Source organism: Melospiza melodia, chromosome 6 (genome assembly GCF_035770615.1).
Source record: "Melospiza melodia melodia isolate bMelMel2 chromosome 6, bMelMel2.pri, whole genome shotgun sequence".
Taxonomy (NCBI): domain Eukaryota; kingdom Metazoa; phylum Chordata; class Aves; order Passeriformes; family Passerellidae; genus Melospiza; species Melospiza melodia.
Genome location: NC_086199.1, coordinates 62,135,635 through 62,279,163, shown reverse-complemented (window position 1 = coordinate 62,279,163; position 143,529 = coordinate 62,135,635). Strand labels below are relative to the sequence as shown.

The 143,529-nt window shown below is 45.2% G+C and overlaps 2 long non-coding RNA genes across 2 annotated transcripts; both read left to right on the top strand.

The window, feature by feature from the left end:
- The first annotated feature begins 23,147 nt into the window (after positions 1-23,147).
- Positions 23,148-81,137, top strand: LOC134419862 (uncharacterized). Its single transcript, XR_010028178.1, has 5 exons — positions 23,148-23,246; positions 76,204-76,281; positions 80,235-80,336; positions 80,775-80,905; positions 81,045-81,137. It is a non-coding gene; the product is annotated as an uncharacterized LOC134419862 (long non-coding RNA).
- A 10,942-nt stretch (positions 81,138-92,079) lies between these two features.
- On the top strand, positions 92,080-143,239 carry LOC134419861 (uncharacterized). The gene is made up of 3 exons (XR_010028177.1): positions 92,080-92,201; positions 99,466-99,547; positions 143,005-143,239. It is a non-coding gene; the product is annotated as an uncharacterized LOC134419861 (long non-coding RNA).
- Positions 143,240-143,529: the final 290 nt, after the last annotated feature.

The window sequence follows — 143,529 nt, the reverse complement described above, 5'->3', positions numbered from 1 at the left end:
TCTAATCCTGCTTTCACTGCTGCACTCATTAAAACATTCCTTTATTTATTTTAATTTTATTCTCTCCTCCCCGCCACCTTTTCTAAACAACCACTTGTATTATGCTTTTAATTGCCTTTAGATTTCCCTGGTGTAACTTCTCCGGCGTCCGCATAGCCGTAGGCAGAGCAGGCAGTGCTGGGAGCCTTGCACATGGTCTGTGGGCTCGCTATTGACTCAGTGGCGTGCTGTGAGTGAGTCAAAGATCCATGGGGATCACTGGGGGTGGACAAAAGGGCGGTAGGATTGAAAGCAGGGCTGCAGGGGGGACGAGGGGGAAAAGCCAGTGAGAGAAACACGCGCCGCGCTCCCTGCATGTTGGTGGAGCATCTTCCCTTGGCACAAGGGACTGCTGTGGACTGGGAAGCTGGGCTGCCCTGCCAGGGTTGGGGGGCAGCAGTGTCTGCATCATGGCTCTGTGAGCACAAGCTGTAATGTGGCCTTATACAGGCGTGACTTCATCTGTTTCCATAAGATTGCTTTCTCCCTCTCTCTTTCTTTGGCTGGTAATTGAGAAACGCATGAGCTCACCTCCTAGGAGCGGGAAATGAGAACCGCAAGAGGAAACGAGCTGGAAAGTATACATGGGCCGGAAAAAAAATATAGATTAGGTGGGGGGGAAGTCAGAGATGTTAGGGAGAAGAAAAGGGATTCCTCCTGTGAGGGGTCATTGCCATACAGGGCTCACAGCATCTTCCTCTGCACTGCAGGCAAGGGCAGGGCTGGGGCAGTCCTGTTGACATCTGTGCAACTGTGCTCATCTTGAGAGTATCCTCTGGGCATAAGGGGCCCAGAGGCAGGGTGAAAAGGTGGCCCAACATGATGGTGGTACCTTGTGTGTGGTTTCTTGATACAAACACAGCCTCTCATTCATTAGCACAGCTTATGGGACCTGCTGTTGAGGAGGAGTGTAGCCCAGGTGTAAATGGGAGCAGAGGATGAACCCACACAGGTGTGGGGCTTTAAAGTGCTTGATGGAGAAGGGGGAGGAGGATGGAATGGTGTTTTAGGTGGAGTTAATCACCTGAGTGAGTTCTCTGGGCTGGCAGGTCTCAGGATGAGGGTTGCAGGGTGCTGGGAGTACTGTTCAGTCAGGCCATGCTCTCTGCTGTTGGATCCTGCTTGCATGCAGGTAAGGGATGTCCATTGCCAGCATACCACTTTGTTTCTTGTCTCTGCTTTTACCTAAATCAACCTTCAGGATTTGGAGACAATGCCTCTGGAGGTAGGCTCTTCCCAGTTTGGTTTCCACTTGATTCCTTGTCGGCTTTTTGCTTTTGAAATGGAGACAGGTGATAGAGGAGGTGGTTTAAAGTGGTCAGATTGGCAAGGAGAGCTTTGCTGCCTTGTTGATTCAGTACCTTAAGTTTCTTCCCTGGTGTCCAATTTTCTCTTTCATCATGTGTCTTCTGCTTGCTTTTACTCCCTGTACTAAGGATGTCTCACACTTTTCCCCTCTGCTGCTGTTGAGGTGAAGTTTGGGAAGAGATCAGCTGTCCTCTCGGGGTTAGCTCTTGAACCTGAAGGCCTAGTTCTTTAGTTGGTGAGCCCTAATATAATGTCACCTGTCAGGGGGTCCTGTCCCCAGAGGGATGTAAAATGACCACGGCTAATTATCTCTAGAAAGCTGAGCTGTTGGGAGTCCTACATGCAGCCAGGTGCAGCTGAGGGAGGGAGACAGCTAATGAACCAACTGCAGGAGCTGCAGGGAGTTTGCAGCACATCCTGTTGATGCAGAAGGCTGTTGTGATTCACCCAAGGTGCTCTGAAGGGCTTGGAGCTTTGCAAATTAGTTCTCTTTTCCTGATCTACGTGGTTTTGATTTTGAAGTCTAAATGAAGACAGGTCAGAGTTTAGGACCAGCTGTAGTGGGCATGTATATCCATTTCTTTTGACCTGTTCCATCTCTTTATGGTGATTCAGGGTTTTTTTTTGTTTCTTTTTTTTTTTTTTGTTTGTTTTTTTTTTTGTGTGTGTGTGTACACAAAAGGAACTTTTAGCTGATGGGAAGCCTGTGCAATGTATTAGGGCTTAGAAGATCTGTGCTGGCACAAGTGGGGACCCCATATACGTTATACACTATTTGTGTTTCCACTGGATTTTTTTCCCCTTCTCTTCACGTTTCTTTTTTTTTCTCACAGTTTTTCCTAAGTGAAATACTAATGCAGTAATGTTCAAACCCACAATGTTTGAATGGCCTCTAAATCAGGCAAAACAAGCTTGCCCAACCCTAGTTGAACAGACAGGACTCATTTTCTAATCCATGCACACTCTGTTCGTTTTGGCCTAATAAATACATTTCTGTCCTAGACCACGAGCGCTGGGGGACCTTGGAAAGTTTGACGTTAGCAGGAGAGGGGCAGGTGACCAGGGGAGGAGAGGAGAGACTGGATTGGCACTCATGATTGCTCTAGATGTCTAATAGGAAAGGCCATATATCCCAAACTGGTGTTATGTGCAAAGAAACACATGTTGGGGATTCAGTAAGAATCAAGTTCCTTGGACCTCACTCTTGTTTTTCAATGGCTTATCTTTGACTGGGAAAACCCAGCAGGTACTGAAACTACAGCAGTTTGGGGTCTCTGAGCACTAACTGAGGCTGGAGCGGGTTATGACCCAGTTTTAGGTCTTGGAGCAGAGGTCTCACTTGGGTCTAATTGCTTTTATCTTTAATGCAGAGTATTTAAGCACCAGCAAAATTGTTGCCATCAGTGCATGTCACTCTTGCTGTAAGGAGTGAATATTTTTTGTTAAGTAGAGCTTCTTGGGACTCTGAAAAGGATGAAAGTATATGGACTGCTCTTACTTACCTCCCTAAATACAGACACTGTTGTAATAAGGCTTGTAGCTGTGGCTCATATCCATGGCTGATCTTAGAAGAGGCTCACGGCCCTGAAAAAGCTGTGCATCCCCATCCTTGTGTGTGCACTTAAACTGACCCATGGATGCCACTGGTACTTCTTGCGTTTGCTCTTCTGCTTCGTGCAGGTTGCTTGGAAGGTCTGTGGCCCAGACCTTGCCGTCATCTTTCCCGCTGTTAACCTGGGAGCGGGCCATGAAAAAGACAAATTATTCTGGCAGTGGGAGATCCCTTCTGCCTGACATCTATCCCATGGAGAGAGCAGGCTGTGCATCTGGTATGGCACAGGAATACTGTGAGCTCATGTTCACCCCTGACTCTGGAGCATTATTAATCCCACTGCGGAGCCGCGGAGTGTTTGGGGTGGCGCATTGCTTTTCTCCCATGGGGGGGAATGCTGCTTTGCCTATCCCAAAGGGTTCAGCCTTGATCACAAGTGTTTTCTAGGGTTCAGATGCTTTAATTCTAGCTATCCAGCTCTCCAAGAAACTAAGGGGCTCTGTTTCCCTTGACTGGGAAGCTGACATGGGTTAGTTGTTGCTGTTCAGCTCTTTATCCAGTGGTGACTTGTTGGTGGGACTTGTTCTGGAGACAGTATGTTGGTGTGTCCTTAATGTTAGTCAGGAAAAATAGTTTCACTCTGAAGGTGTTTTCTCCAATGGCCTGGAGGAAGCAAACACAGCTTTAGAGTAGGGTGCAGGTCTGTGGTGTAGTCACTACTTGGTGCGACCAGGTCTAGACTGATGATGAACTTATTTGGCTCTGTCTGATGATGAACTTATTTGGCGACCAGGTCTAGACTGATGATGAACTTATTTGGCTCATTGTGAAACACCCAAACTTTTCCGTGAAGCACAGCAAACGATAGCATGGCCTAAAATAAATATTTATTTCTGTCTACCATGCCTGCTTGCCCTGCCTTTCTGCCTTTGGGCTTTAGAATATGATTCAGAACCTGTTTGCCTGGCATTTTACATCTTTGCTTTTCTAACCAATGTCTCAGTGCTCTTGGTTTTGCCCTGCTTTCCCCTTCTTCCCAGCCTGGCATGTCCATGTTTTTTTTTCGTCAGGCCTTTTGACTGGAAAAAGCAGGCTGTGCCTTCTCCCTTATACACCTGCCCTCATCTGTGTTGGCCACTCTGGTATTTTAATTTCTTTTTCATTGGCCCATTGCACACGTGTTGATTGGCTTTGCAGCTGAGGTCAAGGAATTTCCATGTCGTACTTGGAGAGAGGGTTTCCCCTTCACAGTCACTGCCTCAAGCAGGCACTGGTTCATGTAGAAATAGCTTGGCAGCTCTTGGAAACAGGTTTGTGTGAAATAATATTGTCTCTTTGAGGTCAGGAAAAAATGCCCTTTTATACAGTCATGCATACACTCTTAAAAAGAATTCCACAAAGCTTGGTCTGTTCCCCCCACCTCACACTCTCCTCCTGCCTTACCTTTTTCCTAAAACACTTGAGAATCCAGTCTTGGAGTCTGACGGCACTGAGCATACAGCATGTACTGTGCCTTTTGAAATGTTGGCTGCACATAAAAGCCTTGCTTAACACTGGACTCTGTTGCTTTATTATGTTGTGTGCACGGTATGTTGGTGGTGGGGTTCCCCACCGGGTGGGTGGGATTGGGAGTAGGAGGTGTGGAGAAAAGCAGCTGGAGCAATGGGTGATGTGTGCTGGGGTTGCTGTGCTGGGGCTCCTGCTTCCCATGCTGGAAAGGGAAGCCAGGAGCAGGCAGCTGATGTCAAAGGTTGTGCAAGTAGCCATGGCACTATTTGTGTGTTTTGCATCATTGTTGATTTTATTTCTGGTCGTGATGCTTCGTGCTTACTGGAAGAAGGGTAGGTGGAGGGAGAGAAAGGTGGGAAAATGTCCCACTGCCCCAGGACTGTAGGGCAAATTCTTACCCATCTGCTGTTTCCAATGCTAAAGAGTGGCAAGAGCCGTGCCTTTGGGGATGGATGGTCTCACTCCAGGACTAGGCCTGCTGCTCGATGTGCATGTGCTGGTACATGCACTACCATAAATCTGTGTGATTGCTTGCCTGGTGTCACATTTCCAGTTTAGGCCCGTGCCTGGCTAGGCACCCACACGACCAGTCATGCACAGTGGGGCAAAAACCCCAGTGCCAGGCCTGCATAAGCAGAGGAAAACCCTGCAGTGGGCATCCTGTGGGCACACTGATGGACAGAGGAGCAGGCAACCTCGTGCCCTGTAACACATGATAGTCTGGATGGGCCCAAGTGCTGTGTGGGGCTGTGCTTTAATGTTTCCCATGTGTTTGTGTTACCAGCCCAACTGCAGCTGGGGAGAACTTGAGTGAAATTCCTGAACATGAAGGAAAAATGGCTCTGTTTCAGTGGCCATAAGGGTCCATTTCTGCTGTCCTTGTCCATCTGCTTGCCCTTGAAAGGGAAATCAGAGCCATGTGCAGATCAGGATGACCCTCATAACAAACATACTGTCTGAAGAGGTTTGTTAGCCCTTGTAGTTAAGTACCTGCTCAGATTGTGCTCAGTGATGTGCATTTGCTGAATTGCAGGCACCTAATGAGGCTTTGTGCTGTCACAATTCCCTGTGTGGTGGAAAAACCCCCAACTCTATACATACTAGATGCATTTAGACTCTCAGGCTCCAGGATGGTTGAGCTGGAGGCACAGTAGATAACATAGGAAAAAATATTCTTTCCTTCTGCTGCTCAAAATGTGCACCACTGCAGCTGGTCTCTCTGTGCCAGCCTAAATCAAACTGAACACACTCAATACTGCCCCAAATTCCCCATCTGCAGGATATTCAGATGTTTGTTTTTGAAGTTTGAATGGTGAATGAGTTGCAAGGGGAATGCAGTACTTGGGGATGGACCAGGATGTTGGTGTTTGGAGCATAGGCTTGAATGGGACAGCTCTCGTGGCTTGGCTGCTCTGTCTGCAGCCCAGCTGGCTGCAGCTGTAAACATTCACCTGTGATCAGCATCTTCCATTTCTCCTTTCATCAGAGGACTGGAGCATATGCTGTGACACAGCCTACCAGTATCTTAAAAAAAGTTTCCCCTCTATCACTTGTAGATGGAAAGATGAAATCCCACAAAACACCTCCCTTAACCTTTTTCCAGATTATTACATGACTTTATCTCCCATTCACCTTTTTTTCGTTAACCTTCTCCTTGCACTCCTGCTAGTATCAAGTTCCTCCCTGGCCTTCTTCACTGCCATTGGTTTCACTGTCTCTTCCTAGCCCAGGAGTTCAGTGCCTGCCCAGGCCCTCCAGCCAGAATGCATATGTGTATCCCATACATTTCATTTGCTGTTTTGTGATGGTGGTGTGGTGAAAGCTGAACTCTGACATCTTGTGGCATCAAGCTCCACCTGTTAACCAGACAATCTGCAAAATATTGATGGGCTTCTTTTTTTCCTGTTGCAATAATGTTTTTGGAGTGTTTTTAGGTGGCCAGCATTTATTCCCATTTGCCCTGTCTCACTCATCATTTTATACACTTCTAGTGCAAGCTATTGAACCATTTGGACATTGATCTTTCCTCCTAACAACCTTGGAAACCTTTCTGTGTCTCTAACGATTTTTTGGCATCTTTCTCTGGCCTCTGTTCCTGTTATCCCTGCTCTGAAATGGCTGAGCAGGCTTCAGCTCATTCTCAAAGTGTGAATGTGTCATTGATTTATGTGGTGGCATTTATAACGTTTTTTGTATTGTTCTTTATCCTATTCAACCTAACATTTTTTGGTTCTTTTTTTCCTGATGGCCTCTGTGCACAGAGCAGATGTTTTCATTGAGCTGTCCGCAGTGACGCCTAGATCTTTTTCCTGAGTGGTTACAGTTAATTTAAAACCCATCAGTGTATTACCTCAGCAATCCCTTGATGTCACTGGTTAGAAGATCCCAGCTGGCTGCTGCTCTTAATTCTATTGCCTGTCTGTTTCCTATTATTTTTTATTATGCTTACATTTACTTGCATGCTGCGCCAGCTTTTCAAGCGAGGTGGGCACACTCATTTACAAGTGGCTAACACAGGCTCTCAAATTCTTCTGTTAATGTTCATAAAAGTAATGTTCATGCTTAGGTGTTTTCACGGCACAGAAGTGCTTCCCCCATAGCAGGTACTACTGAGTAATGCCAGTACAAGAAAACAAACGTGGCATATGTTTGCACATGTCCATTTTTGAGAGCTCCCCTCACTGCTGCATGAAAGAGCAGCTTGTCTGCTGTGCCTATCTGGACCGTGCCAATGAGTAACCTGTGCTGGGCAGCCCTGAATATTTGGCACCGTGCTCTTTCATGTAAAATCGTGTGGCTTCAATGAACTCACAGGGAAGGGGAAGAATTCTGGATGCATGGCAGGTTGAAAGCTGTCAGCAGAGGCTTAGGCAACATAACGGTGCCCTTTGAGATCTCTGTGGATGTGTGGTTTCATTGTTTGTCTGTTGGACGGTTTTGAAGACCTGTAAAATACTGTGTGATACTTTCCAACATGCAAGATAACCTAAATAACACCAGGAGTCCCCTGGTGCTGAAAGCAGCCCAGCGAGGGGGTGCTGCGGTCTGCCGTGGTGCTGGTGAAGTCACGCAGCCTGGAACAGGGCACGCAGGGACATTGCACCAGGTTTGCGTTACAAAGCTCCATCCTGCAAGCCAGGGAAATTTCACTGGGCTCCCAGAGGAGCAGTAGTGAACCGGTGTTAACGAGAGATACTGGGAGACTGCAGGAAGGAGCCAAATGCTGTAACTCTGCTCACTGATGGAAACATCGTGAAGCACCCTCTTGCTTTTAATGGCTCTGCAAATGACCTTTGGCAACTGCCAGCTCCTGTTTCAGAAGCCACGCAGCTCCTCTGCCACTGAGGACAGACTCTTAGGAAGATGGGATGGTTTAAACAGGAAAACAGAGACAGCTGCAGTATGACCAGTTTCCTACTGTGAGGAAGCTGAAACCAGCCTAATTTTGCTGAACTGTGACTCGGTTCAGTCCAAAGATTCCAATACCACGCAGTAAATGTTACAAGCTCCTTTGAGGAAGGGGAAAAAACCCTCTGATTCAAAGGCAAGGGGAGGAAGTGCCCAGCAAGGCACAGGGATGAAATTGCCAGTAATGATGGATGGGGAAAGCCCAGTAGGGTATTGCTGAGCAGGACCTGAGAGCACAAGAGATGAATGGCCCTCAGCGACCAGGCCCACTGAAGTCTGTGATGTGGATAAGAACAAAGGCCAGCCACACTTGTTCTTGCTGTGGGGAGGAGATGGTGATGCGCTGTCGCTTCACTCCACAGAGCTCCTAAAGGTGTGATAGTTGATGTTCTTGAAGGATGAAGCTGCAGCAGATTCTTCAGCTCCTGAGACCAAAACTCAGCTGGTCCCCTCCTGCAAAGGGAAGATGGCTTGTTTGGCTGTATTGGTGAAGCTTGTGCCAGAAGTGATTTTAAGCAGTGTGCTGTGCCATTAACCTCAGTGGAGAAGCACTCCTGTCATTAATGTAGAGCAAGAACAACATGTCTGTCAGGCCAGAGATGAACTGACCAAGGGCACATGCATAACCCTAATAAAATGCCACACTGGAGCTGTGAGTACCAGCAAAATTTCTGAGTGTGGTGGGGCTAAGCAGTTCTCTAAGGGAAACAGATGCAAAAGTTTTCTGCAGGCACTTCAGTCCTTGATGTGCCCCAGCATATAATGATGAGCATGGCAAGTGTGGCTGGTTTGTAAGAGCAACCCAAAAGAGTGGAATATCCTTTCCTAATGCATTTATTTCCAGAAACTTTACAAGTGGTGAATGCAGTGAGGACATAAAGAAGCTTATTGCCTAAGCCAGATCTTAGATGGCAAAAAGCTGGAAATGGAAGTAAGGGAATGCCTCCTGCTACAAAGAGTATAGGGTTACAAGGAGAGTGTAAAAAAAACCCATGCAACTCTGAAGTGCTGCTGATGTGGCAAGAATGTCACTGAAAAGCTGTGTATTAGGGAGTTGAAGTACCCCTGGTCTTCTGCAATGAAGGAAGAATGGCTGTGCCTAGCAGGTAAATGAGGAAGGAAGCCGCACTCTGGCAGCAAACAGATGGGCCGAAGAGCACAGAAATGATCAGAAGAAATCCTCTTGCTCTACTTTACAACTCACATTTCCCACTTTTTTACTGCCTGCAGAAAGCTAGGCTGAATCTGTAGTGGCCCGAGCCAACCAGGCTGTCCATCAACAGGGACAGGGGAGGAACAGATACGCGGTAAGGCTAAGTGTGTATGGGAAGATAAAAGGTAGTGCAGAAACTTGGAGACAGTGCTGGCTTGTAACTGCACTGGAGGGAATAAATTGGCTTCCTCGCTGACAAAAGGCCTCCAGCAGACCAAGCAAACCTATGCAAGAGGTATCAGACCAGCCCTGGCAATGAGGAGGCTAAACTATGAGGACACAAAAAGCAGCTGAAACTCTCATGCAGGCCTAGACTGTGCAGTGGGAACCACTCTGCTAACTTCCAGTCTGAAACTGGAATAAATCAATGGTCCTTTATCAGCTTCTTTTTCCCATAGACATAACTGGTTTTGCTGTGGCAGTTGTTTTGCAGACATTACTGTACTGCAGCACATTTTCCAGTTCCTTGTATTAGAACACGGGCTCATTTCTCTGTGAATCAGCTCTTTGCTAACTGCTTTGTAAACTGCAGCAGAGCAGACTATGCCTAGCACAGAGCCAGACTCTTCAAGCAGTTTTCTGGTTGATGACCAAATTCAGAGGCAGTCACCTTTCTGCAGTCACCAGTCTCTGTGACACCACAGTATTTATTGTCATTTTCTTGCTGAGAAACTGCTCATCAATCCATTCTGGGATGGCAGCAGCCATTTTCAGCCTGTATTGGAAAGGTAGTGTAAAAAAGGTCTTGCTGTGCTGTTCATGGAAGCAATTTGTTCTTTTAGGGTTTCTTTATGAGCCCGAATCCACAAGAACCTCTCTTCCTTCCACACCTTTGTCTTCCTACTTGATAGGAGCCCTCAACCCCAAAACTGTGTGTGTGTGCTGAGCAAATGAGGGTGTAGAGATGCAATACCGCTGGGAACAATGTGAACCAGGAATGTGCTAAAGCCAGAGGCACTGTAACCTAGAGCTACACTGAACAATGTGGAAGAAACGCTGTCAAATCGGTGTCTGTGTGAGCTATTATATCCCCAGCTAGCCCCCCTCCAAAAGTTTGCTCAGCATGCTGACTTTCCAGGAGCTTTCTCAGTGCTTGGAACAAGTTAGCTATCTCCTGCCAGAACTGAGAGAGGAACACGACTGGCTGACGAATACCATATGTTCCAGGCTGGCCAAAGGAAACCTAATTGTGTTTTGTTTAGCTTGTGTACTTAACTGGGTTTCTGTAACAGGGCTCAGTTGGTTGGGTTTGGCTTTTTTTTTTTCCTTTCCAGATAAATGGGGCTGATCCCTTCTACACTGTCCTGTGACAGTTCTGTATTTTGCCCTGGAAATGTAGGGCACAGCCTTCTGCCACTTCCTTAATAGAAGGGATAAGGGCAGAGCTGAGCAAATGCAAAGGAGGTTGCCAGCAGGAGTGATCAGAAATTGCAGGACTAAAATCTCATTCTAGGCAAGGAACATCCAGTTCTGAAGAGAAAACAAAAATGCTTAGTCTGACCAGAAGGTTCCCCATCCTTTTCTGCTGGTTGTTAGGCCATCAGAATGGGAAAAGCATGTTTGTGACCTGGGAGTGGGAGCACAGGACTCTGAATGTCTAATATCTAAATGTAGATTTGCTATGTTAAAAGTGGAGCTGCATCAGGCTGCAGAAACTAAAGTCTGATCTCTCTTCTAAGACCACCAGGGCAGAGAACTGTTCCTAGAAAGCACCGACTGCAGCTTGCAGAATTTGAGCTGATGCTGAGCAAGGTTCAGTTCATAGAGACACCTAACCCTGGATGGAGCTAGAAGAGAACTTATTCCCACTTCTTTCCTCTGTTCCATTACACTGCATCACTTGGAGTTGATCTGTCCTCCCTGGTGTATTTTGTTCCTTCTAACTGCCCTAAATGCTTAGGAGGAGGCCTCATCTTCTATCACATGATTGTCCAGCATCTACCACAACCTCAGCTGGAGGAGGGGAGATCACTGGGCATTGTGTTGCATATAGCAGCTCTGGCTCTCTCAAGACAGGAGCTAGCTGGAAACCTTGTACCCAGTCTTCTCCTTCAAGTTGTTGGAGCATACAGACATGTTCTCCCCACTTTCCTGGACAGCCTCAGCTGTGTTAGCAGGGGTGTGAAGCAAGCTTTGCATCAGCTAGGAAAGAGCTGTAAGTACTAAGTGTGTGCTGCTCCGACAGGTGAGCAGAAAAGAGTGGGAGCCCTGATTTCTAGCTGAGCAGAAGAGGTGAAATGAAGCTAAAAAGCAGCTGCCACTTTAAACGGATGTCTTCCCTCCCCATCTCTTATTTATTTCATCCCTTCCTGTTTACACCGTCATTTCCCGCAGTTCCTGTTCTGCTCGCTTAGAGGTCAGGTCAACCCAAGGTCTGCCCCATTTCTGAGCACCAAATCAGTGAAAGTGTTACTATCTGATGTCACCAACGAGATACAGAGATATTGGCTGCTGTGCCACAGCAAAGCGAGGGAATGTTCCAGATTTAATGGAAGATAGAAGTTGGCACAGTTCTTGACTCCTTCCTCCAAACATGTCCCTTGCTCTGCTGTGTCCTTTCACTTCTGACACACTTGTTTATCCACAGGCTGCTGTGTTCTGACATTCTGCCATGTGCTGTGCTGCCCACACAGGCATGCTCAGCTGCGTGCTCAGCGACCCACCTATCTAGATATTCATAAGTGCTGAATCACTCTTCTTGTACACTCATAGCCACGCTCACAGATGGACTCTGATTCTTGTGAGCCAGACTGAAATTCCTTCAATCTGCCACCTCTGTGTCTTCCAGACAGGGGATGCTCTTCCCTCTTGGAGGAAACATAGATCTTTATATAGTGTGTTTGTTTAATTATCTGTTTATGCTCAGGTCCTTAGGGAAAAGATGGTTGTGCCTTCAGCCGTGTGGAGGGAAAGGATGAATGTTGACACCTCATTTCTCTAGCCTGCCCATGCTCTGAGATCTGCTCTTCAAGGGTTGGCAATATGTTTGAGTCCAGCTCTTCCTTTTGTCAGGGTAAAAGACCATCTCATCACCTTTTCATGGCTGAATTTCCAATCTCCCCTCTTGGCTTGGCCCCCTGGCTACCATCCTAAGGTGTGTGATGACCACCATGCTAAACTTGGAGGCAAAGTCCTTGCTGGAGGCTATCTGTCTCACACAAACACCCAGGGCCATGCATGGTCCTGCTGAAGCTTCAGCAGAGCTTGTTGGATAAGACACTCCCCAATCAGAAACATCTTCAAAGCCAAACATCCTGCTGCCCGAATGTCCCTTGTTCAGCGTGGAGTGTGTTAGCTCCCTCCCTGCCCCCCACTCTGATTCCATGTTGGACCATTTAAGCATTAATGAAGGCCAGATGCATGTTCTGCAAATGTAGGATCTCTGCATTTTGGAGTAGAAGCTGGCTTGATGCCTCTGTGTCCTTCGAATCCTCAGTACAGCTAATAACAACCAGAGGCAGCCTCCTCAGTCTGAGGTAGATCCCACCTCAGCAGTGACGTCCCTGCGACCGCAAAGGATTTCTCAGGGACCTGGAGGGGGACCAGCTTTGGCTCTGGAGACCCAGGATCTGGTTTCATCTCTCACCAGCATTGGCGGGATGAACTTGGAGTGACTGAGCTGTCCAACAAGAAGGTGGTGAGCTAGGCCAGCGCTGGATTTCTGAGGGGGAAGGAAGGAATTCAATGTATTTTGGTGGATGTAAAAATGACGGGTGGATCATCTAGTGGGAGCTGTCCATGTGTTGAGATAACAGAGCAGATGTGCTGCACAGCTTTTGCAGCCTCGTGCTACCAGGCCTCTTGTGAACTGCTAACCCTCCAGGCAGGGATGAGTCAAGACGGAATGTTGCTTTCCAGACTCGGATCTGACCTGCTGAGATGCCATTGCCACAGCAGCTGTGCTTCCTTGCTGCACAAGCAGAACTCTTCCTCTCGCAGAGTGTCTCAGCCATCTCTGCTGGCCCATGGATCCCAGAGATTGTGGCAAGTTGTTCTCTGGAGGTCTTAATGCAAACACATGGCGTGTGCTGGGGGGTGTCTGGCTTGGTGTGGATATCTCTGTGTATGTGTGTGAAGACATTAGAAAGAGGGTGACTTCTACTAGTTGCAAAACTGATTTTGTTGCTCCCTGGAGTGAGAGAGCCTGTATACTAAGTTTTTAGCCCTAAAATTTGTTGTGATTTGTTTGTGGAACAAGTTTTTGCACATGATTGTTTTATCCAGAGGGCTGCCCCTTGGTAGGATGCTGGGGATTGGTGGGCATAGATAACCAGTGTGATGCTGCATGACTTTACTCATCACAGCTCTGCTGTGAGCATTCAGTAATGATGGGGCCATGACCTCCTTATACATTAATGGGCCCAGTTTGAGCTTGCAGTGATTTATGGAAGGCCCCATGGTTGCTTGCAGCAGTTCATGAAGTATATTTCCATCTCAGCCTTTGGCATTCTGGGACTTGCACAGCTCCCTAGTAGTGGTAGGGATTTCTGCAGGAAAAAACCTCATCCCCAAACAAGCCCAAACTTCTCAGATCTTCAGTACAGAACCTTCTCTCTTTTCCCCTTCTCTCCCCATCCCCTTCAAACATACCTGTGGGTAGAGGTGGTGTTATTGGAGCAGCCTGTTTGACTGCTATAATATTTTCCACTCAGATCCATTGACTTCTATTTCATGTTTTCTTTGGATCAACACCTTTTGAGAGCAGTTGAAGCTGCATGAATTTGCATAGCTGGCGACAGTGTGTCATACTGCTATCTCTTCTTGGTTTCACCTCTAGAAGGCAGTGATGATGTGTCTACATACAGCCACCCAGCTGAAGTGTATGCCTCTATGTCCCTCTCAGTGGAGATCCTTTATCTGTGTACTGCCAAATGTGCCCCAGAGGAACACAGCATGACTTTAGAGTGTGTTTACAGCAAATGTATGAAGGAGGCAGGGATCACCATTTTTCTAAACCCTTTTCTAAGAGGGAACTTTGGCTACTCTGATGACAGGAGGGGAAAAAAATAGGAAGTTTGTTGTTCTAAATAGTTTTGTGGGGGGTTTTTTCTCCTTATCTATGGTAGTTGGGCAAAAAAAAAAAATAGAAAAGAAAAAATAAATCTTTTGGGCAGTGCTGGAAACCATGAAGCTTCCTGGTAAAACCTCTGTCTTGTTCTGACCCCTCAAAGCTTGGGAGGCTCACAAGAGTTTGGGGTTTCTCCCATTCTGTTTCCCAGGAGTTTGCCCTTCAGTCCCCTGACCCTATATCCATCTTCTATTGGCTCAGGAGAGACCAGCCTAGGGGCAGAGAAGAGCTGATTGAACACTAGTAAACTAACAGAAAGGATAAACATGGAACTCTTGATGCAGCTTCTCATTAAGACCACTACTTGGGCTTTTTCTTCTGTTGAATTGTTTGTTTTCAAGAAGCATCACGGACTAAAGAATTTCAAAAGCAGTTAGCAGATAGATAAATAGTATTACACCCTCTGATGTATGGGAAGAAATTGATTTGTTTGTCTAGAAATAGAGTCCCTACAGGAACAGAAAAACAGTCATTGAATTTGAGGTGAGAAAAAGAAAATAGAACCAGATCCAGTGAGGTGGGAATTATCATTTCACGCTTCTAAACATTGGCATCCCTTGCTGAATATCATCATGAGGCTTATGGTGTTTGTGGATTTTATTTGAGACTTGTGGTCTTCATTTGAGCTCTTGGAATCAAGAGGCTGAATGAGATTCTCAGCTTTCTATTTATTTTTATTTTTTCAGACTAGCATTTCCAGCTCTCTTGATCCTGGAAGAAAACAACTTCACTTGAAAATATGAAGCCTCAAGGGTCCAAATAAGAAAACAGTTGAAAAATACTCCAAATACTTTTGGGTTGGTTAAGTCTTATTATTTTGAAGCCTATATCGTTCTGTTCTAGGGCCACACACAACATTTTTGAAGCTGAAAGCTGGCAACACTCATGCTTTTTATCCAAAGCATTTTAGAAAGTGGGTGAATGTTGGTGGCTATGGTGAATGCGAATGTGTGGGGGTGACCTTCCAGGCAGTGTGTCACAGCCCCGTGGGCTCCTTGTGCATGGCAGTGGGAAGTCCCTGCCTTGCAGAGCTCATGAACCAGTCATGGTGGGAAGGGTGTCTAGAGGGGTGTTTTTCCCCTCTTCTGTTTACAGTTATCTGTCTGTAAGGAGGCAGTCAGTGAGCTGTCCGTGAAGCCGAGCAGAGAGGGAGGAATGTAAATCCAATTTTCCACACTTGGTTATATATGTGACCCTTGACAGAGTGCTGCTGTGGCTGGGGGAAGAGTGGGAAGGCACACAGCAATGGAAGGTGCCTCATGCTGTCCTGGGACAGGGCACATGGCCGGGCATTGTGTGGGGCAGAGCAAGGGCGAGAGGAGTTCCTGCAAAGGGAGCAAAACAGGGGCTGCTCAGCGTCAGTCGCAGGCTCTCCTCCTCACCACCGTGGTTGCTGCTGTTGTTGTTGTTTCTGCTTTTAAAACAATATGCAGGGAACCATCCAATATCCTAGGGCTTTTGTTTATCTAGATTTTTATGAGGAAAAAAAACTGAAAAGAGGAGAAAAAGAAACGAGAGGGGAAACACGCGCATTCCTTCCAACCAGAAAGTCATGAGTTTTGATTCAGTCTAATTACACAAGTGATATTTTTATAACCTCTGTGAAGTCTCCTTGCCTTCTTGGTGTGCCTCCATTGTTTATGTGAGAGTGGCCAGGTAGCCAAGGCAAAGTAATGTTGCGAGAAAAATTCCCTTGGTCTTGGAATATGCTGCACTCTCTTTTTGGCTTCATAAACAAGCCTGTTTTCCTGCTTTCAGACCTCTCTTAGCTTCTTTTGTTACCTCTTCCTCTAAACTAGGGTTACTCATGTTCTGCCCAGCTGTGGGCCATGTTGGCAGCTTCCTAGCATCCCTTAAATATGCACAAAGTAGTACATAATGGGGCCAGACCTCCAGTAAATGAAATCACTCCTGTTGTCTGCGTCCCCTTCTGTTTGCAGCAATGAAACAAAGCCCATGTGGGCCCCTCTGCAGGGTGGTAAGGGCAGACCCTGCCTAGGTGTGGCTTTCTCCACTGCAGGGACCTGGACCCAGGAGTCCTGCTTGGACAGCAAGCTGTCCATGAGCCATCAGTGTGCCCCTGTGGCCAAGAAGGCCAATGCTGTCCTGGGGGGCATTAGGAGAAGCATTGCCAGCAGGTCAGGAAGGTGATCCTGTTCCTCTGCTCAGCCTGGTGAAGGCTCCCCTAGGATATGTGCTGAGCTCTGGGCTCCCCAGTACAAGAGAGACATGGAGCTCCTGGAGTGGGTCCAGTGGAGGAGTGCAAAGATGGTTGAGGGTCTGGAGCATCTCTCCTATGAGGAATGGATGAGGGAGCTGGGCCAGATCAGTCTTGAGAAGAGATGACTGAGTGGGGACTTCATTAATGTCTGTAAATATCTGAATGGGAGGGTGTTAAGAGAATGGAACCAGGCTCTTCTCAGTGATGCCAAGCAATGGGCAGAAAGTGATGCACTGGAAGTTCCACCTGAATATGAGGAAGAACTTCTTTACTGTGCAGGTGACTGAGCACTGGAATAGATTGCTGAGAGAGGTTGAGGAGTCTCAAGAACCATCTGGACACAATCCTGTGCCATGTGCTCTGGGCTGACCCTGGTTGAGCAGGGAGGTTGAACCTGTTGTGCAGGTGACTTTGGGATGTGGATGTTCAGGTTACTGGAGCTGTGTTCAACCACCACAGGGCAGTGTTACTCTGTGGATGTACTGTGGGTTTCAGAGGATGGTAGGAGCTGGAAGGAAGATGTTCATCATTGCAGATAGCCAGCATTTATCCCACAGACTGGCTGCTGCTAGTGTGATGGTAGAGGAGTTGCAAGGCTTTTGAAAACAGTTTCCAAAACTGGCCTTGAGTTTGGTTGTTCAGTTATTTACTATAAAACCAGTAATAAATTGCATATGCTAGTTGCCTCATGATTGTTGCTCTTGAGGTACTGCCTCTTTCTTGTTGAAAAAGGCCTTGCTCAGAGACCCATCCCTGAAATCCATCCCTCAGTCACAGAGATCCATCCATTCCTCAAGTATTGGAGCACTGTGTTCACTTAGCTGATGTGCTTCTTGGACTATCCTGATGGTGCAACCATCATGCTGCTGGGAGATTTGGAGAGTTCAGAGGTGAAATGTGCAGTCCCTATGCATTTGTCTGCATGGTTGCTTTGACAGCTCTGCTGTGCACCAACACCACAGCAAGCCTCTCTGCCCCTTCCAGACCTTGTGAGAAATGAAGCTGAGGTCCCAGCTGGTGAGTGATGAGCTCTGGTCTCTTTTGCAAGGAGACTGTCAGTTCCAGTCTAGCACTCATGAACCCTTCCCACATCCATTGATGTTCTTGTGATGGGCCGTCATCCATACATTTCGTGTTTGGAACAAGTGGTACTGCCTCTGCTCTTGGGTGGTGTTTTAGGTGACATGGAAATAAGTGCATGTTCTCCAAGTGTAATTTTGCCAGTAGTCTGCCTGAGGAATGACCTGAAGCTTTTAGCAGAGACAGGGAGCTCAGGAAAGAGACTCAGTGGTTGAATAGTTGAGCCTCACTCAAATGATGGGCTCAGGAAAGAGACAAATAGGAGAGGAGAAAAGAGATTGGTAAAATGCCAAAGATGACACTTGGGTTCTTGGGCTTAGATGTGAGATTGAGGATATGTGTGAAGGAAGGCAAAAGCTCACTGTGGAATATGGAGATTGAGGGTGTGTGTGAAGGAAGGCAAAAGCTCACTGTGGAATATGGCAGAAAGAGACTGCTCACCTGGAAGTGAGAGTGCTCACTGTGAGGAGTGCACAAATAGGAAGATTTGAAACAGACCATGGTGGGAAGAAATGGAAAGATGGTGTGAGTCAGAGGCAGGGACAGCCAAATTCAGCACCACTTTTAAGTAGAGGAAACTCCGCTGACATCTTATAGCTTCAGGCAAGGACCAGCAAAAACATCTGGGCTGGATCTTGAGCAGTGTAAATCTGCTTGGGGCCACTGCCTTCAGTGGTGCACACTGATCTATGCACATGAAAGCTCTGGGCCTCTCCTTGCCTTCCTCTGCCTGCTTTTTGGGTCCTGCAGAGCTCTCTGGCTGAATTTGTGGGTGTCAACGCAGAGGGTTTCCTGATAAATGAGAAAAACGCTGTCCTTCCATCCCGCTTCATCTGCCTGGGATTTCCGACAGAAAGGCACTGACTAATTCCATCTGGCAGGCTGACCATGCTTCAAAGACTGCAAATCCCGAGACTTTTAACTTACAAACAAAACCATGCATTAAAAAAAAAAAAAAGAAAAAGAAAAAAAAAAGACAGCTCTCCCCAGGGATAGTCTCTGCAAAATCCAAAACAAGGTCTCAGCGCCTGCTCTGGTGCTCTGGCTGACGCCAGTGTTTTTTCTGTCCCTTTTAAAACCAAGCCGGAGTGTTCCCGACTCCTCCGTTTGACACCTCTGACTCCCTAATTCCCTTCGGTGAGTGGGGTGGGGGGGAGGAGGCTGGAAGGGAAAGGCCAGAGCAGAGGAGGAAAGAAATGCCTGGTATTGATCCACCAAGGCTGGCCAGACTGCAAGAAATTCCGGTTTGTGAAAAATGTTGCGGTTTAGAGCATTTGTTTTTGTTCCACAGTGGGATGAAACCAAGACTTTCTGGAAGGAGGGAGGAGCGGGGGGAGAAGAAAAATGACCTTTTTTTTTTGGTGGTTGTTGTTGAGGAGGAACAGCCTCCCTGTGGTACAGATGCCCACACTGCATGGCTGGGGAGTCCTCTCCCGACAGCCTCTCGTTTGCAGCCTGTGCCCCTCTAGTAGGGCAGTGCAGGGATTGGGATTAAGCCCCTGCAGGAATGGGTAGAGACCTCCTTCTGCCTCCAGTGCATCGTGTGCTCTGGATAGAACAGAATCAAGGGGTGACCTTCAGGACAATGACCTCCCCTCCCAGTGACAGTCATGGTGGAGCTTGGCTATCCCCTGCTTTGTGACAGTTCTACCCTTGCTGAGTTTTTATCCACTCAACTGGGCAAGTTTCCCAACTGGTGTGGGGAGCAAGCTGCACAGTTTCTGGAGGATGAAGAGGGTCCCTGACTTCAGCAATGTGAAGTAGGGAGGCTCTGACCCAGGGTTCATACAAAGGGGAGTTTGGAGTGATTACCAAAAAACCCAACACCTTAAAGATGTTGCTCTTGCCTTTTAAAATGAGTGTGTTGGCTTTTCCCACAGCACCCTTGTCTTGCGTAATGACAATTCCTTTCAGGGAGGTGTAGAAGAACAAAATAACCAGAGCAGATCTGGAGAGGGGAAGGCTTGAAGATGTCAAAAAGCAGGGCATAGGCATAGCATGTGGCTGTTTTGCTTCCAGAAAACTCTAAGAGCATGGTGAAGGGTTAGCTGGGCTTAGCTTTAGATGAGGGACCAGTGCCTTTGAGCAAGGCAGGTATTGATCTAATCTTTCTGCATCTCTCCCAAATCCAGGGAGAAAATTGGCCAGCAAAGCTGGGAAGAGGATGGACAGTGCTGCCCTTGGTACCATGAAAGCTATGATCTGGCGACAACCTCTTGGTGGGGGTATTGGTCAGGTCCCAGGTCCCACCATGTGTGCCTGCACATGCCTCCCAGGCACAGCCTGTGAAAGCTTGCTGCGCTGTCTGAAGAACAGCTGTGGCATTCTGGTGACTCCCACCCTATCCCCACACACCCACACCTTGTCACTGGTTGTGGAGACAGGAAGGGAAGTTATCCCATGCTTGCAGCTGGCAGCCCTTGGGAAATACCCTGTCTGTCTTCTGGGAGGTAAAAGCCCTTCTCTGAATGTTAGTCAGCAAACTATGCAGGGGAAAACAAAGAGAGAGAAGAGTGAAAGAAGCGTCTGCTGTGAGTCAGAAGGAGGGTTCCTCTCGAGGCTATGGGATTACAGGGAGGGTGGGGTGAGGCTGCAAAGCATGGCTGCCATAAGCAGACCTACATTCCACCAAGCCACAAGCATGAGGTATTGGAGCTCACAGGCCCAGAAACACAGTGGGATCTTCATTAGCTCTTTCCAAGACAGGAGGGCTTGCAATAAAACCTGAAGTGTCTGGTAATTTGATTGTCAAAGGCCACGTCTTCCAAGACAAATGCTTTGGACCAGCTACAGAGTGCATAGCCAAGGTTGCTAGGGGAAGGCTGCTAAAAGAACAGGTCTATTCCTCCAAAAGGGATTTCTTGGCAAGGGTTATATCCAAAGCTTTTTCAACTAGTGCAAGATTGTCATGTTGGCAGGTGTTCCCCTCTCCCTGGCATCTCCTGCTCTCTCCCAACACAGCTCTCTGGACTTTTACCCACACACCTGTTGTGTTGCTCTGTTATTGTGAAGCAGAAGTGTTTCAAACATGCCATGAGCCAGCATCTAAGGATTTCCTGGCTCTCTGCCTTCCCCTGTAATGTTGCTGGGTGTCCCTTTTTATAGAGGAGACCTTCCTACTGCAGGGGTCTAAGAAGAGCTAAGAAGGCTGGTAGCTGAGGCTTGGCTGCCAGAGCAGCTCGTAGGCAGCTGCTGTTGAAGGCCAGGGCTGTCCTGCCTTGGCAAGGCATGTGTAAAGCTGTCTGATATTGTCTGGTGACATCCAGAATCAGCATGTTGTGCACTTTCTGTTTCCTACTGGTAGCAAGGGATGAGTACCCAGTGAAGACATGGATAGGACTCACCACCATGGCTGGATGTGTTTCTGGGTTTATGCCTGGTGCCATCTCAATGCACAGAAAGGCAGCAAAGAGGGCTCTTTCTTGCTCTTTGTCTCTTTTGAATTGATTCTAAGTTTAGGTTTCCCATAGCTTCTCCTGGCTAATGCTCATGTTGCTAGTGGGCCACAGGGCTGCAGAGGAAGGCCAAGTATCTGGCAAAGCCATTGCCAACAAAAAACCTGAGATTAAGGCTAGAACTTCTCTCCTGGTGAAGCTGAAGGCAGGGCTGGCCCTGCAGTGTTGCATTTTCGTACTTACTGTACTGACCTAGCTCAGAAGGGAGTAAGGAGGAATGTTGTTTCCTTGGTCCTAAAAGATAGTAATCTTTTAGCTTCATATAAGAAACAAAATTCACTCTTTCCCCTATGCTGAATTATGCAGATGTGCACAGCACCTCTGCAGGCTGTGTTGGAAGGAATCACTGTGCTCTGTTTTAAATATTTGACAACCCCCTCATTAATTGTTGGAAAGACTGCCTGATAATTTGGTGGAGTCTGGAGCCTGCAGAATGTTACTGTGAGTGATATGTATCTGTATATCCTATAGCTCTGGAAGAGCTGTTGAATGCTGTGAAGCTCTTGGCTTTGGAAAATCGCTTTTCAGGCACATTTTTTCCTGTAACTGAATTCCAAGTTTTTTAGCAACTCTGCCTCCCCTTTCTCTTCCTCATCCCCCTCTCAAAAGAGACATTTAAAGGAAGATACAACCATCTTCACACCATCTCCTTGCTGAAGGGAAATGGAGGTGACATTGAAGAAGAATTGTATGTCAAAGCAAGGGAGAGTTGTTTCCTTGTGTCCTGAAGTGCAAATGGCACTAAAATCTCTTGGAAAGTCGTTCCACACTTATGATAAGACCCTGTACTCAGTTACTCATGATTTTGCCAATCTCAAACTGTTCTCACTGTCATTTACAGTGCCACACGTGTGACTCAGGATAGATTTTTCTTGGGATGGTGTAATCTGAAATAGCTCGTTCATTTCCAGGAACAAGATGAGGAGAAAATTCCATTATTTTTCCTTTTGTGTTTGAAGAAAGACAAAATGAAAGATTTTTGGGTTTTTGCGTTTTTTTGTTACTTCACTAAGGCAGCTGATTTCTTTTTTCTGAATGAGTCTGAGATGTCATTGAGGAATCACTAGGAGATAGAACTCACCTCTTTTTTAGTGCTGACTGTTTATTAGGCATTCATTGCACCTAATTTGTCTGAACTAAGCTTTTTCCATCCTCTGTGGAGAAAGATGAGGGTATTCAATCAGCCAATGTGAAAATAGGCACCTAATAGTAGTGAAATGAATTGCATCCTGGGGGTTCATGACAGGGGTAGTTTAGAAAAATTGATTAAAACAGACTCTTCATTTTTAGACGGATGAGTTCAACCCTCTGAGACTGAGGAAGAGCCTGCTGTTTTTCCTATGAAAAGCTGATTGTTTTCAGCTGTGTTATATGTTTTGGAGAAGAGAAAACCAAAAATATATCTCAGTCTGCTCACGGTGGTGAGAGTCTGGTAAATGCTTTGATGAGTCCACTTGAATAGCGCATCACTGTGGCACTTATGCTAAAAGCAAGAGAGTGCATTTCATCCCCGAACCTTCCTAATGACTCTCATGGCACCATGACTCTAAGGAGGTGGTGAAAAAGCTGTCTGTCTTTCCTGCAGTCTTGGTGGCTTCATTTCTGGTGGTGCCCAGGAGGCAGGGAGGAGGTGTGCAATCAAACTTCAAATGCAGAGGGACTGCTGGGAGCTGAATGTAGGGGAGAAGGCAGCAAAGGGAGCAGCTGGACACAACGAGTGTGGCAAAGGAGGACAAGGGGGGAAGTGAGGACCAGCAGGAGGCCTGGGACTTGAAATGCTACTGAAAGGCAGAAGGGAAGAGGAGACTGATACCAGGAAAGGAACTGTACAGATGAGAATTGCACATGTGAGAAGGGAAGGCAACTGAGGCTGTTGATGGGGCAAGGAAGTTCAGGATGGTAAGCAGAGGTTCAAAATCCAAAAAAGACCAAGTCCTAGAGGATGAGAAATTAAGTTGTGGAGGCAGCTGCACAGAATAAGGAGGACAAAGGCTGTGGCAGACAGGCAGAAAAATTCGGACTTGAATGGGCACCAGGGAAGAATGATTGGGGGTGTCCTGTAGAAAACACTGGCTGTGTCACAGCCATGTTCAGGGGAACCAGTTACTGCTATGTGAATTGCCTGGATTTTGGCACTTACGGGACTTCTAACTCTTGGGATATAATGCTCTTTGTGGATATAATACTGTATAGACTGAATATATCTTTTAATCTGTATTTTTCTCTCTGCTCTATTTCTTGTGCTAACCTTACCTTGTTGTTTTTCTCTACTGCTTTTTCTAGCCTTTCATGAGCAAACTTTGAGCCCAAGAAGGTTTATGCTGAACATATGCTGTTCAAATGGTGTGAAATACTGAGTGAAGCATGCTCATCTTTCACTAACTGGAGTAAAGGTATGTACGAAAATTATTTCCAGGAAAAATACCCTTGAAAGTCTCAGGAAAAGCCTGTCACCTCTTCACTAGGACACAGTCATTCCTTTCCAGCTGAGAGCCTTGTGTTGGGTGTCAGCATTGTGCCTGGATCTTCATCTCAATGATTATTGAGCAAATGGTTAAAATCAAGGGTTTTTTAAGGGCAGAAGACATGCCCCTGATCATCCAGCTCAATGAGACCAAGTGCAGCCTGTTACAAGGTCCAAAGTAGAGCTTGATTTTAAACATCTGCTGAAGTGCTTTTGTACTTTGAGTTGCTGGGAAAAAGTTACTGGTATTCCTGGGTGGCAATCTGTAATTCACACCCTTGCAAGGGGTCAGCAGAAATGGGCAGCGTGCTTCTCCTGGCCTGGGAGCCCGTGGCTCGGCCTTGGTGTCTGCCTGGCCGTGCGTTTTGAGCCGCGGCCGATATTGCGTGTGCTTCCTGGACGATCCCGCCTTCTTACGCACTTGCTGTTCCCTGACCCGCTGGCAGAGCCGCTTGCCCCCATTATTCATCCTGACACACTCTGCAACGCACAGAGCCAGCCTGCGGCATCCAGCCTGAAAATTTCCCCAAGGCTGCAGATCGGGGAGGGGGGGAAAATAAAAATAACCTGCAAGCATAAGGACATGCACGCAAACACGCTTTTCATGTGTTTTCACACACTATGGGCGCATGCAGACATTTATGCCTGCTCATCTGCACACACATATGCATTTTTTGGATACTTGAATCCCACCGGATGAAAACCCGAGAGTGGAAAATGTGTTGATAAACATAAGGGAGCTTTTCAGGGCCTTTGATTTGAAGCTGCATCTTGTAGCAGCTTTCCAGTGTTAGGATAAGATAGGGAGAGGAAAGAGGGAAGGGAAAGCAAGAGCATGAGAGTAAAAGGAACAGAGTAGAGGGGAAAGAGGAGAGGTGGAGAGAAAAAAGGTGGGGGCGAGGAAGGAAAAGTACAGATAGCAATGCGGTCAGAGTTTGTATACCTTGAAATCTGAAAGGTCCAAAAGTTCTTGACCTATATTCCCTGTTGCAGAAGTGCAGTACAATAACACACCATGGTTTGTTTAAAACATGGAAACTTGACTTCATTCTTATGTTTCGGAGAAAGATTTCGCAATGGTGCTGAGGAGAGAAACCGAAAAGATTTAGCTGTTCCCCTTTACCATCTCCCTCCCTCTGCCTTTTGGCATGCTTGAAATATTGCAGCATTGCTGTTTTGATGGAGCTAGGCTTGAATTAAAACTTAAAAAGAAAATCAACCTCAAATCCACCGGGAGAGGATGCTGGTATTTATAATAAAGTGGGTTTATAGACTGAATGGTTTGACATCTCATATACAGCCTGGTGGAAGCACATGCTGCAGAGCAGTCTGCAAGGGGACAGCTATCACATGGTGCTCTGACTCATTCAGATGGATTTTGGTTTCTCTTTGCTGCCTTTTTTTTTTTTACATTTCTTTCATTTAATTTGGAAGGGACAGAGTCAAGTGCTCAATTGCAGGGTCCGGTGCACTAATGGAGTAAACAGGATTGTGGACATGTTGGCAAAATCTCAATTTGACTTGGCTTTGCTGGTCCCCAAAGAGTTATATTATTGATTATTTATGAGTATGCAGATGACCTTTGCGCAGTGGGGAAAATGTTTATGAATCTAAAAGGCTTTGCAAACTCCTGCACAAAAGTGGCTTTTTGTCCAAAACAATGTGAACTGTGACTTCTTCATCATTCAGCCTTGTTTGTTCTCTTATATTAAAAGTCTTTGGTAATCCATTTGCGCTGTAGAATCAAACAATGTAGTGCAGGTGAGCAGTCACGTGCCCTGAATAGCAAAAAGTAAAAATCCAAGTGAGAAAGGCATGTGAGTAGCTCCAAGAGAGCAGCTGGGTTTGTTTAATAGGCTGGTGAAGGCTGGGTTATTCAAAGAAGTCAAAGTGAGTTAGGTGATGCTGACCCATTATAGTTGTGGACTTCCTAACCTGCAGGGATATAGTTTTGAAATTTGTAGATTTACTTGGGCAGAATTCAGATCTGTTTGTTCACAATCTGTAAGTGTAAGAAAAAGTCCAGCCAGTGGCTGAATTTCCCATCAGTCCTGCTGATAATAACTTCTGCAGTTCTGCTCTCTGAATCAAACTTTGGGTTGCCTGTTTTTTGGGGTTTTTTTTGTTTTTTTTTGTTTTTTTTTTTTTTTTTGCATATCATGTCAGGAAGTTGAAAATAGATGGGGAACATCCACCTCATTCACTTCCTTTTGAAACTCATCAAGGTTATTGTTTTCCACCCTTAACTTGGTCTGTGTTTTTTACTTTTCTGTTGCTAATGCCACAGCATGATTTGAGTGCTGTTCCAGGGTCAGGATGTGCAGCTAGAAAAAGGGCTTTCAAGAAGCAATTAGTGCATCCTACTTGCAAAAAGTCTGATTCCTTTTTACATGCTTTCTGAATATGCTGTCTTTGCCATTTGTATTGAAGACCAAAGTATGCCACACTGGGGATTTTCAGTGTTTAGTGTTTTGCTCCCCCCAATGAAAGCCAAGAAATGCTAGCTATTGAACTTCCTTGCACCTGGCTTCAGCTCTCAGAATAAATCAGAGCAGCCTAAAGCTTATTATAAATTACTCCTGGTTACTGATGACTCCTGGAGAGTCAGGCACAGATCAAAGAGAAATAAAAAAACAGTTCAGCCACAGCTTCTTTTCTTTTCTGTGGCTGAATTAAGTTTAGGTATCACAGTGACTCTATGCCTTGTTGGTTTCTATTTTTTGGGAGGATCCTTGACCTATGGAGTAAGACTGCTTTGTGTGTCTGTTTTGTGCTGTCTAGGTCTTGTTACAACACTTTTCTCTTTCTGAAAATGGACTGCAATGTTTAGGCAGGGCCTAATCCTGTTTAAGGCACATAGGTGTCCTGTTTGTGGCCAGGTTTAGCAATGTTATCCAGGGCAGAGTGGATTTTATGCTCATTGTACCAGTATAAGGCTGGACAACTTGTGGAGCTCTCTGGTAGGACAGGAGTAGCAGTGAGAGCAGAGTCCATCTCGATTTCTCCTGTTATCTGTGGTGCCATTACATTGTTGAGAGGAAATAAGGCACACCCAAATACTAAGAGGATGTACGCAGTGTGCATAATCTTATCATGCATGATGTGTCTTGGAATAGCAGAAGGAGAGATACTCTTTGGGTGAACATGTCAACTTCATTGTTCTGATGTATGTCCATAAGTATTCCTCTTCAAAACTTTGTCCCAAATGCCTTCCCCTCCTAGATAGCTGTGGCTGTATGATTAGGGCAACCTGTGACCTGCTGTCAGAAAGATGCAAAAAAATTTATTGGGAAGGAAACTGGCAACAAGGGTTGTCAATTCTGGGGCAATCTTCCTGTGTTTGATGTTTTTTCTTCTCTAAAGACTAAGTTCCTGGGGTCAAAGGATTTATATGAGATCTGTACGTTTGAGTTCAGAAAAAAAAGCAACCAAACCGCGCCTTTATACACGCAGAGTTTGATGGCATAAATCTTAAAACCTCAGAAAAACAGATGGCAAAGAAAGGAAGGTCTGTCTTTTGGGGTTTTAAATAATAAAGGGCTTGTGATTATTTAAAGCTGGTCTCAGTGTTTTGAACATGTCTTGTGACATTTGGATGGGTGGAACTGGCAATGTTGACCAGGCACCTATAAAATACCTAGATTGCTCCCTAGAACATGCCTTGCTGTAGGCAATATAACAAAACCCAGGGTGTAACCCTCACCTGTGTTTCAAAGCTAGACTAAAAAACCTCTCATATGTTCAGTCATGCTTTCCACGGGGGAGTCTCGCTGTAAAGCCAGGCAAGCATTGGGATGGCTTGTTTTCCCTCTCTTAGCAAACCATCCACTGACTTCAAGTTCTGAGAAGCAGTGCAAAGAAAATCAAACAGGGAGATGAAAGAGTGGGAAGAGACACTGTTTTTGCCTGCTTGCAGCAGAGGGTGGCTGGAGGGGGAAAATGCCCTTTGCAGTGGTCCTTGGGGCTTGTCCCACAGGAGGAGAGCTGGCTTGCTGGATGGAGGGCTTTGATCTGTTCCTGAGCACTGAAATATGAAATATGCTTCCTGATGGGGAGGGGGAGAGAAGCTGGAAAGGATTGGAGGTGAAGGAAAGATGTGACAATTTCTCAGGGTTGCTCTGGCTCCCCACAGCCTCTGCAGCTGGGCTGCCCAGACCTTTCCTCCCTTAGCCTTCAGCTAGCCATGGCTGGGCTGTGCCTGCCACGGGTCTGAGGTCCAGGGCAGGAGTACAGATCAGAGCAAATTGTCTGATTCTTTATTTTATGCTGGTTTTGGTATTGCCTAGCACTGCCATCATGCACACAAGCCTCTGCCCCTCCTAGCCATTGTCCCCACCTCTAAGTGATGGGCAGCTATCTCTCTGCTGGTGGCCTTTGAGGGACAAGGAGCTGCTGGGTGCCCTGAGTGAAAGGATGCAGGTCCTGTGACTCTGTCAGTGTGCTGTGCAGCCGGCATGTGCTCCTAGAGCATCTCTTCAGCATTGCTGTAGTGGCTCTATCCCCACTGGTGACTGGAGAGAGCAGACTGCTCTGGCTGGCAGCAGTGCTTGGGAGCATGCACGGCCCACAGTCTTCTCCTCTCCTTCTGCCTGCCTGGGGTGGGAGCCCTCATTGTCCTGCCAAGTTTTCCTGCTGCTTGCCACTGCCTGTGCAGGTGATCCTCACCAGGGAGGTCTTGTGCCACTTTGTTGTCTTGCTTCATGTTTGTGTCCCATATCACTACAAATAATTTAGAGGCTGTTCTCCGCCTCGTTGATTTGCTGTCATGCATTACAGTGTCATCAGGTCTGGATTCAGCACAATTTGTTCTTCTTTTCTCCCTGGCAGATGCTGCTGAATGGTTTTCAAATGTTAAACCCAGGGCTGTAAACTTGTAGCATGGTGGAAATGGTTGTTGTCAAGGCTTTTACTCTATCTGAGTCTGTCAAAGATTTTCTGCTGGTAGTTACTCAGGAGAGCCCTGGAGGAAACCATCCCTCACTTTCCTTTCAGCCCCTTTGTAATTCTTGGTATAATAAATGTGTTAAATAGCTGGTGTCTGAGAAGCATGACATTTTAAGTGCTTCACTTAACTAAGCCTGCTTCATATGATGGCAAGGTCTTGCTGCATCATTTGTGCTGTTGTTCTAATACTGGGGTGACACTTCCAGGTGTCACATAAATGCCACTGAGGTGGTGTCTGCTTGATGCTGACTTTCATGGTCATTCAGGGGAAGATAATTCAAATGCTAGCATCTGAAATTAAAACACTGGCCTTCATGGAGAGCTCTCACAGACCAGGAGGTATCATGACCTCAGATTTACAAAGACAGCTATGCCTGCCCTCCCTGATCACCTTGCACACAGCAGTAAGACCCAGGAGGAGAGAGGTTTCTCCTAGAGCAGGCTGAAGTGCCTATAGAGCAGCTGAGGGGGCGATTTGTCTTGTTTGATTTGGGCGTGCGTGTGTCTGACTGGCTGCTGGTGAGTGCATCTCTTGGACAGCCCGGCGGGGCCATCTTTGAGCAGCATGCTTTTCAGGCACAATTCTGCTTTTTATTAGAGCAAACTGGCAGAGAAGGAAGCAGGGATGGTATGTTATGTGTTACTGGGGTAAGGCAAGGGAGCTGGTGGTGATTCTTTCTTTAATCGAAACCAGCTTCTGAGCAGACAGAAAAGACCTTGATAAAACTTCCTTTCCTGCAGAGGACTCTGCACAGCCCTCCTCTTGGATCCAGCCCAAGGTTTTGTCACAGTTGAGTTCTGGAGCCTGTTTTCTCCTCCATCCACCAGGTAGCTAGCCTCATTCTCCACCACAGAGAGTAACACCAAGGAAAATTTTATCTAGCCCTACCTTTGCTATTTAAACTTCAGAGCTCAGGGTTTGTTGGTTTAGTATTTTTCAGGGCAGTTTTCTGCTTGTGAAGTTTTGCAGAATTGCAAGTCAGGTATCTTGAGGCAAATGCTTTGCAAACTTCCTGCATGGATTCCCATCATCTCCCTCAGTGATCATCCTCGTGGCCAGAAGTGATCACCAAGTCTGATCATTTAGTCTGACACACTGCAGCACTGATCACAGAGGTTTGTGCTGGGATCAGGCAGTCTCCCCTCTGTTTCTGCATTTGTCCTGGGCATTTGACAGCTGGGCTTAACAGAAGGCTTTTAAACCTCACTGTCTGGGATCCTGAGGGAAGGATGCTGTGCTGTTGTAAGGTAAAAGGGAGAAGAAGGTGTGGCTGAATAGTAACTGCTGCTGAGATGTTGAGATAAATCTGGGGATGGCAGGCATCCCCTGCTAAAAGCCAGCATGGTTGAGGTCTTTTTACAAGCCCCCCTTCTGTTAGGGTTGCATCTCCCTGCACCTGCATGTCCATTTCTTAACCTGCTACCAAATCCTCTCCCTTTTCCTTTCTTTTCACTTCCCAGGACTCCTGTTTTTTTCCCCCTCCTCTTTAGGAGCTGTGTAGAGCTTAGCAACTGGTGTCTCTTCCCTGAGCTCAGGCAGGCAGTAGCCAGGGCAGGCAGGTGAGCCACTGAGAGAGGGATGGAGTTGTTTAGTCTGGGATATTATTAGTGGAGGCAAGCAGAGAGGGTGCTCAGGGGCTGAGGAAGGGGAAATGTCTGTGTTATGATGGAGCAGCTTAAAGGAATGGGTAGAACTGATTTTCAAAGTTTATTTTTTTCTCTTTAAGGAGGAAAGTCGAAACAAGGGCTGAATTTTTTTTTACCTGTCCACCGCTCTCTAGGGCTGTTGGAGGGATTAGGACCTGGAAGTCTCAACTCTTTTTTTTCTTTAGAAGGATAGAGGGAAAACAAGGAATTTTTCTCTCTCTCTCTCTTTTTTTTTTTTTTTTTCTTTTTTTTTTTTTTTTTTTTTTTCCCCATGGAGGGAGTTGAAGACAAAAGGATCTCTAGGAAAGCTGTTAATGGAGAGGGAAATGGAGAGGGAAAATAAGGAGAAAATTGTCTCCATTAGGGACAGGGAGAGTTGAACTCCTATCCAGCTGCCATGAAGGTATCTGTCTTGTTTTACTTTGTTCATTCCAGTGGGAAATCAGGGTTAACAGCACAAAGGGGGACAGCCCATTCGATGGAGTGGAGAAACTCATCCAAACCTGACAGCTGCCTAAAAGGCACTGCTCAGTAAAGGCAGCTGGGTGGAGAATGCAAAATCAAGCAGGAAAGGGCTGGAGCTTGGGAGGGGAAAGGTGGAAAATGCTTGAGCTAATCCCAGCTTCACCCCTGGCTGCCTATGGGATACTGGGTAAGTCACCTGTGTGCCTTTCTAGTCTGTTCTCCCTGACCTGTCCTGAGAGCAAATCGGTCTCAGTTTTTTGGGGGGGACTGAGTATCGCTTTAATGTAAGTTTTTAGAGATGTTTGACCAGAAATCTGAGAGAGAGAGAGAGGGTGCACAGAGCTAGTGTGGATTTCAAAGCAAAGTTAGTGCCCTGAGATTCAAGGTCACTAAAGGGCTAATTAGTTATAATTAACTAATTTGTGCTCATTGGGGTACAATTTCACCTACTTCTGCATCTGAGCTCTGTCTACACAAACAGACAAAATGTAAGTTCTGGCCCCTTTCTTAAACTCAGGTTTGCTTTGTGCTAAAGCTGCAGCTGTGAGAGTGGACATGAGGACATGGGGTACCATAAATTTGACTGAAGTTGTGTACCTCTGGAGACAGGGAGAATCCTGGGGGTGGAGTAAGTCTGTGTGTGCTTTTTTCCTTATGGTCTTTCCTCCATTCCTGTTGTTGACCACCATGGAAGCTGGGTGTGTAGCTAGAGGGACCTCTGCGCTGAGCCAGTGTGGCTGTCCCTGTGCTGTTACATACCAGTGCCATTGTAAAAGCCTCAAGCACCTTGGACCCTCCATGCCCCAAATCTCTAAAGTGAGTCTGCATCCATTGACCCACAAAAGGGTTCTGGCAGTCTTAGATGGAAGCATAGGTTTTCCTATCAAAAGCTGAAATCAGCTGTGTGTTGTCTGCTTTTCCAGAGCCCTGCCAGCCCTACTGATGGGCTCAGGCACAAGTCATGCCCCCCAGCTGGGTTGCTGAGCTGAGCTGGCCACCCATGTCCAGTTCAAAGAGACTTTGGAGGCCCATCTTCCTTCCCCCGAGCTTGCAGAGTCCATGCTGGCCTTCCAAAGGGTGCTGTGTGTGTGGGGCTCTCCAGCTGCACAGGGACCGAGCGTGGAAGAGGATCATTTTGGGAATGTAGTCCCATGACTGCAAAGGGTTTGCTGCCCCCCTATGGATTTGACTGGCGCGGCCTGGGCCAGGGCACCAGGGTGGAGGAGGTGGTGGCTGGTGGAGCCAACTGCTCTGTCCTGCCATGTCCTTCCCCTCTGGGCCCTCCCTGTGCTCTGCTGCTGCTGACAGGTTGGGGCCTGATTGCATAAATGCAGCACAACAACAAGGTTTCCCCAAAGCAGCTCCATCTGCGCAGGGCACTTGTTCCTCAGGACTCCCTTGGTCGTGCTGTGCTTTGCTGGAGTGTGTGCCAAACCCAATACCCGCAGTTTAAAAATAACATTTGGGTGTGACAGCTCCATTATTTACCCAGGATCCAACACTGTCTGGTAGGCAAAGCCAAACGGCTGCAAGTCTGGGGCAAGACATTCTCTTCCCATCCACCACTGTGTTGTGTACTACCTCCTGCTGCCTCAGTTTCCCTGCTGATGAATCAGGGATAATGGAAAACAGCTTATGATAACTTCTGCAAGGCCTAGGTACTTTAAAGATCTCAGTCAGGACTCTCCTCCAGAACCCATAAGCAAGAGAATGCCAAGGCAGACCTAACAGTTGCTCTTCTTTGTTGGTGACCAAACTTTGAAAGAAGCTATTGACACAGAAATATGTAGTAAAGGACATCCAGGAAGGCCTGTGAGAGTGGCATTGATATGTTGCTGGCTTGCCCTTCACCCCTGGAAAAAAATCATTGCACACTCTATTCCCTTTAATTTTCAACACTGCTGCCTCTGTCTGTGCTTTCACTTCAATGACAGCTCAATGACAGGCACCTTTCTTCCTGACTCTGTACATCAATTATGTCTTAACTGTGCAAACAACTATGGCATTAATGGAGAGTCACCTTGCATAGTTAGTTGTTTTATTGTTTGTTGTTTGTTTATTCTAAGGAAGTCAGACCTTAGAGATTTTCTTTAGTGTCAGAGAATCCTCATTCAAATAATCCTTCCCATCATGGAAAAAGGTGGGTTAGGAGACATGAAGGTTGTGACAGCTCCACCTGGGACAGTACAAGCTTTAGGAGATATGAAAAAGGTCACACCAAAATGCTTTGACCTTTGACTGAAACTGGCAGTAACACAATGTGATTGGCACTGACTTGGCTTAAAAATAGCTGCCTCAAAAGCCTTCTTTTCTCCTCCACAATCCCCTTAAGGAAATGGTTCGATATCATGGGCACGGACTGTTTGACAGCTCCTCAAGTCACGCTGTTGATACAATGGGAGTGGGTTCTGTATTTCTTTGTTTCTTTATGATGTACAAAGAAATGTCCTGTAAACTGGGTTTTTCAGTTTCTGGGGAAGAGAATCTATTTGCTCTCTGCTGGAGACACAGTGAGCACAGCAGGGGTTGAGTGCCCAGATGATGTGCCTGGTCCAGGTGTCAGGAATTCGAGCTTGCTGGAGGCCCTCTTGGAGCTCTCCCGTGGGTACCAGGAATATCCTCCCACTCTAACCTGAAAGCATAAAACTGCTGAACTTTAATGAATAGGAAGATTTCTCTCAACTGTCCTTTAGACCCTGGAATGCTATGAATTTTTTCTGAAGCAGGCTAGAATCTTTTGGTGATGTGAACCCAATGTGGTTTTACTGATTCTTGCAGCTAAGCTAATTTTCTGCCAGTTGGGAACCATCCTGAAGAACTTAAAGTAACCTGCCTACAATTCACTCCAATTCCCCCCATGTTGTGATGACAGGTTTTCCACTCATATTTCCACTCTGCAGATGGCCAACAACTTTGGGGCCAGACAAAACTGGAGCTTCTAGGATAGCTCAGATCAGACCTTGACTTGGAGCCAAGTCCTACAGATGTTTGGGGCTTAGGCTTGGGCCATCCACAAACAGATCTACCTACTCAATCTGGAAGAAGCAGCAGTGTTTGAAGGGGTTTGCCACCTGATGGCCAAGCAGGAGGAGAAAATACTACTCTGATGTGTCCATTAACTCTACAGTTACAGAGCTGGGTAGGCCCCTGATATAGGACAAGAGATTCTTGAGGGAGTATATATATATTTTTTTTCCTTTAATGTTTTTCTGAGTTCCCCACTCCCCTTTGTTTTTCTTGTAACCAAGTCAGGGAAGGGAAAAAAAAAAAAAAAAAAGAAAAAGAGATTCCAGAGCGAGCAGGAAACAGCGAGTAAAATTAGCCAAGAATCTCCCAAACAAATGTGTGGCTTACACTTAGGAGAGCTTGGTTTTGTTTACTGTTTGCTTTGAATTTCCACTCTTTGCCCTCAGATCAAGCCCCAGGAGAAAGGAGAGCCTGGAAGGAGGCTTCAGATGTCTGTACAACTCTTATATGCTGTGAAAGGACCCCTGATGAAAGGTTAAGGCAGTGGGATGGATGATACCCAATGAAAGGCATGTGCAGCACTTCTGATTGCTTTTTGCTGTGAAATCCTTGTTTCCAGAGAATCTAATCCTCCTTGTGATGGCCAGGAAAGGTGATTGCGAGGGGAAGGCTAATGCCTGTTAACGTCTTTAGTGCTGTGTTCCCCAGTGTTGTCACCTGCACTGTGGGGGAACCTAAAGGCTCAGACCAGGTGGTCTGTGTCCATTTGTATGAGAGGATTCATTCTCATCTACCACAGTCATGATAGAAACATAAAAACACAGAGAAAAGTGCAAGATTTCTCTCACTTGTTAAGCAGAATCCAGACTGGATGATTTCTTAGCAATGAATTGATGAACTTTTAACACACTAATTTTCCCATTGGAGCTGGCTGCATATGTAAAAATAAGCATAAGCTAAATAAACACTTATTAAGTGCTTTGCAAGGCTCAGTGAGGAATTCTGATGTATTAAGGCATAAGTTAACTCTGAGAAGACTTAGAAATAAGCACCCTGAGAGGGTAAAATTTCTTATTGACTCCCACAACAGAGGGAGGATTTTTACATCTCTTTTTGTTTACAAACTGCTTAGTTTCTGGTCTTGATGACTGCTGAAACAAGGTTCCTCATGTTGATCTCTCCCTGGTTTGAAGCCATGTGGTTGTTCCAGTATTCTCTGTCCTGTAAACATCTCTAAGAACATGGCACAACACTTTATCTGTCTCTTGTTAAGTAGAGAATGTGATTGTTTTTATGCATGGAATTGTCAAACCAATCTGGTGTCCCTAGACTTCACCAAGGATTAGGCAGTTTCACCAATATGCCATATTCTTCTTTACAGCTGACACAGAGAATGCTAAGAAACTTAAAAAAAAAATTTAAAATACTGTACACAAGCAGGAGTGCCAAAATTCAGGCAGAGTGCATGTCAGGGAATTATTTACAGTGGCTGAAGTTAAAATATCAGCTGGGATCCCAGCCCAAGCTTGGTCACAAACGGAACGCGTCAAAAAGCGCTCAGGAAATGAGCAGAGGCCCTGCTGAGCAGAGCCAGCTCTTCTGTGGCTGCTCCTTCCCTCCTGGAGATCCGGCAGAGAAAGAAAAGCCCTGGGAAGAGAATGAACAGCTGAGGGGAACAAGTGCCACAGCAGTGCAGTGTCCTCTGGAGCGCACTGCTCAGCAAGTGCACGCAGGCAGTGATGCCCCCGGGAGCCGAGGGCCCTCGCAGCAGAGGCAGGAGGAAACTTGTGGCAGGCCTAACGTCTGTCTCACAGTTATTGTGGGTGGCAAGAGGGGCAGAGTACATTAGAACCTCAGGTGAGTATTGCAGCTGGTGTGAGCTGGTGCTTCTCCCCTGGTGGTGACAGTTCCACGGTGGGACAGCCTGCAGGATGACCTGGTTTGTTGGCAGTGCCCTGTAGAACAGCTCAGAGCAGGTGGGACCACCTGAGGACAGACAGTGCAGGGACAGAACTAAGAAGGGTGTGTCACCTTGGTGGCAGTGCCTTTGGCACAGTGGATGGTGCATGCATAAGTAGCTTTACAAAGGTGCACACTGGTGATGTAGCTCACCAAACCCAAGTGGGAATGTTGTAACTATTGCTTGTGTGAGAGCATGAAGCAAAGGCTGTATGGGAGGTAAAAGAGCTCACCTTGTAGGATGCATGCCTGTTGTTAAATTGGCAGAGAAACACTCACTGACTTGTTGGTCTTCTCAGGCTTCTCTTTTCTCAGCTGCTCTTCTCCTCCTCAGCTCTTTGGTGCGTGTCCTGAGGCAGGCAACCGCAACAGTGTTTGTCTGCTGCTGCTCTTGCCTGAGCTTCTGGTGCCATCCTCCCCACAGATACATCCCCCTTTTCTTGAGAGATTGATACTGACCATGGACCAGCGTGTGCTCCTCATGGTGGAAAGAAGAGTGGGACCTTTTTGTGATCACAGCACATCTGTGATTAGACCTTTCCCTCTCTGGAGTTAGGCAGGACTTGTGCAAAGTGCCCCTCGTGCACAGCTGCTCGAGCTTGCCTCCTCCTGGGTCTGGGAACATTTCTTCAGGGCTACTCATGAGCAAAGGTGGGATTGTCTCCATTTCCTGGCCTGCTCTGGTCACCCAACACACATACATCCTTAACTGACCTGGATAAGAAGCAGGAGGTGGTGGATTCATCCCATGGAATCAATGGCGACTGCTAATGCCTTTCAACCTACTCCTGCCCTGCAACGAAGCTGAATAGAGATTCCAAAATCTCTGCATTTTACCATAGTGCCTCTGATCCATCCAGGGGCTTTTCCTCTGTTATCTTCACCTGGAATTGGAGAATACTCTCTGTGTGTAGGAGGAGTCAGAGATGCCTCCCCATCCACATGCATGATGCCTTCCCAGGAATGCTGGAAGGAAGGCCATGGAGTGCAGTGCTGTGTGATCTGGTGTGGAGCCCTGTGAGCTAAATGAAGCATTTCTTCTCCTCAGGGAGCACTCTCATGCTCTGAACAGCAGCAGCACTGTGAGGATAACCCCAGCGTGGGCAGGGGGCTGACTCATCTCTCCAGAAGATTAACACTGTTTATTAATCACAGCTCCTTTGAAGTGAAAAAATGGAGAAAACCTCTTGTGGCCAACGTTGTGATTAACCACCTAATTGTTCTACTGGTATGTTTGCTTAAGGGGTTTTCTTTGCTCTGTGTACACTAAGAAATAGTTTCTCATCCTACCGTTGTTTCACCCAGATGATAGTCATTAGCAGTGTACCAGACATACCCATTGTATAGGCCTTGTCCTGGCCTTTTTCCCCCCCTATCCCGGGGTCCATCTTCAGTGTTGGCAGAAGAATGACTGCTCTTCCAAGTAAAGTCTTCTGTTTGTTCCCAAAACATGCAGGGAGTCAATTCATGGAACAACCAATTCCTTGTCCCTTCCAACTGACCCTCCAGTCATCTTTTTCATCATGGGAGATGGTGCCACAAGTGATGGAGAATGTCTCAATGTCCTTTCCTGGGAGAAGGCCCATCAGGCTGAGCTGGAAGCTTGCTGAATTGCAGAATCACAGCCTCTCCCACCAGCTCTGAGCAAGCACACTGCAGATAAGGCTGGTGTTAGAGCACAGGATTTTGGAGGGAGCTGGCACACCTAGCCCTAGCTCTGGGGATGTCTCCTCTTCAGTGCAGATGGGTTTGCAAAAGGGCTTAAACCTTGTTGGTGCTCTGTGTCTCCTAAACTCTGCTTGTCTTTGCTTGGAATACGAGACCAGGCTTAAGTCTTGGGGCCTGGCAGAGGACAGATGGGTGAGCTTTAGTTTGATCTGCAGTACAAAAAAGGAAAAAGATCACTTTTTCTTGGCCTGCTTTGATATTTATGTATCAGTGAATATGGGAAATCTGGAGACCTGCATCGTGGCTAGCAAAATGTAAAAGAAAATGGGATCAGTGGAGGACAACTAGTTCTGGAAAGGACAACTTAGTTTTGTCTAATCGTGCATTCCAGACTAGGTTCAGCTAAATGTTCCATTTCAGGTACAGATTCCATGAAAAACACTTCAGTAACATTACAAGCCATTTCTTACACTATCCCAAAAAAAAAAAAAAAAAAAAAAAGGAAGCTATGAAATGAGAAGTAGCTTAAAACCAGGGAAGACTTATTCAGTCTCACTGACATTGCTGTTTCCTTCCATGCACCAGTGCACGTGGTGAGCTTTGCAAAAGCGTACATTTCCTTAAGCCTGCTCCTGTGGAAGTCTATGCAAGTGTCAATGTGTCTGGCACCAGACCCCAGAGCACCTCAGATGTTCCTCTAATTGTGCACAATGCAATGTGGTTGAATTCAAGAGAGGTGTTTTCATGGACACCTGTGTTGCAAGCGTGGCGAGAGGCTCCTGCCCTGTGTGGTGCTGCGAGGCTGTGGGCTGCAGCTAGAGGGGGTGAGCAGGCAGAAGATAGTTCCAGCTAAAATTTCACACTCAAAAGCTTTTCTTCTTGCCCCTCTCTTTCCTTCTTCTCCTGATCTCGGGTGGCACCTTTGTGCCTGCCTCCCGTGGACTTGTACACGTGCAGGTTTGTGTCTGTGTGTGTGTGTCTGGGCATGCCTGGTGCATCTCAAAATGATCATGACTTGCTCTGGTTTGTGGCCAGGCATAATGTGAGGTCTCAGCTGGTGGCTGAGGCTGAAGTGCGTGAGGTGTTGTGCACATGTCATGAGTAAATGGCCCTTTCCTCAGAGATCCTGCAGTCCAAGTGCATGGTTAGGAACAACAGATGGATACCACAAACACACAGGCGCTGTGGGTGGGGGAGGAACACAAAATAACACCAAGATATTAAGATGAATGATTAATGACTCAAGTGGGTAAGAAGGGGCCAAAACACACTCACTGAATATTTGCTGATGATGCTTCACAGGAGCCTTGGCAGAGGTGGACAGTGGATATAGAGTATTTTGGACTTGCTCATCATTCACGCTGCTAAATTTCTCAGCCCATGCTTGTGGCAGTTCTGCTGTAACAGTATGTTGTAGCTGTGCTGTAAGGATGGTGTATTCTGTATGGAATGCAAACCCAGCACAGTGAAACACTGGTCCTTAAAGGAATTTTGATCTCGTAGGATTTGGCCCAACACCCACTGAAGTCAGTGAGCTCTCGACCCTTATGGGATTTGGGACAATCCTAGAATATTCAAGTGGGCTCCAAACTGAGCAAAATAACTGAGATATGTATTTAAAATAATAAGAATAAATGCTTTGTATGAAATGCATTTAATATATTTCTGCTTGCATGTATGCATTTTTACTGTATGAAATCTGATTGGGTTTATATCTGCTGCATCTCTCTTAACATGTGGTGTATGTAACACTGATCAGTTACGTGATTAAAATACACTGTAAATACACAGTGTGCTTAGCACTAGCAAGGTTTTGAAGTGATTTTTAACCCCAGTCTCTTCGGTTTTGTTGATGTTTGTTTCCTGAGTTGGCTCAGTTTGTCTCATGAAGTTCCTTCCATTATTTTTGTGGTAGTTGAGTGGCCAGTTTTTCCTAGAGATTGTCCCCACTCAGACAGGTTGGATGTTGGTAGAAGACGATCCCACGTGTCAGCTCCCCTGGGTGTGGATGAATGCAAAATGTCAGTGTTGCTGGGCTGGCAGGCTCCACCACCACGGTGTTCCCTCCGAAGTAAAGAAAGCAGGGAGGAAGGATGCAGGAGGTGCCAAGGAAAGATTTCCTGCTCCATCACACACAATTTGGTTGTGTGTCTGCTCTGTGTAAAGGCTTGTATAGATGGGTGGCCAGGTGGGATTTCGGACCGTTTGACTCCGCTCTGGAGAGGGTTGGGTATGCACAACTTTGGGCTGCTCTCCTGAGTGAGCTCAAATTATTACAAAGTCATTTCCAGTAAGTCTTTACCTCTAAGGCCAAGGTTGCTCTGACAACTACTCTGGGTGGATCATCTGTGGGAACTGAACCTGGAGCCTATGGATCTGGAAGGACAAGACTCCGTTGTTAGAGCTGGAAGCTGAAGCCTTTTCCTATGGCAGTAGCAGCTGCCTCATTTGTGAACCCCTCTGACATTCAGAAGGATGAAAGCTCCACCTGGGCAGCACGAGTTATGCTGCAACAGAGTTCACAGAGTTCAGGTTGTGGATCTAGCCTGATGTCCACAGATACTGCATCTGTGCTCACTGTTTGGATGGCCAGTTGTGTCCGAGGTGAAAGCTTTGTGTGTAAAATGGGTGCATGTCCTCACAAGGAGCTACTGTGACTTGCACACTTTGTTCAGTGTTCTAGGTGTTTGTTGAATCTATTATCATGGCTTATATTTTCACATATCTGGGGGTCAGTGGAGATGGATTTGTGTGCACATGATATACCAAAGGGAAATATTTACAGCTGTTGTCACACACGTGCAAAAAAATCTTGTGCTCCTTTTCAAGCAGAGCTTTTCAGACAGCCAGGCTCGGCATGAGGATTCAGAGAACGATGCTGGCTCTGATGCCAAACTTGTGGTTTCCTTTAACTCATTTTGCAGGGCCTCTTTTTGCTGGCTAGAAAGCCTTCACTTGAAATGCAATTACCCAGATGTAGAGAAGAGGCAAAGCCCAGCCATTTCAGAAAAGGGGAAATTTCCTGACATTACCCTTTCACCATCAACAGTGGCACATTTTCTAAAGCTTTCCAGATACAGGGGGAAAGCCTTGGGCTGGACACCTGTGTAAATGCATAGCTGCAGATATCCACTGACTTCAACAGAGCTTTGTTCTGAGTCCTCTGCCATAAGGAAGAGTAGGTTGATATAGGGTCAGGTGTACTCTCAGTGCAGTGCAGATTAGTAGTTTTGTAAGAGTCAATTGAGAAAAATCAGTGGAGAAGCTGACTTTTTGTGCACACCTAATTGATAGTAAGAGTGTAGTGAACTTCCTCCTAAAACCTGCCTGCTTTTTTTAGCTCTTACATTCATTCTGATCTGCTATCCTTAAAAAGAAAAATCATAAAAAAATCTATTTTTTGTCATGCATTGAGAGGCTGGTCTCTTTTGAGATGTTTTAATAATTTCTGGTTCTTTCTTTCACTTGTTCCATTCATTCAGTATGTCACTTGTGTTGTCTCTTCTTAATTTTCCCCCCCTCTTCTCAAGTACCTCTTTCATTCTTTTACAGCATTTAGAAATGCAAGATTCTGGAATTAATTGAAGTGAAATATTTCTATAGAATGGACCAACACATAAATCTTTGTACTGCAGAATTTTTCTAATCCTATCATCTTTCCCCTCTGATTTCCTCCTGGGTCTTCATTCAGCAATAAACTCAGTGGTTATTTCTTCACTGGGGCTAAGTGCCCATCCACTCTCAACCAGATCTTGAGAAGAGGCTGTTGACAGTGGAGAGCCATGCCAGGAACCTGGAGCCAGGGTATCACTTTCTCCTTTTCTGTCTAGAGATGCTAAAACAATAAGTACTGACTGTGATGATAGTATTGAATTCTGAATATGAGTCAAGAACACCATGGAGCTGGAAACTGTCCTTTTCCTTCATCTCTGTAAACAAGAAAATCAGTCTAATTCTGAACTTCTGGATGATGGAGTGGGTCTGAGCTGGTGATCACAGTGGATGATGGTATTCTGCAGTCTGCAGACAGCAGCTGGTAGTGGAAGGAGAGCTGGTGTCACTTGTCCTCTTTCATTCACAGGGCCAGCTCTGAAGGCCATGTGGAAACATGGTGTGCACAAACTTGTGCCTGTTTGCTCAGCAAAGAGTTGTCCGTGTCACAGAGGGTGCTGCCACCTCTCTGAACCCTTCACTCCCTGCCCCAAGCCCAAAGGGCCCGTAGAGCACTTGTGAAACAGAGATACTTCCTTGTGAGAAAGGACTGAAAGTTCCCAAATATCACCCCAGCAGCAGACTTCAGCTTTGTCTGCCTTTTCTGTGGCAGCTGGAGGTAGGAAGGTCTTCAGCCCATGGGAGCCAACCAGCGGGTCAGGAAGTGGCATAATGTTTGGGAAGGGGGCTGTGTGGTGTTTGCTCTTGGGAACAAGGAGACCATCCTAGTTTAGAGGGTTAGACAGAATTGTCACAGTCTGTCTGCCAAGACTTTGGAGAGGGACAACAGCCTTAGTAGTGAGGGACTGCTTTTGCTCCTGAAATGAGCTTATTTAAGTGGTGGAGCTGACCCACACTAGCATCTTTCATCACTGACTCGCCAGGGGTCATTGAGGTTTTGTGGCTATGGGAGTAGTAGTTGAGGAAGAGGATGATGTGGCTGTACCTCTGTTTTCAAGAGAGGAAGATGATGGTTATTGGGACAATTGAAAGGCTGGTGAAGCACAGGGGAGTAAGTGGAGGAAGGTCCTGTGGATGGATATTATCCTACTGAGGGTCTCTGGCAGAGGCCATGTAGACCTGGAACAGCTGGAGTGCATGAGAGAGATGATTTGTAGGCTGGAGCTGTTTTCAGCTTCAGTTGTCTTCAGCTGATGTGTTAGAGAGGCAATGAGGCTGCCAGTGTGGTGGAGTTCTCCAAACAAGCAGGAAACTACAAAGGGTAGGTGGGCACCTTGGGTGAAGGACATGTACTCGTGTGATTATGGGGAAAAGGGACTGCTAGTGGAGGAGATCTAAAAATAAAAGCTGGTTTTGCTGAAGAAATGAAAGAAATGGAAACAAAAGAGATGTCAGTAGATAGGAGCAACCAGCCCCCATGAGAAGAGAGGTGTAACCCACAATGAGTGCTGAAGAATGGTGCTAAAGAAGGAACACACACACAGAGAAACTGGGGTGCTGGAGACAGAGCAGAATATCTGTAGTTTCAGGAAAGAAAATCAGGTAAATAAGCAAATGGATATGTGTCAGCAGGTAGAGGAGAGAAAGAAAGGACTGATGCTTATTTGCATGGGTGATATGTAGTAAAACAGTGCCTGATCTGTTTGGGATGTGGAGTTGGATCAGCTAGACACAGCTGAAATATACCTATGTAAAATGTTGTGAGTCTGTAAAAAAAATGTAGGAGCTTGAATTAACCGTACCAGTTGCAAAAGTGAGCATCTTGGGGTAAAAGAAAGGAGGGTGAAACATAACCACTGTTGAATGTGATTACTTATTCAGGAAAGGCAGAGATGGAATATAAATAATCATGTCCATCTATGCAGAAATATTGCTATATTTTGCTGAAGAATCTGGTAAGGATAGCACAGGTTAAAACAGGACATGTGTTGGTGAAATAATTTTGGCTATGAGTTTCTAGCACTGAGGTTGTGGTGGCTTTGATTTCTCAGGTATAGATGGAAAAATTATAATAAACTGTTAGCAGTAATGGCTGATGTATTATTTCTTCAGATTATTCTGCCTTCAGTCAGCTTTGGTACTGCTTCTTTTGGTGCAGAAACTAGGAAGTTGTAGAATGGACCATGAGTTGATTAATTTTTAAAAGAAATGGAAGAGTAAATAAAACTATCCTTGCAGCTCAGTTCATTGATTTCAAAAGGATGAACTTCTCGGAGAGGTTAACATGCTCAGCTGGGTTAAGGGGATCAGGCACTCGGATGTGCAGGAATTCTCTAAGTACAGGGTGCTGCAGCTATTGGGAATCTGTGCATCAGGAAAGGGCAGGGGGCCAGCCAAGCAAGGCTTTCTGTGCTTAAATTAACAGAAAAGGAAAAAGCATGTGCTGGTTAGCTATGAAGACTATTTGCCCAAGACAAAAGGATATGCATGAGTTTCCTAAACAGTCAAGAAATCAGATTCTGGGATTGTTTGTTGACACCAAAAACAGTTTTTCATTTGTTCTTTGAAGAAAATAAAAATCAGGGAGGATTATATGGTAGTTGGTTCATACAATAGACTTCATACAAAAGACAGAATTTAATGACCCAAGACCAATCTGTCTGTCTGTGGTCTTAAGATGAAGAGATGTTTGCAAATATGCAAGTTGTATGGTTCAGGATGGAGACAATGTTTAGGCTATTGTGTACAAGGGGGAGATGAAAGCAGACACGCATAAATAAAATCTGTTGGGGGGTCCTGGCTGAGCATTGCCTGCTGCAATCATTCCCCAGCCGCAGGCAGCGAGGCAATGCTCAAGACTCAGAAGTCTCCCTGGCTAGCAGCCATTTTATTAATAGATGGGGCCCTCAGCTCTACTCTATCTGCACAGAACTTTTTTTCTTGATCCCCTCTTCGTCTGTGTTTGCTGTGTGACTCAGTACCCCACATCTGAAATGGCTGCAGGTGCCCCAGACACGCTGTGGCTGTTTGAAGTCAGGCAGTCTCTCAACAGACTACACAAAGATGAAGGCACTTCTTTTACAGAGAGCAGCTTGTTCCCACTCTCCTCACCACAGTGGGGCTTTCCCTTTGGGAGGAGGTTTAGAAGAGTAGTCCATGCAGGTCTCCTGTGACGAACAGGTGATGAGTTGTCTCCCATGAATGTCTGCAAAGTGGCATCTTCTGGATTTTTTTGAGGAAGGCCTTTAATGTGACAACGATGTGCAATGTGATATAGCAGAATGCTAGAGGAAGCTGTTAGCTAGTCACTGTTTGGTCTTGTGGTCCCTGTTGTCATTGTTTATTCACACATCAACTTATTTTGGGTGAAGAAAGATCTAACTCATGTGAGTGCTGCATGTGCCAACAGAGGAGCAGAAGTTTGCAGTGTATTTGTGCTGTGTTTGCATTTTAACTTCTTGCACTAATCTTTCTTAAGAGGTTTCTATTCTTCTCTGCTCTGTTTTCTGGTTCCTCAAGGAACTGCTTTAATAAAATACATGACCCAGCGTCAGTCCTGCATAGAGTGACTCTGGCTGCTCTCCATGAAAATCTTCATTTCTCATGAACTGTCAGCAGGGGATGTGACATCTGTCACAGGGAACTGCTCTGCTCCTGGCAGCTGCTGCTGGTGGCTGCCATGGCTTGGGTCAAGTGCGTGTTCCTCTGACTTGTGCACCCATGTCCCTTGTGTAGGTGTTTTCTGCATACTGAAGTGAGAGTCAGACTGCACGTTGACATCTGGTAAAGAATTACGAGAATGGGGAGTAATTTCTTGGGAGAATCTATAGTTTTGGAGTTTTCCTGGGCTCAACTCATAGTACTGCACCTCTTGCAATTGTTTTGTAGCATTATTACATATTACATTTAGAAGGTGAACAGGGAACATGTGCCAAGTATCCACCTGTATCCAAGTCCATCACTGATGGGGAGAATGGGGGATGTGAAACTTTCCTGCTGTACCTAAAGCTCTTGTGGATTTCTGGTCTAACTTGGAGTGAGGAGGCTGTTCAGGCATGTGCTTTGGGCTCCACATTGGTAGGAACTGGCTTTAAGTACCAAGGAAGCTTCCCAGTACCAAATAGTGGAATAGGTGCAGCCACTCTCTGAGCGTGTTCAGCTAAGAGCTGTGACTGTGTGTGCCCTAGAAGTAGGTCATGAATACATCTGCTGAGTTGAGGTCTCCCAGGAACAGAGATTTTTGTGCTGCTCGCCTTGGAAGAGGTGAGGTAATGTACCTATTTGTGTCAGCCAGTCTAGTGTGTAACGTGTACCACGGTGCTGGAGCCCGGGTGTCCTGACTGGAATTCAAAGGCTGCTGTTCCCTGACAGGTCAGCAGCACAGAAGCACAGTTTTGATCCCTGTCTTGAGCAAAGACAAGGCTGTAGCCAGAAGTCTATTATTTAAAGCCTTCTCCTGGGGCACGACAGGCTGCTTTTGCTGCAGCTCTCTTCCGTGCTCTTCTCCTTTAGCTTTGAATAACATTGCTTGCAATTTTGCTGGCCTTCACCTTAGTGCTACACAGACTGTCACATTAATGCTTGGCCTTTAAAATAAAGTCCCTCGGTGTTTCTTTTCCCCTTTGACTGAATTCTAGCTAAAAGTTACACTGAAAGTTTAACTGGAAGAAAACACGTCTGTGCATATGCAAAAAGATGGCAAAAAAATAGCATTGTTGATAGATTTGCTAACTGTCCTCCTCATGTTAAGGCCGCATTAGCAATACTTTTTATCTTTAAATCAATGAGGAGTTTGAATGCATAGTCTCAGAACAAACCTGTATTCTCCTGCCAAAACACTGAAGTGTGGAATGTGTTCCTGCCAGTTACATGATATTTCTTTCTGTGTCTTTGAGCTTTATACTATCACTCATTGTCACGATATGGTATCCTATTCAATTCCAAATAATTTGGCAGGCCTGTAATCACTGGCTTTTCCTCACTCTTGGATTATAGTGATGTTGCTTGGAGAATGTGCTATGTCTAGTAAAAGTCAAGTACTCCCTCCTTTTAGTTTGTCTCCAGATGTGATAAGAGATGTTTTTCTTTTATGTTCCTGCTTGAAAAAGTCATTCTGTGGTGGTGGTGATGTGGGGGACACCACTGAAAGGGTTAAGTGTCTTTGAGCACTCACTGAGATCCCAATTCTAGGTTGTTCTAAGTGACGAATTCTGGGTCACTAACAATGGGAATTGTTCTGAATAATCTGATAATGTTCTCCTCGGTTGTATTGCTTTGTTTCAGGGTGTTGTCACTTCATATCTGTCTGGAAGTGAGGTAGTGGAAGGAGTTCTGGAATAATTCAAAACTTTTCCTTTGCTCTTTATCCGAAATCTTTGGCCTGTGCTGTTGTGTGCTGGGATGCCCAACCCTCCTGAAATGCAATGGGAATTCATTTTCTCTCCCCTCAAGGAACTCAGGCATCCAAGTCTGAGAGGTAGCTTTTTATTGAATTTTCTTTTCATTTGCATGCATTTGGCCTGTCAGAGCAGTCTGTGAATGACAATGTTCTGTGCCAGAGAAACATCATCTCTGGGAAGGAACATAAAATATGTGGTGAGTGCCACAAACATCTACTAGATCAGACATTTCGTATGGCATTCCTTTAGGGACTCTTTTGAGTCCCATAATTTGACTCAAAAGAATGTCTTTGTTACTTGGAGGCATTTGATATCTCCTCTGATCCAATGACTGTTTTAAACTTTTAAAGATCTCATATTCCACCTGTATGGGAAGGGTGGGAGTTTAACCCTTTTGTCTTTGTGCAGCACTTATGGACAGTCAAAATGCTTTCCCTGTAAGCTCTCTCTGAAACCCCTGGCTCAACCAGTTGCACCTTGAGTCTTTTATTTATTTTTAGTTCTTGTGACCCTGAGGCCTGGTGGCTTCACAATGGGCAAAGGTTTTGGAGTTCAAAAGGCAGACCTGTGTCTAGGAAAAAAACTTGTCAGCTGGAGGCCAGATTTTCCCCTGCCCTAGAGATGAGTTTTGCACAGTAGTCACTGTCAATTTAAACAATAGGTTTGGATCTGGGACAAGTTATTAGCCATTGCACTCAAACTGCTGAGAGCTTTTTGCAGCCCTTCATGGAGCGTTTTCAGGATATATAACTGTTTTTTGATGTTCTTATCTGGGTGTGCAACTGAGAGAGTTCAAGTTTTGCTAGGGAGGGGGAAATACAGGAGAAGAAATCTGATTTACAGGTGATGTTGGCTCTTCTAGACATGAATTTTGAGTGCATTGGAGTTATTGCATCTGAATGCTTTATTGCTTGTCAGCTGAGCAAAGGTAACTGAGCCCCAGGGGTGAGGCTATATGCACTAACTCAGCTCTCACCAAAGCCCCTTTCCTCAGAGCTCCCTTTAGGTTTGTGTTAGAAGCTCTAAATCTTTATGGGTCTATCTGCCCTCCCCCATGCTGCTCTATGGCACTTAGAACCAAATTCTGCCCTTGATGCTACATGAGAGCTTACTGCAAACTTAAGTTTCTCTCAGCTTTACTCTCCGGAAGCTTGGCAGATTACGACCTGCCAAGAGACAATATGAACAGTCCTCAAAGCTTGACTGTGCTTTTTTCTTCTCCCAAGAAAGCATGGAGTATGGAAAGACAAGGGGGAGTCATGGATCTCATAAAATATATCTCCCCTTTGGCTTGGATTATAATAACAACATGTCTGAGTCACCACATGGTACACTGATATGAAGCAACTGCCTGCAGAAAAACCAAAGCCATGCATTTTTTCTGAAAAATGAGGGGGAAAGAAGAAGAAAAAAAACATTTATTTTCATTCTTTTGGCTAGCCTAATTTTCTTCTATTTCTCATTAACCTTTAGAAAATAAAGCTAGCTTTCCTGAGGGAAAATAGCACTTCTTTGCCTCACCCCACTAGAGCTGCCCTTCAGCAGCCAAATTTAGCTAAAGGCATGCAGTGGTTTCTAGGCCCACTGAGTTGAATCTTACTTCTGGTCTGCAGGGGTCCTGCCTGTGTGCCCCACAAAAGCTATTGCTGAGATTATGGAAAATTGTCCATCTCTTGAGCCGGATGCAAAGTCCCCGGGAGGACAATGTAACCACTAGGAGTGCTGAATGGATTTCTTGTTCATGATTGCTGTTCAGATCCCAAGACCAAAAAGAGATACCATATCCCTTCCAAGTTCCAAGCATGGAGTTCTGTTCTGGCCTCAACCTTTAAAGTTGGTTATTTGGGCTCTCTGCCCTCTGAGGAGAAGGTGATGAGCACCCCCAGAGGTTGGTTTGTCCCAATTTACAGGAAGCATCTAAAGCAATTTCCTCCTGTTGGACTTCATTTCTCCAGAGCCTGTAACAGGAGACTACCATAAATACATACGGTTGTCACCTAGAGATAGATGTGATGAATGCCATACAAATTTGGTGGCTTCTGTAAGTGGTTTCTCTTGTGGTTTAGTGATCACAGGTCTCCTTATCTTGTATCTTCAGAACAGAGGAACATGGGGTTTTAAACTCCAGTTTCCTTATCTCCAGATAACCACAGATGTGTAACAGATTGCTGGATTTTCATCTTGGGTGATGCAAAGAAATCAAAGAGTGGAATAACTTGGGTTAAAAAAGACCCATAAGATCATTGAGTCCAACCATTAACCTAATACTGCCAAGTCCACCATTAACCTAAGTGCCACACCTTCGTGGTTTTTAAATACCTCTAGGGATAGTTACTCCACTCTTCCCTGGTCACCCTGTGCTTGATGACCCTTTTGATGAAGAAATTTTTCCCACAATTCAACTAAAGCTCCTTCTGGTGCAACCCAAGGTTGTTTCCTTGCATCCTATCATTTGTTGCATGGGGGAAGAAGTTGATATCTATGTGTAAGCTTTAAAGAAGGCCATCAGAAACATGCAATGTAACTGAGCTTGTGTACAGAAGTGTGGATGAGTCTGTATTTTGTGCTTGAGATTGTGTAGAGAATTTCTCTTCTCCCCAGAACAAAGCAGTGACAGCCTGTTGATGTCTCTCCCCATCTTTTCTTGAAGAACAGAAATATTTCAGCAAACAGAGTTTTTGTCAGAATTTGCAGACCTGTCTTTCCATTGAGGATTATTTCAGGAATATTTCAACCTGAATGATTTCCAGTGAGGCAAATGGAAAAGGGTTGACACAGGCTATCCCAAGGGGTGCTTACTGGCCAAGCTTTCCAGAGGCTTTCATGCTAGCTGGGTAATTGGTTTTCCAGGCTGTAAGATCTCACAAATAGGTTCATCCTACCTGTCTTCCTCCTCCATGCAAATGATGGGATGCATCAACCTCTAGTTGCATCTGTCTCCTTATATTAACTGCAATAGAAATTTGAGTGGTTTACAATAGGCACCAAATTTCTGGACCTTAAATCACAGATCTCTCACCATGTGCCCAAATCCTGGATAGGATTGGAGATGGAGAAAAGGTGGATGAACCTCAGTTTTCTGTGAGTCAGAAACTTGTCCATGGCTGTGGTTGTGTAGGTGCCTAACTTGCTTAAGAGCTGAATGCAAGAATAATTTGTAATATGTTGTAACAACAAATGTATTGGTCATCAAGCTTGCAGATCTATGACAGATGGTATCTTCCCTGTAAGCCACTAGATGGTGATCTTTATATTTGTTAGCCACGTGCCTAGGTAGGCGAAGACACTACTTTTTATAGAAAATCTCTTTTTTTATTTTTTTTTTCACCACAAAGAGACCTCCGTGCATTTCCTACAAGAAAAGTGAACATGGACCCATTTGGCTGAAACCAAAACAATTTGCTATTACTGTAAGAATGGAAAGTGAAATTGCTTTTGGTCAATGTTTGAATGGAGAGGAGACTGGTGATCTGCTCCCATCCTTCACCTGCAAATCAGGTTCTGCCCATTTGGAGTGTCAGAGTTATCTGAAGTGTGCTGGTGCTGGTCTGCTGGGTTCAGCCATCTGGGCTGCCCCTTTGCAGGGTCTGCTTGCAGCTGGGTGCATACAGTGGTTGTAGGCTCACACACAACACCTGGAGATTTAATGCATTCAGAATCTCTTATTTTGGCTTGCCTGCGTAGTTACCCTTGGGAAGCAGACAAGCAGGACTGAGTTTGTTTTAATCAAAAGGTAACCATGGCAATGTTTGTATTGGAAACACCTCAACAGGGGTGCCTCATGCTGATGTTTGTACTCAGACCTGAGGTGCTGTATGTATCTTGGGCAGGTTCTGATGTGGCCTTCTTGGTCACAGACTAATAATGGTTGGAAAGGACCTCCAGAGGTCATCAGTTCAAGCCCTTGCAGAACAGGGCAAAATTAGTCCAGGTTGCTTAGGGTCTTCTTGCCCAGTCCAGTTTTGAGCTTCTCTTAAGCTTGACTGCTTCACTGGCCTTAAATGTGAATATTTTTTCCTTAAACCTAGCTAGATTTTCTGCCATTGCAACTTGCATTGTTCAAGCAGAAAACTACCTTTGAATAACCAGTGCATAAATTTTAGAGTGTCTGATGTAAATAAAATGACATCTCATTTCAGTACTGTAGTCACTTAAGTTTTAAAGTAATGTTGAATTATTGGCCCTTCTTAATGGGAGGCTAAGGATCTAATTTATCATCACCCTGTACCTTGAGGCATCATTCGTAGCAGTTGAAAATATTTGTGGTGGCAGCTTATAAATGTGTCAAGGAGACAGGGCAAGAAGCCCTGGGAGAAGCTGCTGCATCACTTGAATCCATACCAAATTTCACAAAGCCTTGGGGTGGGGGGAAGTGAGGGATCCTTTGTAGAGTGCAGTGCTGTTTGCTGTTTTTTCCATGATGTCTGCTTTTTCTGGTTCTGGTCCAGGCCGTATGTAGAAGTTGCAAAGTGCAACACAAATGGGCCCCTGTTATGATGCATTTTCTTTCCCCTAACTGGTGGCAGACAGCAAAGGGACCGAGAAGGATGGTGCCAGCTGGTCTTGTAGCACAAGAGGACAGTGAGGTTAGCAGGAGTGCTTGTCTGGGGAGGCCTTTATTTCAAGGGAAATAAAGTAGTAGGCACTTGGAGTTCCTGCCTCTAGCCCAACCTGTCCTGTCGAGCACTCCAAGGGTGCTGAAGCTCAGCCAGAAGTGTGGCTGCATCACTGCACTCCCATATGAGGTGAGAGCCATGGTTTGCCAGGGCTTGCAGCAGTGGCCTCAAGATTTGTGTTGTTTCTTGGAGGAGAGGGCAATTGCTGGAACACTTTAGAGAACACATCAACCTACAAGATGCCTAACTTCTCTGGACCTGAAAGGTAGTGGAAAACTTGATGGGCAGCCCAAAGAACAGGCTGGTCTGATCCCTGTAAGGTACATTGTCTCTCCAGAGCTTTCCAACTGCATTTCTGCTGAGATACATGTGTAAACATCTGTAAAGGAAGGCTTGTTAGCTCTTCCCAGGCAGATGGATATTCCAAAAAGCTTGCCCCTCCCTTCCCCCACACTTAGATGACTAACCTTATTCCAGTGAAATCACGGTCAGTGTGACCAGAGAAGATGTAACAGAGCCAGGACTATTCTGGTGTAGGTAAGCCTCAGCCAGGACCCAGAGCCCGTCTGTGTGAGAAGGGCTTGTGTGAGCCTGGACCAAACTGCATCCAGTTTGTGCCCTGAGCTGTGACACTTGGCCCTCCAAAGCACCAGCCAGCCATGACTCTGTTTTCTCCCATATTGTCAAACCAAAATGCTGGAGAAAGGCACTCCAGCATTCAGTTTAACACTGAACTGCCTTAAGCCAAGTAGGAGCATGATTCCTAAAGCCAGCTGACAGATAAGCCTAGCCCAAGTCTGTTGTGCTGGGAGAGCATCAGTCACTAGATTTTAGTCAGGGCTTGCCTGCTGCTTTCTTGTCCCTTTTGGTTTTGAGGATGCAGGACATGGCAAGGCTAAAGTGCTGCTTCTAGACCCTGTGGTTTCCTTCCCTTGCTCTTGAGAGGTGAACAGCTACGCTTTGCCAGCTGATCAGAAATGCTCATGGATGTATTTACACTGGGATAATGACTTTGCCCCCAAAACCTCTCCTTTCAAGCTGTTCTGCTCTGTGATGGACCCGAGGGATGGCTCCTGAAATGCTGGGTTTACGACCTCATCCCTTCCCTTCCTTGCTGCAGGTTTGCTTCGCGCACTCTCACGCGCGCGTGCGCACACGCACAGACACGCCGTGTGTCTCCACACACACCCCTCTGGGCTCTTTTCTCCTCTTTGGCTTCCTCTCACTGCATTGTTTTAACTTGGTGCCTGGGCCGACCGCCAGTTTAAATTTCATCTGCCTCTCTTCTCCTCCTCCTCGTCCTCCTCTGTGCCCCCCTCCTCCTCTCCCCCTCCATCCCCAGAAGTGATACTGTTTACTTTCTCTGCTGCTTTCTCAATGTCTTTGTACGCACTGCAAGGGATATAATCACCAGCTGTGGAGAGCTTTCTGAAACTCGAACTTATTCCTCAGTGCCCCGGGCGAGCGACCTCGCCATTAAAAATAAATAAATAAATACAACAATGCTGTATTTAAAGACAAGAAAATGCATGTTTTACATCTCGGCCTGGATCTTGAACAATCATGCTTCTTTTCTCCCTCCCTCATTTGGAATCAGTGGGCTTATGTATAGATGGACAGCTATGTAGCTAGGGGAAAAAAGGCAACCAAAAAAACCCCCCAACTTCCCCTCCCCCCCAAAATAAAAAATGAGAAAACCCAGCCCCTATGAGCAGCATTTTCCTTTTTTTAATATTTTCTCCCCCATTTTGTTGTGCTGCTGTTTCACTTTAATTTTCTCCTTGGACAAGAGGAGGAAGAGTCCAGCATGGAAGTGTCAGACTTCGAGGGGCACTTTGTCTGCCGGACAAAGCCTCTACAGCACTAAGGCGAAGAAAGATTAGAGGATAAAAGTGTTTGCCAGGATCCCCTCTTCCTTTTCTCCTTCCTCTGTGTGTGTGCGTCTCTCCCTTTCGGGGAGGAGGTGAAAGGGAGGTCAAACCGTGCCTACTGACCTCTGCCCCTTGCCCCCTGTGAACCAGAGGGAAGCCTTTGAAGTCGTAAAGTGCCCACAAAAACAGCAAACCAAACACGCCGCTGGCTTTTCCCTCCCCTTCTCCCGGCCGCCAGCTGCCTAATGGAAGGTGACAGCGCGGAGGCAGCGAGACGGGGGCTCGGCGCGCCGCGCCTCCGCCCGGCCCCGGCGGGCACTTAATTGGCACCGTGAAAAGCCCACACACCCGCACAGGGGAGAGCAGGCACCGCCGAAAGGTGGAAACAAGCCCCCGCTGGCTCTGCCGCCCGCGCTCCGTGCAGCTGTGGTGCGGCTCAGGGAGAGCTCCGGCCTGGGAAGGGTTGGGTGCGGTGCGCTGGTGGCTGGAAGGAGGTGGGAGAGGTTCCCCTATGGGTGCCGGTGCTGCTCCTTCTGCTGTCACAGCCCTCATAGGACAGTCAAGGCTCCATGAGAAACAGGCAGAAGAAAGTGAAAAAGCACTTGCTTCTCTTTCCCCTGATGTTTCGGCCATTTGTGGAAGCAGTCCCAATGCCAACAGCAAGTCGAAGTTTGTTGTGTGCTGTCTCATGTGGCAATAAGTAGGGCCCCCAACACAGAGCATATTAGCATTGCATGAGAGGTGCGGTTTTTACTCAAATACTTGGAGTATGGCGCCTGTGTTGTTTCTGCTGTTATCTTTGAGGTCTTCATCTTAACTCTGGGAGGTGTGACCTGAAGCATTTTGGATGCTACGGAAGGATAGGGAGTTTGTTCTCTTTTGTATGTGAGCGCCTTCTCTGTTTCCTCCTGGACAGAGGGTTGTCCCTGTTGGGAGCTGGGTGGCCGAGCCCCAGCCAGTGGGGCCTGTGAGCCTCCACCTGAAGGAGCTGAGCCTGGCAGAATTCTGCTGTGAGCCCTGCTCCTCCTTCCAGCAAGCCAGTCCTTGTATGAGATGCCAGACTATTGCTTTGACAGGTTGCTGCTTGCTTTTAAAATGTTATGGTTTGTTCACTGTCCAACAGCTCTTTCCTCTTGGTGTGTTGCTGGGGTTTGCTGTTGTCCCCCACTCACATGACATGGGGATCCTGCCCCAGGACCTTGAGAACCTCCTCCAACAGCCGGCGAGTTGTTAAACTGTTTGCTTTGTGCATAGGTTCATACTCTCATGTACCAAAAATGATCCCTAAACCCCCAAAAGTCTGGCTCTAAAGTTCAGAAAACAAGGTTGGCTATTAGCTGAGAGAAAAAAAAAGAAAAAGCCACCAAAAAGGGAAAAACCCAAACCACCCATCAGCCACCTTTCCCATCTACTGCAGGTATGCTTATGCTGGCTGCAAAACAATTGCAATCATGAGCCATGCACAAGTTCAGTAGTTTCAGCTGCCTTTTTCCTGTGCTTAGTGTAGTTTTTACCCTTGGATGCTGGGCAGGAAATCCCAGCCCAAATGAAGTCAAACTGAGATTTGTCATTGACTTTGTGGAACCTGGGACTTTGCTCCTTATCTACAGCAGCAGCATTCAGGGATTCATATAGAATAAAACCCCTCTGGCTCTCGTTCTTCCTATGCCTCTGAGTGCCCAGATAAGCCCTGTGGGTTCCAGCTGGCATTTCTGATCTCATTCGTCTGGGGCCTGATAAGGTGTTACAATGTCCAATGGACAAAATCCTGTTCTGCAGTTTTACCTTCTCTTTTCCTGTATATATATTTTTTTTTCACGCTGGAAGAGAATGTGGCATTTGTGGCTGATAACCTGTAAAGAATACAATGGTTAACTATAGCAAAATAATTAATGTGCTCTGTGGTAGCAGTAACTGATGCTCAATGCATTCAGAACTGAAACTGCTCTTTTTTAAAATATAGATTCAACCATGTTGACCACAACTGTTTGTATGGGTTTAGTCAACACCTTTTAGTCCTTCTGAGCTCAGTAAAATCCTCTGTTTCTTGTCTGTAGTTATTGTATGATCTCTCTATAGCACATCTACAGAGGATCTGATTTTATCATCTGGACTAGCTGAGCTTTTACTCCCTCCCCTTTTGAAAACAGGACTGTTTTATGTGCATGTTTAGTGATGTAGAATCTAGAAGCAGATTCTCCCTCTTCCATCTTTAACATGTGCTAGACTTCATCCAAGTTCTAAAATGAATTTTTTGAAAAATAAAGAAAAGTAGTGTTCGTTACAGCTTTGCCATTCCAGTCTATGAGCCAGCATCAGGTTCCCCATCTCAGATTCTGTTATTTCCCTCTGGGCTCATACCATGCTTACCACATAGAGAAGATTTCAGGAATTTGCTGTCATTGTGTAATAGTCACCATTTAGTGCAGGGAACCTATGTCCAGCTGCCTAAACATTGAGTGTGGACTAAGAAGAGGGGAAGGCACCTCTGGGGGTGGTTTGGACCACATAAGTAGAACAGGAGCTAGGTTCCTACCCTCTGGGCTCTGAATCATGTTCAAACAATGACTGCCCCTCTCTCTGGAGTTTGCAGGGAGTCTCAGTTTCTAACTTGGCTATCTCAGTGCGGTCCACATGGTGAAATAGTGTCAGGACCCCCCTGCATGTTTACTTGAACATCCATTAGAATAAGGCTGCGCTCCCAGCGGCCTCAGGCTCTTCTCTGAGGGCAGCTTCTCTAGGAATGGCTGCTTGTTAATGTATTTTTCACCTCAAGGTCCAACTTTGAAGTAGGACCTGCTTTCACAGATCTGTTTATTTGTATTTGTGTCTTTGTTTATTTAAGGGGTAGCTCTTTTCTCTCTCCTCCTCAGACTTGGTTCTCCTTGCATATGGTGAAGAACATTTTCTGCTTGAGTGAGTCACTGCTTTAATTTCTGTAACTGCCTGCTCATTGCAGCAGTGTCAGGAGCCAGTGTCTCCATGGGTCTCTGCTCCAGGTTTACCCTTGTGCAAAGTTTGACTTTGCTTTTTGAAGGAATGTCTCCTGCTCTAGTGCCAGGTGTGAATGAGTTCCCTCCCTGCTTGCCAGCACCGTTGTTTAGGGAGGGCAGACAGTGCTGGCCCTCAGAAGGCTCTGCCCATGAGGAAGCCAAGTCCATCTTCTGCAGTGACTTGGTTTGAGCCTGACTTTGTGTTACAAATTCACATTCCTAAAGAGTCTGAGTATTCCCACTTCTACGACCCCAGATTTGTGGCCTAGGATCCCAGGAGACTAAAGGGCCACATTTTGTTCCAAGATCAGAATATCAAAGCTCCTCCATACTTGTCTCTGTCTCTGGTTGTGCTGGGTGCTCTTAGGTAAGATAAACTCACCCCTGCCTGTCTTTGTGTGGCTGCAGTGCAAAACAATGGCATTTCCTTTGCAAAATCCTCTGTGGATTACAGCAATACAAGGATCTCCCCTTTAAAGAGTTTTCTTAATATGATTTTTAGTTTTGCCTGCTATGTCCATATTAGAAGGTGAACATTCCTGTGAGTGAGCTAACTCCCCATGAAGAGGATGGACACCTTCTTATTTTCCAAATGTCTTTGTTTGGCAGCCTGTGATCCCCCCAGTTGTCCTACAGTATGGGCACCCCTGCACCCAGGGTCTCAAGGCTTCACTCCCATGTCAGTTCAAGTCTGCCTGGTTTCTTGTAGCACTTCCTTCCATTTGCTGCCCTTTTCCCACCCAGGCATTTAGGCAGCTTCTCTTGTTCCCTTTTCCTTAAACACCGATTTCATCTTGGTAGCCTGCAAAATAAATAGAAGTGCTGCAAATAACTTGCCTTTGGGGGATTTTTTTTCTGGGAGGGGGACTGTTTGACCAAGCACTAATCTAAGGACATTAATCTCATATAAAATCTCTAAACCATCCTGCTGATGATCAGATCAGTATCTCCTGATTCCAAAAGACTTTGTATAGTCTTTGTCTTTGCTACTTTTGAAGAGTTTGAAAGATGAAAAGACAAGTACCAAAACCTTCTCTTTTGATCTTAGTTGCTTCAGATACCTCTCCTAGTGTTCTAGATATGGTGAGATGCTGCAAAATGCTCAAAGATTATCCAAAAACATGAAGGCCACACGGCTGGGGAGACTGGATGCTGATCTATGGTCCAAAGGCATTTTGTAATGGCATTATTTTAGCAGGTGTTCCTCAGCTGCCTCTCACTTACCATTTTGGTACCTGTGGTGTCATGAGAATGTAGTGGGTGGGATAATGTTGTCAATGCATAGTCTGACTGCAAAATCTCCAAACACCAGAAGTTTTATCTCAGTGGACCAATGAGGCCCCTGGTAAACAGAGGTCTGGCAATCTGTTTGCCCTGCCTGATACACGTTCAGTCTATGTGGCACGAGTCTTGGTGTTGTCATGCTACTGTGTGATTTGTTTTCCTTCAAGTTTGCAGCTGGAAACCAACCCAGAAAAGCCCATTTATCTCTGCTTTGTATTTTCTCCTGCAGATGACATTGAATTTACAATGGCCAGCCTCTGAAAAATAGATTTATTAAGCACCAGATTTCGCTATCTCTTTTCTCAATTTATATCACCATCATAAGGTAGACAAGAGGGGTTGTAACCCCAGCAGAGAGCTTACATTTCAGTACCTAATGCTGGAATTCCTATGCACCAGACAAACAGTGCAAGCTCGGGGACCAGCTGTAATGAGCACAATTCTGGGAAGCATTGACTGCACCATTTTTAGTGCCCCTGCATTTAAAGGGCAGGTTGATTTCTGCTGCTCGGCATTTAAAGGGCACGTTGATTTCTGCTGCTTGGCATCTATCAACACATAATCTGGTCAGCCTGTTCTTTGCTGGAATGTACATTTTTATTTCATATCTTCTCTGAAGGGAGCTTCAGAGTATGCAGGCACAACAATGGGTTCACTGCCACACAGGTTCCCACTATGTGCCACTCCTGTCCCCAACATAAATCTTTAATTCCCCTTCTAGGAGTGACCTAAGCAAGCCAGAGCCCTGTGGTTGTACAAACATTCATACACACAGTCTGAAACAAGCCATCAAGGATTATTCGTGGAGTGATTAGGGACAAGTCCTAACAAGCCTTCATAATAATGCAGACTATTTAAAGCTTCTGAGGGCCAGGATCAGATGGCAAAGGGCAGGGTAAATGAAAACAGGGTAATTTCTGATGCCATGAACGTGCTAAAATGGGAGGTGGGGAATGTTTCTGTGAGTCTGTGGGGGGAGTTGACTGGAAGGAGGGGAACATTATAATAATAGTTAGCATTTATGTAACTCTTCACGTATTTAAACCACTGCACAAACACTGACTAGGGAGGAACAGGAATGCACTGCATGATACCCAAGGCAGAGCTATTTTATTTTTTTCTTTTTTAGTGTTGATCTAGGGTAACAAGTAGCTCTAGTGAGGGGAGCAGCAGCATGGCTTGCCTGGCATGGGAATGGGTGTCACTTATTGCAGCAGGGCCAGAGGGATGCAGAAAGAAATGGGTGTGGCTGTGGTGAGTACAGCATTCCCTGGGGAGCAATGGGGAGATCTGGCTCTGCCATGCCTTCTGGTGTGCCCTTACAAAGGTGTGAAAGCCTTAAAGTGCCATGTAATTCTCCTTGACTGACCACATTTTGCCCTTGGCTCCTTATTAGCTTGGAAAAGCTGGACAAATAGGTACAGTGATCAACAGCTGTGATTTCTCTCCCCATGGGGTCAAGGCCAGGTTGGGGGGTTTGAAGTCAGATGGAAAAAGGCATTTCCCCATGGCTATGATGGCTCAGTGGGGTGAGAACAAGAGCAAGTGCAGCCCTACCAACAGCAGGCCTGTGGAGCAGCAGCAGGGTGCTTGGCCACCCTCTCTGAGGACATGTGTGTCCTCCATCAGGTTGTCTCCATCGGGCTGTCTGCCCTGCCCTGCTGGCAGAGAATCTGTGATGGTACAACCAGGGCAGCAGCAAATCCTGGCAGCTACCACAGGCTTTGCTTGTGCCTCATTGCCCAGCATTAACCCAGGGTTTCTCTTTGCAATCTGCAACCTCTTACATGTTTCCCAGAAGGTTTCTTTTGTCTGGTGGTTGAGAGGCTCTTGTGGGTTCTCTTGTTCATCCTCAGTTCCAGGATGCCTGGATCTGCTTTTGAGATGACTGGGAGTAGGGTGGATGACTGAAATGGCAGGGAAGATGGGAGGAATCAAGCAACTTTTGTCTGGCTTCCTTGCTGAACTGAAAACTTTGAGGACTTCTTTTTTATTTTTTTCCATGCAGAAGTATTCAAGGCTCTAGACTTAACACAAACTAAAAGAAAAGCGTATAGCAAGATAAAATCTCATTTCAAATGGAAAAAAATCAGCTTTTCTTAAACAAAACAGAATGGCTTGATTTTTACTCACTTATGTTTATTTTCTTCCAGAATGAACTGAGTCACCAGAATTACTAAGGTGGTTGTGTTGATTTACTGTTTAAAACCTTTGGTCAGTGAAAATATTTCTCTGAAATATTTCTCTTCGTGTTCCCCCTGAGCATCTCTGTGTTCATCATGCTTTCTTTGTGCAGGATGCAATACTGGGCTCATGCTACCCACTCCTTCCAAGATCCTTCTTTTGATTTTGATTTTTCTGAACGGTTTTACAAAGGACTGCTATAGGAGTTGGGAGAAATCTTCTCAGTTCCAGTTTCCCCTGTGGAGAGGAGAAACCATCTATTTAATTTTCTGTTTACAGTTCCCATTTCTTGTCTTGTCTCCAGGGTGGAGATGGATTGAGAGGGCCGCTCTGGTGTCTAGTCCTGGGTGGAGGTTCCTGTATCCCATGTGCCTGGATTTATGGTAGATCTTGCTTATTCTTCCCAAGTGACATCTGAGTGCTACTTTACATAATGTTTCCTCTTCTCATTCAGGCTGTTGTGCAGCACTTAGCTGTTCCTGCTGACTCTCAGTTATGAAATATCTTCTCTCTAAATAGAAAGGCCTGTCTTGGTTCTTGAGAGCTTCCTGGGATGTTCCTACTTGTGGACTTTAAGTGCTGTGCAAGGCCTTGCTCCCTGCAGTCCTGTTTTTGGCTGTTGCCAGAGAAGAGCTGTTGCTTGAGTATTTTCTTGTGCCAGCGCACTGGGCTGTTGCACACATGAGCTGAACGTTTGAGTTCCACCTTTTCTTGCCTTCTCCTGCGTGCTCCACTGTTTGATACCCAACCTAGTGGCTTGGAATCCTCACAAGAAGTGCCTTTGTCTTATTGATGGACTTGGCCCAGGTTGCAAATGTCAACCCAAGGTGTCAAAGTGAGTCACTGCACACACGCGCATCTAGAGAGGATTTTCCGTGCAACACGATGAAGTCATTGACAGCCGTGTTGTGCAACTGTCCACTATGAATCATGAGGTTCAGTGGCTCAGCCTGTGGGACCAACTCGTGTAATTATCTCTAATGACATGAATATAGAACAAATTAATTAATAAATGGCATGTTCTTTCCACTCACTTGGCCCCAGTTGGGCAGCCTAATGTTTCGTGTGTGTTACTGGCAGGCTCTGTTAGGTCTCTGCTTCTTTTGTGGGGGAGGTGAAGGAGTCTGTTCCTTGCCTAAGGGAGATGAAGATGTCAATGAATCTGGCTGCTGGCAGGTAACTATGGAGCAGCAAGTCTTCCTAGTGTGAGCTCTCTCTCTTCTCTCTTGCTTCTTTGCTTTTGTTGTTTTCTTTTTACATCAGTTTCCTAATCCATATTCTTCTGCTTTTTGTCCCCTTCTTTCACCCTGCCCTCACTCTTCCACTTTCCCTGCTCTGTTTCCTTTCCCTTTTATTCTGAAGAAAAAAAACTTGTTCTAGAAGATAGTTTTTGTGTTTGTCAGCCAAAATTCTGTGCTCTCTTCCTGTAAATATTTCAATTTCATCATGAGACAGCATTAGTTTGTTAGCATTTTTTTGACTGAATGGGCAACATATTCTTCTAATGTTTGTTTCTTCTGGGAAGTTTTTCTTGGTGTTTTTTAATGTCTTAGTATTTCATTAGCATTTCCTCTTGCCAATGTTTTGCTGCGGAGTGCCGCCTGGGCTTACTATGAATGTTTTGGTATGAGGCAAAGAGAATTCATATTTCTGGACTATTTATTCCCTTGGTATGTGTTTTGGGCAAGACCCTGTCTCCATGAATATGCCAAAGGCAAAAATTCTCGTGGATTCCTTTGAGGAGCAGGACTGAGCCTTGCTTTTGCACCCGTGTAGGGTCACTGTGCCCCACATGAGTCCTGGAGGGAGAGGGTGGCTTGGACAAGAGCGGGTGGGACGGGATTTGTGCGTGCCATGTCCACGGGACAGGGCTCTGCTGAGACACACAACAGACCTGACCTGCTCACAGCACTGAAAAGCTCAGCATCACAAGCTTAAATCCCCACTTTTTGTGTAGTAAATCCTCAGAACTTCTCAGAGCTCATGGTCAGTAATGCCAGCCTTGGCAGCATGAGTCAAGTCTTGAGAAACAGTGATGCTGAACGAAAACAATCACGAGATTGAAATATGTACCTGCTTCTTCACAGCTGCTGCCTGCTTTGGGAGCCTATAACTGCATGCAGATGTTATCTCTGAGTTTCCCTTAGCACGCACGAAGGCTAGAAAATGGTTTTTATTAACAAAAATTGTACATTTCCCCCAATTTCAAGACCTGGAGTGTGAGAAATGGATTGGCTCTTTGAACAGTTGGGGTAAAGCAGGGAGGGCTGCCATATCCTGAGGTGAGCTGACATCCTGGGTGGAACACCAGTAGTGCAGGGAAGTGATGCGGAGGTGCAAGACCTTGTCTTCACCTGGTTAACTTGGTTCTTTGGGATGGAAACCAGGGGGCTGAGTATGTGTTTCCGCTGCTGATAAATAGAGAAATTATGACTTTAGCGAGGAGACTGAAGACTGTGGAGACCTGAGGCTGAGCATAACCTCTGCTGAAGTTGCATTGCTCTTAGCAGGGTGACTGCGACAGAGGTAGGGCTGGTAACAGGAGGCTGTGGCCGTGTGCTGTAGAGGCTGAAGGCTCCCCTGAGATTCAGCTTTAAAATGTTTCACAGAAAAACAGATAGCATGTGGCATTCAGTGAGCTGAGGGCTTGGGCCACGCCTGGGCTGGGATAGAGACCTAACCATATCTGCAGGTAGCAAGAATTTCTTGCATGGATTGTGTGTGTGTATGTTTGCGTTAAGCTCATCTAATAGTGTTTCCTGCTTTTGAGCCGAGCTCAAAAAAAAAAAAAGCTTCAGTTTTCTCATTTGACAGTAAAATGCAGGCAAGGCAAAAAATGAAAACCATCTCAGAAAAGCAGTTGAAAACGGCTCTGGTAGCTTCCATCTTTAAAAGACACAAGTGAAAATATTTGGTTAAAGTATTCTTTATTTTTCCTCCACACCTTCTCATCAGCTTTTATTCTGTTCTGCCATGGAAAGTGAGGCAACAGAGGAAGAATGAAGAAAAACAAAGCTGGAGAAGTTTCTTGCATTTGTGGAGGTTTTTACTTAAAAATTAGAAAAATTTGAGGAAGGGTAAGAGAAAATGCTTATAAATTTATTTTCTTTTGAAGAAAAACCACTGTTTATTTTTAAAAAATGTTTTGAACAATTCAGTTGTTATTTCAGTAATTCCATGCACGGAGAAAGAAGATTGGTTTCACAATTCAAATTCTGCAATTCAGAATTTGAGCATAGTATCCTTGGTTCTTTTAAAATACAAATGTAGGTAAATATATATGAGCTAGAGCAGTTCCTGCAGAATAATGAGGCTATTTATTTGGAATAGCCCTTATTCCCCAGCTACTTATGATGTGTTTAGTTTTCAGTGCCTAACTGGAATGATGATTAAAAGCTCTGTCTGGACAGCAGCCGCTTGCCTTCAAGGCTAGTCTAACTTCCATCTCCACCATAAATAGCTATACACAGTTTGCCATGTTTCTTCGAAGAAGTTTTTTGGACAGTGTTAACCTGATTTTTCCAGGAATTTCCTCTCCCTTGTACTTGGAAAGTGTTATTAAGTGGTGCCTTTCTCTTTCCATGCCTGTAACGCATCCCAAGGGTCCCGATGAAAGGCGTAGTCCAATGGTTCGACGCTGAACATAAGCACAGTAACATCAAAGAAAAGAGAGGAGCGAGGAAAGAGTTTATAACCAGAAGGCTGCTGAACAATGCAGACCCCTTCATGTGCATCCAGGTGTGGTGCCTCTTCCTAGGTCCCTTTGGCTTGGAGCTAAAGGACAAATCCATGGCATACATGGCCCTGGCTTTCGGTGTAGTGCCAGTGTGTTGGGTTTCCATTCGGGAGAGCCGAGGTGGAAATGGAAGCCAAACTACTTTGGGTGGCTCTTGGGTGTCTCTCTATATGAGAAACCAGGTTAGAGAAGCATCTGCTTTAGAAGCCCTCAAATAATCATCCTCTCCTCAGCAATTCTCAATTAATAATCCTTTTCTTTCTGTCCCTGGGGGGTGCACTGCACCATTTCTCAACAATGCATGCATTTTCCTTCCATTGAAATGCTATGGTTGATGTTACAGTTTTCAAATTAAAAACTGAATGTGTTTGAATATTTTTTCCCACACAAACGTTTCTTTGACTTGCAAAATTATTTTCTGTTAAAAGTGTCAAAGTGGATTTTTAACCCATTCTAAGAAACTTTCTGCTGTCAAAAATGACTAATATCCTAAACTCTCTTAAGAATTGTTTGTCCCTATTTTCCTTGCCGAAAAATTATGATTTCTGGAATTGTTTATTTTCTTTTTTCTCCCTTTAGTATCTCTGTATAGCACTAAACTATACAGGGATGAGAAAAGGGTGATTTTTCTGAATATGGAAAGTAAAAGAAATGGCACAGTAGTTCAGATGGGATTAAAGAAGTGATTTAAGCCAAGCCTGATCTATAGGGAGAACATTTCTGGAACCAAAATGCTCCTACAGTTTTTTCTTGAGCTTAATAACTTTGGAAGTTCAGTATACACTTCTACAAGGACTTCCAAAAGGATCTTGTTCGCTAATAAATTCCAAATAATTCTTGCTGGCTTTTGGGCTTTTTCTCCATTAGATTTTATTATAGGACTTTTTACATAATAGGAGAACACAAACAGGAGATTTGGAGCCACAATTTCAGAGCTCTTTGTTCTGAGGTTGGGAAATCAGTTTCCAGATGTGGACCATGTTAGAGTTTGTTGGGTTTTTTTTTCCTTTTCTTTTGTGTGTGTATGTCTTTCTTCCTCTTTTGGCCAGGAGTGAGAGAAGGAAATTAGGATGATGAATGAAATAATGAAAATAATAAAATAACAACGGTCAAAATCCCCTTTGTTCATGAGTCGTGACTCAGCTGAGGGCAGCAGCAGGAGTGCTGCTCTGAGCCTTCTCTGATGTCAACAGCAGACATCACTATAGGACACATTTAGGTACTTTGAGTGGAAGAGGTGGAGTCTGGGGGGATGCATGGAGAAATATGCTAAGGACTTAGAAGGATTCTTAGGTTCCTGTTCTCTCCCACGCTCTAATTTCTTTGTGCCACTCCGCAAAGACAACAGATCTCCCCAGCTGAGGGTTTTCCCAGCATGGGGTAGTCCACAGATGGCAAAGTTGGCTTCTAAATTAACTTCCCACAGCACCGGGTGTGGAGGGGGTGGGCTGTCACCAGCTGATGGGGAAGAGAGCCACTCTGAAAAGGACTCCCAAAAGTCAGGACAAACCCTCCTTGTGTCAGCAGCACTCTAGTATTGGCTCTGGAGTCAGTGCTCCAGGTGTTGGTGTGAGTCAGGCTGCCTCCTTTCTCCCTCCTCCTTTTGTCCTCTCCAAGGGGAAATTAAACACCACAGAGAAGTGGCATTGTCTGCTTCCCCACCACAATGCCCATGAGTGGCCCCCGAAAAGGCACCCTCGGTCTGGCTACTGCAGCAGAGCCGGGGCTGGGGATGTGTGCGGGACAGAGCCCTGTGCCAGGGCTGCCTGGCGAGGACACTGGGAGTGAGACACATGGGGGTGTACGTGCCGCTGCCTCTGGCCAGGCAGTCAAGGGCTCCTCGGTGCCACTGTCGTATTGTTCTCTTTCATTCCAGCAGGGGGAAGGACACCAAAATGACTTCTTGTTAGATATCCATTAGCAGGGCTTTAGCCAAGGACCTCTAGGAGTAATTTCTGAGACAGAAAGCTGAGACTGAGGCTTTAAGTGCAATGGGGAGGAGTTGCATTGTGTCTCTAATCCATCCACGTGCAGATGCTTCCATGGGGAGCTATTGTCTCCCCTGGAACTGCTGGGTGTTGCCTGAGCTGATGACCTGGACTGATGCTGAAGGAAAAGGAGGAGAAGGGGGACTTAGCTCCACTAGCTCTAAAGGTTTTCCCCCTTCTGAAATCGCTGCTTTCAAGTTGTGGACACATCTGGAAGTAACAGCAAACATGTGTAGCCTGTGGTTTTTGAGGGTAGGAGATGAGATTCATATGCAAGGATGGGAGGGGTTTGCCATCACTGGCCTGACAGTATGACCTTGGAGGCAACTGGAGACAAGCTGGAGGTAGAGGAAGAACTCCCCCGATCAAAGAGAGGTGTCCATCCATCTCTGCCATTCCCTCGGGAGGAGCTGGGAGGTTATTCTTGAATGTAATGGACATGCACAAAAGTTGTAGCACATGACTCACTCTGGTGGTTATAATGAGATTTGCACCCCCTGCTTGGGTGATGAGGCACAAGGCTCAAGTCAGGTGGGTGATGGATGCCCAAAATAATCCTGACTGTGTCTTTACAGCTGTGGTTGCAGCTAGGATATTTATCATAGCCTGGGAATAATAAACTCTTTTACCTAGACTGGCTGTTTAAGAATATGGCCACAAAGAAAGTACGGCTCTGAGCCCCTTCTCTGGCTGTAAAGATTGTCAAGCTAGGGGGCTTGGGAGGTATCAGGTAGCTTTGATTTATCATTAGATTTTTTGCTTTAGTCCATTGTGGGTTTGAGTTTACAGGGTTTAAACCAGATTTTGGCTGTGACCAGACTGCTGATGTATCTGCCTTTGCATTAGTTTGACTTCACTATCCATCTTTACATTGTGTGAAAAGCTTTCAGCCTCATCAGTGGGCTGAACTCTGCAATGAAGACCCTGGTCTGGTTCTGCTTTTGGGGGATTTTAAACTCTGTTTTTGAGAAAATTGTATTAGTATGCTGGCTTTTTTTTTTTTTTTTTTTTTTTTTTTTTTTTTTTTTGTACTTATATTCTGTTTAGACGGGATTCTTTCAGGAGGTGTTTTTAGGATTGTAATTTTTGTGATAGAGGAGGGAATGTGAGCAAAACATCCTTGTGTTTGCAACAAAATATTCATTCAATAACAAAGTTTTTCTGGTGTCTCCTCCTGATGCTTGAATTAAAGGGGGCATCAGGATGGGGTAACAAGTAAAAGGGAAGATAGTGTTTGACTTTCTGTCCCAACCTTTCTCTGATAGGGGTACATGCTGTCTCATGATAAGATGGACAAGCATCATGAAATGGAGAAAAATTTTTCTTTAAATGTTTCTGTCAGAATAGCATGGTTATGCTTCTGGGTTTGGTATCTCAGTGCCTTGGGAACAAGGAGGAACCTGATTTTTGCTGTGTCAACGTCTGTGTTTATTTGAGTGCTCTTTCCTTGACGTTGTTTCCTTTTGATTTTCCAGTGCTTTGAGAGAAGTCAAAATAGCAAGGGAAGCAGAAGTGACAATTCACGAGATTTCCACTGGTTTCCAGCTGAGTCTCTGTGCCTGGTATTTCTTACTTCACAGGCACTTCCGAAGAGCTGTTGCCAGCAAATGGGAAACTCTGCTTACAAGGAGTTTGGTAATATTTAGGCAGGCTGAATCTGCATTTTCATTTGTGAGGATGAGCTGACTCCTAGAACTACTGTGACTTTCAAAGGTTTTTGAAAATTGGATATTAAAACCCAGGAAGAGATGCCAGGTTTCCCTTGCCGTCTGGGTAGTGCAGCAGTCAGAGGAAGCACAGGTGATGCTTACAGACCTGGGCAGGTAGGAGTAATACTGAGCTGGAAGAAACCAGATGGTATCTGGCCAAAGATATCCATGTGGCATGGACCTCCTTGGATCTAGCCAAAAAGGAATCATCTGCATTTCATTTGTATCCCATCGGGACACATTTCCTGAGGATCTGAACCGAGAATGATTTCTCAGAGGAGCTACTATTCTCTAAGTTGTGTAAAACAAGACACACAGTCCGTGTCGATGAGCAGCCCGGCTTGCCCTTTAAGCATTTTCATGAATCCTTTGTATCTTTGAGTTGAATAGCTCCAATTGCATGGCAGGACAGAATGCCAGAATGAATGAAGAGGGAAAAGGAGGAACAATAACCTAAACCAAGCACTTCTATTGAAAACAGGACCCAGGGAAGAGCAAGAAACTGCTGGCTTCATAGGCCAGCTCTCTCCCTCCTGCAAATCTCCTTCATTGATGAGACAATGTCGGCATAGAACAGGAGCATCTTTCAGATTGCAGACAGCGTGTTGGCAGAGGAGTGGACAGAAGTATCAGAGATTACATGACTGGCCTTAGCCTACAAATGTTACCTCCAGGCTCGTATTCACAAACAGACTGCTGGTAGTTTGTTCAAGCAAGGAAAGTGAGTACATTTGTCACTCCAGCAGCAGTGCAGCTGTGCAGGGCTTGCACGGGGTAATTGTCCTAGCACACAAATCCCAGATGCTGTCAAAGCCCTGTGTCAACCAACTGAAAAACTGTGGTAGCACTGCTTAAGAAAACAGAAGGGGAAGGGGGGGGGGGGAAGAAAAAAACAAGAAAAACTGACTAATTGTCTTTAAAAAAGATAATTACTTTTGATGTCTGCATGGCCAGCTGTGACATCCGTCTGCTTTTTTCTCCTTCACAGCATGCTCAATGTTGCTGAAGGTATGGGTGAGAAATCCATGTGGTGGTTTCAAATTCAGCATGTGCCTTGAAACGAGAACTCAGATGGGCAATATCACTGTGGTTGTAGAAGCATCGTTTCTTTAGCCTCAGTAATGGGAAGACAAAAACCTCATGTGTTTCAGTAACCAATTGCTAGTTAACAACTACTCACAGTCTTATTTAATCCTCGAGTGCTACTAGAGGAGCAGCGACATGATTGTTAAAAAACCACAGTCTTTCATTAAAAATATTTTCTGAGGTTTATTAATTGAGAAACAAATGTATCTAATGGGTCATAAATAATGAATCTGGGCATAAAACATACAAAATAAAATGTATAGGCCAAATACCACCTCTGGTTATATTGTGTAACCCAATGGAGAAGATATGTGTAAATGAGAACAAGACACAGCCCTGTAATTATAATTATATAGAATCACAGAGAGCTCTGACCACAGAAAAGTCATTGAAATTGTCAAAATCCTGACTTCATGCCAGAAACCTTGGGGCCGAATTTGACAACCACTGTGATGTGTTGTTTAGGGAGAGGACTCAAAAGAAGAAATGTACCTCTGTCCTAAAAACCCCTGCCTTGAGCTGGGCCAGCTGCCCAGAAGTGGTGTGCTGTATCACAGCATCTCAGTCTATCCCACTGCATTTGTGCTCCCATGGTTTTTATTGATGCTTTGCCCTTTTTCTTTCTCCCTCCAATGACTCAGTCTTGAACCTACTAAGATGGTGGTGCTACTGCCTTTGAAGTTGAAGCAAGTCCTCCTTTCTGTCAGTTCAGGCATTTTGAGCACAAGCCACCCGTGGGTTTCATGCCAGTCTGGTGCTTCCTCTGCCTGTTAGGGCACTTGAAGTTTGGATCCCTGAAACCGCAACCTTTGCTCATTTGTCTCAGTATAATGGTAGGAAAAAATTTGTGGTGCTACTCCCTTAAAGGCTGATGCTGGCAATGAAAGGAAATTCCTGGATTTGAATGCTTCACTGTTTACTTATTTATTTACTTTTGTGTTCAGCAGTGGGAAAATATTTTAATCTTTCTCCTTGTCTTGTCAAAAACACTTTATTCATCACAGCGGGCACCAGAGTACAAAACTGGACTGCAATAATTTCTCCTCCTCCTGGATCTCTCTTGGTCCTCAGTGAAATGCTGCAAGGCTGGCAGAAGACCCGTGAGGCTTTTCTGAGGAAGAAATGGCCTCGTTCTGCAAGGCCGCCCCAACCAGCTCATTCCTGCCTTGGGATGTCGGCTCCCTGCCCCGGGATGCCGGTGTGCCGCACATGGTGGATGGAGCCGCCAGCACTTGCCTTGCCTCTCTGAATGGAGAGGGCATGCCCTGCCACTTCTCCTGCTCATCCTGCCTTCTGCTTTATCCTGTCTGTGAACTCCTGACCTTGATTGCTCCCTCTCCTGCCCATGCTCCCCTCCCTCTCCCAAGCTCCAAGACGGTCTCGTGTTTCTTGGAATCCGGCAGCATGAGGGCTTCTTGTTGATTGGTATAAACAATCTTAAAGGTCACATTTCCCCCCCCCTGCAGAGGGAGTTGGGGTGTGTGTGTGTGTGTCTAAAATAAAAGGCTTCTCTCAAATTAACAACCACAAGGATGTAAACATGGAAGCCAAAGGGAGCTGTTCACTACCAGTGTGGACTGTGCCAAAGAAGCCCCTGAGGGCTTCCTTAGGAAAGAAAATGTGGGCACAAGATGTGGCATGCTCTTGCGGCCGGCTGGGAGGGGGAGGTCAGGGTACCAGGGGATGGCGGCAGTCCTGCCCTGCGTGAGTGGGGACATTGGATTTGAGCAGCTTTGTTTGTGCCAGGGCTGGCACTGGCCATCCCGCTAAGCTGGGGGGGAATGCAGGAGTCAGGGTGGCTTTGAGCTGCAGGGGCAGGAGGCCTGGAGCTGTGAGACAGGGGATAGCATTTCACTCCGGCAGGCGCTGGGTGCCATCCAGCTCCTGGAGCCGCTCGGCTGCCTTTGTGGGCTTCAGTGAGAACTGGGTCACAGCCCTGTCTGGGGAGAAGCTTGTGGAAAACAAGCAAAAGGCAAATGTAGGTGCTCAGAGCTCGTGCCTGCTTTGTGGCTGAATCACAGCCAGGTCTCCACTCCAGAGGTTTACGCGCTTGGTTTCGTGCGTTGCAGTACAGCAGGGAGTCACAGTTTCAACCAGCTTGGTTGTGCCAGGAAAACCCTTTGTAGGTGCAGGCTGCATTGGGATGAGAATCCTTTAGCTGCTTTAGTTTTGTCTAATCCAGAGAGAGAATTTAAATACAAAAGGGCAGCACCTATTCAAATCTTCATAAATTGTCAAGTGTCTGAAAAACTGTGTAGGCTTAATGCTTTCTAGCCCAGTCCAGCTTTTAAGGGTTCTTACAGCTGCTTTGCTCTGTGCTGCCTCTGAGATTTTTCTCCTGTGGTACATTGCAGGAGACATGGCCCATGTCTTCAGGAAACACATCAAAACTTCACATCACAGCAAACTTTTCTGAATTACAAGTTTACATAAGCTCATTGAAGAGATATATGTAGAGATTGCTGTATGTGTAGTGGTGTCATTCTTAAGAAGTTGCTGAGTAAAAATTGTTGGAAGTGAACACTGGAGAAAAGTACCAAATATGTCTGCTGAACTTTATTCCTCCTTTTGGGGCCACTTCTAGAAACAAGATACCCAGTTAGATGAACTTTCAGTCTGGCTCAGTAAGGCCACTATTTATTTTCTATATCTACCTCAGCTTTTTGATCAAGGGCCTGGTCCCCTTTCTGAAGGAGATAACCAGGCACAACTCACAGCAATGTGCATTAGTGGGCATGTTCATAACCCTGTCACTTTGGGTGTTGGATGCAGGGAAGCAGAGCAGATCTAATTCCAGCATCCAAGACCCGAGAAAGTATTTTGCATGTTTTTGCTGCCAGTTTTCTAAGGAAATAAGTCTAATGTGAATGTGTATTGTGCATGACCTTGTGAGCCTACTTGCTCTTCCCTCTCCTCCCTAAGGACTCTTTAGCTGATTCCATCCTAATTTGTGAAGAGAGTAGAGATTTCAAAGATAATCCAATTTCTGCAGATATAATGAAATTTAGAGCTGGTGAGGAGACATTTCCCTCTAATGGGCGCTAATCTCAGAATTTACTCAGACACGAAAATCATAGAGAGAATATGTTAGGAAAAAACTCATGGGAAAAGCCTCCTGGGCTCAGCAAACATACCAAGGATACCATGTTTCATTAGATCTTCTGCTTTTTTTTCTTATTGGTTTTATTTCCCTGAACCTCTACTTATCCCAGGTCAAGTCTCAAATCGAAGCAGACTCTCAGAAAAAGCAGGGAAAACTGGAAAACTTTTTTTTTTTCTGGACTGGTATTACAATAGATTTTAAAATGCTCAGAGATCAGGTTCCCCTTGTTCTTGGGTGCTTTGCATCTCATACACAGTAAGAGATAATCCCTGGTCTGAAAGGTTTAAAACATCAAATGCAGGCTGAGGAGTGAAACCAGACCACCGGCTCACACTCCTGATGTGCATCCTGGCTTGAATTTGCTTGCTCTTCCTGATCAAGAGTCCTTGGGGCCATGTGGTTCTAGCTGCCCTTCTAAGAACCCCTCAAAATCTTGTCCAGGTTGTAATTGAGCTTATGATGATCCTGGTGATACTCTCATCAAGGTAATGTTTGAAAAATTATGTGGTGAGTATTTGCCTGCTTGTCTAAATCAAAAATGATTACCCAAGTACCTCCTTCTGCTTCACATAACTTTTATTAGATGATAAATAGTCCACTTTTATCTTCTGTGGGGTGGGAAAGGAAGGGAGGTGGCAGGTTTGAGAAGATATATTTGTGTTTTAAACTGTATGGGTATTTTAGCTATTGTCTACTATGTTCGTCTGTTGCTAAAGCACAAGAAACTTCACTCCTGTTCCCAAATGTTGCATGGCTTGGAGATGAGATCACACTGTGTGAGAGTCATTTGCTGATACACTACCTTTGTTTAAATTCCTAGCATGTTATGTTTCCTAACAAAAAAAAAAAGTGTCTGAAAGAGCTACCGGTGGCCCAGAGTGATTGTAAATGTTGAGTTTGTCTCAATGCAAGTTTGAAAACTGGGCCAAAATTCCTCAAATTTGAAGTTTTGCTGCAATTTCAGGCCTGACAAGGACTTTGTGGCTTCCTAAATGATAAAATTTTCTAGTACCTGAAATACTAACCCCAGTCACGTAAGCCCATGTCAAAATTTGGGTTAGTTTTAGCCAAGCCTGCTGAAGTGCTTTTTATGCTTTCTGAGTCAAGCCCTTGCAAGATGCTCCAAAGTGAGATCCATAAAACGGCAATTTTGAAGGAAAAAAAGAGAGGCAAAAGACCAAAACCTGCTTTTGTGAAGCACCAGTATATTTTAAGAGATATGCAGTGAGGAAGACTAGTCTGAGATCCTTTTCCTAAAGGATATGCTGGCTCTGTAGAGGAAAGAAGGAAAAACTTCATGCCCAGATGATATGAACCATTGTGGGGTTTTTTGCCATTATTTGAATCTTCAGTTTCACGCAATCAGGATAGCTGATACTTTCTGTGACACATCTCATCTCATCAAACGCTTTATTTTCTTTGTGTCAAAGATTTCCACAGGAAATCTCCAGGCAAAATGTAATATTAGGCATGATACTTCTCTCGTTTCCACTGCACTAACACTGCTTGAGTGGCAGGGCTAAACCTATTTTTTGTTAAAATCTCGGACTGTCAAGAACTGGCCCTTCTGCCAGAGTGGAGCGGGAAGCAGTTTGGAGAAGTCTGCATGCATATTTTCATGAGAGATGTCACGCTCAGGGGGAAGTTTGGATCCACAGGATATGGAGGCAAGGCAGTCCACTTCCCCCATGGCAAAGCTTCTCTTTTTTCGGAAAGCGTTCCTCCCCTGTGTCCTGGCAGGACTTGGGTCGTGCTCAAAATTCCATCCTGTCCCTCTGCTTCCTGCCCTTTCACCCATCACCAGAGTGATAAAACACCAGTCCAAAGGCACTGTGGAACTGATTGCTCTGGTTTATTTTCAGAAATTAAAAGTAATGTTGCAAAAGCTGGTTCTGTGGGAAGTTCAAAGGGACTATACTGGTGTGAGCTGCCCAGTGTGTCAGGACTTTTGGTGTCTGAAATCTTTTATGATTTGATGAAAATTCCAGCCTCAATGCTTAGATTTTGATTTTGCACACACTGATGTTTAGCAACATGAGAAATGGTCAGAATGATCATGTTTGCACTGACAAAAATGTCCCTCAAGGAATGGATCCTTCAGATTTGAGGTTTTGGATTGATAGGCTCAAGCTGAGAAGTTGGACTGCTGGCTTGTCAGGAGCTGAGGACACTGTCCCTAGGAACAGATCACCACTCAGATACAAAAGAAGCTTCTCACTTTGAACAGCTGTCTCTTGAAGTTCACTGTATTGGTCTGGGCAACCTGTTCTAGGTGCCTCTGCTTGAGGGCAGATTGATGCCCTCAAAAGGTGCCTCTCCACCTCAACCATGCTTGATTTAGTCCCTTAGCATGGGGTGTATTTCTTAATCTGCAATGAGTTAATCTGCCAACCGGAAGCAGTGTATCTCCAAGAGTAACTTAGAACTACCTTTTATTAACCTTTTTATGTTCTGTTTGTATGTAATTTCCATGTTTTCTCATGCTACACTTCAGTTCTAGACCAGGCAGCTAAGCAGAGTTAGGAGGTGATGTCCTGCAGACATATCTGGCAGCCACCCCTTCCAGGTCACGCCTTTGGAGCAGCTCCTGCCTGTTTCTCAGTGCCATCCTGTCTGTGGCCCTGGTCAGGCTCAGCATGCCAAAGGAGACAAAGCCTCCTCCTGCATAGCTGGGGCATAGCTCAGCCACATTCTTCAATGGCTGTTTTTCCCCAGTGACCTTACTCTACAGCTCTGGTGGTCAGTTGACTATTATGCTGCGAGCTTGCCCGCATTCCTCCACCCACTCAGGCAAGCTCAGCTCGCTGGGAAGGGGCGGTGAGGCAGCGAGGAATCCGACCGTCTGGAGACTTATTCAAAGGAAGCAGAAATTTCAGGCCTCTGGGGCTGTTTTGCCCATCACTTCTCCAGCAACAGGGAGGTTGGAGTAGCTGTGTGAAGAGGGTCTGACCACTGTGGTTGCCACACACCCTGCAGTGACAGGCATTCCCGTGGCAAGCCAGCAGGCTCCGCTTGTTGCCACACTACTGGGCCCTTTCCTCATGCTGAGAGGAAACACCAAAGGAAAACAGCCTGGAGAAACCTTCTCAGAGCAGTTGCCACTTGTCATGTTTGTGGGAGCCTTGCAGCAACAGGTTTGGGTGCTCAGCTCCTCTGCTTCGAAGGCTGTGAGGATTGCTAAGCTGAGGGTCCTTAAACACAGTAAACCATGCAGCTTGTCCGTTTTCAGAACCTTTTAATTTCGACCACTTAATGTGCAACTTCTAAAATAACAGTTTCAATTTCTTATGTATGTGTGTGAGAGAGAAAGAGAGACTAGACATGAGCTAGATAGGGAGTTGCAACGCAGATGGTTTTTCGACTCTGGAGCCAACTCAGACAGATTACAGTGGGAGAAAGGTTTGTACAGTAAGAGGAGAAGGTTAGAATCCTGCTAGTTTATTACTGCTGTGGTTAGATTAGAAATGTTAAGGATTTGTGAAGAAGTGACTGTCAGGAAAATTTATGATTCTCATCGCTCACTCAGCCACTCTGCACATCCTGTATATTTTCTGACATACTTCCAACAGCATAAATATTAATAGAGTAATACTGACATTTAGGCCTGATCCAAGTCTCATTAAATTCAGTGGAAATGCTCCCATTGTCTTCAGTGGAAGATGGATCATGGTCTTGAAAAGGAACAAAGGAGGTGAAAATACCAAGTGGGTCTTCGTGGGGCTAAATAATGTTGTTATTAAATCAGAACTCCTCAGCTTCCTGACTGAGCATTTCACTCTGTGACCTTTAACGTTAAATTATTGCCAAAACAGGAAGAAGAAATTAAGGCTTGATAAGGGTTGAGATGGTCACAGATTTTACAAGCCTCACTAATGGAATGTGACAATTTCTTCAATGGGAATGAGTTGGGCATGAATTGTTCATCAGTCGTTTTGATTTATTCAACCTTTCAGCCCCCGAGTTTGCAGCGGCAGGGATTACTAGAAACTCAGCAAAAGAAATTCTTCCTCCCTCTTAGTTTATAACCTCTGCAGGTGCATGAAGAGTTACAGAGAGAGGATTAGGTATTACAAAATGGCTCCATTTACTTCATTGACGAGATAGCCCAGAATTGGCCATGTGGATTCCATGTGAGAATCTATTGCAAAAGCTTTTTTGGCATTGAAATCTCTCTCTCCTTTTCTAGATCAAAATCTTCCCCCCAAACCTTTCTGCAGAGCAATTAGTTACAGCTGTGTTTTGCAAAGCCACCTAGGGAATTTGGATGTCCAGTTCCCATAAAGTTTTATGTGAATTAGGTTTCCAAGCAGCTTTGAAAGTTCAGCTGAGTTAGGATTGGAACCTCTTGGTTTTGATACATTTCTGTACATGGAACCCCTACATCTCTGGATGACAAAAGAAAGGATATTTTGAGTTTTTGTCATCACCTTGTAGAGCACAGGCCTCAGTGAAAGAGCTGCACTGGAGCTTGCAGGACCTGCAAAAGCTATAGTTTGTGTCAAAAGAAGCCCAAGTAGTTTTTCCAGAGTTTTTCATGATTGTTAAGACCAGATTTTCAAGAGAGTCCATCTTTGAAACCAAATACATGCCAGGTTTCCAAAGGATCCTTTTATGAAACCATAAACGTTGCATCTCAGTGCACTGAGTTCTCCTGAAAATCTGGTCAAGGATGAAGGAATGCAGAAGACTCTGTACTCAGGAGTACCTGGCAAGTTTCAGGCCAGAACAAGCTGTAGGGTACATTTTCCTGGAGAGCTTATCAGTGAATGTGTGAACTTTGCCAACTGTGGCCACCCCCAGAATTTCCAGTTCTTCCTCTTGTCAATTAGGAGGTTCCTGTCTGATCTGTGAAGTACAAGCACAGGCAGACAGCCTGTCACATCTACTGCTTGAAGAAAAAATATACAGGAAGTAACAAATAGAAATCCAAGGGAAACAGCTCAAGAACTGCAAGGGCGAAAGTTTGGCTTGCACTATGCACCACATGACATTCTCCTTGCTACCAACACCTACAGAGGTGATACCTTCTTTATCACCAAATTATGGCTTAAGAGGACAGAGAGGTGGGGAGAAGGGAAAGAAGAGAGAAGCCAACTAGCTGGTGCAGAAGCCTCATGGAAAGAGGTTGGTTATTTAAGCTGCAGACTTCTCAGAAAAGGAACACTTCAGAAATATTTCCTGTAGCTACACCAGGGGTCTACAGATCTTAGCCAACAATCTGGAGCCACACTGGTAAACAAACATGTACTAAAAAAAAAAACCCAACCCAACATATTTTGAGAAATAGGTCCAAGGCAACGTGGATGACTAGCTTTCCAGAGCTAGTACTCAGTGGCCACAGAGCAATAAACCAAAAAGATTCCCCTCTTAGTTAAAAACAGAAGCAGCTGTTTATGATCAGTCCTGTTTGGAGCCTCCAACACTGTAAAACTAAACCTGCAGTGACCTGAGTGAATGTAAAGATTTTATGGGGCCACAAAATATATGCATGTTTGCAGTGGTGTAATAGAGAGGAGAAGCCAAACTGGAGGATTTGAGCCAGTCTCCCCACATCTTCTGTTTAAAAGTTAAAGTGCACATTAGCTCTCAAAGAACAGGAACAAAATGCTGCATTTTTTTAACTCTGTCCCACTGTTTGCAATACTTGTCTTCCAGGCTTTTTACTTTGCTGTATCTCTGCCCCCTGCGCCCTGGAGAAGTCATGGAGTTCCTTGGCTGCCCTGAAATCAGCAGGTACTGAAGGAAATGGTGTTGGGTACTCAGGGGTGGCTTTCTGCTCAGGCATGACCTGAGTAAAAGGATTTTATGGTGCTGGTCTGTCAGATGGAGTACACCAGGGAAAGCAGAAGGCTTGGACTCCCAGTCTTGCCATTCTTGATGACACCAAGCTATCACCTACTGATACTTTAGAGGTAAGGGATGCTCTCCAGAGGCACTTGAGAGATTAGAGATATGGGCTTATGTGACCCTCATGAAGTTCAGCAAGGCCAAGTGTGAGATTCTGCATCTGGACCAAGGCAATCCCAGACAATGCCTGGACAGGGCAATGAGTGGATTGAGAGCAGCCCTGCAGAGAAGGACTTGGAGGTGCTGGTGGGTGAAAAACTGGCCATGAGCTGGCCATGTGCACTTCCAGCCAAGAAAGCATCCTGGGCTACATGAAAAGAATTGTGGCCAGCTTGTCAGGGGAGGTTATTGCCCTCTCTGCTCTCTGAGTCACCACCCAAAGTATTGTGTTCAGCTCTCGGGTCCCCAATGTGAGGAAGACATGGATGGGCCTGCTGGAGTGAGTCCAGAGGAGACAGTGAAAATGACCAGAGTGCTGTAGCCCCTCTCCTCTGATGACAGGTCGAGGGAGTTGGGGTTATTGAGCCTGGACAAGGAAAGATAAGCCCCTGGGGAAATTTGATAGCAACCTTCCAGTAGCAAAAGGAGATCTACAGGAAAGATGGGGAACTCTTTATGAGGCACATTATGAGGAGTAAAGGTTTTAAACTGAAAGAGGGTAGATTTAAATCAGATATTAGGAAGAACTTCTTTACAATGAGAGTGGTGAGGCACAGGAACAGGTTGCCCAGAGAAGCTGAGGGTGCTCCATCCCTGGAAGTGTTGAAGGCCAAGCTGGACAGGATTTACAGCAACCTGGTTTAGTGGAAGGTGTCCTTGTTTGTGGCAGAGGGTTTGGAACTAGATGATGTTTAAGCTCGCTAATCCAAACAGTTCTATGATTTTGATGGCCTTCACATAAATAATTATGGTTGGATGCTGTTGGCCAAATCCTATTTTGATCACCTGTGTTATCAAACATTGTCTTACCCTTTAGCTCTGAAGAATGTCTTTTTTGTTCCCTGCAATTTTATTTTTTTCAAAATTCAATTTTTTTTTCCAAAACATTTTCAGAAAGTTGTTTTTTCTGTTTTGTTTTGTTTTATTTTTTCTCTGGAGTGCTGCTTAATGTGATCTGAATGTTGTCAGGTGGGTTCAAGTGCTTGTGAGCCTTGACCCACCACAGGAAAAAAGATAAGTGTGTCTTGGGTAAACACACATGTCTAGCTGAGGGACGTGGTGCTCGGTAGCTTTTTGTTCAGTTTTCCTCAACTAGGAAAAGCCCTTTAGTCCTTAGAAAGCTAGGATGGAGAAAAATAAGTGGAGTGGTGTAAGGAAAAGGTGCTCACTTCATGAAGTTGAAGCTCAGTACAGCTCAGCAGAGGTGAGCTGTGGCTTCATTTGCCATGCAGCCCTTTTCCTCTGCACAAAATAAGAATTCCGTCTCCCCATCCCCCTTTGCATTGTTTCCTCTCTTCTCTTTTTTTTTTTTTTCTCTTCCTGTCAAATATTTAAGCAGATATTTCCTTTTTGGTGGTGTGCCAGGAAGCATTTCAGCTCTGCCCCCTCTGAAAATAAAAAGGCTGACCCCCATTTCCATAACCAAGGAAGGGACAGGTAGCCTTTGTTTGTGTTCCAGAGCATGACTGTTTTTCTTAGATTTGCACCAAAAGAAGAGAAATGATGCTTTTATTCAGAGGAGGAATTGGTCAGTGACCCCAGCAAATGCAGTAGCAACGGCAGCAAAATGGGTGGTATGAGCTGAACGCTTTTTGGTGATGAACCTTTGGCTTTGGCCAATTCCCTTTCTTGCCCTCTTCCTCTCCTCTCTTTTCTTTCTCTCTCCAAGATTTCCCTATTTTCTTGTGTTTAAGACACGTCAAACCCTGGAATAGCCCTCACAGGCATTAGTCACCAGTGATTAAAATAGCCACTAAGCAGGCAAGAGCCTGCAATGATTTGTGCTAAATTGGGTGTATCACTGTTTGTAGCAAGGGTTGCTAATTTGCAAACCTCCCTTGTTATTATCGTTGTTTTTATTAATAGCGCCAAGGGGCTTCAGCTGACATTAAAATTCCACTTCATCCTCTGCTGTACAACAGTGGGGAATAGAAGAGTTTGTCACCTCCACGGGCACTGTAAAAATCAGGAGAAATGTCTGGTCCATACAGCTGAAGAGCAGATATCCAGTTGGAAGAGAGGGAGAGGGAAATGGCAGACCTGGGAATTGGGCTACTTTGTTGGGGATTTGTGACAATAAGCTCATTTGAAAGGCTGGAAATTTCACCTTGGTCCAGAGAAATATATCCAAAACTGCCATTGCAGTTGTTGCCAAGATGCCATTGCACCTTTTCTTACAGAATGATGACATTAGTGCAACCTCACAGGGACTGTGTGTGGTTTAAAGCTCCAGTTTGATACGTGTGCATGACCTTGGACTGCTCCTGGTGACCTGAGTGCAAGTGATGACTGCTGTGATATAGTGACTGAACTTATTGGTGTATTCATTAAATACATCAGGCTCCCCTCTAGTCAAAAGTATCGTTAGTGGTTCAGGCTTTCACTTCTAGCATCTAGAAGAAGCTGTAAGGATTTACCCCAGTTTGGAGCCCTTTAACTTCCACAGCAAAAAAACCCCAGCTCTGTGGTTTTTATTGCTCGAAGTCTTGGGTTCTCTCCCTGCCAATGGCTCATGGATAATACATGTCTTTGATGCAGAACAGAAATTGGAAATCTTGTAAGAACAACTTGGGTCAGTCAGGCTGTGAGTACATCAGAAGGGGTTTTCCCTCTGCGTATCTGCTTCCAGCTGAGAGGAAGTAACAAAGAATGTGTTTAAAATCAATGGAATTAGACAAACTTCTTTGACGCATAATAAAGGTCTGGATTTTTGGAGATTTTAAGTGAAGTTTTGGCTATGATTTTGTTTTGTCTGCGGTGATCACATATCTCTAACTGTATGATAAACTACAAGATCTAAGCAGGATTGCTAGAGGTCTGTGTTGCTCTGCAGCAAGCAACACTCAAGCTGCCCACACTGACAGTAACAGTGGTGGCTTTGCAGAGAGGGCACATTCTAAGTATTGGTTGTCAACTTGTGTGTTGTTAATGTGTGGTGAGTTGAGTTAAGCAGAGAAATCAACCTGCAGTCAGTTTTAATACAGCAGTACATAATTTGAGGCAGCTGTCACCAGATTAAAACCGTGAGCATTTTTGCTCCCAGTGAAGGGGATCCCTGGTTTGGGAAAGCTGCTAATGAAGCATTGAATGCTGTGATGTGATTAATCTCCTTGCCATTGACAAGGCTTGAGCACTGAACTTCAAGCAAAGTGTGTTTTTGGAGCGAGGGGAGAGTGTGTGGGAAATGTTGTACCAAGCCATGAGTGTGGAAAGCCAAGGAGGTTGAGTGATGAGGTTTAGGAAGGCTTCAAAGTGGCTGTGGATGGATGTGCAGCGGAAGGATGAAGTGAGGGTGAGCTGTGAAAATTACTCTCAAACATCTCTTGTCTGCAGCCAATTTATTTTGGTTTTCCTGAGAAAATGTCGTGGAGATAGAGAAAGGACATTTGGCTGCTGGATTCTCCAGTGAGGAAGTGTGGTGGCTTGGGTTTGGTAACTCCAGAGAGCCTGAGGTGAAAGTGGAACTGCTGGGGCTCGCTTGCCCAGCTGCAGGATCTGGGGGGGACAGTGCTTTCCAAGGCACTATCCAGATGCACTGACCCTTTGCCAGGTTGTGCTATTGTACCTTGGACTGTCCCTTTGGGGTTTTCTCCTGCTCCGTGGTTTTACCTCTTACTTGATTATGGAGAGGAAAGGATGCAAACAATCTGTGAAGCAGCAAAACTACCTTTCTTTTTCAGCTCCAAAGAGACAACCTCAAAATATTCTGAGAATCTGCCTTGGGGGAAGGAACTCTCCAATCCTCCTATTAAGATACCACCACAGCACCTCATTTTAGTGAGGTAAGAACTCTCATTAGATCCTTCCCAGGCCATGTCTGAGCTACAGGCTCTCTTTTGTGGGTACACTAGATGGAGGGCAGAGGGGAAAAAGAAAAACCCAGTCCAACTCATTTTCCAAATGCTGTTCAGTCTGCACTGATTATATAATGCGATTGATAAAGTTGAGGAGTGAGCTGAGGTCAGAGCCCCAGGATGCCAGCTTCTTCCGTGAAGGAGCTTTTTGTGTGTACGTGTGTGTGCATGGCGGACGAAGGTTGTGTTTGTTTCTTGAAAAACCCTCAGACACTCTCCAAAGAATTCCAAATTTAAAGCAGTGTAAAATGCTCCATCAAACATGTTTTACAGTCTTGACATTGCTGCCTGTGAAATCTACTCCAGTGACTGTTTCTGAGACTTTTTGAATAATCTCCTGATTGTGCTTTACTTGCTGTTGGGCAGAGTCATTGTGGAAAACAGGGCAGTTGTTTTATAGTCCTGTCTGGATGGGGAAGCCTTGGAGGAAAACTGTTTCACCAAAGGTCACTCAAGACGTGTAAAATATATTCTGCCTCCAAAAATAAACAAGATAGGTATGTATGGCTGGGCTAGGGGATGAAGCAGCAGTAAATGAGGCCTCTGGGGCTGAGGACTTGCTTTCAAATTGAGCAGAGATCACAGCACAGTGGTCACATAGAGATGTTTTTCTGAAGCTTTTCTTGTTTTCCATAGTGCCCAGGAGTGGGACCAGTCACGGTGGAAGATTTCCCACAAGGGAGATTTCTGTAGATCAGCTGGGAAATCACTGGATGCCCTCAGGACTGGTGAGTTCCTACAGTTGGTAACAATGCTGTTAACTTACACAGAGCTGCTCCATCCTGGGCCCTTGCCAATTATCTGCTGTTCGTGCAGTAAAGGGACACTCTGGTGGCTCATTAAGGGCACCTCCATTATATTTCAAACTTTTTTTTTCACCTGCTTTGCGTCTTGTATGAAATATCCAAGTCTAGGACTTTCAAATCTGCCCAGAAGACTAGGGAGCAGAACTGCCACTGGTAGATTTGGTCTAGGTGTGGTACTGGTGTAGCAGAGTAGAAATGCACTGCGATAGGACATGATCTCATCATCACTATGCCCAACAGAAAAATAAACATTTCATCTTGCCTCACTAATAATTTGTGCATTTGTTCCAGTAATATCTTGACTCTGGCTTAGCCTTTATGTAGCAGCAGAAACCCATTATTCTGTGACATTTCTTCCTTTCTACAAATAAACAGAATGGAAGAGAGAGGAATTGTGGCAAAGCACTATAATGTTAGGAGCAATAAGACTAAATTAGCCATGGCAAAATTTCAGTTCAGTCTGAAGGAAGAAGGGTGTAACACTTCACCTGTGGCTGGGACTTGACAGTACTGTGCTCATGCAGAGACAGTTCCTGCCTTGAATCTTTTACAATCCAGAGGGATGACCAGTGATATATGACAAGCAATCCTTCCTTTTCAGAGGAAGAATTTGGGCACACAGGGTTAATTGTTTTCCTTTGTAAGTCAGCAGGATCTTAGCTGCAGCCAGGAATAGAGTTTCACTGTAAGTTGTTTGGCCCAAGTGTGTGTGGCAGGTTTGTCTCAGTGCCTCACCCATCCTTCTGCAGTCTGGTCTTCATCTCTGAGATGTGAGTGATGATTGAAAAGTTACCTAAAGTTACCTAGAACAAGGTAACCCAGGCTTGAGCCTGGGTTGTGCCTGATCTCGTGCATTTCTATTTCTATACTGTCTCTCCTCCCTTTGTGTGCTCAAGCTCTATGGCACTGCAGGCAAAACTGGTGGATGTGCTACAGCTGGCAGCAGATTGTCACTCCAGGGCACAGACACCCTAAGCCACCCTCATCTCTGTGGAACAGAGGGAAAGCCTGGGAAATACGGGTGCAGAAGTGCAGGATGGCTCTCACACTTGGGGCCAATTTGACCCTTCTGTGGTGTGACTGTGGTCAGGTCCTTATGCCAGGCAGCAGGCTCTGAGCAGCACAGCAGCTGTTATCTGAATAGTCTGGGACATTTTCATGGAGAAGGGTCTGGTGGGAGTATGGAACTCGGATCTTGTCTTTCAGCATTAATGCTCGCTCCCGGGCTGGCTGGCTTGAGGCTGGAGCCAGACTGCAATTGCCCAAGTTATTTCTGCAATGAGGAATATATGCAGAGTCAAGCAGAAAGCATCTTGGAAGAAATTAATTACCAGCCAAATATAGATTATTTCGTTTTGAGGGACGTCATCCAATCTACTCAGCTTCTCAGTCATTCAGCAACTTTTAATGTCTATTAATGCCTATATTTATTATAATCACGCATACTGAAAGCTCAGCCTGAATTACATCTTTATTGCTTGTTCCTGGCATATAATGTTAGACAGGGCAATGCCTTTTCTTTTTTCTTTGAGGCACTGAGTGCACAAACTCCTCATGTATAAGTATTTCCCAATGGATTTAACTCCTTTTTGTGTAGCAATAGGGAGGAGAGGGTAGAGATGCTGGGGTAATTTTCAAAGGAAGCTACATTCTTTTAAATGCATTTTCTGGCACTGATTCAGTGAACTGTACATGTATTTATTTATGATAGCTTTGATGGGATTTAAGCATGGGCTTGAACTTAAAGGTAAGGTTTGCATTTTGCAGAATATTTGTTCCAATGCCCCCATTCGATGGTGCAAGAGTCAAATGGCACAGTTGTGCATGCTGCTTGGGCAAAGTGGCATGGAAGAAAAAAACAGCTAAACTCAACTAATTACAAGCCCTGCATAAATTCAGCAAAATTCAGAGGCTCCATAATAAACTTCTTATAAACCTTGTTGAAAATTGGTAGTCACCAAGTGATAAAATACGGAAACCTTTTCTCTGATAAAGTTAAAATGTGGTGATTTTTCTTCTGACATACTCTTGCAGAAGCACTGATGAGATAAATGTATTTATGTCGTGAATAAAACGCCTGATGAAAACTAATCCGAGAGACGGAGTAACTGATTGAAGAGGGCCAGGATTGTCAGTGCTTCCCATCTGCTTTGCATCACTGAGCCGGGCAAAACATCAGAGCATATTGGTGAATCTGGCAGACGTCATGTTATTTTTATGTCATCCTTATTCTTCCAGGGCCTGATCCAAGCCTCACTGAAATCCATAGAAATGAGTGGACTTTTCCTTTACATCAGCGAGCTTTGAGTTGGCTCCTTCCTCGCTCACTGGTAATGTCAGGAGCCTGTGATGGCTCTTGGAGGCATTTTGACAGAGCAGTTGGGCACAGCCGTGCTTTCCTTTTTAATCCTGCCCTCTGACGATCTTGTTATTGATGTATGGTGATGGCTGGAGTCCCGAGATAAAATGAAATGGGGAGCACAACAAACTGGAAAATGCACACTGATTTAGAAGTGAATGAGACCATTCCCAGAAGTGCTGAAATTCAATGGGATTTAGAATCCCAAGGACCCTATTATTTTGGAAAATGGACCACATGCTTTCAAGACATTTGGGCAGCTCTGAAAACTTCATCCATCACTTCTATGGAGAGTAGTGTAGACCTTATGTAATATCACAGGCAACAGCCAGAACTGTTGAGAGTAAAACCCACAAAATGGCTTGATCTTCTATTGTTTCTGAAGGTGTGAATTCCTCTTTTCCTGATATTAAGTAACTTTTGGGTGTTGTCCTTTTCTGTTAAAAGAGGAGTCTGCTGTATATTGCAAAAAGATGTTTATAAATTCCCTCACATGCTTGTCAATCCAGACATCCCTCCTTATTCTTGTTATGTTTATTTATATAGGCACATAAAAACCTAAGAATTTTACACTTATTAATCAAGGTGATTCAGCCATGCCTCCCACTGTCTTTCTCTGATTCCAATCTTATTCCAAAATACAGCCCTAAATGTCACTGGGGTTACTCATAAAACACAGTGCTGCTCTGCATGAGTAAGATTATTTGAATCTGGCCTGGAGTAAAGTTACTAATTCTCAGTGAGAAGCAGAGCTAGACAAAGATTGCAAAATATTGTCCACTAATCTGTTCTTGAATTTTTAAACATATTTTTTGGTCTCTGTTCACTCGTGGATCTCTGAGCTAATGAACTTGCTGACAGGAATGTTCACCATAACAACCCATTTACAGCAAATATTGCAAGATCTTTGCACTCTTCCCTTCATTCAAAATAATACCAGTCTCCCTCCCCAAGAAATGACCTTCCTGTTTCAGAGTTTTGTCATTAATTGTGAGTATTCACATTGGTAAGATGTTTTGTTTGTTTTACTAAATCCTCTTCCAGCAAGAAAACAGAATTAAACCAATAGAAGTAGAATTTAACAAAGAAAGACCTCTGGGCTCCGGTGCCAAGAGAAAGGATGGTCCCGAAGCTGGAGCAGCAGGGAGATGTGGAGGTCAGTTCCCAATCCACCAAGGGCTCCTCTGCTCTCTGCCTTGCAGCACACCGAAATGTGAGCAGCTTCCAGGACCTCAGATACGCTGGGCTGTGCACGAGGGATGCAAAATACTGACAAATCATCCGCTTGTGACCCATCTATAAAAAAAAACGGTGTAGAAATGATTTAGTTACAAGTTCTTTACCTAAAGATGTCCTTTCATCTGCTGGTGGATATGTTCTTCGAGGAGATTATTCATGGAGCAAGGTTCTAAAATAAAAATTGAGGAGGATGGAGCAAAGCTGGGCTTTGGTGAATACATCTAAACCCTAGACACATTGCAAATAAACTGAGCTTGTTCCCAGGCAACTCCCAAGTAGAAAATAGGCACAACTGTTCTGAACTATTTTCTCTACAATTTGTTTACCTAGCTGTAGGGTCTTCTTCAGAGGCAGGCAAAATCAAGGCAGAGACAGTTATTGACCTCAGCTTGCTTTGAATCTGGCTTGTAATGAGAGCTATACCCACACCAAGTTTCAAATTCCAAGCAGCTTGATGTGGCCTTTTACAGAGAAAAAAATTGTTAGAATTTTTATTACAATAAGAAAATGCAATTTTTCATTCTCATTTCAGAAGGTCTGAAGGGATTTTGCTCAACTTCCTCTTCTACCTTCAGGCAGAGACCAAATCTGAGAAATTGCAGCCCAATTTTGGAAAGTTCTCAGGATGTGAAAATCAGGGGCTCATGATGGGAAGCTGCTGTTCAATACACTTTGTTGTCCTGAGTGCTTCTGGGAATCTGCTGCAGACCAGGTGCCCCCTTCACCCTCACTTTGCCTTGTCTTATATCCTTCCACCATCTGAGCAGAATGGTTTAAAAACAAAAACATGTCTGATCAGAACAGTAGGAGGTTTTGCCCTGCTGGGACCAGGATGGCTAGAAGGTAGTCAAGATCTGGCCTTGCAGAGGCTGGGAATTATCTAGCATCTCCTAGAGTGTGACATCCAGCAGAAAAACATAAATCTTTTCACTGCCTGAAACTCGGCAAGGTCAAATGCAGTCCTGCTGTTACTCTGGCACTGAATTTAGCAGCCCCAGACAAAACTGCAGGGGCAGCTCAGGGAGGAGGAGAGAAATGACAGCTAAATTCAGAGGTTCTTCCTTTAGGCAAAGTCCTGAAGCTATTGTCCAGGCTTTTGATGATGCAAGGTGTAATAGAGTTAGTATTGATCTGTTTTTGCAATGCTCAGTGTTTAGAAGAGTGTGGTGTCCCCTTATCAAGAGCAAATGTGAGCCTCATAAATATCTGAATGCAGCTGGTATTGTTTTCAATCCCAATTTAGGTACCCTTGTTAGACATTTTGGCAAAATTCACGAGCAGTATGGAAAAGAGTCCATAGGACTGGAAAATTTTGCTGTGAATTCTCTGTTGTTACATCCACCAGTTTGGAAAAAGTCAGAGCAAAGGCACAATCCTTAAAATAAATAAAAGAAAATGTCTCATAGCTGCCGGCAGGCACTGGAGCTCCCCAGCAGAGGCTGCCTGGGAGCAGCACAAACTGTGCACAGCTCCTCAGCCCCAGTAAACAGCAGCTTGGTGTTCTCCCTCCCTGGGAGAGATGTGCTCTTTGCCATCGGTGTGGGTTGCTGATGCTTCGATCTCTTCCCTGGCTATAGACACCTACTCCTAATTTGCAATCCTGAGCTACTCCAGGAAGAGCTGGAGGAGACAGAAGGTGTGAATGGACAGCCAAGACCGAGCAGAGCCAAGGGACTGGCTTGGCTCTGGAAGGCAAAATGCAAGCTGAGCCATTGGAGCCGGCTGTACACAGATGAGAAGGAAAATGCACAAAGTGATAAATAACTTTGCTCAGGCTGCCAGGAAGGGCTGCCAGAACATTCTCGCTTGGCTATGCTCTGACTTGGCTCGCCTGCCGCCGCCAGCCCCCCTCCTGCACAGACGAAATGCCGGGCCAGAGCCACGCATGCATCCCAGGGCCGGCTCACCCCGTCCTGCTGCTGCCCAGCCGCCCCTCGGGCAGCTCCTCTGCCCGTGCCTCTCCCGTCTGGAGCTCACCTCCTCCTGCATGGACAGCCCAGAGGTGCACCTGGGCAGGGAGGCATGGAGAGAGAAAATCGTGAGGTGTTCCATTAGGTGTTCCATCAGCTTGGGATTTTTTGGAGGAGCCACCTCTCCCAATGCCTCCCCGACAATCTGGATAGCATCTGCCTCTAGCATCATCCTACAGTGCTGCCTCCAAGGGCAGCAAAACCCCTCCTGCTCCAGGGGTCAGCTCTGCACCCTTTCCTCCCAAACACGAGTAGTGCACACGGGTGATATCGATGGTTTCATCAGAGGTGATCACACACCTGCATTCCCACCCATGAGGGCCTGGGAGTTTGCAGAGCAGCCTCAGATGAAGGGCAGGAGCCACAGCAGGGGATGTGCGGCACAGGGATGAGTGCCATGCATGGCAGCATGCAAATCAGAGCAATGCTTTCTGCGGTGCTGTGTGGTGCTACCAACTTCATGCCTCATTGGAGTGGAAGGAGAGATGGATATTTTAGAGGATTTATCAGGCAAAAAGAAGTGTAGGCATGTCTCAGTTTCAACTGGCAGCTCCAGCTTGAGGAAAGCTATTGTTGCAGGATTTCCAACGTCTCGTTGCCTTTCTGATCTGTGGTGCACATTGAACATATGTCTCTGTTTAGTTGCCCATTATTTAACCTAGATTTTTTCCCCCCTTGAGAGATTACAGTGAATTCAGGGCACATGAATGGTGTAATTTATCATTTTCCAATATAGACTGTCATGCACTTATATATAGTGAAAATAATTTGTTGTCAAGTTATCCAGTTACCACCTCATTTTATATGCTTCATAATAAGCTATTTGTAATGATCCATGCTTGTCAGAAGTCTAAATAACCAAAATATTGCCATCTCACTACAGATAACTACTAAATATTTCCAGCAGCACTGAATCATCCTGATCCCTGGGAGAGCTATGTCCACATTTTTACAGAAACGGTTTGCTACCAGAAAATCCCTTTTCAAGAGTGTCCAGTTTTCTTTTGAAACCCTATAGACTGTGGAAAAATTCATTTTGAGGGGAAAATGGTATTTTATTGGAAATTTTTTTTATGCTTGTTCCAAGTTACATTTTTTTTCCTGTTTTCCTCTTGCTGTCATGTATTCCCTTCTCAAAGGGTATGTCTTTCTGTGTGACCCTCCTCACAGCACTAGCACGGTGAAGGTTATGGGCATGTCCTTGTGGTATATGTAAGCTATTTTTCTAAAATATTAGAATGCCTAGAGTACTCTGATTAGCACCCTCCATGCTGCAAAATCCCCAAGATCCTTGTAGTCACCTAAAAGGGAGAGTCACTGTTATAAAGGGGTAATCCAAAGTGGTGATCCTCTGGGATCCAGGTGACCCTTGGCTGTACCTGTCCCACCTCCTGACAGCTAAGGTGTGTGAGCCTCCTGCTTAGGAGAGGCTTTCAATTAGGCAGATCAGTTAGGTGCATAAAAATGGCTTAGGCTGAGCCTGGCTCAAGCCCTGCTTTGTTCCTCTGTTGTTTGGTGTTAAGCCATTTCCCTCCCGTGCAAGCAGGAGACCCCAGCGCCATTTGTTGTGCTTTAGCGTTGTGTTGTTGTGTTCTACTCTGCCAGCCTGATGGGGTAGCTGCCCTCAGGGATTTAAAACGTTAAGTTATTTCTACTGTTATTTCATGGCATGGCTTCGCACGATGTGACATCCCTGCTTGGCTTGAACGGGGCCCAGTGGCTTGGGCTGCCTGACAGACGATAGTCAGAGACTAATGACTGCCTGCATACTGCAAGGAGGAACCCCCTGGGGCTGCAGGGGGACCGCTGCCAGCTCTGCTCCGAGTTAACATCTTCACTAAGGAGCAGGCAGCGAGGACAGAAGGACAAGTAACACCAGCCCCCCTGGTGTCGCAGCTGCCCAGAACTCAGCCTTTCGAAAATACTGCTGGTAGGTTGTTCAGGTCGATCAAACAGATAAATAATCAAGGACCCACACTGTTCCCCAGGGGGTTTTAATGTTTCAGATGGATGTAAACATGGCAAGTTGTTATCAGAGAAATTGCAGTAGCTGAAACTGGACTGAAACTGTTTGTACACAGAAATGATCCTCTAGAGCATACGGTTAGGATGTTTATAAAGTGATGAGCTGCTAGCTGCAGTTTCTGTGGCTTCCTAAACAAAATGATGGGCTTAGGTAGAAAAATCCCTGCCCTGCATATTCTCAAGCTGCTAAAACAAGGCTGCAGAATAAAAGAGTAGTGGAGAAAAAATGGGGGGTTTTGAGAGCTTCTTTGAAGCAGCTCTCTGGAGGAGGAGCACCTCAGAAAAAAACCCAGGGGACAAAAGAGCAAAAAATTAACACAAGATAAAGTCTAAACTTGAATCTTTCTGGTTTTCTAGCTCTTCTTTTGCAACTGTATTTCAAATCTTGTAATAAATTAAAAAAAAAAAAAAAAAGCTTTGTTCCATTAGAATAACATTGTTTTTCTTCTTTAACCTTGAGTGGGCTTTTGAAGGAATTCAGATAACTCTGGAAAGCAATAGAAACACTGGGGTTTTTAAAATATTTCTGAAACCAGAAGCACTTTAAAGGGTTTGTCTTTGCAGAATACATAATTATTCAATTTTCTGAAAAATGGGTCTTTTGAACCCTTTTGAATTTGCTGTTGTTTGTTATTGTTTTTTTTTTGGTTGGCTGGCTGGGTTTTTTTGCTTTCCAGATATTGCAGTCAAATTACATAACTTGACACTGGAGGGGGATGCATGGCCCTCCAAAGGTTTGCTTTGGGAAACCTGGTGTGCATTTTTGAAGAGTAATGAATGTCAGTACATATGAACATAGGAGATAAAACCAGGGATCTCCTGTTGTTTGATCACCTGTGCAGCAGAACACCAGCTCAGGGGTGTTGTGGCTCTTTCTTGGGCATCAGTGCCATTGGACAGGAAAACTTTTATTGGAAACATCTTCAAGAAGTGCCATGGATTTGCTGTCTTGCTGATACTACACAGGAGGTCATGCTCCAGTAAATCAGTGCTGAGGCTTTGCAATATGGTGTCCTGGAAACTTGGGCTCTTTTTGTCATTGTGCTTCTGGTTTTTCCTCTGTCCACAGTCCAGTTAGTCCATCAGCTATGGGCGTGGTTACCTCTGTCCTTTCTTTGGATTATCTGACCAGGAAGTGGTCCTAAACTGTTTGTTCAGGGCTGGCAATGTTTTTTAACTTCTTCAAGTTATGCACATCAAATTATGATACTTAGGAAGCTGATGGACTTTTACAGGTGGTAGTTGGGCTGTTGCTCCTAATTTTGTCAGGTATTATTCTCACTGACTACTCACATGTCATGCCTTCCCCCAGTCCAGCCCTCCTTGCAGGGTTCATGAGAGGTGTGGGGTTGGGAATGCTGTAGCCCCCACCTTTTTCCCAAAATCGTCCTTAGGAAGATATGTACTGTAGGTGAGATAAAGGAGAGATATCACACAGCTGCTCTGCACCTATGAACTCTAGTCAGTCTCTGTATTTATTTTTAAATTGTAGCATTGTTTTTGCTTGACTTGTCTTCACTTTCAGGCAGAAGTGCAGTTAACATGACCTCTGTTAAACTGAATGTGGGTGTTATTCATATATCAAATTGCACTCAATTAATGAAATCACTATTAAATAATGTCTTGAGTGATAACGGCATGAACTGGGGTAGCCCCAAAGTGATGTGAAATAACCATAGCAATAGTTAAGAATTCTGTGCTGTTGCCGTGGCTACTAGCCTATTTGACTTACCATTGCAGTGGAAGAATATTAGCCAGGAGACAACTCATTTCTGAGACTCCCACATGACAATAATACTTTCTGCCAAACCTCCCTCCCCACCACTCCGCTGGATTGAAACAAGGCAGACATCAAACTGTTACTATTGTTGATTCTTGCAATGTGCCCCAAAGGGGAAACTAGATTTTCAAATGTCATTAGAAGGGGTATTTGAAGTGATATTTGAAAATTTTCACAGAGGTTGCTCTTTTCTTAAAAAGAAAAAAAAAAAAGTTTTAAAATAAATTTATTAGTTGTATATAAGAGAAAAAATTGTTAACTTTCTACAGAAATTATTTCTATTTTTAAAAATGTAAACTATCCCAAACTGAACTATTTTAATCAAAAACCTTAGCATATGTTCTGCAAAACAGCACTGTGGTGCCCTTTTGAAATTCAGTCTGAACATTCCTCTTATCTCTCATGCATCTGAACAGGAGCTCTCCCAAAGTGCACTGAGATTCAATGATTCTTTATTCATACTGTCAAGTGGTTCCTGTTAAATTACAACCTAGAAACGTGTCCAGTCTGCTCCAGTAGTTCAGAAATCCTTGTGGTTCTGGTGGCTTTTTCTACTCTTGGTTCAAGGTACCTAGGAGGAAAGCTGTTAGCAGGAAGGCACCCAACATAATCTGAAAATAATGTCCTTTGCATAGGCAATAGGGAACCCACTCAAACCACTACCTCCTCTTGAAAATCTAGACCAGGATGTTTTCTTGCCTGTCTGAAAGGACTTTTCTTTGAAGAACAAGTCACCAGTGCTTTGGGCAGCAGTTATGGGGAGTTCCTTGGATGACATTTGTAGAGATGATGTTGAATATATGTAGTTGAATATATGCAGTTGAATATATGTAGTTAAATATGTGTAGTTAATTTTTTTTTTTTGGCATAAGACCATGTGCATCACTGTAGCTATAAAGCCTCACAAAACTGCAGGGCTGAAGTTCCAACAGGAGCATTTTAGGGATTTGAAAGGAAGAATGAGAATCGCATTGCATCCTAGTATCCCAAAATTTTTACCACAGATAGGTCTTGTGCTTTAGATGTTTTGCTCAGCCCAGCTTGTGAGATATAGGTACACAGCCATGGAGTCCTGCATCCCAGCAGTCAGAGGGCTGGAGTTTGTACAGAAATGCCTCCAGCTCATGGGCATTTGCAAGGCAGCTGTTGGAAAAGGCAGCTGTTGGAAAAGACAGCAATCTTCAGCTCTCCCCTTTCTGGCTGCTCCTGCTGTGGGGACCTGTAGCTGAGGTGTTCCTTGGTCTGAGAGAGGCTGAGGCAGGTGCCTGGTGTGGAGGCAGCAGCAGAAGAGCTGCAAAAACCTCCTCAATTAGCCACTCAACATATCTAATGCAACTTCCCAGGATGCCCTGATCGAGAGCCTAAGGACAGTGAGTACATTTGGATGACTCACTGAGGTGGGACAGGGTGGAGAGGCTAATCCCTGTCTGCTCCTAAACAGTACAAAAAGGAAGATCCAAAACAAGCAAATCATCACCAACCTCCAAGGAGTCAAGGAGACTTGCTGGTGGACAGCTGGTGTCTCTCCTGCTTCGTGTCCTCGCAAGGGATCCTGGACTGGGCACTTGGAACACACATCTTGATGCCTGCCGATGGCCTGGCTGCTTGGACACGGTGAGTATGCAAGTGTGGGGAAATAATTTCTACTTTAAAATGCAATCATTTCCCCCTCCTTCAAGATCCTGCAGTGAACTTTGCTGCACTGTTGCAACACTATTTCCTACATTTGTTCAAAGAGGAAAAGATAGTTCAGGACCCTGCTTTAACCCTAACATGAGTCAGTCCAGTGTGCAACCTCGGTCACATCGACTGGCGACTCCAGACCAGCACTCAGGGAGCTGGAAAGAGGGGAGTAGTTCAGGAGGGAGCTGAGAAAAGAGGATCTGATAGGAGGAGGATAAAGCTGCTCCCAGCCCTTGGAGTGCCTGCGAGGAGGTGCGAAGGTGAGAGATGCTTACGATCCAGCGGTCAGCTCTCTGTCCCAGTGATGGATTGAGAAAACTGGGATGTTAGGGGTGGTCTCTGCTGCAGCAGAGTGTCTGGAGCCTACTGAGGAGGAAAGGCAGCTTGCATGTAAATTTTTGTTGTTGTCGTACAGCTGAATGAAAGCATAAATCAGCTCTCCCCTCACCCTGCCTCCCCTCCTCTTTCCATGTCCCTTAATACATAAAAATAAGGATCCTTTATGTGAATAAAAGTAGAAGGCGCCTCCCCTAAGTATGTTTTAAAAAAGCCAAAAATAGTCCCGAAGTCTCAACCAAAAGCGAACATAGCCAGAATTACTGTGGAAAATGTCTGTAGCTGGAGTGGAGCGTGTGTGGGGGGGAGGAATTCACATTGAGGCAGGGGCTGCGTGTGCAGCTGGGCATTTCTCCGTGCCCCGGCTGGGCATTTCTCCGTGCCCCGGCCGTGCCCCGTACCCTGACCCAGCGCGGAGCCGGGACGGGCTCGGGCCGGGCGGGCGGACCCCGGGGGGCAGCGCAGCCTCCGCTCTGGGCTTCCCTGTCCTTCGTCTGACAGTTCTTGGCAGCTCTGGCGCAACGTGTTGTTAACAGCAGTCCTAATTAATGGGGAACATGTGTGTGTTGCAGAAATCTTTCTTTCTTTCTTTTTTTTTTTTTTTTTTTTTTTTTTTTTTTTTTTTTTTCCCTTACCCCCTTCTTCTCTTTGGTGGAAATACCGTAAAACTGTTTATATCCACTATAAAAGGGGTGGGGGAGGGGTTTACTATCTTCCTATCCCAAAGGTTTCCTTTACCTCAGATCAACCCATTTTGGGAACAGGCACTTCTCTAATCCCTGGGTGCCTTTTCCTAAATGCTTTCACACATCTGCACCACTCTGTCCTGCATTCCTGCCATACCATCATCTTGTCCTAATGAAAAATAGCAGACTTCAACACTGCCAAGTCCCTGTTTTTTTTTTTTTAAGACAAAATCCTGTTTATCAAAAAGAATTTCAGAAGTTTGTTGATTTTTTCCATTCATTAACTTAAATTTTTGAAAAAAAAAAAAGAAAATGAAGAAACTTTTGCTTTCCCAACTGTTTTCCCTTCTTGAGTAATAAGAAAACAAATGTTTATATACCATCTGCCACCAGCATGTTCCACAGATGATGTGGTAGACTCGTGTCTTCAGTTCACCCCTAGCTCAAAAATAAGGGTCCCATGTCATAGGTGACTTGCTCTGCAGCTCAAAGAGTGTTTTGGTTGGCTTAGGAATAAACAAAGGAAGAGCAAAGCAAAGCGAAGCATAGATCTGTCCTCAGCTGGTGCTGAACACTGAGAGGACAAGGGAGCCCAGAGCAGTGCAGGGTTTCTCTAATGCCCCGTGAGTGTGGTGGGGCTCAGGGCACAGAGGCACGGTGTGGCAGGGCTCTGCTGAGGCAGGGTGCTCTGAGCCTGCTGGACATTGGCAGCCCTTTGTGATGCCCTGCTATGCAAAGCACACAGACCCAGAGAGTTTACTGCAGCCAGGCCTGGGGCAAGGACCACTTCCAGACCTCCCCAGGGTACACAGCGATGCTACAGCACACCTCTATACAGCTGTGCCTTGATGCCCAAGCTGTAGTGACAGCTGTAGGAATCCTTTCACAGAGGAGTAAGTAAAACCTAAGACATGGGAAGAGAGCCCTAATGAACCTGATCTTCTTAAGGGAGGCATATATTCCTGCTCCCATTTTATAAATGTTGAAGAAGAAGGAGAGATGGACTAAAAAAAGCCCAGCTGGTGGAAGTTGGTGGAGAAATCCATACTCCACACCCATCTTTTGAAGTTTCCTACTGCCAGGAGGAGGAGAAGCAGCTGATAACCTTCTGGAAATCCCCAAGATCTGGAAAGGCTTTCACATCATCCTGGGGTGGGTTCTCCTGCAGCTGGATAGGTGAGGTGGGCTGCAGGATCAACAAACAGCACAAACAACTGTGGAGTTGTCCTTTGGAGTTCAGGTTGTGTGCATGCTCTGGTAACTTGGAAAAAACCTGTCACATCCTGACGAGTCTGCAAGGAAATATTATCCTAGACTGTAACCAGGTTCCTAAATGTGTTTGCTGAAGGTCCTGGGAGACTGGGTATCAACAAAGAACAGCTGTCCAGTCTCTTCTGGAGAAAGACATTTCTGAGCAGAGATGTGGGGAATACCTGTTTTGGAAAGAGTGCCTTCATCCAGCTACTCCTTGAACTTTGATTGCCGTGGTAAGCTTTTGGAGACGTATAGAGTACATAGGAGGGGAGTAGAATGATGAATAGCAATCAGTATGCAATTTTGGCTTAGGGCAAAGTTAAATCTAACATTTTCCAGGAGAAAGTTATTTCTGGTGGTTTTGGTGTTTTGCGTTAAAGAACAAGTTCTGAAATTACATAGATAACACTTTTTCCTACATTTGCCCCAAAAGGGGGAAAAAAGAGAAGGCCATTCGTAAAGCCTTGCTCTTTGTTTCTTGTGGAAGACAGCAGAAAATTTGAGACCAAAGCATCAAATGTTTCACTTCTCATCAAACCCATGGAAATGTCATTTTTTCCAGGTTTACCAGAGCCACAAATATGTTCACATAAGCCGATACTACCAGTACAGCTAATGGGCAGCTCCACAGCCAGCATTAGTTGGCACTGCCCTGGGGTATACTTGTTACCTTAGCAGCTTGCCAGCCAGGGTATCCTTTTCCAGATGATTTGCATGGAACTAGGGCAATTTGTATCCACTGGGGACCTGGCCAGCTTGGGTGATACCCACCCAGGAGACCTTGCTTTTGCAGAGCTTTACCCTCATCTTCTAAACCAACCTGCCTGAAGTGACTCGCCTTTCTGTCAGGTCCTCGGCTGACCTGATGTTTCCTCCATGAAATTATGTATTTATATAGGTGACATTTTCTCCATGGCAAGGCATTGTGTGGCTTTGTGACATATCTGGCAAAGCCCCGCTGGGAGGGTGCAGTCTTGGTGAAACTCCAGCAAAGGAACATGGCAGGGGTACTTTGTTTTGCAGGATGAACAGAAAAATAAAAGGAAGAAAAGCAAGCAAGTGGATGAAACTAGTGGAATCCTAAGATGAAAGAAGAGATGGGGTCATTGCAGAATGACTATAACAGGCCTCGTCTGAGGTTACTGATCTGTGACAACCTTGAAATCTTATAGATACTCTGTTTTTTCCCCACAGTCTGCCAAGACCTTGCTGACACATTCAGCATAAAAAAAGAACCAGCATGTGCTGGTTTCTGGATAACCCTCCTCTAATGCATTTGGTGCTTCAGCATGCAGAAAGAGAAGACTCCATCTTTTTGTCTTTTATGAGAAGCCAGTTTATCCTTCCTATCCCCTTTTGGTCCACAGACTGAACCTATCCAGTTCCCACATTTTGTGCCTTTCAGACAAGGGGAGCTTTTCTAAGTGTGCTGTTTGTGATGCCTTAAGGCTCATCCCAATGGTAGTCTGTAACAGCTTTCAAAGAAATACCCTTACCAGCATGACCCATTGTTTTCTGGACACTAGTGTCTAAGCAAATAGTGTTGCCAGCTTCAGGTAGCACAAACTGTGTTTGCTTTTAGAAGAGCAAGGCTGGAAAAGTTGCTGTAAAGTTGGGAATTAAAAGATAAGAAGTACCACTGGTGGGCTGAGAAAGCCACAGCACGCTGGTCCTCAGAAATGTCCACAGCCAAGCCTAGGTTCATCTCAAAGAGAGTAAATATCCAAAATGGGCGGATCTGGGGAGGTGTGCTCAAAGAAGAGAACAAACCCACCCATTTTGGGTTTCCCCACAACTGAGAGTGTCAAAGCATGTATGTGCAGAGTTGCCTTCTCATCACCATCCCACCCAAGCCTGCCTGTCCCCCCGGTCCTTCCCTGCTCCATCAAGGTGTCTCTGCTGGGGCTGAGGAGAAGCTCAGTGGGGTGAGGGAGCTGCTGTTCACAGTGGCCAGGCACATCAGGGGTTGTGCTGTAGCATTTTCTCACCAAGTCTGGCTTGTTTCAGCTATTCTTGTAGCCCTAGATGCCTTTTTTTAGTTTTTTGCTGGACACTGGCTTGGAACTCCGCATTATTTTTCTACTTCAATTCTCTTGACAAATGACTGTTCAATCTAGGCTTCCCCTATCCCCTCTCTGTTTCTCTTTCTCTTGGATCTTAGCCACTGTTGGGGTTTTAACCAGGGTCATTGACAGACATCTTCAAAGCAACCTGTTTCCATATTCAGCTTGAGATCAGTTGTAAGTTATTCTGTGGCCAGCCTTTTTTTTATATGCAATCTCTGCTTTAGAGCATAGTGCTTATGTGTTTCTTCTTTGTGGGTAGAGAAAAAGGCATTCTTCTGATTTCTGGCCTGTGGTATCAGAGCTGGATTTCTCCCTGCCAAGCACCTCAGGACTAGCAGCTGTCAGACATAACTTATGTCAGACATAAATCTTATATCAGCCAGTCTGACTTGTCCCACAGTCTTCCTGTAGCTTTGTAGGTGCAGCACAGAGTACTATAAAACTTTCCATATTTTTAGTATTTCAGCCTTGGTAAAACATACAATACTTTGTGCAGACACCAGCTATAGCTTTTTTTTTCCCTTATTCTGGTGTTCAGCAACCACCTAACACTTTTGTGGTCTTTGGATAAACCTGTCTCAGCTATATCTCCTCCAAAAAAAAGCAACAGACCTTGCAAAGGCAGCTCCCTCTTTGAAAAGAGAGGTGCAGGGGCCCTTTGAGAGCCTGGTACATCCCATCTGGACCTGTTTAGGGTGGTGAGAAGGGGTGGCACTTGGCATTAATAAAAGGTGAAAGAGGCACTCAGCAGGGCTTTTGGAGGCCTGTGTGATTTCCTATGAAGGAGGATGTTGGATAGAAATGGGGTAGAGGAAGAAATCAAAGGTTAGTCTTTGCTGGGAGAAGGATGAGGGGTGGTGCTGTGTCAGAGGTGTTTGAAAGCTTCCAGAAATCAGGGCTGAAGAAGACTACAGTCAGTAGAAATATTAGGGTATTGTCTTCCTAAATTCTTCTGGGCAGGTGAGGAAAGGTAGGGAGGAGATTTCCAAAAGATGCCTGTCTGTTGTCCTCTATGGTAAGAGAAAATATACAGGCAGGCTGGATGTTATGAAGAATTAAAAATAAGAAGGGGCTCTTCCATTATGTCTTTTGTGCAAGTCCACAAGGTGAAGGCTCTGCAGGCTGAGCCACTGAAACCAATCTCTAGGCAAAGTACTTCAGGAAATTGTTGTAGGAAAGAGGTGAAGTGACTGATGGCACAAGAGATGGCAGACTAATTTGGGAGATAACAGAGATGTGAGAAAAGTCAGAATGCACACCTATAGGAAGTTAAGTAACACAGGGTACTGAAGCACCCATGTTGCTGGATGGGGGCTGTCAGTGCTCCTCTGCAGCCCAGGGGCAAATCAAACTCTCTGATTTCCTCTGATTTTCCCTGATTTCCTCTGATTTAGAGGGAAACGTTGGACAGATGGGAAGGAGGGATGAGAATTGCAGCAATTCCAGCAGTTTTGAAAACCAGGTGACCTAGGAGAATTTGAGAGAAGGCAAATTTCTGAACCTCTAAAAACCTATGTGATTGCTGATTTTCCTTCATAAGTCTGATTCAAACCTGCTGGAGTTGTGTTAGCTCTTGTTATTTGTAGTCTGGAGCTTGACTTACAGAAAAAAAAAAAAAAAAGGGAAGAAAAACAAACCCTGAGGAGAAGAGGAACAGACCCAAATCCACAACACATCAAGTGGCCATGTAATACCACATTGCAAATGGGTTCACCATGGGCTTGCAGATGACTTAATAGTATATAACGGCCCACAATGCTCCAGTGACTCATTGCATTTGCTATATCTGTTCAAATTCACCATTCTGAGTAAGAGAGATCTGCCTTCAAAAAATCTCTAATAAATTCTGTTGCTTTGAAATATCCCTGGTGCTTTTGAGAGTATGATGGCATATCTCATCCTCTGAGAACACCTCAGCCCACTCTGTGGGGCTCTGGTAGGACATGCAGGCAGTTCAGCCTCCTTCAAGCCAGATTAAAACACACATTGAGCCAGAAGGGACTTGAGAGGGTTTCCCACAATCTTCCTGAGGTGACCAAAATAGATGATATTTGGTTGAGGTGTATTTCTCATCTCCTCCTGCTAGCCAAGGGATGGGAGATGCTGCATTTGTTGATTCTGGGCACTGGGCAAGGAGCTGTAGAGCAGTCCCATGCCAAGGATGCCCCCATGCCTTGCATGAGTGAACCATCACCAGCATCCAGCCTGTTCCCCTGCGGGGCTTTCCACTGCATTGCTCGTGCTTGTTTGCCTTGGACTTTGACTTTAGTAGGGTAGTATTGGTACAGCCTAGTGCAAACTATGGTCCTAAATTCCCTACCTTCCTCTCTGCCTCATAAATCCATTTGCTTGTATTTATTGGATGTGTAGCAGCAACTTAGTGATGTCAACAAAATAATTTCACTGGTAGCATTAGTGGCATAAGTCAGGTCAGTCCTACTGTGCATGCTGCTACAGATACATGCACAAGAGTTAGGATGGCCTGATCTACAAGATCTTGGCTGTGGAAATAAACTTCCTAAAATCACTTTTCAACTTAATGTTTCATTTTTACAATTCAGGCCAGACTTCCTTCTGCCAGCTTGCTTTTTTTCCCAGTGAATTCTTTAGCTGCTCAGCTGAATTAATTATCACAGCTTACCACAGGTTCTTAGTTTTTACTAATTACCAAAATTACCCTCTGATGTCAGTATGGGTTTTGCCTGTGGAAGGACTAAATGAGACCCTCAGGATTACAGTGCTCCATAGGTTTTAGGAGAGGGGGCTTTTTATGTTGCTTCAGTGAGGGTGTGTGAGAGGGCTTGATAGAAAACTTTCTAGTTCAGCTCTCTTTGGTTACTTTTTCCATGAAAGGCAACAGATGGTCATTGTGACGTGAAGGTTATTCCAATATCCACAGAGGAGGAAAAAGGACCAGCGTGATCCAAACTTACAGGTTAGTTTATTTTAAGTTATTTTTTTGACGTCAATAGGCAGTGATATATATAGCAAAATATTTTTCCTCCTTACTGCAGGGCCTTTAAAAGGATATCTTTGTTGTCTTAGTTGCCATAGCAGTGACAAATGTGGATATATATCCATATGCCCATATATACATGCGAGGAGGGATTCCCCAACCCTGGGGCTGATTGTGTTGGCTTCTGTGCTTGTATTTCCTCTTCCTTCCGCTGCTTGAGGTGCTCCAAGGCACTAAGACAGCTTGTGAAACGTCCCCAAGTTGGAAAATGAGTATTTTCAGTCAACCATCTTGAAGCGTGGGCCCTATCATGTTGTGCAGGGCTCTGTTATTTAGTGCTTGTCTCTAAAAACAGGTAGCAAAGGCAGGGCAGAGCAGAGCTCCTCCGGTGCCAGGTGACTGGTGTGTGAAGGAGATGACAGAGATCTGCGGTGTGATGGGGCTCCATAAATAAATTAGGCAGCTATTAGTAGTAAATGCGTTGTTTACTATTTAGATGGTTCACGTGTGCCCAGATTGTGCTGAAAGGCCTTTGATGTATTTAGCTCATCCTCACCTTGGAATAGATTTTTATCTCTGTGCTCATGTTTCAAAACTGTTCCTCCCTTTTAGCAACGTACTAACATACTCCAGAGATGTTCCCTCAGCGGTGTTTGTCACTGTTCTTCCCTGCATTTTCCCTTCCCTGAGCTCTGCATCCTGTAATCAGCAGGACTGTGATCCAGACCTGGAATGATCCCTGTGTGCAGCCCTTAGGAAGTGAATCACTTGCAAAAAGTTTCTTGGTCTCCTTCTGACCAAGTTCAGTTGTCACTTAACTTGAGGCCCCCCTGTGCTGGTGAAGGGAGAGGATTAGTACACAGCACCATACCAGAGAGCAGAAATAGGGGAATCTGAAAACCCAACCAGCCTACTTTTTTTGTTGTTGTTTTAAACTCTTGCTTCCTAATGTTTCTATTTCCCCAGTGATTTTCATACTGGGCCTTTTTCACTTTACCTATCCAAGCCTACATTTCTGAATGCCCACAGCCTGCCAAAAAATCAGCTTTTCCCTTTTTGCCTGTTTTTGTTGTTACCAACAAGTAAGATGCTGGAATGAGAACTTGGCTGGCCATTGTGTTGATGACAAATGAAAGAGAAGCAAACACAGCTTGCTTGTCTGCAGCTTCAGTGGTTCAACAGGGCTGGCAGTAGTAAAGACATGTTATTTGTTGATAAAACACACAGCACCAAACTCTGAGGAGGAGCTGAGACAGTATCTCAGTGCAATCATCTGCCTGCACCTTTGGAAATCCCAGCTTCTTGTGCTGGCTCAGCCTGGAGAAGTCACAGTGGGGCTCAGTTCCTGCTGGGTCGGGTCAGGAGGGATCTCCTTGAGGGCTGTGAGCTCCTGGCAGCACAGGGCAATTTTCAATGTGCCACTTGCAGCTGTGGTGTGCACGTTCCGCCTTTGTCAATGTAGCCTGTGTGTCCACATCCATCTTTACACAGATATAAACACACACACACATATATGTGTGTGTCCATGTACACACGTGGAAATGCCATGCAAGGAGTGAAGGCACCAAGTGCCCCGGTGTGCAGGGCAGCTAATTGGTGCTCTCTGAGTTCTCATCCCACCTTCACCAGTTCTCTACGTGGTGATCTCACTAACACTGTTTAATCTCCTCCCCTTTGTGTCACTTCCCTGTTTAGGCTGAGAAGTCTTCATGCAGGGACTGTCCTTCCTTGTGTGTATGCCCAGTGCCCAGCATGGGAGCCTTACCCAGAGATAATTTAGCAGCTACTGAGCAAGCTGCTGCTGCCTGAAGGCATTTGAGGATCAGCCTTCAATGAGAATTTGGAGCAGAAGCAAGACCTGTGCTCTTAGTGGTGCGGTGGCTCCTGGAGTTAAGGATCCTTAGAGCAAAACAGGGAAGAAAAAAGTTCTCATACTTTGTTTGTAGAAGTTCTGCCTCTGGCACAGCAGAGGTTTAGCCCCTGTAAAGAAAAAGGGTGCTAGTGTCACACCCAGATGTTCTTTTGGAGCTTTAGGCTACGCTGGTCATAAAGGACCCTGTGACTGCATGCAGTGCAGTACTGTTTGCAAAATGGTGCTTTCATGCCAGGCTGCAGAGTCTAGGCATTTCCAGAAAGTTCAACAGCCCTCTGAGGTCAGGGACAAACCCTTGCCTTACTCAGGCAGTCATGACAAATGTGTGCTGGAGCAGAGGTGCACCTCAGGGCAAACCCCTCACATTTCTTGCGCTTCTTGTGCAATACCTTTGCGTTGTCACAGCTAAACAGTGACTCCCTGGGTTGTAGTCCCTTTGGGGCTGAGTGTTGGGGTGCTTCTGGTGGGTGACAGGGGCAGATTGTCCTTCACAGTGCGTGCATGTCCCAGGAAGGGGTGGTAGAAGCTGGCATGGTGTCTAACAGAGGTCTGTGGGAAGGGGTGCTGGAATGCAGCGTGTATCAAATTCTCATAATTACGGTGGTAGCTAGAACAGTAGGAGACAGGCTTGGACCATAAAGCTGGCAGCATGAATAGCCAAGAGGCACAGGATGGCAAGGAATGTGGAACCATGGAGGGGAAACGTGACTTTCCAAGGTTACACGGTAGGGTGGTAGGATGGCCATAAAGAGTGGCCTGACTCCTAGGCTACTATCTTAGCAACATGACCACATTCTCCTCAGTAACAGGAGCCATGCTGAGCCTTTGCCAAGAACCATCTTTGTTCTGCTTTGAATGGTCACCATTTTTGAGGGTTTTTGTGAGGGGAAGGGAGTTGAACAGTAAGTAAACCCATTCTTTTCTACTTCTAGAGGTATTAAAATCAGTGGTGTTGGAAACCAGCAGTATTATTGGCTTTCTTCATTGCCCCAAGCCTTCTGGGAGGCAGAAAACCTTCACCTCTGCTGGTGTTTCTTCTAAGGCTGCTGTCTTTGCTTTGAAGCATCTCAGCTGCTGGATGCTTCTACAAGACATCTTTTTGCTTTTTGGTTAGCTTACTAGACTTAGTGGTGGAAAACGGGACCATAACAAACCTGGCTCCTCACCAGTTTAAAATCTTGCTTTTTAAGTCAAGGTTCTCCAATATGCAACAGTTAGTAGTCTCCATCCATCCATCCACCCACCCACCCACCCAATTTTACTGACTTGATAATACACAGCAATGACCTCTACCTTGAAAATAAAGCACCAGACCCTCAATTACTTTTACATAAAGATAAATAGATTGGTATGGAGTTTATGGATGCTAGGGACATTGGTCCAGGCTCTGAACAACAGAGCCCATTTAATTTCAAGAGCTGAATCTCCACAAAATATTCACAATAAAGCCCCAAACTAGGTGCAATAAACCTAACACCAGCCAAGTTTGCAAACCCAAGCTGAATTGCAGGGAAGCCCAGGGCCAGGTTTCCAGTCAGCTTTGAAGCCACAGTTTTAAAGAGGTTCCTGATCAGGATTTTGATCTTCTCACAGGCTGTGCTTCCAGCAATTTCCACCAGCCAGGATTTGAGCCTGCTGCTGCCAAATCCCAAACTCGCTCGGGATGGAGCAATGGCAGTGTCCAGAGGCGAGTTTTAGCCATTCCTAGCACTCAGTTTGGTGTAGGACTGGTGCCCCAGGGAAGGTGCTCTCAGTCCAGCCAGCAGCGTGGGCAGGGCTGAGTGGCAGGCAGCTTCCCCTATAGATTGTAATGGTTTCATTTTCACTGGGTTTCAGCACTTGGCATTTTGGGCTGAATTTCACGCCAAGTTTTAAAATCCAAGAGGCCCACAGGCCTTGTGGACATGCAAAACCACCAATGTAATGAAAATTGGTTTAAAATTGATTTAGTTAAAAAGAAAAAGGAAAAAGAAAAAAATAATTCAAGCCACCATGTGGAAACATTTAGAAGAGTCAGTTATGAAGTTTAACCAAATGGAAGTGAATGCCTTTGAATGTGTCCATACAAAGCACTGGCACTGGCGAAAGGAAATCTATTTACCATGACTTTTAATTAAACCAGTTGAGCTCTTTTTTAATAAGAAGTATTGAGTAAAATTTATCAAAATACCAGTACCCCTTCTTAGACTTCCAGAAATGCATCAGTCTCACAGTCACCTTTGTAAACTTTTTCAGACACGTAACATAATTTTTAGAAGGGGTGGACATTGGTATTTCAATCCAGGTCCTTGAATATATTTACTAAAATGCCCAAGCACCACTAATTTCTAAGAGGATATAATGCCTCTGAGGATCTTGGCTTGCAGACCTCATGCTGGTTAATGAGGAGAGGTTTCTGCCCTTCTTGGTCAGCTGAAAAACTGTGACTGTACTGCAGGATCCTAAATTACTTAAGTGCAGTAGCAGTTTATTCTGTCTTTAAGGTTTTGAGGCTATGAAGGACTGTAATCAAAACACATAGGCCAGGGAGATGTGCTGTAATCCAAAGGTTTCCAGCCTCTCATGGGCTTGTGGAAATCATCTCCAGGCTTGACACTTGGTGGTCCTTGCTTTATGTCAAACCTGTTTGGTCAAGGCCTAAGGTTGGGTGAATATCTTTATTTTGGGTTGTTTCTGTGCAGACTGGGTAATTTCCCATTGAATAAAGAGCACTCAGCAGTCTCTGTACTAGGCTGCAACAGGGCAAAGAGCCAGCTTCAAGTTTCCAGGTAGGTTGTCCTGACAGCGGCATGGAAGAGATTTGTGGCTCATGTTGCTGAGCTCTCACCAGTGGTCTTTGTCCCTCCGCTGTTTTGTTCTGTGTATTGTCATTTCTTGCTGTGTTTTTCCCCTTGCTGGGGCTGTCCTGCAAGCCCTACCTGCAGTGCCACAGGCGCAGGATACTTTTGCTCCCTGTCTTTCCCTTCAGCATCTGCCCATGCGCACAGCTCTGCACATAAACACAGCGGTCTCAGAAGGGATGTGATCAAAAGGTTTTAGAAGGGCTCTGCATGTTATGAAATGTTTTGAGGCTCAGAGCCCAAAGAGGGAACTCCATCATGAATTCCCTGTGTATAACTAATTTGGGAAAAGGGATTAAAATGGGACAGAGCCTCTTGCTTTTTCTCCCCCCTCCTCGATGGCCCCTTTCAGAAAATTAGGGGGCCCCTCTCCAAGGAGAAACTGTTGAAAATTGCACACTGCTTTCCCTTCCCCTTCCTCCTGAACATAGCCAGAACAGCAATATACATTTCTGAGGTCTGGCAGCAGCATCTGAAAGCATGTTTTTTTGCCAGAGAGGACTGGCTGATGGGGGCCAAAGTGCATGTGGGTTGGGGGGACATTTGGGGAAGCGAAAGAAAGGCACCTGTACCCTCTCTTCCTGCCACTGCTACTGCAGATCCAGTTCCCACCATTTCCCAGTTGGTACCTGATGATCATGTTAGTTCTCTGGATTGTATCATTGGCTGCTGGAATGAGACCCATCAGGCGAGATTTGTGCCTGAACTTCAGTTTCATAACAAAAGCAGAGACAGTTGTTCTTGCGACAGACCTCTCTTGGACTGAACAAAAACATGTACGACCCATGTGCGGTCCATACAACCGAGAAATATGTTAGCTAAGCTAGTCCAGAGCTAGTGATGGTCCTGTTTTATGTTAAGCTTTCCTCTGCTGAAACATCACTGCCTTCCTCCTGCCAGCCCCATCTCCATGCTGCCTGATGCAGCACCAGCCCCAGCAGCTTGCTGAAGGCCCCTTGGTCTGCTCTTGTTCTGGTTGCTGAGATGTTCAGACTGGTATCTGGTGCTGCAGCACACACTCATGTTTTTAGCACCATGCTGAAGTCTAATGATGTCATCTCTTATGGCTCAGAGGAAGAAATTTCCATTTCATTTCAGAATTTTTATGGAAGGATTTGAAAAGTTTGGAAGGGGGGGGTGTGTGGAAATTTTGATGCCCAGTGAATCTGAAACTTGAAGAGTTTTCATGGCTCACAGGCTTAAAAGCCCTTCTTGCACTTCCTCCTCTGCACCTTTCTTTTCTTTAAAAGGAAAAGGGAGAGGAAAAACAGAGGAGGACAATAAAAGAGTTTCTCTCCCCTTCTAAACAGCACTTTTGAAATATCGTAAATGAAACTTTCTCTGAGCATTTTGTTGGCATTAAAAAAGGGTTATTTAGTTAGAAAGAAGCCTTTATTTGACAAGTTCAGACTATTTCCAATTATTAGTTTTCATTTATGTGCACAAACCTGTCTTTCATTGTGCATGTTTGATGTGGAGGTTCTAGGCCATGCCCAAAGCCCATGCAGCAGCAGTGCAAGCTTACAAATGTTTCCTTATTGTCTGTCATCATAATTAAGAGAACAAATATGTACATTTACCTTGCTACCTTCCTCATCTTGGGATGGGAGGATGCATTCATGCTCCAGTGATCTATTGTCCTGTGGATAAACTCTGCTGAACTTCCTCTGCCCGTCCCCAGCAGAAGGGTGGATGGAGCTGTTCCTGCTGCCCCCAAAGTTCAAGCCCCCATCAGAGGAGCTGCAGCCATCAGCGTGGGAGAGGAGAGAGGGGCTGCTGTTATTCGTGTTTGTACATGGCTGGGTTCCACTCTGGCAGACGGGAGAGACTGAAGTCTGAAAGCCATGGGCTGATAAGTGGTTTTTGAGAGATAAGATATGAAAGACTCTGTAATTCTGGAAGAGAGTGTTGAGTAGTTTATATGTGTAAGTCCAGATGTTCAATAGAAGGAGCTGTTCCAGCCCTTCAGCTGAGAATGTTTGCCTGCACATGTAGGGTCGGATGTGCTCATGGCAATGGCCAAGCAATGGTCCCCAGGAGCTGCAAATGGAGCACTGAGCTCCCTGTGGAACTTGGGGAAACCACAGGGTTAATGTCCTCAGGTAGTGTTCCTTTTCCATTTTGCTTTGACAGATGTATTCCACTGGGAAGATCAGGCTGCTCTCTGATCACAGGAGCTGCACACCTCTTGGTCTCAGGGACTGCCTTCCTGGTCCCATGGGACACCAATTTACTACTGGCCCATTAAATGCTACCTACATGTGGCTGGTGTGGATGCCTGAGTCTTCTAGAACACAGAGAAGCTCAGTCAGACTCCATAATTTCTCTCCTGAGTAATGAGCAAGGTGTAAAGTAGCTCTCCACTCACATCTGATGGAGCTAAGGTGACAGTGGCCACTGCAAGGCAGGAAAAGGGCTTGTCCCTGCTTCTGGTGTCAGGCTTTGGAGCACAGTTCTGGGATTTGGGTATACAACCTGCTTACCAGCAAAGCTGTGTGAGTATTCCTCTTCCAGAAAGTGCTTTTCTTGCAGAGGGAAGGCTTGTGTCCAGAACAGCTGGGCCACTTAACTGCTCTTGAATGTGAATCATAGCTGAAGGAGGGCTGCATTTAACTAGAAGCATATCTTATCAGCAGCCCATGTCTCAAATATGTAGTCACAGGGTAAAGGCTGCTTGAGTCAGAGAGAGATTCAGGGCCAGGTTCCCAGGATCTGTCAATTGGGGATAGCTTCCCTAAAATGGATGTAGCTGTATTGATTTAAATAGGGTGGGAATTTAGCCTCGAATACTCTGCAAGTACATGAACTGTCATTGGCCACGATTTTTCCAAGGAGGCACATCATTTTTTATCGTGAGCAAGATCATTGCAGACAGGGAAACAGATAAACAGTTGGATTTTCCTTTGGGCTGTGATTTTTGGAATAGATGCATTAGTTCATCTAATATGGGCTTGCTTAGTTGGTGTTTGTATAGAAACAGAAAACATCCATACTTAATGAAGCCTCTTCAGAACCAAACTCCCATAATTTATCTATTTATCTCTGAGAGGAAAATTTATGTGGGGCCCTTGGACATTTTAATTGGTGGGCATCACCAGGTTGTTCATGTCTGCTCAAGGGCAGGTTATCATTCACCTGGAGAATCTAAGTGAGGTGGTGGGGATCCCTATCTCTTCTCTGCGGTTGGATATCCCCCAAGGAGGCCTTTCCAAGTTTTGCCTGCTGCTTGCATGCACAGCCTGCTGACTCTGCTGTCCCCAGTGTTGGGATGCTGACCCTGACAGGGCGTGTGGCGGGCAGCGGGGGGTGATGGCCTCTTGAGCATGCGCTGTGTGTTGAAAGCTCACATGCTATGGAGTGACTGCTCTTTGCCCTTGGGGATGCCCTGCTGAGAGCCAAGCAAAGCATGGTAGGCTCATGTAGGAAAGAGATGTCTCTGCAGGAGCTAAGGCAGGGATGGTTGAAATGGGGTGGGAAAAGACCCTTGGCCTGAGAGTGACCTGGTTGCTGGAGCATAAGCAGCTGGTGGTGCTGTGTCATTGTGTCCCTGTGCAGCAGTGCTCTACCTACCTCCTAAAATCCTCCTCGCCTGCCACAGGCCTTCAGGCACCACCAGCTGCTCCTGAAAGCTGCAGCCACAGAGGAGCATGACCGCAGCACTCTTCTGTTCCACATTACAGCCCTGGGTCCACCTCTGCTGCCATTAGCGTGCATTCCTCACTCTGATTCACAGTGGCATCTCTCTCTGCTTCTTATTCATTACCCAAACATCTTGGCGAGCAGCGGCCTGTTAGTGGCTTTGGTCACTTGGCACAGGCATTGGAATCTCATGGTAAACCCAGAGACACTTTATGGAGGTGTAACATCTTGGTTTTGGTTCCCATTGCATTTTTGTAGCACAGAGGCCAAAAACACATCAAAGAAGTGAATCTGGCAGCGAGCATCAACCCTAAATTCATTACACTCCAATTAGGTTGTTAAGAAGAGATAAAAGAAGCAGCAAAACTCAATGTCCTCCTCAATTTCTGTTTGCTGAGGTTACTTCTCTCTTTTGTGGTCTGGGTCCCTGGGTATCTCAGTCCACCAGGACCAGTGGTGGTGTGTGCTTAGGGGCAGCTGAGGCATCCTTCTCATTAAATCCATGATTGGATCAAAGTGCTTTAGACAGTCCCCAAGGAAGAGTGAAAGATTTTTCTTTCTGTGCCTCCCTTTGGGACGAACAGCTTTTTCACTATTTCACCTCCTCGTCCTGGTGCCCTCCTTCTCTCTGCAGTTTGTGATGGCTGTGGATTCCTTGCTGCAAATCATGAAGGCCAAAGCTTTGGGCAGCTGAGGCAATGGGCATTGTCTCTTGCAGCATCCTTTGCTTGGATGGTGTGTCTACAGCTGTCCCTTGGTCAGGGTCATTCCTCTGAGGACAGGAACAAAGCAACAATTACTAAGAGATGGATATCAAGAAAGAAAATCAGTAGCTTGGTTGCAGCTTGGGGATTTGGGTGATGAAATATTGCATTCCAGTATCCCCTCTCAATGGTTTATTAAATTGGCAAATCTCTTTAAATTGTGTACCACTGCTTTTTCCCATGGCACCAAGAACAGGATCAACAAGGGCTTGAGTGACAACAGCATCCATGGCAAAGCCGCCCTTGCTGTTAGCTCCTGGCAGAAGTAATTGCAAGTAATCTTTTTTATATTTACCAATATTTTTTTTATTATCTAGATGCCTAAATAATGGTAAAGTCTTCTAGAGAGAATCAAAAGAGTTTTACGAAAAAACAAAATTGCATCTTTTAACAAACATTATTTTTTGCTGTTGAAGGTAGTGGCAGTTTCCCCCACATCTTGAAATGTGAAAACTCCCCATAGTCAGGCAGAAAAATGAGGATTTCTAAAAACATTCAGGACTGATTTGTTCAGTTCAGAAAACCTGATAAAACCTGTGAAAATTTCTTGACAGCTTTATGGATAACACTGACTCTATCCTCAAATGGATCTGTCTTTGATGGATAAAGAGTATTTCTGTTTGTTAATGTGAGCTAAAAGTGCCTTTTCATAAAAAGTGGAAAACATCACAGTAGGGCCATGGTCTCTCTGTGGGACCATCTGGGATGTCCAGAACTTGACTAGGACAGGGGGGTGAGGTCATCAGTGGTCCTCAAGAAACTCCTGCATGTAAATGATGCATCCAGATGAATCTCTCTTAACTAGCAGGTATCTGACTCTGCCTCATCTCCCTGACTTTTCTTCAGGGCACAAACTATCTTCTCCTGTATGTGTCCTAGTGGTCATGGGAAGGAAACCTGTGCACATGAGTTAGTCTTCAATCATGTCTCCTGGATGTCTCTTGTGGCAATGACCTCAGGCAACAGTATGGCATGAGTCTGCCCTGCAGTTTAGATATGGCCCCAAAACACCCATCTCTGAGTCCAGGACAGTCTGTTCTTTCTGTTCTTACTGTGTGACAAAAAGGTAGTATATCCACTGCATGAAACACATTGGGTAACATTTTCCTTAATGGCTGGGACAACTGTCAGTTTGTCAGATCTTATTAAGCAAAGAAAATTAACAATCCTTCTCTTCTTTTCTTTCTCATCCCTTCCTTTACTGTAGTCTTGATAACAAAAGCTGGCTTTGTCTTCACTGGCAGAATATGGGGTGCTAAGTAGCAGGTAAAACAGAACTAAAGCTGTAATTCCTCAGAAGGAAATGTATTTTTTGCTTCATTTTCCAGATCAAGAAAATGCTGTCTTTGGGCTGGCTTGCTAGCTCATCTGAAAATGTGTAAACCATCCTGTCTTTCCAAGGCATTTACTTGGTCTCAACTGCACTATTTTGTTTTCATTAATCTTAGCTGATGCTCTTTATTCTCAGTAAAGATCAGTGTCTATTGTCCTTCTGGCTGGAGACCACAGGCACAGACACCAGCAGGCATACAGGTGATCCTTCTCCCTGCAGACACAACCAGCTCTTTTTCTGCACCACAGGAGGTTTGTAGAGAGCCCTGGGTTAGGCCCTGGTCACCAAGAAGTGGGGAAAGCTGTGCCCCCAAATAATAGAAAGCAGTTGATGTCTTGTGGGGAGCCAGCATCAGCAGTTTCCCCTTAGCTGTCTGACAAGGGAGGAAAAGGCTGCAGGAAGCCAAGAAGCCTCAAAGAGATCCCTCAGCAGAGCTCAGAAGGGATTTCCTAAGCTCACCGCAAAGCCACAGGGGAGGACAACTCTTCAGATGCTTTTGATTCAGCACACTGTGGTGCAAATCCCACTCCCTACATGTGCTTTTTCCAGAGGAGCACTGAGCTTCTCCACATGTGGAGAGCCTACCCTGCCAGGACTGGTCTCTGTGGTAGCATCAAGGCTGGAGGAAGGAGGCTTTGGGGTACCTTTCTCCTCACTGAGGAGGGAGCAGGGCTCAGAAATGGGATTGAACACTTCCTTGGATGGCTTGTGGTATGGCAAGTATCTCAGGTAGCACAGGAGCTGCTGACTAGCTGATAAAGGGGAGAGGAGGGAGAAAACTTGCTGTTCCTCTTTGTGCCTAGGGCCACATGATGAGCCAATATCCAAAGGCACATTTTTCTCCCTCATGCCCTGATCTTTGCTGTGCAGGGAAAGGATGACTGCTGTGAACAGGCACCAGAATATGTTCTGGGTGCGTGGGGGCCCTGGACCCTCATGTGGGCAGGGGCATTTCCCCATCATTCAATTTGTTATTGGTTCTCTAAATGTCTGCAAGACAGGAAAGAACTTCTCTCTTCCACCCCATGATCGTTTTGTCTTTGAAGCTTTTGGCATTGTTGTTGTTGTTGTTGTTTGTAAAACTGGTCTCTGAAGGATCTCCCCTCCGCATTCACACACATGATCAATAAAGACTTCCAGAAGAAATTTGAGTTTGGCTGGAAATTGCATTCAAAACTTCTCCCAGTGGAGGAAGATGAAAAGATTCCTACAGAAGGTTTTCACCTCTTCTGCCAGGAACTGTAGTTCAACTTCCCGTACTCCTGGCTCAATCTGCATCCCATTTTCCAGCTAACAGGCACCCAGTGCAATCTGTGTCACCATTTTCCAGCTAACAGGCACCCAGTGCTCCAAGAAAGAGCTGTCAGCTGGGTTACAGCAATGTCAGGAACTAAGGACAACCCCTTGTTGGTAAGGCATTTTGAAATCTATGCCTCACATGGTGATAGTTAGAAGGTTCCTGATAGGCCCCTGATGCAGCTCTTCTTCCATGGCACGTGCCCACAGCAGGGGAAAGAGGTACCAGGGCATCTCCTGCCCTGCCAGCAGCAGCCAGTTTTAGCCTCAGCAATGAAATAATTTAAGCAGGTGGAAGCCTTTCTTCTTCCCATTTGTAATGTCTATGCTAGAATATTTCATTAATGAAATCACTGATGTTTATTACCTACTAAATGATCTCTCTCTCCAACAATCTCTGAGGGTTATTACCGCAAAGACTTGCACAACAGATGTTAAAAGCCATCACTTTAAATCAACATATACTTTTATTAAAAACAAAACCAAATGGTTTTTTTTTCCTAATCCCTGCATTCCAGTCACTAAAGCTGAGATAATCTTCTGGAGAAGCTAATGGATATTGTTAATATCTGGATTGAATTTATAAAGAGCTAGGAGAGAACAAACAGGAGAGCAGAGACAACCTTCAGGAGCAGCAGCAATGAAGAAAATCTGTTGAGCTTTGCTAGCAGAGCTTTATTTGTGCCAGCCATTTCATCCAGTCAGGATGATGCACAAGATGAAGTCGGATATTTGTAATTATGCCTTGCACTTTTTTTTTCCTGACTCAGGATCCCAGATTTAAGGAGTTAAGCAACTGTAATGTCAAGAGCGTGTATTTGTTGTCAGCTATTTTTCATTCTTTGTGGTTTGCTACAGAAATCTAGACAGGCTGTTGTTTGTGGTCAGTTTAATGCAATTTGAAACTTTTGTAAAGGTGACTAAAGGTCTGACATCTTCAGTCGAAGCCTATTTTTTCCCTCTGCTCATGAATGCAGCCAAGTCTAAGCAAGAACAGCCTAGGTTCAAATCTTCCTAATGTACTGGTAACTCCTGAGGATGGATTTGCTTAAATGCAGGAGTAACACAAGGATCAGATAAAAACCTTTGGATCCTGATTGCATTGAGTGGATGTTGTCACTAACAGTGAGCTCTAAAAACCAGCAATACCTCACAAAATTGAAACCATTGCACTTTATCGTGCCAGTGGTGGTGTATAGTCCATGCTAGTGTGAATGGTGATACAAGATAAGCAGGGCAACATGAATGATGGTCCAGGTGTGACCTTGCTTTCCAATTATCACAAAAAGAAGGTTTCCAGTTTGGATTTATTTATGTAGGGTTCTTTCTCAAAGATTTCAAAAGATCTGCTGTGAATTGACATGTTTCCAGTTGATCTAAACTCAGAAATCAATTGTAGCATGTAGACTTAAGTGGAAAATTTTGTAATAAAACCCATCTTGTGACATTTCATCAGGTACTGGAGAAGAACTTTCTCCAAGAGACTATTTCCCTGATGCCTTCTTTTCCCTCACTTTGGGTAATTTTGTTTTAAGACCTGCCGTGAGTCATGTCCATCGTAGTGGATTAGGAATGGTGCCTTTGGCATGTTTCAGAGTACTCGGTTTGGAAATAACGTTATGGTTTCTGCAAACAGTGTAAACTGAAGATGTGCAGAGAGCTCATTCCTAGAGCTTCAGAGTGCCCCAAGGGATGGCAGGGCTGGCAAACATGCCGCCCTGATTTCAAAACAGAGGGGAGGCAATCTAAACCAAGGGTGCTCTTCCCACCGCTCCATGCATCCGTAATCATATCCCAATCTGACTGCCCACCATTTGCAATACCCATCCAGTCTGCCTCTCAAAGACCTCCTTCATTGTCCTCACCTTTCTTAGATTAAATAATAAGTGGCAAACACTGTTTTTCTCTTTTTGTCCTCTTTTCTTTTCTTCCCCCCCCCCCCCTTTCCCTTCTCCATTCCTTAGCAGAGCCTGATGTCGCTCTCTCAACAGAGATGTGGGAGGTTCGCGCTGGGATTTTCCTCGCTGGGATAACGCACAGTGTTTACTGTCTGTTGGCTTTCCGGTGGTCTCCCGGCCTCCAGCAATGGGAGTCACGAGGTTCTTTCCCCCCCGTCCCATGGTCTGTGGTATCTGTTGTTTTCTGAGCGCTGGAATCTTTGTCCCCATTACGTAGCCCCAAACCTGACCTTGTCGGAGACCACACACGGGTGTCTCTGGATGAGAGGGGAATGTATGGAATGTTTTTCAATGAGCAGTTTATGAAATTCCTTTCCTATATGTTTCAGAAATTCTTTAAGTTAAAGTGCACAAACATTTCTCCAAGGAAACTAGAGTTCGCAGGAGCTCAAATGCAGGCACTTGTTTTTAAAAACATTCTTTATTAAGAAGGGGGGAAAAAAGGAGGGGGTGAAAGAGAAAAGAGAAAATGTAAACAAGAAAGCCTAATTCCCTGCTCTGCAATGCACAGGCAGGAATAACAGCACAGTGGGGCTGCACTCCTCTGGGGCCTGAGAGCAGGCTGTGTCCTCCCACCAAGTGATAGAGCTGAACTGACCCTGTGTGTGCCAGGGAGTGCAAGGGGTGAGACCCACAGAGCCTCATCCTGACCCACAAAATGTGGGGAAAGAGGAAACAGGCCAGTGCTGATTGTGGAGATGTCTGAGACAGGCAAAGGCAATGCTGAGGACAAGGGGATGCCTTAAATCCAGAAGACTCTCTTGAAGAGAAAGCATATGGCTTTTAGGCATGTTTTCCTCAGACAGCATTTAATATATTCACACATTGAAAATAGCAAAATCAGGTATTTATACAAAACTTGACAGAGGAAACCAGGGCCAAGATCTTTTTTTTTTTTTTTTTTTTTTTTTTTTGCCTACAGCTGAAGTGCAGGGAGAAGAAGAGGGAAAGCTCTGGCCAGGGCACCCTCTGCAGTGCAGGTCTGAGTCCTCACGAGCTGAGGGAAACCAGCTCTGCCTGGGTGTGTGCTCCAAGCACTGAGCTATTGTATGATAAGGTGGTACCACCTCTTCCTCTGTTTGTGTTTTGGAAGAAAGTGGAGTTGCCGTTGCATGTTTGAAGGGCCCTGGCTTTGGTGGCCATGCTCCAGGAGATCCTGGGGAGGTATGGATGAAGGTGAAGAAGGGACATGGGCATGGAACTGCGTGTCAAAGCTGAGGTGCTTTCAGGCATTCTCCAAAGGAGAATTACTAATTTTGAAAACTCAGTGGTTTCCAGGGACTGAGGAGGACCTTTGTCTGGGCCTCGCATACCTCAGTCCTACTTTAAGTACCTAGGTCCCTTTCTGGATCTGGGCCTAATCTGCTAATTCAAATCCAGCTTGCATGCGTCAGAACTGTAAGCCAATATAGAGTTGGCAGGAAATGGCTTTCCTATCCTGTGAACATTTTCAGGATTTTTTTTAACTGAACCTGGGTTTAAAAATTGGGCCAACAGCCAGAATTTGGAAAATTTTTGCAAAATGAAAACCCAAGTTCTGAATCCTTTTCCTCTAACATCAGCTGAAACATTTGATTTCAATATTGACTTCTGCTTTGTGTTTTGTTCTTTTATTACCAGTGGTTTAATTTTAAAAACAAAAGTGGAATTGAAAACTGGAGGGAGTTGGTTGAACTCTCTTGCCCCAAACCCAGAAGTCTTGGGTTTGACGGATTGGCATGTTCTGATCTGAAAGGCACTTCATCAGAAAAAACCGTAGGCCGATGAGCTGCAGCTGTTGGCATCCAATGGCAGTGGTCTGAAATAAATGAGTATGTCAGGGTAGTACAACAGATGAAAAGCATAACAGCTGGTGTACACTGGCTATCTCAGCAGAGCCACCATCTCATAGACACAGGAGATGATTTTCCTTCTTATGAGGCATAGTTTCTTATCTCCTGCTTGAGGAACTGGTGCTGTGACTTGTGGTATCACTGTATGGATCATGGTGTGATGGACAAGGTTTGGATCTGGGACATTTCACCACTGTATGCCATGTATGCAACAGATCCTTAACAGTATCTTTTAGCAATTTGCAGTATGGCTAGGACTTCTCCTGCTGTATATACATTTGAATTTTACTTTCTGTGCCTTCTTTTATGTTACCCTCTATGCCTGGCGCCAGTACTTCCCCCCTTGGTTCTGATCCAAAGACTGTTGGAATCAACATAAGTCCTTCCAGCAGCTTCAGTGGGCTTTGGAGCAAATCCTTTGCATGCTAAAGAACCTTTGTCTCACCTTTCAGAATCACAGAACACTCTGAGTTGGAAGGGACCCACAAGGATCATTGAGTCCAACTCTTAAGTGAATGGCCCATGTGGGGATCGAACCTACAACCTTGGCATTACTAACACCATGCTCTCACCAACCCAGCTAATCTCAGGCATTTCCTGGAAAATACACTTCTTTCACAAAGCTTTTAAGCACAGCTGATCCCATGTAACTTTTGCATTACTTTGCAATAGACTTTCATCCACTAAACTGTATGTGGGTCAGCTGAAGGAAAACCAGGATTTACTGATCAGGGTTGCTCTGTGTTTGCTCTGTCAGAGCACATGAGCAAGAAAATAGGTTGTTTATTAGTACTGAGTATGAGTTTAAAAGTGTGATAAATGCCATCTAGAAACATGTGTCATAACTCTTTCATTGTCATATAATATTCTTGAAGAGATTTGCAGTTTCTTTCCCCATGATATTGAGAGGCTTTTGGAACTAGAGTATGGAAATGTAATGAAAATATGTGGGTGTGGGGTGGCTCACTTGAGTGTCTTCTTGATTCCAGTGGCCAATAAATTAGAAGTATATTGCAATTCAAAAATTCCTGTGTGCAGTGAAAGCCAGAGAGGTGTCAGATCTGTAGTCTTCCATCATACCAGGTGTTGCCTTTCCTTGGAGGACAGTGAATGCTGTTGGCTTGCCGTACAGCAGTTCTTATCTGTCCCTGTATGACATTGTGCAAACAGACCCATTCAGGCTGTGTTGACAGAGTTTTCCACCATGTCTTTTCCATTATTCTCCACCCTCGGCTGTTCTTAATCCCACAGACACTCACTTTGTCTGCCATTTTTCCCCCCCTCTCCTGCTCTCTGTCTCTTCTCTCTCCATAATGAGTACTAGTCCTACAATGATGTTAACTGACCCAGACCTGCCTTTTGGGTAGCACAGATGACATGCAAACACAAAATAATTGTCCTTGCCCTGAAAAGACTAGACAGCTGGAGAAGATGCATCAGCTTCAGAAAGGTGCATGTTCAGCAATGTCAGGTTGATGAGAAAAGCCCAACCCAGTGAAATGCTCACCTTCTCTTAGTGTTACCCAAATGATGGTTCACCTTACCATGGTCAGCAGAAATGTGAATCAAAAGGATTCTTGCACCTTCATGGTGTGTTGAGCAGACATATGAAGCTGATATTCCTGCCTTGAGTAGATGGTGATCTCCTCAGGTGAACCACAGACAGTGGTGTGGGGAGCAGAGCAGCCTCCAAGAGCAGGAAAGAACAGGCAGCTGTTGGTGGTATGGATGGGCAGAGTTAACTGTCCCTTCAACTGGAATTGTGGGCATCTGTTGAGGAGGAGGGGGTCAAGACAAGGTGTGGAGAAAAATAGTTATTCAGAGTTTCCATAAGAAATAAAGCTGTTAGGAGGCCATGAAGAGGGTAAGGAGCCCGACCAACTGTATGGAAGTGATGGAAGGGGCAGATAACAGAGACTCACACTGTCTGGGACCCTGCTGAGTTTAAGTTCCAAGACCAAAGCAGAACATCCTGGAATTATTGAAATAAAGTATAGTAATTGATATAACTAGATTTGCTGGCTTGAAAAATGTTTGGAGATTTAGAAATACTCTCTTCTACATGGCAGGAAGGGGGGAAGGGGGAAGGAGTGGGTAGGGGTTGGAGGGGGTGTGAAGAGAAATCAGAGATACTGGAGAAAACCCACAACCTACTGATCTCACAGAATATAATTTCTGAGGGTGACAGAAATCTTTGTTCTCACTGAGCTCCTACCATACAAAAGTTAAGCTTGTGGACATTGCAAGAGCAGGAAAGGCAATTGAAAAAGCCCTGTCCAGACTTGCCTCTCCTCTCCATCCTAATTTGCTGTCAGATCTAGCCAGTTCTATCCTCAGTACACCCTATGTCACTGCAGTGGGTTTTTTGCTGTACAATGAAGTTGTTAACCTGAAGAACAGTGACTTCCATCCAGTTGTCTCTGCAGTTTTCCAAACCAAAAAAAAGAACAAACAGAATGAGACCATTAGCCTATCTAAGAGAAGTGAACACAACTTCACTTTTAAAGCCATCTGTCAAACAGCTGGCTTCAGAAGGAAAATTTACCAAGCAGGAGTGTGGAGGAACTCATGATTATTGTTTTGTTTTTTCCCTTCCTTTCATCTGGCAAGGATTAAGTATTTTGTTTTTCTCTTCTACATGCATCAACATGCCACCATGGGACTATATTACTTCATACACAGATGAACAAAAGTAAGAAAAAAGAGTTACCAGTGCTTATATGGAACATCAGCTGGGCTGAGGTAGCAACTGCTCAAGGCTGAAGCAGAGGTGTGAGAAGCACAGCATTGGCTCCTAGGCAGGGGAGTGAAGTCAGCAGCTTTCTCTGCATGTTGGGGGAGAATGTGAAATTTCAGGTCATTCCAGAAGCACGGGGGTGAGTTTAGAGAAGTGTTAGAGAATACGGAAGGGAAATTTCGCTAGCTGATTCAATGTTGGCTTATTACAAAATCATGGGAATCAGGGCTAGAAAAGAAAACATGTTCTATTAAGTCATTCTATCCGGTCCCTCCAACCAACCAGTGTACACTTCCTCCCATGGGCTTTCCAGGCAAGGTTAACCCTTAGAGAATAATGAATGATCATTGCTGAAGTACAAAAGAAAATTGACTTCTGGATTTTTTCCCCCTCACTCCCCTGGAAAGGTATCCTTTCCTCTTTCTGATTCACGTGTCCTCTGCCCTTCCCACCCTGCTGAGAGCCCTCAGACAGATGTCTTCTCCCAACTCAAGAATAAAGGTCAAGAAATACTGGTAATCAGGAAAAACAAAGATTTAGGAGGCGACTTGAGAGATGGATAGTCAGAGAAGTTCTTAATCCCTTAAGAGAGATGTTTCTTTCTTTTCCTATTCTAAAGAAAGCTCCTTCCTGCCCTCCTACCTGCCTTTGCAAACACTTAGCAAAGAGGATGATTTACCAGTTGTTATCTAACTTGGAGCTGTCGGTTTCCTGAGGATGAAGGCCCAGTGCACAATACAACAACAAGGTCTTACATTTAACTGCAAAGTCCCTTGACACTGCAGCATTCCAGCACAGCAGGCTGGAAAATGTGTTGCAGCTCTGTATAAATTGAAAGGGGGGGGGGAAAGGGGAAAAAAAAGGAAAAGAAGAAACATAATGAATTAAATATGGAAATGAATAATACACTCAAGTATAATCTCCTCTGTGTCATCTTGGTATTCAATTCCATTTATTTTATGTTGTCCCTGCATGATCAACTTGCACAGATTTATGTGTACTGAATGTGAAACTGTTTTGTTGAGATTATCCAAAATAAAGCTGGAGGCTCAGCCATGGAGGGAGAGAATAGGAAGGGTTTGTAGGGCTTGGGGGGGCTGAAGAAGCAGCCCAAGAACAGAGGGAAGCATGTAATACTGGCGTTTGTTGCTGGGGTAATTGTAAGGATGCACCAACTGCAATTGAAATAAATGCCTTTAGGTTTTGCTAGACCACTGGCTCAAACAAAGGAGAGATCCCATCAGTCAGAGCTGCTTTTTCAGGCTGACGTTATTTTAGTGTTTATGAGGATATCTAAATCACAAAATGAAGTTTGAGGTTTTCAGAAGAATGTAGAGCTTCTGTGGTGCAGAAGACTGAGCTTAGAGTAATGGAGCTGTCCACCCTCATCCTCCATATGTGACTTTTACTGCTTTGACATAAAGATGTGCAGCTTGATTTTTCTCCTCTTCTTTATATCCCATTACTTCTAGTGTAGGCTTATTTTTCTGTGATCCCTAGGTGAGAACAGACTGTGGTGAATCTCTGTATTTTTCCTCTCGGGTATAGTTATGTTGCAAAATGTTTTAATAGGAGCTGCTGCGGAGTGAATGTTTTATGAAATATATTGATCCAAGAACAGGTTAACTTTAGCTGATGGGTTACCATGCATCAGCTGCTCTGCAGTAACTGTCCAAGCACATGCTTTTAAACCTAAGCACTCCCATGTAATCATGTGTGCCAAAGTGCTAAAATGTCAGTTTGTGTTTGACAAACTCCAAATGTTTTGTGATTTCATTACATGTCTAGTATTAACTACCCGCACAGTGAGGAAATCGTATCCTGCTTCACAGATGCATTTGTTTAATATTAGCCTGAATTCTCTCTCAGTCTTTTTTTGTCTATTGGTGAAAGACTTGAAAAGTCTGTAAGGCATCTTTCCATGCAAAAGTACCTACGTATAAGAATATTGAGCCACGTTTTGACTAACTGCAGCAGATTAAAGGCTTATACTCATAGCATTGCAAGACTTGTTTTCTCTTGCAAGGTCATTTTTGTACTTTACTTGAATGCTCAGATGTCCATATCCTTTCTGAACTGGGGATGCCAAGACTAAAGATATAATTCTTCAAATGAGTTTAAAGTGGCCAAGTCAGAGACAAAACCACTTCTGTTTCTACTTGGTAAAGCCTTTTTTTTACACCTGAGTATCATATTAGTCACCAAACACTGTACTGAGATCTCATGCTGAGGTGGTTAATTTTGCTGTTCTTTATGCACAGATTTGCAAGACAGATTTTTCACCCTAAACACAGGGCCTTGTGACCCTTCAAATTTCAGTCAGATTTTCCTTCTGGAGGTGCCATATTTTCTTCATTGACCATAGAGGAAGCCTATGGTCTTACTTTAAATCCTTTTAGGGACAGGAGATGGGTGGAGTTGAATCTCAGCTTTTATTGCCAGGTGTGATAAGTTTCATTTGCCTCTAGTAAAATGCACATATTGCATTGTGATAATTTAAGCAGGTACTTCTTGTACCCCTCTCCCCAGTCCAGCCTGTTCTCTTTCTTCTTTACTATCTCAGTAATTTGTATACTACCTGCAAATCCCACTATCAGAGATTTTGTGTCATCTAAATTATTACTGAAAATACTAAACCTTATTGGACAAATATCCACTTTTCGAAAGCATCTTGCTAATAATGGTCTTATTTACAATAATGCTTGCCAGTTAATAACAATATGTTGAAAGCTGTCACTGAAACACATGTTGGTAGGTCTAGTACATGCCTTACTATTTCCATAAGCTGCAAAGTGTTTCTGTCTTAACTAAGGTCTCATGAGATATAATTACACGCCTTGGAGCAAAACAAATATTCCCTGCTATTGCCATTGCCTTTACCAAGATAAACCTTTGTTCAGAGAAAGGTGACAGTCTGTGTTTCTCATGAGTACCAGCGCATTTTCACACCTCTGTAGGTCTGTTTCTAAGAGACATTGAATTTGCTGGCAAATGGGGTTAGCAAAAGTCCCATGGTAAACCTCTGGAACTCAAATTTACTGCCTTTATTCCCTCAGGACACGTTGGCATTCATGTCCTGTTGTTGTTGGCCAACATCTCCTCAGTTGTCCATATCTTGCATTTCAAAGAATGTGACCCTTTCTTTGAGGAGGTATCATATTTCCTTGAAATCAAAGACTGTTCCTCTCTCAAGGTCTTGAAAAGTTCAGCCCACGCTTCAGATACTTGTGTGATCTACCACAATTCCCAAAGCTGAGGGATTTTCTTATTTACTTCCAGACACTCAGTGCAGGATGTGTTGGCAGAGGACAACCTGGGAGGGCAGCTTGCTCCCACTAATCAGTGCTGGATGTATTTTACCTCATGTAGAACCATTACCCTTCTTCAAATTGATATACAGGCAATAAGGAGTTATCTATGTGTCATTTGTAAGATGTTGTTGCTCTTGGAGCCCATCTTCCCAGGGTTTGCCTGCCTCTCTCTGTCATGTTTAATCCTTCTTGCTAAGGGCTTTTGGGACAGGGACCTGTGATTATTTTTTTTCTCATTGTAATTGTAAGGGCCCATAAAGTTGCAGACCTCCTCTAGTACTGAGTAAATAATAAACAATGCTAATTCTTTTCACTCAAAACTCAGTCTGCAGATTCTTAAGAGGGAGAATAGTGTCAATGCAATCGCAAAAGAGCACATCATCACCAGATGGAAATCAATACATGGCATCACTGTGAGAGTCCACATGGTAGCATTTGTCAGTAATTCTCTTCAGTCTGTCAACACAGTACTCCATCACACAGACAGGAGGAGCATGTTGTGGGTTTATGTATTTGAACCTCTCTGGGGACACCACTAATATAAAAAGCATTGCCACCAGAGGCTTCTTCTGCACTTAATGAAAGGAAATACATTTTCCTTCATTCTCTTCTTGAGCTTGTGGGGGCTTGGACTCACAGGGCACAGCTATACTCTTCTTTTGTGGGCAGCAGCACTGCAAGAGTTACTGGCAAGACTCTGTCTTACTGTGATAAGACTCTGGCAGGCTGAGCTAGGACCAGACTCTTGGTTCCTGTTGGCAACACCTATAAAAAACTTTAATATCACGCCTACAGGTCCAGGCACTGGAGCAATAGGATGATGTTGCCCAAGCATAGGACCTCCAGGCCTTGCATGGTGGTCCTGTGCTTCACCCCTTGGAGAAGAAATAACTGTAGTGGCCCATTAGGTCACGGCAAGGGCACAGTGCTCAGCCAGCCATGGGCACGCAGCGATGGAGGGATGTTCTGGCAGCCCACAGCTCATTAGTCAGCCATCTTTCTCCACTGGTCTCCAGTGGGAGCTCTCCACAAGGTGGCAATGTAACACCACGCATCCCACCATTTCTGCTGGCACGTGAGGCCTGGTTGGCGCGTCCCTCAACCCAGGAGTGGTGCCCTTGGCTCTGCGCACCCATTGCGGGCACGGAGGCAAGAACAGCTCAGATGGAGCTGAGCACAGGTGGTGTTCCTGATGGTTCTCTGCCATGTGTTCAGGGACAGAGAGCCAAGTCCAGCTCTGTGGCTTTGACGGTACTTGTTGGCCATGGGAAAAGACAAGGCATGAGCCTATGGAGTCACCAGGCTTGGAGAACTATGGTCATGCTCTTTGGGCAAAATGGCAGACTTTTAAGAGACCAAATCTGGTATCTTTGTCTTACTAAATCGTACCTTATCAAAAAAGTAATTTTGCTGCACTATGTAGGATATCTGTGAAGCACACGATGACCTTGACATGAATGAGCAAGCCAAAAAATGTCTGTCCTAGCTTATACCTGCTTCCCGTTAGTTTAAAAGCAGCCAGGAAACACGTTAGCTGAAAATGAGATGTGATCATTGTTACGTTGCTTATATCTGCTTAAATCTAGCAGGAGTAACAAAAGAAATACAAATGATAGATACATAATGCTAGCTTCCTTCTACACCACAGGCCAGGATTTTGTGAATTATCCCCAGATTTCAGTACCTCCCCTCCAGCTTCTGTTCTGTCTCTTACAATAAAGGTTTGCTTGCCAATTTCTTTGAACAGGGGAAGTGAGCCAAGTCAGTCCTGGAAGGGGTTGATCTGTGTTTGTTGTGCTATGTTTTGGGAAGCCCTTTTTTGACATGTGCCAATGTACTTTGTCCCCCTTAAGTCTCTTTATCCTTGTGGGGGGTCTCTGTCCTTTTGCTGATGCCTTGAGAAACCCTCTCAGAAAACCCGGGGCAGATCAGGGTGGAAGTGGGAAGGATGCTTTGTCAGCAGAGAAAGGACTCTGTGTAAAGCTGAAGTGTCCTGTAGCTACTGTGCAGTCATGTTGTCCTCTGAAGCAACAGGTATTGGTCATGGATGGCAAGAGGAGAGCAGATTAGATGGATCCAATGAACTCATCTGGTATGGCAGGCTTTAAGCAGTTTGAAGCCTACAAGGGCATTTCCATTTCCAAACCACTAATTATTTCCAGAAACTGGGAAACAAGAGGAGGGAAACAAGAGGAAGGAAAGCTTGCACATGGCAAGCTCAACAGAGAAGAAAAATCCTCTGCAATGAAGTCATTGGACAGAAAGTAAACTGCCCACAAGCCCTTTTACCAGAAGAGTTTGGATCAAGAGTCCAGTGAATAGGAGAATTATATGTAACATGCAGTATATGAACTGTCTGGACAATAAAGAAGTATTGTCCATGGATTGGTCTCAAAACTTCCACTGAAGTCTTTAATGCATGAGTCAGTCCCAGAGAAGATTGGTACACATTACCAGAGCCAGGTTAGAGGAAAGGTGGAACTTTTCACAGAAAATAGTTAACGCTTTGCTTAATCGGGCTTGCTAAACTTTGCTTAACTTGTGCAATGATTTCTGGCTCTTCCATATGGCCTTCACCTCTGAGTACTATTGATTAACTAATACCTAGTTTACCGTATGATCTGAGTTCCTCTTAAACACCTTTCTCTTCTTTATTCAATGAAGTTTGTTATTTTAACCCTTTGACTGGGAATTTACTCACTCAGTAGGTGGCTGGTACCTCTTCTGAAAAGCTTTGTATTAAGGAAGCTAGTGAGAGAGACTGAAGATCCTGTCAATGAAAGCCAAAGTCTTTTGAACTGTTTAGGCTCTGAACTCTTTGTGTTTTGGTAGGATCTAGTAGGAATTCTTCAGCTAGGAGAGGGGGGCCTGCTCTGAGACACAGGACCAGCACGAAACGAGGAGGCTGCTCCTGCTCTAAAGAACTTCAGCCTGAATAGAAAACACAAAGAATGGGAGGAAAACTAGAGGAACAAAGGAAAGAGATTACTTGGCCAAGATTGAACAGTAAATCAGTGGCAAAACTTCGAAGAGTTCCCTTGGGTCCTAATCTGGTGACCTTTCCAGTGGGGCAGGCTGCCTCTGGCTTTTCACTGAAGTGTGCAAAGCGTTGGCTTTTGATTTGCAAATAGATTAAAGCATACAGCACCTTATGCCAAAACCTTCAGCACAAAGTTAACATTGCCTAATGGTGTCTTGTATTGTTCCAGAATGCATAGAGGACTAATCCTCAGCACAATGTGAAAAATTAATGCAAATTTAAACTTCTGAAAAGTAGAAAATATTGGTACACTGTCAAAATAATCTTAACTCTTCCCTCTTTGAGAATTGCTGCTATATTTGCTTGTACAGGCCAAATCTCAGGGAAAATTCAAGAAACAAGGCACGTGAAAGCATCCAGTACAGATTAATAGTCTTTGTCAATAGTCTTTGTCAAATCCCATCATGAGAGATGGAACAGGCACCAGAGGGTTCTCTTAAATTTCTTCATAGCCACTTCCTTTAAGTTCATAGACTTTAAAGTCAGAAGGACCTCCCTGGAATGTCTGACCTTATCTGCAACAACTTTCAGACTCCTTTTAATTCCTCAGTATTGAGCCAAATGTACTGACATTGTCCACAACATCTTCAACAAAGGCAGGTCTTGGGTGCTGGAGTAGTTTCAGACAGAGAACATATTGTCTGGGGGCCTTGGCTCGGGCCCTCCCCTGCACAGCCACCACAAGGTTGGCTGGCTAACCTTGGCATACTCAGCCAAGATGATGCATTTTGGGGTGTTGAGCCACGCTGCTTTGGGAGTGCTTAGAATAGTCCACCTAAAACAGGAAAGTGATGCTTGGTATTATCTATAGCAGAGCTGGGATTCCTCTAATACCTGGATGGATTTAATCTAGTGCCCCTTTTCCTTTTGGGGTAAAAGGGGTCTAGCTGTGACGCAAACAGGTTACAATTTAGAAAACAGTTTGGCTCTTCAGGCCTTACGGTCCCTCCCATCATCAGCAAGGTGCTAACAGCTCAGCTTCCAACATCAAGAGCAAATAAATACATTTATTTAGTCAGGATGCTTTCTCATAGAGGGAAAGGGCTAGCGGGGGTCTGCAGATCCAGCAGCATCTGCAGAGATGCTGTTGGTATTTGGCTGCAGAGGAGGGTGGCCAGTACTCCCATCGTGGCAATGAGGGACTGGGTGTGGGACCCCCAAATCACCCTTGGACCTTGCTGAAAGCACTGAAGCCCCATGCATGCTTCAGCTCTTCACTTAGCAACACTTCTCCCTTTGCCTGTCTTACTTATTCAGCTTATAAGCAATTTGGGCAGAGCCTGTGGCTCGCTCCATATGCTCTGGGTGTTACATTTAAGTGTAAGATGCTCAAGTCTAGTATGTTGTATATATAAACCCTGGTTTTACTAAGCTGGGAGGAAGAAAAATCCTCTTTTCTCGTCTGCAGCACACCAGACTTATTACCCTGTAAGGAAGAGCTGGGTAGGGAGAGCTCAGGTTCTTGTGCCATTTAATCACATCTGATCTTACAGCCCAGTGAAATGTTTATGGGAAATGTTTATGGGGGGCCATTTATTAGATGTCTTTTCCCTCTACGTGCTCAGGTGCTTTGAGGAACTTCCTGAATTTACCCCTGTGCAACACTCAGTTGAATCATTCCTCCAGACAAGTTTCAGCCCCAGATTAATAGCAACTTGAGTCCAAACATGATTCACTCTTTTGACTGGATGCTGAAAGTCTGCTATTCTCTTGCCTGCACAAGTTTTTATCTTTCTTAAAAAGAAGAAATAATGAGTAAGGGAAAGGAAATAATGTACAATGAATTGCAGTCAGGAGTTATTTGTGTAATGAACAATGTCTTTGCAATGCTTCCACAACACTGGTACTAAAATCCAGACGCCAAAGGGAAAGTGGCTGAAAGGGGACACTCATACAGCCTACCCATCTGGAGTGGTCCCATCTGGTCCTCATCCCTCACACCTCAGGATTTGTCAGTCATGACATGCTTTCATTTTCTCCATCCTGCAGTGATGCAACATCTCTATGTCATGGTGGGAACCAAGGCACAGGCTAGATGAAATGTCTTGCCCCGTGGTTAGTGGGAGACAGACTCCAAGTCATTTATAATGTTTTCTTCACTTCCAGTGGGCACATTTCCCTGGTGATTTTTTTTTCCCCAGAGTGGAAGGAGGTTCCCTCATGTGCCCTGGTATCTCTAAGGAACACGGACACCCATTTTGTTTGGTCTCTATACTGCTGTTTCCTGGAGACTAAATATCTGTCTGTGCCCTGTTCTTTACATTTGTCCCTGAATACCTGTTACCAGTTACTGTCACATCAAAAATACTGCACTGCTTGGACATTTGGGCTTATGTAATGTAGCATTCCTGTTCTTATGAGAATTGGGCACTTCCCTGTTTTTCATTGTGATCTCTACTGAGCAGGTAGCATGTGAAATGACCCCAGAAAATTTGGTGTCAGTGTCTCTCAGACATTTTCTTTTCCATGCAGTCCTACCTCCAGCAGGGCTGGCAGCTGACTGAGTTCTGTACCACTCCTCCAGAAGGTTTTTACCAAGTATATATTGTGTGTTCAACAAAGAACTGCTTTTCCCAGTAGTGTAAATAGGAGCTTTGCAAGGAAAGCATGTCAGATTCTGGAATCCTGATTATCTTCAATGGCCCAAGGAGCTGCTACCATCACAGAACCTGAACCTTCAAACCAGCCTGAAAAAGTCTTACCCTAATTGTTGCTTTGATCCCAGTCACTTTTGGTTGTGGGTGGGAAGGCACATGGATGCCTCCTGAGCAGCTGCCAGGAGATGGGATAGGTGTCTGGCACGGGAGAGGGCAGTAGAAAGGAGCAGAGCCACATTGCAGAGCCAAGGTGGTACACTAATGGCCTTTTGACAGGGATGTGGTTTCCAGAATCTCTCTCTATTTCTGGCAGAAGATGTCAGGGCCAATGAATCCTGGAAGCTCTCAAGTGCAAGTCTGGATATGTTCTGTCTCAGTGTGCCAGCTCTGCTGAAGGAAAAACGACTGCCACACCACTGTCCCATCCCTCAGCAGCTATTTGGCAACCTCACCCCCACATAAACACAGCAGCTGGCTTGCCTGCTATCTGCTGACCCTTTTCTTTTCCTCACCCCTTATTCCCTGAATGGATCAATTTTTAAAATTTATTAAGAGTCAGATGTACAGCTGAGAACTGAACAGGGATGAAAAACTCCTGGAAAAACAGGTGGGGGTTGCTGGAAAGCAGCATTATTTATCCCCCATGGCCAGCACCAGGTCAAGTAGCACCTCTCCTGGCTCCCTTGCAGTCCTTTGAGCCCCTGCTGAATTTGATGCTTGTTCAAGGTCACCTGGCCACTTTTGGCTCCTGGCTCTGTGCCTCAGCCCTCGATGGGTGTGTTCTGCAGCATGATCAGCCAGGAAAGAAGGGGCAAACCACGCAAACCTCACTCACTGGCACAAGTGTTTTTGTGCAGTTCAGACCCTCTCTCTTTCCTCCATCAACAATCTTGGATCCACCAGTTTCTTTGACAACGTCGTTGGCTCCAAGCAGTTACAGGGGCTGGGCAAAGTCAGAATTTTATTTTGGTGCATCTCTCACCTTGAAAAGTGTTACAAAAACATGAAGTCACTGCTAGAAAGGGTTGGAAATTTTATTTCACTTATTTTTTTTTCTGTCACAAAAGACAAATGTATTCAAACTGTAATTGTGGTAAATGGGATGGTTTTAACAAGTTTTCCAACTTACAAAACTGTTACAAATCTTCTAAACCAAATTTTTTCTTTTTTTTAATGATTAGAAATTTAAACGTTTTGTACATTGAAATAACATTTCATTTTAAAATTTAATTTCTAGTAGAAAAAAGACATTAAATAGCAAGGAAAAGTCCAAATCCAATATTTTAAAATTATTTTAATCGGTACCAATTTTTGTTTTGCCTTGCTTTGTTTTTGTTGTTTGTTTTGGGTTTTGTTTTTGTTTGTTTGTTTGTTTGTTTTAATTTCCTCATGGTTTGTGAACAGTTCTGAGATTTCCTTCCAGTTTTTTTTCTGATGTGGAGAGGAACATCAACTAAAGTTTTGAAAACTTTTATAAGTAGGGGAAAGTCTTCCCTGCCAAGCTCTAGCTACAGCTTGGATATGTCTGAAAACACTGACTGTCAAAAGCTGTGATCTGATTTTACCAGGAAGGGCTTTCTTATGTTGTCACACCCCTGTGTAGCCTCTGAAGAGTGAGTAACAGGGAGCTATTCCTGACAGTTTCCACCTGCGTGAGCTCCTAAACTTTTCTAAAATAGAGTATATCATGTTTTGGAGATGGAGATGTGTTAAGATGCTTGGAGACAGCCAGAAGGATTTGTAAACAGAATTATGTGAGACAGGAGTCAATGAATAAGAATAATGACATGTAGGAAAGGATTGGGAAATAAGTTAGGGATGACTCAGTGTGAAGGTACACAGCAAACAATCACCCATCTCTGACAGAAAATGCATGGGAGAGCTTTGAAGCAGAAGATTATCTCCAGTAGAGACTCCAGCTTGTAGAGGTTTGCAGCTCAGGGGCTCCTTGAGCAAGGAGCTTCATCCCTTTGTCTAAAGGTATGGCTAAGGTATCTTGAAACACAGTGTGAATACAGATATAATCTAATAATTGTGACTCTATCAAAGTCAAGTGGAACTGCTCACTGAAGCCTGTGGCACTTTATTAGAGCATCTTTCTTTTCCTGACATTTCATTTATCCATGGTTTGATTTCTACAACAGTCATGCCAGTCCTGTGTTTTTGACTTTTACTTTTGCCTGAAAAACATTTTTTTTGTATAGTAAGCCTTCACCCTTTCTTCCAATGAAGTTTCAATTAAAAAAACACAAAGTCAAACTGCAATTTAAATCTTTTATTCCACCCCACGTTTAGCTTTATCTCTCTCCCTGGCAGAGTGGTTAATTGGAGAGATGAAGCACTGGGGTGGCTTTGACCCTGAAGAACATCATCTACTCTTTCTTCTCCTGCACATAAATCTCACTGGTGCACCTTGCCCTTTGCAGCACGATAAGACTGAGTGACCAGCACACACTCAGCAGAGCAGATGAGGAGGGTGTAAGTACAGATAGTTTCCAAATGACCCCAGAGAAGTGCACAAATTATGTTGCTAACAACTATACTCTACATGGCAGGGATCCAGGGCCCTGCAATTAGATGTGAATATTACAGTTGGCTTCAAAACACTATAGAAATAAGAAATTGCTGTCTTTTGGGGAATTAGAGCATCTTTTTATTGGATGTGGGGAGAGCAGATTGGTGGCAGGCTCATTGCATGTTTTTGTATTCTGGGCAGTTTGCCTGCTCGAGAGGAAGCTATTTATTGATCTCTGACTGTGAGGGTTAATAAATCTCTGTTCAGACTAGTTCAAACTCTGGCCAGGTCAGTCTGAGGCAGATGATAACTGCTTCTTAACCAGAGGCACTCTCTGAAGCCGCTCTGGTCTGGTTTGCAATAAGAAACCAGAGGTTTCTTGATCTTCCCTCAAGCCTCTAGCATTCAGGTAGTTTGGATTTAATTCACATGGAGGTTTTTTTTTTTTTTTTATTGCATGGCATTGAGGCCAACAGCATTTTTCCCATCTCTTTACATATTCTGTTACACAGCCGTGCCACCTTCGGTGGGGGCTTGGCAGACAGGCTGGTTTCATTACCCCGTCTCCTCCCCTCCCCTCCTGAAGGAAGAACATCTTCATTAGGAATCTCTGTGTGTGGAAATCAGCTTATGCCCCACACAATATGTGCAAGCCCCCTGGAAGGGTTTTGTGAGAGGTCACACGCTGCGGCCTGCCCGTCACTGCCCACCCCGGGGCGGCCACCCCGGCCCGCCGCCTCCCCGGGCCTTGCCCTTTGATTCCTCACCCTCAGCGCCAGCGCCTCTGCCTCAATAGACCTAATTTCCAATTGTCTCCATGAGCTTTGCAAGTCTCTCTATCACACCCTGAACAAATATGCCTTCCCCCCGCCCCCCCCTTTTTTATTTGTTCTTCTGAGCTCTCTGCTGAATAATCGGTTCTTTCCCCCACTTCCATGTTTCTGCTCTAATCAAGGACAGATTCTTGTGAAAATAGATTGGTCTTCCCGCCCCCCAATGTGTGCTCGTCCTTTTTTTTAAATAGTTTCCTAGAACTGGTAGATTTGGCTGGCCCTCGGGTCTCTTCTGCTGTAGGAGGGTTAAAGGGAGAGCTGGGTGGCCTGTTTGCTTTCAACTTTAACTCTTTCATCATTTTCAGAGAAAACCCTTTTCCCTACCCCCCTTCCTTAAGAGAGGCAACCTCATGTGGTGTAGGAACCCCCACTGAAACCTTGTCAGCAGCTTTGGGCTCAGGTAATGCCTCCTGCCAGCTGCCTTGAGCAGCCCTGAATTATGGGTTGATCCTGAGAGGTGCTGCGTGTATGTTGGATGCTTAGTGCCCTTGGCTCTCACTGGAAATGCCAGGACTCAAGACAGGGACCCTTTTCTCCAGGGCTGTAAGCACTGTGTGGAAGTGTGGAAGCTCTTGATGTTGAGTTTCATAATTGAGGATATTGCGTTCCCTGGACTTCTCCATTTCCCTGGCCTCCCACTGGGTGTGGAAAGCACCAATTCTCACCTTCCCTCAAGGGTGCTGGATGCCTGGCAGCGGAACAGCAGGGCCAGATGCAGTCTCACATCTAGAGGAAGGTGAACCTCGCATCCAGGGGAAGGTGAACTTCTGTAAAACCTGAGGAGGGCACTAGAGAAATGCAGAAATGCCAAGACTCAGCCAGCCAGTGCATGTGGCTGCCATCTGCAGAGCCCACTGCCTCTTCTGCTGGACTTTTCCTGGGAGGGTGAGGTGAAGAGGTGGTGGGGAAAGGGTTCTCAGACAATTTTTTATGTTGTGGGGCAGCTAAGGTCTTATCAACACTTTCCTCCCTGTCTGATCTGTGATTACTGAGCCTTCACGTGTGCACGCTGACTGTGTGTGTGTATAAAAATATATGGCTGTATAATTAGAACCAGCCAAGAATATTTGGCTGAAATGGTGGTGAAGGAGGTGGGGGGGAATCAGGGAGTGTCCAAATATACCGATTCATTGGAGCCAGAACTCTTCATGGGAAGTGTCAGGTTTGATGAATTTCCCATTCAAAAAAAAAAAAAAAAAAAAAAAAGAAAAGAAAAAAAAGAAGTTTTGACATATTTTAAACATTCCAGTGCAGTGTTTTTAAACCATCACTTCCCAGACTCATTTTTTTTCCTACTTGCAGAAGTTTTTGAGATCATTCTGAATCAGGCAGAATAGGGATTTAAAGTGTGGCCAATGTACTAAACACTAGGTAAAGAGCATCAGTCAGTCTCTTTGTCTCCTTTTCACCAAGAAAAGCTTCCTTTTAAAACTGATTGAAGCTGAAATGGTCCACAGGGATACGTCAACTTCAGCCAAATAGTTTATCTGACCAGATGAGGTGATAGCCACCTCTAATTAGAATGTCTCCATTGTGTAATTTAGTGACTCTTCCCCCCTCCAAGGTGCACCTACCATCCTACCCTATAGCAGCTTTTTGACTGAGTGCCCTAACTGCGCTGGTTTTTCCTTACTCTCCTCATTTGCCCATACCTTCCCATCTTCCCAGAAAGGCTCCCTGCCCCCTCACCAGTGCTGCAGAACCTCAGCCTTGCCACAGCAACAGGAGCTCAAGGGGATGGCAGTGCTGGCAAAGGCAGAGAGAACCACACATCAAGACAGTGTGTGAAACCACACGCAGTTCTGAGGAACTGGGACCCACCAATTGAGGATCTAAGCCATTGTTAGAGCCTGAGGGCCATGTGGCCCTTTGCTGGAACTTTTACCCAAACTATTACTCATGCTCGCCAAGGTGGAAAGTCCTTGCACTGGAGCCCAGATCCTCAAAGGTTTGGTTTGACCAGAGAATCAAATACCTAAATACCTTTGAGGATTGCAGCTTTAGTCACTACATCGACCACCAATTTTGAATCCACTCTGGAGAACTTATAAATGCTTCTTTATAAGCCTTTCAGGCTGTACTCTGCCCCGACTGGCTTTGTCCTGGTGACACTGAGCACCTCAGCTCACATCCTTGCTCTCCCTTCCCCATGCTGCAACTTCTCTGGGGTCTTGGCCACAGCTCTTCCCTTCCTCCAAGCTTTTGAGCAAAGCAGTCACCTGAGCCACTGTTTCAGCAGGTCCCTGTGGGCTGGGCTAAGCAGAGGTTGGCAGATGAACAAAAACGTAATGTAAATTGGCATGTCTGTTCACATTTAAATAATACATAGATAGCCCTATATGTTTATACATATTGAAATATTCATATTATTCTCATATTCTCCTTGGTTTTCCAATACCTTGAACTAGTTCAGAGTCAGGCTGAAGAGCTGGGGACAAAGGACCCATTCCCAGCGTTCCCTTCTGAGTGACACCACCGTGGATGACAGCAGCTTGTCACTGTACCAACACCTGCATTTGGGAGCAGTGGGGGGGACACTCAACATCTCTGTTTCCTTCCTTGGGACACTGGAAAACAATTACTCCTGTGGGTCACATAGGAGCTGCCATCTGCAAGGTTTTCTGCACTTTCCTTGCCACTATCAGGTAGAAGCTCTAAAACTCCAGATTTAATTCAGCTTGAATATCTATTATTGTCCTTTCTTTTCTGTGCTGTCCATGTCACCTTCACAGGCTGTTTATCTCCTCATGTTCTTTTGCATTAGTTACAAAGGGCAATCTTGTTAGATATGGTGATAAATAGCAGCAAAAATAATGCAAGCAAGAAATGATGAACTGTTAAAAGGGAATTACGCTGTAAAGTATTCAAATGTTAATGGAATACTCATAAGTGTTGACAGCACTTCACAATCTTGGTGGTGTTTGAGATCAAAGTTTTAATTTAACTATTTTATACTGTGGCAAACTCAAATCCAAACCCAGACAGAGGCCAGAGGATTGCTCTGATACCATCTGAACTGAGAGCAAATCAAAGTGCTGCCATACTGGGAAGCATTCCCATGGGGGAACCTGACTGAACCCAGCAGGGCAGAGCTTGCCCCACTGATGTGCAGGCAGTGCTGATGCTTCCAGGGCAGCCTGGCCACCAAACCTCTGCTGGTCCCACAGCCCAAATAAGCTCAGCCTTGCAATGCCAGCTAATTGTGCCTCCTTACAGGAGCTGGACTCAATGATCCATGTGGATCCCTCTCCCACTCAGAATATTCTGTGTTTCTGTGATACATCCCCCAAAACACCATCAGACTGACCTACTTTTGTCTCCAACAAAACCTTTCTATTCTTATTTTTCCTGCTCTTTGCCCTGGTTTTCATCTTGCTTCCCATGCCATGCCTCTGCATGTACATTCAAGGCTTATACAGCTTTTATTGACGTTTTCTTGTAAATATGGGTTTGGGCTGCAACCCACCCATTACACATTTAAAGGGTGCTTGATTGACAAGTCTCTCCAAGTCAACAGAAAAATCAGCTGCGTGCTACTCCTTTATGTTCTTCTCCAGAGATCTGCTTGAACTCCCTCTTGTGCTGTGCCAGTGCTCTGACCTGCACAGCCTGAGCTCCCCATGGATATTTTGGGGAGCTTTAAGTCTTCCCTGCATTGATTTTTCTGTCCCATGAGCTGTGTGAAGCAGAGGGCTGGCAAAGCACTGCACCTTACAGTGGGGGTGCAGGGGCTGCCCTGGAGCTCTCCTGTGACATCCGTGGTGGGGCTGTCTGTGCCAGGGTGGTACAGCCCTGCTGCTGGCATGCATGCAACCACACCAAAGCAAACACTGCAGCCAGCTCTGTCTCCAGAGCAGGAGAGCATCCCCTGAGCCAGCAGAGGCAGCAGCTCACATCTGTTCAGGCGGCCACACGAGCTGCACAGCCTTAACACTGCTGCTTCTCATTTATTCACCTGCCTTTTTTTTCTTTTTCCCCCTCCACCCTCTAGCAGACGGATTTCCCTCAGACAGGACCTCCCCGTGGCTGTCTCTGCGTGTGTTGTTCCCTCTGCTGAGCTCTAGGCCCTGCATAGGGGTGGGCTGGGGGCTGAGTTTGCCCGAAGGGCATTGCTTTGTACCTACCAGATGTGCTGAATTTCTCACTCCGGCTCCCTCTGAGCAGCCCCCTGCTTCCTATTGACCTTGCTGTAATTTAGATTCTCAGCCTTTTGCCAGTCCCTGCAGCTGATTTATTCTCCTGGTGTTTAATGTTGGATTTGCCTCTTTGGAGAAAGGTTATAACCACCTTGGAAATGCTTGAAGAGCCGACCTTCTGTCTTTTTTGTTATTTTTTTCCTCACTCCTTGAGAGCGAGCTCCTGTTACGGTATGTGGTAGCCTGCAGTTTCCCCGCTAGCAAATTCTCTGCTGGTCAGGTCTCTATGTGAGCATTTGCGTTCTATCATTAAGCCTTTAGAGATCTTGCCAGCCACTGGTCTGGCATCCAGTCATTCTCAGCAGGACTGGTTGCCTGTATCCTGTCTTTAGCTAATGCTCTGTCAACCACAGGGGAAACTCAGCCAACAAGATCTCTATCAGCCTTTCAAGGACCAACCGTTCTGCCATGTGGACTGAAGTCGTATGCTCTGGCCTGATCTATTTATTAAAGAGCTCTGCCAATCAGCAGACCTTGTCAAAAATAATGTTTCCCCTTATCCTCTCCCTCCTTCCTGGAAAATGTTGATGCGAGTGACAAAATGTTTGTTTTCATTGACTTATTCCATGGAAATTTACAGGTTCTGTTGGAAAATTAAAGATACTTTTTCAGCTGCTGAAGATCTTTCACTTTGAGGCTTTTCAGATTTCCAATAAAAGAAAAATAATTGAAGATTTTCAAGGAAAGGCACTAATCACTTGTTAACACATGGATTTCACTGAGTCTCAGCTTTCCAGCAAGACTTCTCTTTGCTTAGGCTGACTAGTGATTGAAGGGTTTTCCTATCACAGAAGTGCTCCTGAGGGATGGTGCCTCAATGCTTGCTGTGGCACACATTGCCACCTGCTCTCTGGGCAGTGTTGGCTACCTCTTACCACCCCCATTATTGTCCTGCATTGCTGGTGGACTTTACACATGCAAAAATGGTCTTTTTTCTTGATGGAGTCTGCTGTCTGATCATCTAGGGGTTATTATCTAGATGGTTTTCATCCATTGTTTCAGAAGGAGTGGTTTTTGTTTGGAAGACAGGTGTAATTGTGTGGCTTAAATTCTTCTTTGTGTGGCAAAGATCTTGGTCTTGTTACCATTTATTTCTTCCTGTGTGGACCAGGTGTAGTCATATAAGCTATAATCAAAGTCTTCTTCATTCCTTTGTGTTTGGGGGACCATGTCTGAAGAGAGGGGGAGCTCTCCTAGACACTTCGGACCCAAGACAGGGGGTTTCACTTCCCTTATTCTTTAGATGTGTCAAAATCTGTGACAAAACCAAGCAGTTCACAGAGGTATCTTGCATTTTGATGACTACATGATCCTCTCTTGCTCATCTGAACACATCTGGTCCTGCCTTCCCCTCCCATCAGATTTTACTCACTGTTAACCTTCCAGACCTAAAAACACAGGTGGGATCGTGTCTTTGTTTCTATCCAGGCCATGGGCTTCCTACTTTATGGACCAGAGATTGGGCTTCCTACTTTATGGACCAGAGAGTGAGGCACTGCATCACATCCAGCTCATTAGGCTCTGCTCTGCTGTACAAGCATGAGGGAAGGTGGAGAGGGTTGAGCAGATAAAGCCTGGAACTGCTCTTCTAGTGAGATGTGCTCACAAAGCCACTTTGATCACCGGAATCAAGCTTTAAAGGACTCTGAGCAAATGCTGTATTAGCTGAGCTCTGAGAATTGCTCTGTATGTGTGTGTGTGTGTGTCTGTGTGTGTGTGCATGCACATGTGTGTCTCAGCCAGATGTTCTCAAGCTCAGCCTCCCTGAGCTTGGCAGAGAGCTCTTTCCAGAAACTTGCACTTGTGACTTCAATGCCCAGTGGATTCCTCTGAGCTGGCCTCCAGTTTGTCTGGCACATACTGGCTGGCATTTAACCAGAGCTGGATTGGTAGGAGAAAGCTTTGGAAACCAGAGAGCCTTGCCCATCCTTGTTGGCCGGGGGAGATGAATCTCTCCCTCTTGCCTGCCCAGCTCTGGGCAGTTGTATGGCATAAAAAATCACCAAACAGCTGGTAGGGCAAGCACAGGGTTTTCCTTTGGAGAATGCAGCTCTGTCAAAACTCAAAATATCTTGAAATATTTTCAGTATGAAAAGTGCTATTTTTAAAATCTTGAAACAACTTTTTAAAATGTGGTGTAATAGGTTATGTGAAATATAAAGTAAGTCCAACTAGTCTTGTCTAGATTAAAAAAAAAAAAAGTTTGGTTTTTTTTATCATAGAGAATTTAGTCATATTCTTGTTTTATCCTGGCTTTGAAGAGAAAGCTCTTCTCAACTTGAATGAGTCCAAATTACAGTACCCCACTTCTTTTGTGAAACAAAATACTGGTTCATGGTGAAACTTAATGGGAAGATTTTTCTTTAGGATCAAACCCTATTTGTGCTGCACAACTGAATCGTTCATTTGAAGTTCTCTCACAAATGCCTCAGTCCCTCACCTGGAAAACAGGAAAATCCCCATGTAGCTAATGTGACCGATCATAAAACATGCACATTGAGTCAAGCATGATAGCAATGAGGAAAAAGACCGACCCTGTGGGTAGGGCAGTGGTCTCAGACATGAGATCCGGGTTCCCTGTTCCCTGCACGTGGTCCCTGTGGCCATGGCCCATCACCCGAGATCATCCTCGTTAGACAGCAGTTATGGCTTTGGCAGTGGCTCTCAGGGTGCCATTAGGACCGATCGAGCGCACCGTGTGCGCAAAGCCCCAGCCTGGTGACGAAGGTGGCCCGAGGTGATGAAAGTGATTTGGTGCTGGGTATCAGCTCCTTGATTATAAGGAAACATGCAAACCTTTTTCCTCCTGGCTTCTGTTGCATTGCATTTTCCTCTTGGCTCCTTGAGGGGGTCCAGAAAAGTGGCACAGTTAGAAGTCTGCTGGAAGCTCACCAGTTGAGGGGCTGGTGGCACACAAGACCTGACAGAGCTGGGAGTGAATAGGAGTAAACCCAGCAAGGGTTAGGTGAGGCCAGCGAGCTTTATTTTTGAAGCGGCACAGAGAGAGAGAGAGAGAAGGAAGAAAGGAAGGAGGAAACAGCTGTAAGGACATTTTTGTTGCTGACTGGTCCAAAGGAATGTGTATAAACAGCTTTAGATGTATTTTCCTGAGCATGCTAAGTGTATTTACTCCCTGCTCTAATTGGTCCTGCCTGAAGTTAGCCAGGACTAAGAGTTCCCATGGGAAGTACGCCTCACTGACTCAAACGCTCTGCAGACTGACTGGAGCTCACAGTGCAACCTGTGTTTGTGATGGCTCCGGGGCTGTCCTTTCTCACAGCCTCCTGCTGCAGTGCCCAGGGCTGCACAGGCCAGGTGGCTTTCCTGCAGGGCAGCAGCACGGCTGGCTGGCACCAGTGCTGGACCTGGTAGCACAGGAATAAAGGGCTGTGTCTCCCTCCCAGGAAGGCTGGTCCGCGCAGCTGAGGCAGAGGATGCTTGAATTTATTTCATGAGCCAGCCACAGCTCAATTCTTCACTCAGTCCAAGCAAGTTGCAGGTGAAGGCTCCATGAGCAGAACCTTTTCTCGGTGCATTGCCATGCAGGCACCAACAACCAAAGGCATTTTTGCACGTGCAAACGCCCCTGGATGCACACAAAGTGTTTGTTCCCAGTAAAACCCAGACGGACACTTTTTCTGAAGAAAGTGCAAGCAGTCAGCAAAAAAGGGGGGGAAGCATAAACCAGTTTCTCGTTGCAAAATGTCGTTTTGATGGAACTGACATTTTTAGCAAAGCCAGTATAAATTTCAATGTTTTGTTTTGTTTGTTTAAAAAAAACAAACACAGAAAATGTCCAAATATGTAATATTGACATTTTCAGAACCAAATGTTTTCCTATTCCATCCTAGCACAGTTCTTAAAATTTGAGTTAACTTTTTCTTAAAAATACTATAAAGAGACCAAAGGAAAAAGAAGGCTTAAGTTCTTCTGAAGTATGTGGGCTTTCCACAAATATTATCTTTTCATTCTGACTCAACACTTGAGCCCATCCATCAAAGTGAAAATGAGATGCCCTCTTTTGGGAAATGCATGTTTTACTCCACTATCTAAGCCAGTTAGTTGTGAAAATGTTTCCAAAGAGCCCTGCCCACGACTGGTGATCTTTGGGGCTGCTGGCATCCTCCAGCCAGCAGACACCTGTAAAATGCATCCTTGGCAGGATACCAGCACAACTGCCCTTCCCATGCAGGGAGCATCAAGGCAGAAGCAGGTTACAGCCTAGGCTATCACCCTGTCCAAAAGAAAGATAAAGCAAAAATCTCATCCGGATGCTGGATTTCTAAAAATTGCTTTCCCTGAAGGTGCTTGAGGTCAAAAGATGTTGAGGAAGGGAAAAGTACAATGTGGGAGCTGCCTCTGCCTTGCTGGTTGCCAAGCTGTGGAGCCAGCAGAAGTTGTTGACAGGAAGGGAAACATTGGTGTGGTTCTGACAGTTTTTAAGCACTGTGTAAACACTGGTGATAAGGATTGATTATGACTGCAATTCTCCCTCATCCATTACATTGCTTTGGATCTTCACAGAGAACCAAGAGTGAGTGAAAAACTGAGCAGTGGGTTTGAGTTTGGTGACCTTGGATGCTGAGCTGGGCTTGGGATCTCCAGCAAGATTTGTTTCATAAACATGCTGAGCCTCTGGTTTCCCTTCTCTTTCACTTCCACCTTTCCTTTAAAGCTCTCTTTCCTTCTGTGTTTCCCAAATCCCGCCAGCCTCTGATGGGTTGGACACAGCTCTCAGGAGCTGGCAGCAGAGCCTCCCCATGAGCCCAGGAGGTGATGCCAGTCACACCTGTCATTCAGAAGAAGACATTACCTACAAATTTACTAGAACTGCTGAAGGGAGCCAGTAGCAGAGGAGAGATGGAAAAAATGAGTCCCCAGAAGAGACCAGATTGCTCCCAAGCTGACCTTCAGGGGATGCAGCATGTAGAGCACCAGCCACATGCAGTGTCATGCATGATACACATGCCAACTCTCCAGGAGTTTTCCAGATGCATTTCCAGTCTCCAGGAGGTTTGCCAGTTTTTATCTCATATAAAAGTTGATGCTCTGAGCCCCAAAGACCTCCTGCTCAGTCCCTCAGGACATGGGCTTGCTGTCTATGGCCCAAAAATTCTCAGATTTTACAGCTGGCTGGAGGGGTTATGAAAACCTGGAGTAAGTCCAGTGTGCTTTTGATTTCTTTTTCCTTGAGCTGGCTTTTTCCATGGCTCTTCCTTTATCTTGCTCTCCATCCCATGACATCTCTCTCCCCCTTCTCCTATGGCCCCACACCAAAACCAACTCCACCCTTCCCTGAGTGTCCCAGTTAGGAAGCAAAGAGGTAACTACGTGCCAGCTAGTACCTTCTTATCTAGTCACAGTATGTTCCCCTAAGGGAATTTTTGGCCTGGGATTTTGTGTGTGTGTGTATATGTGTGTGTTTTATATGCTTTATTTTTATCACAGAAAGGATAGACAGTACATTATGTCTTCAGTCCAGGAGGTTACACACTAGATAAGAGACAGGCAGATATACTACAACTGCTCCAGCCCGTGGAGTTGTGTTCCTGAGATAGCACTGGCAATGTAACAGGTAAACTGTTTCCAACCCCCCACATTTGGGCAGTGGATTTTGTGTCAACAAATCCAGATCCAAGCAGAGATTTCAATGTTGATGTTCCTGCAGACAGAGAATAAAGTCCACAGTGCTTCCTCCATTTCTGCCAGAATTGAACCTTCTCAAAGGCATCAGTCTCTCATCACCCCCATCCTGTCCACTCCTCCTCTGGCTTCATTCTCACCCTCTCTGTCCATCTCCAATCTGGCTGTGTTATGTGGTTCAGTGATCCCCTTGGGCTCCTCCAAGAATGCATCCAGATTAAAAGGAAATGGGTGTGTGTGTGTGTTTAAGCAACAGTGGTGTCAACAACCTCATAGTAGCACCTGTTAGCCAAAGTTAGGAAAGTAAATTTTAAAAAAGGTATTTCGGCATTAAAAGCTATAATCAGAGATGGTTTATCCGTGCCTACTTCTTGCATCTTTTTTGAAACCACCTGGTCTAATTATAATGCTGGAGACTGTATACTAGTTTTTAAAGGATTAAGGGTGAGCCACAATAGTGGGTGATCCCCTCTACAGTGATCACCCCAAAAGAGTGATCCCTTTTTGTTCTATCTTTTCAATAACAGCATCCTTGCCACTGAGCCACAGCTGTGGCATGCTCCAGTGGGCATCCAGGGTCTGATTCTCAAGCACTATCACCCTCACAAAGCTCAGGGCCTCACAGCCACTTCCACGAAGCCATTCATCAAGGGAGGTGTAGCAGAGCCTTTGAGTCATCCCAAAAAATCCTGCCCTCCTTCACCTCCCCCCCAGAGCCTTTGTCTTGTGCTGTGAAGGTTCACAGCATGTTGCAGCATCACGGTGCTCCTTTGGGGATGGTGATGCTGGGTTTATTTTCTCAGGAGAAACAGATAAAGGTGGCACCGGCTCCTATCCAACACTAAAGCTAAATTAGTAAAGTTATTGTTCTTTCAAACCTGAGGGACGTGACAGGAACTGTTTTGGATTTTGATCCGAAGCTTAGCAAAGCTGTGACCTTTGGATCAGCCTGACAATGAGCAATTGCGGCCGTGCTGCCCCAGCATCCATCAAATGCAATGATTTAGTGCTTGACTGGCATTGCAGAGATAAAAGTCACTGTAACTAAACATTGTCACAAGATGGATGTCTCCCAGTTAGAAAATATTGTCTTAACTTAGGCTTTAGTTTCTGGGTGTTTCTGTGGATGTCTCATCCCGATGTCTGCATCCTTTACAAATATTACGCAGACTTTAATGAATGTATCTTTGTGGCTTACCTGTGAGATAAGAGCAAACCATCTTCCTAATTTCAGAGGGAAGTAAGGCATCAAGAGATTATCAGCAAAGTGTAACACACTCCTTGTGTTACCTAGCAAGAATCATATTTATATCAGTTTTCCTGATTAGCTTTTTTGTAGCTCTTTATGCATATTCAGCATGGCTCTGGCTGGCCCCAGGTCCAGTCCCAAAGGCTGACAACCTTCACACATCCAATCCCTCATGCCTTGCACTTGGCAACTTGAAATGAGACACATGCAACACACATCTCAAAGCTCTAACTCCCTAACCTGTGAGGGCTTGATATTGCCTTTTTGGTGTCCTGATGCTTCTGTTCATGCCACAGATATTCAGTATACACTTAAGTTTAAAGTGAGCTGACATCACCCCTGCAGTGTTATTTTCAAAGATTCCTGTGGTAAGGCTAATTAGGCCATTACAGTATCTTGCAAGATTTGTAACCACTGGCTATACCAAAGGAATCTATCAAAAAAATATCAGATTACATTGTGCCTACGTCTCCCTCCCTTTCCACAAAACTCCACACTGATTGTTCCAGTGCTACTCATGCAATACAACCGTGGGGCAATGTGTTTTCTCAAGGTTTCAGATGAGGAAAACCAGAGCTGCTGGATCCCAAGTCAGCAAAATCCATGTAGTTCTTACAGCCTTCTCCATCTGCATGTGTCCTCAGCCATCTGCTGGGAGCGTGCAGGTGGAGGAGATGGGGCAGGATGATGGTCCCTGTCTCATCACACTGCTGGGTCCAGTTGAGCTTCCCTGCAATAGCTGCACTTCTACTTGAGCCCTTCAGCAGTTTCCACCTCCAGAAGACATGGGCAGAAGGGATGGATTTGTTTTTTATTTTTCCTTCCTACCAAAGTCCCCTTTCTGGTTTAGCTTTTGGCGCAGCTTTTTGCTGGCTGATGATCAGCTTGGACACCAGAACACTTTTAAGGTACCAATTAAGTTCTGAGCAATGACTTCTGCTATTCTTTATGCCTGGCAGCTAGTCAGAAGCTTCTCCCAGGTCCCCCAGCCTCCCAAAGACCCTCCTCACCCACTGTGAGGTTCCCTGTTGCCAGCTCTCACTGTATGGCAGGGCTTTGCTGGGGCAGCACTGCAGAGCTGGCCAGCCCACAGCCCAGGTGAGCCTTTCTCCTCCAGCACTTTGCAGCTCTGAGACTGTTAAAGCACATTCCTGAGGCTGAGCATCTTACAGTGGTTTTGGGAACAGGTAATTCTGCTTGCCTCTAGCTTGCTTTTATATTTCCAGGTCTCCCAGCTGCTCTGCACGGGTAGTAGGAGGGCTGGGGTCTGCTTCTTCCAGTGTGCATGGTGGGACTGGGTCCCTGCTCTGCCATACAAGCAATAATTTATTGCTCTCGTGGGTGAGGAGGGACTGGCTGTGTGCCTGGGCAGTGGGGTTGGGACCCAGTGGGTGCTCTTGCCAGCCAGAGGTAGCAGAAATGCTTTCCTTCCAGCTAAGTGGTGTTGGGAAAGTGTTTTCTTTTCATCCTCTTTCTAATTTTGGACTCTGAACTCAGTGCCCAAAACACACATACACCCGAGCCTAAGGTCCAGCAGGCCAAGATACATGTGTCATTATGGGGACTGTACAAACAGGAGCAGGATGGGAGGGAAGGAGCCAAACAATGATGTCTCCCTTCTCTCTGCCCAATATTTATTGTGATTTTCATGTGTCTGTCCCTGGCTACCCTCAGGCATGTCCATGGCAAGTAGGATTGAGCTGCACCTTCCTTGTTTAAGCCAGACCTCCTCTATCCACTCCATTTGACTGTTTTTCCCCTTTTTAAATTCATTTGTCAGATTTTCCATGTCGGAAGACAACAGAGGGAGCATCACTGCGGCTGCAACACAGCACACTCCTGCCTGTTTCCAGGCTAAAGTCACTGCGCCTCCCATCATCTGGGCAGCACAAAAACAGGACCAGAAGCACAAAAACAGGACCAGAGTCCTGCGTGGGGATGGGATGAGGAAACAACCAACCCATCCACAAACACAGCCATCTCTGCCTGAAGGATGTGGCCCCAGGACAGGATGCAACCAGGCAAGTAAAAAGCCAACAATTCATGAATATTTTGCAGACAGACCTGAGGACATTTTTAAGTTCTAATGGAAAATAATATTTGATGCTTTGCAAGTCAGTAAAAACTGATTTTATCTATGTGACTTTTTCTGCAAGACAGGCAATGATATCACATTATTGATGGTATTCTTTGTACTCTGTCCTTACTTGCACTGTTTCCCCTCTCTTATCCCAATCACTCATGAATTGCTCAGTCGTTCAGCCACATAGTTACATGGACAAGAATACAGATCAGTTGGACCTTG